This window comes from Lactuca sativa, chromosome 2 (assembly GCF_002870075.4).
Source record: "Lactuca sativa cultivar Salinas chromosome 2, Lsat_Salinas_v11, whole genome shotgun sequence".
Classification (NCBI taxonomy): domain Eukaryota; kingdom Viridiplantae; phylum Streptophyta; class Magnoliopsida; order Asterales; family Asteraceae; genus Lactuca; species Lactuca sativa.
In genome coordinates this window covers 150,272,465-150,416,643 of record NC_056624.2, presented here as the reverse complement: position 1 = coordinate 150,416,643, position 144,179 = coordinate 150,272,465, and the positions used below count along the sequence as shown (strand labels likewise).

General features: G+C 36.6%; 5 protein-coding genes, 1 long non-coding RNA gene and 1 pseudogene across 7 annotated transcripts; 2 read left to right on the top strand and 5 right to left on the bottom strand.

Annotated features, from left to right (window-relative positions):
- Positions 1-15,727: 15,727 nt before the first annotated feature.
- LOC111918936 (12-oxophytodienoate reductase 2-like) lies at positions 15,728-16,324 on the top strand (annotated as a pseudogene).
- Positions 16,325-28,465: 12,141 nt separating this feature from the next.
- Positions 28,466-29,515, bottom strand: LOC128132401 (uncharacterized). The gene is made up of 4 exons (XM_052768954.1): positions 29,468-29,515; positions 29,277-29,379; positions 29,065-29,120; positions 28,466-28,858 (listed from the first exon to the last, which is right to left on the bottom strand). Exons 1-4 carry the CDS (start codon positions 29,513-29,515, stop codon positions 28,490-28,492), a joined length of 576 nt encoding a protein of 191 aa, XP_052624914.1. The 3' UTR covers positions 28,466-28,489.
- Positions 29,516-34,684: 5,169 nt separating this feature from the next.
- Positions 34,685-35,773, bottom strand: LOC111918937 (uncharacterized). Its single transcript, XM_023914558.1, has 2 exons — positions 35,227-35,773; positions 34,685-35,169 (listed from the first exon to the last, which is right to left on the bottom strand). Exons 1-2 carry the CDS (start codon positions 35,771-35,773, stop codon positions 34,685-34,687), a joined length of 1,032 nt encoding a protein of 343 aa, XP_023770326.1.
- A 4,460-nt stretch (positions 35,774-40,233) lies between these two features.
- On the bottom strand, positions 40,234-42,397 carry LOC111918924 (uncharacterized). The gene is made up of 6 exons (XM_023914546.3): positions 41,513-42,397; positions 41,312-41,414; positions 41,146-41,201; positions 40,857-41,021; positions 40,588-40,701; positions 40,234-40,492 (listed from the first exon to the last, which is right to left on the bottom strand). The coding sequence occupies exons 1-6, from the start codon at positions 42,224-42,226 to the stop codon at positions 40,400-40,402; spliced, it is 1,245 nt and encodes a 414-aa protein (XP_023770314.1). The 5' UTR covers positions 42,227-42,397; the 3' UTR covers positions 40,234-40,399.
- On the top strand, positions 42,233-113,457 carry LOC111918938 (uncharacterized). Its single transcript, XM_023914559.2, has 6 exons — positions 42,233-42,380; positions 110,858-110,939; positions 111,021-111,714; positions 111,802-112,123; positions 112,165-112,868; positions 112,966-113,457. Exons 1-6 carry the CDS (start codon positions 42,233-42,235, stop codon positions 113,455-113,457), a joined length of 2,442 nt encoding a protein of 813 aa, XP_023770327.2.
- Positions 113,458-114,052: 595 nt separating this feature from the next.
- LOC111918925 (uncharacterized) lies at positions 114,053-115,876 on the bottom strand. The gene is made up of 2 exons (XR_002859368.2): positions 115,527-115,876; positions 114,053-114,982 (listed from the first exon to the last, which is right to left on the bottom strand). It is a non-coding gene; the product is annotated as an uncharacterized LOC111918925 (long non-coding RNA).
- Positions 115,877-118,703: 2,827 nt separating this feature from the next.
- LOC111918926 (gibberellin receptor GID1C) lies at positions 118,704-120,914 on the bottom strand. 2 transcript variants are annotated; one of them, XM_023914549.3, is made up of 3 exons: positions 120,532-120,914; positions 119,189-120,197; positions 118,704-119,103 (listed from the first exon to the last, which is right to left on the bottom strand). In XM_023914549.3, exons 1-3 carry the CDS (start codon positions 120,568-120,570, stop codon positions 119,072-119,074), a joined length of 1,080 nt encoding a protein of 359 aa, XP_023770317.1. In that variant the 5' UTR covers positions 120,571-120,914; the 3' UTR covers positions 118,704-119,071. The 2 variants fall into 2 exon arrangements, with proteins under 2 accessions (XP_023770317.1, XP_023770316.1); XM_023914548.3 differs by having other exon boundaries at positions 118,704-119,049.
- Between the last annotated feature and the right edge of the window lie 23,265 nt (positions 120,915-144,179).

The window sequence follows — 144,179 nt, the reverse complement described above, 5'->3', positions numbered from 1 at the left end:
ATATGAACATTTAGGCCCGTTTGATAGTTGCTGACTGAGAAAGTGCTGAAATGTCTGTCTAAGTAACAAATCCTGACTGAGTAAAAAATCATGTTGTTTGATTGTACATCTGACTGACTGGATGTGCTGACTGATGAAAAATGACCATTTTACCCTCGTTCTAAACCAACATGCTAAAACATTAATATTTAAAGTAATTTATCATAACTTTTATCATGATCAAGAACAATTTTAAACATAAAACAATTTTCTACTAATGAAATCAACATCATCCTAAATAATAATAACACAATTAAGGTCAACAGTGGCAACATATATCCGAATAATATTCAAAGATTACACTAACCAAATCGTTTAAATATTCAAAGATTACACTCTTATAATGCTCAACAATCATCACCATTAATGACAACATTACAATCTCTAAATGCATTATCACCTTCTTGTGTTTCAACTACTACCCAATTCCTTTTGAGAGCTTAGATTGGCCATAATCAAAGTTTTTGATCGATTATCTTGGTGCCGCGGATGGACATCAAGGAAATCAAAGATTAAAAACAAATCAACTATGGATATAAAAAGAGAACATATGTTCCTTTGCAGCAGGCTACCGGCTAAATTAATAAGATAAGTAAACAAGACTAAAATTCCAAAAAATAGAAATCTACATACGTTCACAGCTTGTGGCTCATCATCACAACTTTCCTCAGCCACATCACTCTCGTCTACCTTTTGTTTATTGCTATTTACTGCTTTCTTATTAATATTCTCCTCTGGGTCCCTCTTGCCTATATCTCATAAAAACCATCAAACCACACAAGAAGCTACAACCTTTTTACAATCACTAAAACCATTATTATCAATTGGAAGACCTAAACTAAACTATTTCATACATCAATACTTAATTAAAAAATAAAAATATCACCAAACTACAGGCTCTCAATCAAGACTATACTTTACAAGGGTAGGCTTTTTGTCCTTCATATAAAAAATAATTTCTAATCCCAAAACACAAGAATAATATACATCTCAATATCTCATACACATACCAACAGTATAGTATAATTTATAAGATAGCCCTCAAAAAGGAATAATAAATTTAAACATTAATTACCTGTTTTCATTTCTTTGGTCGGTTGAACTACAAGATTTCAGATTTTAAAGCTTATAGGTCATCGAAAAGAAGTAGAAATTAGAGGGTAGGATTCAAATTTCATAATAATAGCACAAAAACAATTTTGATTTTAGAGCTTATAAACAAAGAACTTTTGATTTTAAAGGTTATGTACAAACGATTTTGATTGTCGAACTTACCTGCTGGAGAAGACAAAGATCCGACAGGGTGGTAGTTGTTCGATGTTGATGGAGGCAGCGATTGGGAATGAGTTGTTCGATGGAGGCGATGGAGGAGGCGTCTGATTTTGGACGCAGTCTCTTTTAGGTCACGAGAAAAATTTTAGAGGGCAGGATGGTCTTTTGGGCGAGTCAGCAACATCTTCACAGCTGAGCGAGTCATGCATTTGGGCCAGACAAGTTGAACGAGACAATTCGTATCAACCACGAAAGTCTGAACGAGAAAGCAGATTTATCTAACTCGGTTTAGGTCAGATGGGTATCAAACAACCCCTAACAAATGTTGTTAACCTTACTCTTGTAGGACTTTTATGGATACATCCTCTCTCTCATGACCGAGAAAACAAAATATTCAGGTAATTTAAAAAAGTTTATCGCAATAACATTCAAATTCCCTATTTAATGGTGCTTGTGTAGAAAATGGAGAAAAAATAGCTTGAACAGTCGCTCGTAGACTCCATTATAGCCTTGGCCCTAGAACAGTCGAAGGCGTAGGTTTTTGGATGAATTCTCACAACCTCGACAAAGTATTAAATTCTATTGTTTTATTGTTTTAATTTTGAGGGTGTCACACCCCCAAACCAAGGATGACGCAAACGTCCGGGGGTGGCGGACTTCATGTATAGTATCACAACAACAAGTATAATAGTGCTCAAAGTAAATACAACCAATCATAAATATAATCATAAAAGAATTTCATGGTTTCAAGTTTTACATATTTTAATGATTGATTACAACATGATATAAAACTAGTTGTTCAACGTCGTAGCGTACCATCCTCAAAAGCTTGTGATTTCCTGATTTCGTTGATTCCCTAATAATACAAGTAGTTTTGAAAAAGTGTCAACACTTAAGTTGGTGAGTTCATAAGCTTTTTAGATGAAGAGTTTGGAAACCGATCTTTATAATGAGTTGTGTGTTTCCAAGAAAAATCCAATATTTTCCTTACAAGAGTGATGTGTAGTCCTAAATACCAAGACCGAAATGTACAAGTAATATCCATACTTATTGATATAAAAGGTGATTTTAAATCGACATAAAACCCTTTTTGATTTGAGAAAATCCCCGTAAACTTTATGTGTTGCTAACTCCCTATGTGAGTCGCTATAACCATACTATGACTAATGAACCTGCCACGACGTTTTTCAGGCATCGAAAAAGATAATGACACTTGTCATCTCAGACCTGTCGGTCTAGCTGTTGCATGCAACTCAAGTGTGGGTTTGTCAGACCCAATATAGATCTATACACAACTATCACGTTCTCCCTACAAGAGACTCTGGTTATAACTACCTTGAATTTTAACCTATACTTTAGGAGTACTGAGAAGAATGTCTCACAATTTACGTTAACAAGTTTATGTGTAGTGTGCGTGAGTGTAAAACATTTTTCCATGGGAATAGAACCTTCCGAAATGTGTTTGTTGTGTTAATGGAAACATGTTTATAATGTATATGAAACATAAACTATACTTACCATAGTTTATCATAAATGTTTGTAATGTATACGAAACATAAACTATACCTATTATAGCTTATCAAAAACGTTTTGTAATGGTAGAAATCCTTTTTACATATGACGTAAACCTCTATAATAAGGTAAAAGACATGCAATATAACCAACATGTATTTATATATATATATATATATATATATATATATATATATATATATATATATATATATATATATATATATGATAATACACACCTTGCTCAGCAAGTTACAAGGTGTAAAGGAGTTATCAATAATTTACTAGTGTTATCTTTCCTGTTCCTGTTCTTGGAATAATTATAGAAAAAGCATACGGAATCGTAAACTAAATCTGTAAACTCTGAAAGTTTAGAAAATGTGTCTAGTTTGTCCATAAATTTTATTGTGATTTTTAAAAGTCTCTAACTGGTGTGAAAACATTCATATTCACTGACTGGTCCGAATTCGTAGCTACAGTGATAAGCAGTTTTGTAAAAATCACCATAAACAGTAGAAAATCGTATGGACATGTGCAACTAGTCATTTTAAAGGTATAAACCTGAACTATTTGTATCTAATACAGTTTTGAAAATTAAATGTTTAAGTTGCCCAATACAATCCGTGAATGAACATTAACTTTTCTGTTGAAAGCTGATGTTTAAGTTTAGTTGTGCTCTTGGTGTTTTAACTTGTATTCCCCCTTTAAAACTTAAGAAAAACATGAAAAGATAGGGGTATGAACTCACCTTGTGTAATTTCAGTGGGTGGATGTTGAAGAAAGGCAGTGTTCAACACAAGAAAACTTATAAGATTGCTTGAAGATTCGAAGAACTAACACAAATATGATGAAGTTTGTGTAAGCAACCTATGATTTGAGTAGAAAGAGGTGGAATAATCATATGAAGGATAATATTACTTACCAAAAGTGGATGAAGAAATTGAAAATCATCCTTGAAATCTCAAAATTTAGAGAGAGAAGAGTGTTTGCTCTTTGGTGAAAAGTGAGTGAAATGGGAGGAGAGAGGAGATCTTTAGCCTTTGTTCAAGAGTATGGTTGGAAAAATGAGTGTAAAAAGGACAATGATTGACTGAATAATGATGAATAGTGGTTGGGTATGGCCATGGAGTGGGTGTGGGAGGTTGCTTGTGTCTTACACTAAGGCAAAGTCAACACTCCCCCCCTAAATCTTACCTACTATATTTTATTCTTAGGCAAGGATTTTCCCCAAAATATAATTAAAATATGAATATTTAGGGTTTATTATGTTAAAATACGAGTTTGGGTGAAAATCTCATGTTAAAATCACGAAAACGGGCTCAAAACGCTAAAAATATTGAAAACCAGGTAGAAATTGCTAAAATCTGAAATTCAGGACCGAAGGTGCGAAGGTTCGGCTCCTTAGGAGCATAGAACCAAAGGTAGGGTTCGGTTGTATATGGGAACCGAGAGGTCTTGCAGGCGAGAAGGGAGGCGAAGGAGAAGCTCGACTCTGACAGGCTCGGTCCTGACAAGTTCGGTCTGAAGGTTTCGGTTCCAAAGGAGGTTCGGTCCTCAAGCTTCTTTCGGTTCTTCCTGCTTCGGCTTCGATTCCTTAGGGTCTCGCCTCTTAGGGTTTTGGCTCTAAGAAGGTTTCGATTCCTAAGAGGGTCTCGGCTCTAGGAGACTGTCTTTCGTGATTTCTTCCTGTTTTAAGTTTTTTGACCAAGTTAAGGGTCGGGATGACCTGGATAACTATAAAAGGTTAAGAGAGATTTGGGAGAGATTTCTCATACAGAGAGAGATTTGGGAGAGATTTCACACACTTGGACAGATTTCTCATACCTAGAGAGATTTGGGAGAGATTTCACACACTTGGAGAGATTTCTCATACAGAGAGAGATTTGGGAGAGATTTCACATACTTGGAGAGATTTTTCATACAGAGAGAGATTTCTCATGCAGAGAGAGATTTGGGAGAGATTTCACATACTTGGAGAGATTTCTCATACAAAGAGAGATTTGGGGGATATTTCCCATACTTGGAGAGATTTGGGAGAGATTTCACATACTTGGAGAGATTTGGGAGAGATTTCACATACTTGGAGAGATTTAGGATAGAGAGAGATAGAGTGAGGGAGATCGAGAGAGACCTAGTTTGTGACCTTTGCGAGTGTTTAAACTTAAACGCAAGGTTTGTAAACCTCGTTTTGCCTTGTTATGAGCTTTATATGCCCTCGAAGGGTATGTATTAATGTTTTTATCGAGTAGTTCCATCTCTTACCCTAATTTGGGTGTGGATTTTCTGAACACGTGAAACTTCTAAGCGATGCTTTGTATTAAGATGGTGTGTTGTACAATAGTAAACATAAGGTAAACCCTAATATACATGGGTTAATTGAGTTGACCGGTTTGACTTGTTGACTTTATTTGACTTTGACTTGACCAGAAATTGACGATTGTCACATCATCCCCCCGTTAGAAGGAATTTCGTCCCAAAATTAGCGTTTCGACTGGGACTTCAAGGGTTGGGGAAAGATGTTGGTATTTTTGTTTCATCTGATCTTCGCATTCCTAGGTGAACTTGGGTCCTCGTTTTACGTTCCAATGGACCTTCACCGTCGGAATGCGACTTTGTTTCGTTCTCTTGATTTCCCGATCAATGATTTCAACCGGTTCTTCTATGAAGTGGAGACTCTCAGTGGTTTTGGTTTCGTCGAGTGGTATTACAAGAGTCTTTTCGGACAGACACTTCTTTAAGTTTGATACGTGGAAGGTCGGGTGTATGTTGTTAAGTTCTTGTTGCAGTCGAAGTTTGTACGCCACTGGCCAATCCTGGCAAGGATTTCGAATGGTTGGATGTATCTTGGATTTAATTTCCCACGTTTACCAAAACATACCGTTCTTTTCCACGGTGAGACCTTCAGTAGTACACGGTCACTAACCTCGAATTTGCGCGACCTTTTTCGTTGTGTCTCTTATGATTTCAGGGCCCGTGAGGGTGTTGTCAGGGACTTGCTCCTTCGCTATCTGTGTATCTCCCACTTCAGCCCGACGCATTGGTGATCTACCCTTGCGGCTATAGAGAGCTTCGAATGGAATGACCTTGATGTTAGGGTGATAGTTGTTGTTGTGCGAAAATTTAATGAGTGATAAGTGGGAATTACCACGTTTCACTGAAGTCAATCACTCAACCTATTAGTATTTCTTCCAAGGTTTGAACATTCCCTTTTGTTCTGCCCGCTGGTTTGCTGGTGGTAGGTCATACTCAAGTCTAGCCTAGTTCCCTGTAAGGGTTGCCAGAGTCGTGAAATGAATATACTATCTCTGTTAGAGATAACAGATATTGACAGACCCTGCGGTCGTATAATCTCTTTGATGTACGTTCTAGTCAATTTCTCCATCTTGCTGGTTCCTTTGATTGGTAGGAAGTGCGCGGATTTGGTCATCCTATCATCAATTACTCAAAGGGTATCGAGACTACCCTATGACTTGGGTAACTTGGTTATGAAGTTCTTGGCTATCCGCTTCCACTTCCTTTCGGTTATCATTGGTAGTTTGTAGGAAACTCGAAGACTTCTGTTGTTCTACCTTGACCTTGGCACAAGTCCGATACTTGGCCATATGTGTAGCGATGTCAGCTTTCCTATTCGGCCACCGATGTTACTTTTTGAGGTCCAGACACATCTTGTCCGAGCCTGGATGAAGGGAGTAGCGAGTTTTCATGTGCTTCGTTTGTGACATTATTTCTGAATCCATCAATCTCGGTGTCCAGATCCGGTTCATGAGATAACATGTCTTGCCGCTTTTGCCTTTTAGGTTCTTATGATCGGTGAAGATTGCACATTTCGTGTCGTAAAGATGGTGTCTCTAGATCTCTAGGGCGAATACTAACTCTCCTAGTTTGAGGTCATGCATGACCTAGCCGACCACGTACGTCTTTAGCTATCTTTATACATAAGTAATAATTTCTCCTCGGAGTGCTGCATAGGGTCTGCTGTAGTGTTTCTTGTTTGTCGGTTAGATCAGTGGGAAGCATGTGGGTTTGGTTTACACGACTAGACTTATTCGGATGGTAGGACGTTCACTCGCACTCATGGGTAGTCTTGTTTCGAAGTTCCTGATAGGACTCGTACTTGTTCCATCTATCATTAACTCGCGCATATAGGTCGTATGTAATTACGGTTGGTAAGGCGGTTGGATGGGTGATTCTGCCCCAGGTCCACAACCAGACAAGGAACAGGAAATAGGGCGGAAGCACACATCCAATGTCCGTAGAACTTTAATTATATATTATCCTCGTATATACACTTAGAAGTGATATACTAACCGTATTCGTCCCAAGCTTCCATGCTTGATCTTGACCTGATATACGAGTGATATCCTCGAAGGGTTTACTAGGAATAAATTGAAAAGGTTACAAAAGGTATAACACACGTCCAGAGAGTGCTTTGGGGTTTCGCAATGAAGGATGACCAGAGAGTCAAAATCAGATTTAGGGTCGTGAGAGACGAGGGTTTCGATATTCGGCTGGTTAGGTGGAGGGTCTTCTCGTAACATATGCAATTGACAAGGTGATGGTCCAAACCAATCCATATCAAATGAATACACTGCAATTTCTAGATGACACATGTACTAAGTCGTATTCGTAATAGGTATTCATTACAGTGGTAGTGCATCCTGTGTTTCTTTTTAGTGTTTTCCGTTTTGATCGATGTTATTGCTACTGCAATTGATTCATAACACAACATCTTGTGCTGACAATAAGCGTGATATGATAGCTAGTGATGATACTTTATATTGAGATCCCCGACCGATCATTCCATGATCGATCGGTATATGCAAGTCGTATGTCATTTGATATTGATGAAATCGAAGAGTGAATGGTTCTATCCTAATTCTACCACTAGTCACGGAACAGGAATTAGGACGAAATTATTTGTTCTAAGTCTGTAGTATTTTGATTATACTTAATCCTGATGTATACATCAACTCATCACGGCTCGCCGATAATGATCCTAAGGCCACATATGAGTGTCTTTGATTTGATTTAACGTGAGGGTATTTTAACTACTTTTTGAAAGACAGTAATTTTTAGCGAACACACCGAATTCATTAAAAACATATGGTACTTAAAAGTTTTCGTTGTTGGAAACATTACAAAAGTCCTAATAAGATTCATTGTTGCCCTTGATGGTTTGTTCGTCACACTCCTCCTGCTCCCCCGTCATTCCTCTCAGTTGGACAGTCTCTCTTGAAGTGTCCCATTTCACCGCATAGGTGGCACGCTGGACTTACGTTGGTATTGGTGGTTGAACTGATGTGTTGAGTTGGAGTCTTGCAGAAGCGGACGGTATGTCCTTTCTTGTTGCAGTTGATACAGCACGGAATCTGGCAAGCTCCTGTGGGATGGTAGTTACACTTTGGAAGTGTTCCCATATATTGCCTGTCTGGTGCTTGAGTGACAGATGTTGTGGCGGATGTCGAGATATGTGTTGCGACTACTGTCGTAATTGTAAGGGCAGCCACGGATTGCTATCTTTTAGCGAGTTTTTGGGATAGGTTGCGCTTCTTTTTGTCCTAAAACTTCCTTTTCTTGCTCTTATGTTTGTGGCCTGAGGTATTTTTGTTGGTAGATGCCCGCTAGTGTTCTTGATTGTTATTGCGATTAGTATTTCTGGCACCATCTCTGCGTCTGCTGACGGGGTTAGAGTTGAGCTGCGCCATGACGGTTGCCATGACTGCAGCTTGAAAGGTAGTAGAGTCTATCTGCAGGGTTGATGCCTTGCTAGTTGGTTGGTTACCTCTTGGTGAAGACATAATTATGTTTCCTGATGAAAAATGACTTCGTGAGTGGGGATGATTATCTCAAGTGCATTCTTACAATTTATATTCACATATATATAAATTTTGCACATTGATGTACTTTTCTTAGTGTTTATGCTAAACACTCCTGACATGGAGTTACGGAAATGGGTAGAAGCAGGTTTTGTACGAATGTTGAGTTTACCCATCCTAGCTACTATCTTTGCCCAAACACACTTAGCTGACGGGTTCTGATGGGATCCGGTGCATTAGTGCTGGTATGATCGCACCCTATAGGTCTACGAAGAAGGCACCTTTCAACCAAAATGGTTAAAAGTGAGACGATAATGAGTCGTTAGAAAGGGCTATGCATCGCGAGTTATCTAACTAAGTTTATCTTAGTTCTAAGTGTATTGTATTTCGATTCTTATGGTGTTCTGAAAGCAATTCCTAATAAGAGTCTATATATAATAAACCCATGGAATTTAGTAGTTCTGTTATCCAAGTGAAACCTTGAAATTTGATCCAAGCCAGGTCCTTCTTACGACCACTTGATGTATGCTTAGTTGCATGAGTAAGACTTAATAGACCTTCGAGCCTAATGGACCTGCCGTAAACCCATTTTGTTAATATGATTCTAGAAATTTTGGTTTCAGGGAAAATTTTGACCTTGATGCAGGTCTACACCAGATCATTGTAAGGAAAAGTTTTTGACAGCAAATAAATCCCCCGATTAGTATAACCATTTAAATCGCAGGGTTGAGCTTACACATAGAATATAGTAGCACCAACGAATACTCATGAACCTAACCTACAAGGTCTTGCGAGTAATATGAACTTTGCTCACAACAGTACGTCTCCGGTGGAGCTTGAAACGAAGTCGATGTGTCCTGTAGTTCTACTAATCTACGCTCGGTTGCGACCACTCTCTCTTCGAGTGTCGAGTGTCTATCCTGACGCTCTCTTGCCTTTGCCCGAGTGGCGAAAAGGTCCTTAATGATTTGGTCTCTGAAATGGTAGTTCTTTTCCAAGTCTCGAGTTTGTGAGATGGTAGCGTCTGTAGTAGCACGCAGTTCCCGGACTTGATTCGCAATCTCCCTGTTTTGATCCCTGATGTTTGCGATCCGCTGGATCTTCGCCGAGAGGGCTCTGTCAGTCGGTCCCCCATGGTTGAGGTCATAGCAACCTCGTTGGTCTCCAAATGGTGATCGTTGTCGTTGCTGTCGACTACAACCCTCGATCACGGTTGCCCAACGTGGCACAAGTCTGATGTAGTCAAAACAGTTCACGGGAACCATGTTTATGTACGGAGGTTTGATCACCTCCGGTTTCTCTTTGGGTTCTTCTCCTAACCATCCACCATTTCCCTGGCTGGGAAAGTAGGGGTCGCCTGGTAACTAGAATCTTGCCATGCTATATGTGCGAGAATAGGAGGGGTAGGAAGCAAATATTAGTCGTATTCCTATAAATTATTATAGGGGTTTGATCCTCATTAGTTACTTGTATAATGACATAGTGCATACTAATTACATATAACAAGATATGATAGACCTTCGAATAAGTGATTCTACCCTAGGTCCACATCCAAACAAGGAAAAGGAGGTAAGGCAATGACCACAAATTGTAAGTCTATGATCTCTAAGTTATGTATAACTTTGGAGTATCCACTTAGTGAGTATAGACCTATTATTAAGGATATGTTTAGTTTTCACATAAGTTATAATATTACAAAATACTCCTATAGTATTTTAAATGTTATGTTTGGTTCTTAGTAACTTTCTTGTATGGGAAGTTTTTAGGCTTGTTGCTCTCTACGAACATGCCCCAGCATACCATAGTCACACCTCGGATAAATATAGTTGATCAGGCTATATTCACCCCAAGTCGGATTACATATCCCAAGGTCTACTCGTAGTGTCCAACTCCTCATATTACTTTTGTGTTTTCCTTAGACGTGACACTATACCGGTATGCATGTATGTATTTATACTTTTAACAAGAAACTATTTATTTCTAAAAGTATAATTATTTGAAAACATTTAAATCAGAGACTTTAGTCCCAATGCATTTATAGTTTGTATATATTATGTGGTTCGATATACTTAGTTCACTATAAACAATGCTCTGATACCAATCTGTCACACCCCCAAACCAAGGATGGCGGAAACGTCCAGGGGTGGTGGACTTCATGTATAGTATCACAACAACGAGTATAATAGTGCTCAAAGTAAATACAACCAATCATAAATATAATCAGAAAAGAATTTCATGGTTTCAAGTGTTACATATTTCAATGAATGATTACAACATGATATAAAACTAGTTGTTCAATGCCATAGCGTACCATCCTCAAAAGCTTGTGATTTCCTGATTTCGTTGATTCCTTGATAATACAAGTAGTTTTGAAAAAGTGTCAACAATTAAGTTGGTGAGTTCATAAGCTTTTTAGATGAAGAGTTTGGAAACCGATCTTTATAATGAGTTGTGTGTTACCAAGAAAAATCCAATATTTTCCTTACAAGAGTGATGTGTAGTCCTAAATACCAAGACCGAAATGTACAAGTAATATCCATCCTTATTGATATAAAAGGTGATTTTAAATCGACATAAAACCCTTTTTGATTTGAGAAAATCCCCGTAAACTTTATGTGTTGTTAACTCCCTATGTGAGTCGCTATAACCATACTATGACTAATGAACATGCCACGACGTTTCTCAGGCGTCGAAAAAGATAATGACACTTGTCACCTCAGACCTACCGGTCTAGCTGTTGCATGCAGCTCAGGTGTGGGTTTGTCAGACCCAATATAGATCTATACACAACTATCACGTTCTCCCTACAAGAGACTCTGGTTATAACTACCAGGAATTTTAACATGTACTCTAGGAGTACTAAGAAGAATGTCTCACAATTTACGTTAACAAGTTTACGTGAAGTGTGCGTGAGTGTAAAACCTTTTTCTATGGGAATAGAACCTTCCGAAATGTGTTTGTTGTGTTAATGGAAACATGTTTATAATGTATATGAAACATAAATTGTACTTACCATAGTTTATCATAAATGTTTGTAATGTATACGAAACATAAACTATACATATTATAGCTTATCAAAAACGTTTTGTAATGGTAGAAATCTTTTTTACATATGATGTAAACCTCTGTAATGAGGTAAAAGACATTCAACATAACCAACATGTATTTATATATGATAATACACACCTTGCTCAGCAAGTTACAAGGTGTAAATGAGTAATCAATAATTTACTAGTCTTATCTTTCCTGTTCCTGTTCTTGGAATAATTATAGAAAAATCATACCACTACTAGAAAAACAGCCTTTTACGATGTGCAATGTGTGTCGTAAAACGCTCAGATGACGCGCAAATGCGTGTCAAGGAAGGCCCTGTCATAACGAGAGATGACACGCTTTTGCGCGTCATCTATTTACGACGCTCATTTACGACACGCAATGCGTATCAAGGAAGTCCCTGTCATAAAGGAAGACGACACGTATTTGCGTGTCATTAAACCGACTGTCAAGAAAGGTCATGTCATAACTGAAGATGACACACATTTTTGCGTATCGTAATTTTAAATGTTTAAAAAAATATTTTATTAATAAATTTACTAATTTTCAAATTAAATTTGCATTTAATATTTCATAATAGAAAACAAAATATCATATAAAAAAAATACAATCTGTTGTATAAAATTTAATGTCATACAAATAATCGTTCCATGGAAAGATAAAACAAATCAATAGAAGTTGTAACAGAAATTTACAAACTAATTAGATACAAGAAATATGAAAACTTGAAATCCTTAAGATTAATGGTTCTAATAGAAGCTTCATGTGAGATACATATAGTTGTTCCGGTAAGCAAGGATGTTCCCGAATCCACAATAGCAGCACAAGAACACGTACACGATATCTTCTGCTAAAAGGTGTCGATCCGAATTTACTGTTGAAGGTTGTCATGATAGTTGTTAAGATTTAAGCATAACAAAAAACCAATCAGTGACTATAATAAGCTAGAAAACAAGCAGCTAATAAACTAAATAAGCAACTAATTACGTCAAACTATGACTATGTATTCCAAGTTTCCAAAGACTATGTTATTCCATGTTTTGAACATTGCATATAAGATACTGTACAATCATGTTTACAGTAGACTTTAAAGAATTTACAAGTTTAAACTCAAAACAAACATATGAACAACAATGATATAAATTAGAAATTGATAGTGAACTAGTTTGAAAAATTGTCTAAACTAATAAGCTGTTAAAAGTTTCCTAAATCCATGTATTTTCTTCCCTATATGATCTTAAATCATCAGTAAAAATGTAAAACACAATGTACAGATACAAAATATACAACACTCAAATATAGAATCCAATGAGAAAAATATACCTGCAATGGTAATGACACGACGTTGAAGGTCAAGTTCTAGGGGTTGTACTTGAGACAATTGTGTATCTGTCACCAAGTTCTCATTACTACAATGTAACATTTAAACAAAAAACTTGATAGTAATCTAAACAAACCCGATCTACATTTTTTTAAAATGAGGTACCTGAAATAATAATTGATTTGGGTCACAATCTTAGCATGGAATTGGGGATCCGAAACAGCAAAGTACATTGAAGGTGCTAATGGGGTAACAAAAGGCATGCCTCTAAGGGACTACGAGTGTTCATTAGCTGAAATAATTAGTAAATGGTTGAGCTTCTAGAAGCTGTTCTAAACGCCTACGGGTGTTCATAAGCTGGAAATTAAATAAAATACGTGGAAAAAAATTAGTAATACTTAAAAAAAACAAACCCGGCCAATTGGAATTAACATTATAATAAGATGATCAATTAATTACCTTTTCTTTTACCTCCTTAAGAACAATTCTGTAAGCAGAAATCCCAGTCTTCTGAAGCATGCTTGGCTCTAGAAGCTTCTCGAAGCTTCCTCTTCCAACTTGTGATTCAGCAAAAAGCTTTCTTTGATTGGGGCTTAAAGTTCTCGATTTTGGTGCGGGAGTTTGATGACCATTACTGGCTGCTGCATTCGAATGGTTCCCATTTATATTCAGTTTCTCATCATTTTTGTTTGGCGAAGTAGTAGCCTCATAATCCTGTAAATATGCAGAAAGTTGAGAGGGTAAAAAGGTAAATCTTGATAACTTTGGCTGAAAATTTGGTTTACCTGGTTTTTCAGTGGTTTATACTCTGATCCAGGAACATCAAGTTAGGATAATGAGACTAATCTTCGTTGCATTCTAATAAAGCAATATGTAGAAAATTATATATGATTTTATTAGCTAATTATAGATAAAATTAAATTTCAATGATCATTTTGTTTTGTTTTGTTAATTAATTAACCTGTACAAGAGGGTACATCGGCTTGAGCAGGAAGTTGTGTAGGTAGGCCATGGACATTATGGGTTTGATTCTTTTGCGTTTGGTTCCTTCCAACTCATGTATCGATCCTCTTCAGAATTTTTTTAAGTATGAAAGAAAATCATTAATTCAATATTATTCTCAAACAGGACAGGACATGAGTATTATAATATAATACAATAAAAAATGGAATGTGAAAAACCTTTAATTACGATTTCATGTGCTCATCTTGCATGGACATCGCTACATTGATTCATGGAAAGTTCAAATCTGAGGTTATCAACTTCCCTTGTGTAAAGATCAATAGCCATCCACCTTGATAAAAGAGATACATCTCTTGTTACCTGAAACAAACAGTAATAAAAGTCATTTTACAATTATAATGAGGCTAAATCTATATCTATTTCTCTGCATGCTTCACCATAGTTCTTTTGTGAATAACTACTTGCAAGAATTGCCTAGAAAACAACATAATCAGATAACTACAGGACAAAATAGAACAACAACCTTAACCTTGTACTAGGTTAATTTTTAAGGTTACCTCTCCTGCAATTGCAAAAGCATTAGTAAGCAAAGAAAGAGCCAACCAAACTTCTAAACAGATCTGATAAGCAGCCATGGGAATAGAACCTTCTCTCGCAGCTATTGATGTAGATAAAGTCATAGTTACAAGAACAGCAAAACTCCTCCACATTAAAAGGAACCTTGGTTGAAAATATAGGTTGATGTCACTTGTACAACATCATATTCCATCCTATTCAAATATGATTATATTCCATTCACAAGATTTCGTTCCAGCCATTGCACCCTATTTCTTTCCAGCCATTCCACCCATGTTCACATGATTAAATTCAAACCATATTCAGCAGCCAATTACAAACCCTGTTATATAATTCCATTCCAACCAAACCTTATCATCCAGGAAGATATGTTAAATGGGACAACATTAAAAGGGAGATATATTATTAAGATAATGTATTTGAGGGAGTAATACTAATTAAGCAGTGAATGAACCTTGAGCTTGAAAGCCTAGAGGCAAGTGGAGATGGAGCAGTTCGGGTTATAGCACATAAAGTTTCGGCTGCATTAGCATGTACTTCAGGAGGAGCCTGTCAGTAACATATGAAATTAAAAGCATATCATGCATATGCACAAAATTATGTATATAAATTTAACAACAGCTGTCTCTGTCTCTCATGATCAGATATATGTTTATACATCAAAAATGAAACTATACTCTAATTTTAATAGTTTGAAGTACCCTTTGGTTTCTTTTAGATAAATGTTCGATTAATGTTTAAAACACCCTTTGTTTTTGTTTTTGTTTTTATTTTCTCATAATCTAAATTCTAAAACTTTTTGTAGACGAAAGGGTTACAGTCACAATTGATTAAGGGAGTACATTGTAGCTTTTAATGAGATTAAATTGTTATTAATTATAAAAAAGGGTTAAATGCTTATTTATGCAATGACTTTCACTTTTTTCCAGTTTACACAACAAAGTAGGTTTTTTAGACAAAATGTGCACTGTGCAACCACGTTTTCATTCTAGAAACAAAATATGCAACATCTAACCTATAACATGTTTAATCTGTTAAACTACAATGTTGCATAACTTTGTGAAAAAAGTATTGAAACATAGTAAAAATGGTGAAACATTGTTAAAAAAATGGTAAAACCCTATCAAAATCCAAACTCATAACTTCCTTTTTTATAAAACACATATGTTTTGATGAAATTGAGATCCACGGCGCTCATGCTTACCTGATCGAGCAATTCATGAAAGACCAAGCAAACAACCGGACCGACCAATACGACGGATCTTTACAAAACCGATGCCGATTCGCTCTAGAAATCATCGAGGCGATCGTCTACGAGATCGGACCTGACCGAGTCAGGATCCGACTCACCCCCGTTCACGGATTACATGGATGCCGGCGATTCAAATCCAGAAGCTTTAGGGCTTTACATGGCGGAATCTCTGAATAAATATCGGATTCTTTATTGCCATATGGTGGAACCAAGGTGGAAAGTGGAAGGCGAAAACGTAGAAACTCCGCATAGTCTTGCCCTGATGAGGAAAGCATTCAATGGGACTTTTATTTCGGCCGGCGGGTATGAGATGGAAGACGGGAATACGGCGGTGGCAGAGAATCGGACGGATCTTGTTGCTTATGGGCGGTTGTTTTGGCGAATCCGGATTTGCCGAAACGGTTTCAGCTTAAGGCTCCGCTTAATAAGTACAATCAGGAGACATTTTATACGTCTGATCCTATTATTGACATTTTATACCTAAGTTCTCCGAATAATTCTTTGAATTCGAGGTTTTAGATTTTGTCGACGCCATTGATGAGGAGAGCTCGCAGATCAGTTACGATTCACCTTCACTTTATTTTCTTGTTCTCCTCTTGATGATTTCAGACTCCGTCTCCACGCTTTACATGATATTTTTCAGAAAGGAGTCTTTGTGAAGCATTGGGATTTTTCTTTATTTAATAACCCTCGCACTTACTGGGTTGAGAGAAAACGAGAGAAGCGGAAGCTTGGAAGAAAATAAAACCCTAGCACGTGCTAGAGAGAAAGGAGGTGGCGATTGCATAGGGTTTATAGAGAGACGAGAGGTAGAGAATCAAGGGAGATCTAGAGGAGAGAGTATTAGAGAGGGGAGAGTCGATTGCAAATATGAAAGATAGATAGAAAGTAGAAAGAACGAGGAGGGTTTTCAAAATTTTGGGGATTTCGTTTCCCCGTGTCTACTAAAAGCGTGTTTCATTAAAATTATAAAGCGACAGGTACAGACAACGCATGTTTAAGAAAAAGCGCCCTCTATGTTTTTTTCTTTTTCTTGAGACACTAAATTAAGGGCACGCAATAATGCGTGAAGTAAATCCTTAAAATTTTTAGAGAGATGACACTATTTTAAGGACACTCTCTTTTGCGTAACATAAATCAACGCATGTCGTAAATTGCATGTCATTAAAGGCATATATTCTAGTAGTATACGGAATCGAAAACTAAATCCATAAACTCTAAGAGTTTAGAAAATGTGTCTAGTTTGTGCATAAATTTTATTGTGATTTTTAAAAGTCTCTAACTGGTTTGAAAACATTCATATTCATTGACTAGTTCGAATTCGTAGCTACAATGATAAGCAGTTTTGTAAAAATCACCATAAATAGTAGAAAAATCGTATAGGCATGTGGAAGTAGTTATTTTGAAGGTATAAACCTGAACTATCTGCATCTAATACAGTTTTGAAAACTAAAATGTTTAAGTTTCCCAAAACAGTCCGTGAATGAACATTAACTTTTCTATTGAAAGCTGATGTTTGAGTTTAGTTGTGTTCTTGGTGTTTTAACTTGTATTCCTCCCCTTAAAACTTAAGAAAAACATGAAAAGATAGGGGTATGAACTCACCTTGTGTGATTTCAGTGGGTGGATGTTTAAGAAAGCTAGTGTTCAACTCAAGAACACTTAGAAGATTGCTTGAAGATTCGAAGAACTAACACAAATATGATGGAGTTTGTGTAAGCAACCTATGATTTAAGTAGAAAGAGGTGGAATAATCATATGAAGGATAATATTACTTACCAAAAGTAGATGAAGAACTTGAAAATCATCCTTGAAATCTCGAAATTTAGAGAGATAAGTGAGAGAGAAGAGTGTTTGCTCTTTGGTGAAAATTGAGTGAAATGGGAGGAGAGAGGAGATCTTTAGCCTTTGTTCAAGAGTATGGCTGGAAATATGAGTGTAAAAAGGACAATGATTGACTGAATAGTGATGAATAGTGGCTGGGTATGGCCATGGAGTGGGTGTGGGAGGTTGCTTGTGTCTTACACTAACGTAAAGTCAACACTTCACCCATAAATCTTACCTACTAGATTTTATTCTTAGGCAAGAATTTTCCCCAAAATATAATTAAAATATGAATATTTAGGGTTTATTATGTTAAAATACGAGTTTAGGTGAAAATAACGTGTTAAAATCACGAAAAACGGGCTCAAAATGCTAAAAATATTGAAAACCGGGTAGAAATTGCTAAAATCTGAAATTCAGGACCGAAGGTGCGAAGGTTCGGCTCCTTAGGAGCATAGAACCGAAGGTAGGGTTCGGTTGTATATGGGAACCGAGAGGTCTTGCAAGCGAGAAGGGAGGCGAAGGCGAAGCTCGACTCTGACAGGCTCGGTCCTGACAAGTTCGGTTCTGAAGGTTTCGGTTCCAAAGGAGGTTCGGTCCTCAAGCTTCTTTCGGTTCTTCCTGCTTCGGCTTCGGTTCCTTGGGGTCTCGCCTCTTAGGGTTTTGTCCCTAAGAAGGTTTCGGCTCCTAAGAGGATCTCGGCTCTAGGAGGTTGTCTTTTATGATTTCTTCCCGTTTTGAATGATTTTTGACCAAGTTAAGGGTCGGGATGACCTAGATGACTATAAAAAGTTGAGAGAGATTTTGAGAGAGATTTGGTAGAGATTTCACACACTTGGAGAGATTTCACATACTTGGAGAGATTTGGGAGAGATTTCACACACTTGGAGATATTTCTCATACATAGAGAGATTTGGGAGAGATTTCACACACTTGGAGAGATTTCTCATACAGAGAGAGATTTGGGAGAGATTTCACACACTTGGAGAGATTTCTCATACAAAGAGAGATTTGGGAGAGATTTCTCATACAGAGAGAGATTTGGGAGAGATTTCACATTTGGAGAGATTTCTCATCCCGAGAGATATTTGGGAGAGATTTCACATACTTGGAGAGATTTCTCATACAGAGAGAGATTTGGGAGAGATTTCACACACTTGGAGAGATTTCTCATACAAAGAGAGATATGGGAGAGATTTCACATACTTGGAGAGATTTCTCATACAGAGGGAGATTTGGGAGAGATTTCACATACTTGGAGAGATTTAGGATAGAGCGAGATAGAGCGAGGAAGATCGAGAGAGACTTAGTTTGTGACCTTTGCGAGTGTTTAAACTTTGAAACGCAAGGTTTTTAAACCCCGTTTTGCCTTGTTATGAGCTTTATACGCCCTCGAAGGGTATGTATTAATGTTTTTATCGAGTAGTTCCATCTCTTACCCTAATTTGGGTGTGGATTTTCTGAACACGTGAAACTTCTAAGCGATGCTTTGTATTAAGATGGTGTGTTGTACAATAGTAAACATAAGGTAAACCCTAATATACAAGGGTTAATTGAGTTGACCGGTTTGACTTGTTGACTTTATTTGACTTTGACTTGACCAGAAATTGACGATTGTCATAGAGGGTGTTTTTTCTAATTGCATGATGATGATTTAGAAGAACATCTTGTCTAAACCCTCCCTAAACCCTAATTCTGAGTTTGAGTTGCTTGTGTGAATTTTGCAAGCTTATTGAATGTTTTTGGTGCATTTAGTTGAAAAAGGAGACTAGAGAAGAAGGAGTGAGTGCTAGCAAGCTTGTAGATCGAGAAACCTTTCCTCTTTGTGCATTATTTTCAGGTATAAAGTTTATACATTGATAAGTTTTCCATTATATTTATAGGGTTGAAGTTTTTTGAACTTTTGTCCCCAAGATTGGACCTTTATGAGTTTGGAGAACTCCAGGGGCTTGTAGTTGTCCTTTCATGCATTATAGGACTTGTAGAATCATAAAAATGATTGCTTGATTAATTCCTATGGCTCATGCATGAGCACAGTAGCTTAGAATGTGTTGGAAGTTTAAGTTTGTTGCATTGGGACTTTTTTTAAACATGAAAAGGCTTAAAGTCGATGCTTTGTGGAATAAGACATCTTAGCATGGTCAGATATATGGTTGGGTTGGTTGTCTTAAGGGGGTAAAACACAAAGTGGGTGAAAGTGGGAGCAGACGAAGTATGTTGTGCGTACTCCTGGCTACGCCTCGTATAGCCTGTTCCGACCCCGACCATACATTTTTCGAGTTGTATGCCCAACGTAAGAAGAGGCACGCCCAGCATACTCGCTAGGCAGTTAACTTTTGACCTTTGGTCAAGATTTAGGGTTTTGGACCATGGGAATGGCAAAATGGTCTTTTTGCCCTTAGAGGACTTAGTTGTAGGATAGGACTAGCGAGTTGAGTTTTGGACCTTAATTATTAATTAGGGTTAATTATTTTGTTGATTAGGTGGAGTCTAGTTCGGGTGTGAGGTTACTTGTCGTCAATATCAGGTGAGTCTCCTCACTTATTCTTACCTATGTGGTAGAATAGTTGTATCTGTGATGACCAGTTGGGACTAGTTGTTAGTATTATGTTATGTTGTTATTATGTGACTAAGACTGCTGATAGTCTCCAGGGTTGCTGATAACCCACAAGGCATGCTGTTAACCCACCGGGACTGCTGATAATCCTCAGGGTTGCTAATAACCCACAACTATTTGTTTATGTTGTGTTGTATGTGGTATTTTGGGGAACTCAATAAGCTTCGTTCTTACAGTTTTTGATTTCTATGTGGCAGCTACTTTTGAGGACCGCAGGAAGGCGATGGTCTGATTATAAACACTCACTATGAGATTTGCTACTGTGACAGTTTGAGAACTCTGATATTTTGTGATAATGGTGTTTGGATAATTATATGGTTGAAAACTTGGTTTGTGAAACTTATTTTTTGTAAATTATAAAAAAAAAATTGGTCTAAAATTTGAGGTGTTACAAAATAGCTTATTTCCAAAGCAAATTGAAAAACTCGATCGATCAGTTTATCCGGAGTGTAACAGACATGAATTTGACGCACAACGGACACCTGTCCAACCCGTTTTTCTCAACTTAAAGACTGATACTTCTCGATTGTTATGTTTATAGCTTTATAATATAGTTCATTATGATAAAGATTTATGTTTTTGGATGTCAAACTCTTGGTTTTATATACATATTTATGTAGGAAAATAAAATAAAATATATAAAAAATATGCAAAACCAGGTTGAACCGACATTCAAACCGGTTGAACTGAGAACCGATCACCAGACCATTTCTACTAAAAAACTAGTTTTAAAACATTAATTTTAACTCACAAAAAATGACAAATATTATTTACAGTTAAATAGTTCCATCTTATTAGGTATATGTAGCCATATGTTTTTCTAAAAAGATAAAATGTATGTAACCTATAAATTTACCTATTATATATGAAGTATAGTAATATAAGAAAAACATACAAAAACAAGATAATGTTCGAAATTGATTTGAATCTTTTAATGAAACTTTAAGTAATAAATAGATAGATTAATCTTTGTATTTTTTTTCTTTCAGTAGTAGTCATTTTAGGGAGAAAAAAAACTACAGTTAATGCAATTTTAATTTTGATTACATGTTCGTTAAATGAATTTAATATACAAAAATATCCTAATCCTAATAAATGAATCTTTTTCCGCCACTGTCACTACAATTTGCCATTTTATATGAAAGTTAAATTACCTTCTTACCCCCAATAATATCTAATTGCATTGACCAATAAAAATCCATTTAAATTAGGAACTAATAAAGAAGTAAATGATAAATAATATATTTGCCATATATAAATTGATATCCCTTAACATCAGTTGCTGGTTTAAATTCATATTTCAAATTTGAAATTTTTTATCAGTATTTCCGGAAATTATCTTTAATATGTAAAACTAAAATATACTTACCCATTTTATTTTGTCACTATATATTATATTCAATTCAATTAAATTCAATAATCATATACTATTCATCCGAGAAATCGTCTCTTGTGTATCAAAAATATTCTTCTCCAGTCTTTTGCTTTTGTTGTTTTGTATTTTTGTGTGTATGTGTTATTGTGTCACTGTGGTTGGTTGTTTGTTTCTATTGTTTTTTGTTACTACGGATGTTCTTTTTTCTTCCTTCACCACATAAACATTCTACATCACAAAAAACAGTTACCTTATTACTTTATGATTCCTAATTTCCAACTAATTCTTTATTTGTTATCTTTTCAAAAACGAGTTTTCATTGTAGAAACCCACAAAATAATATTTATAAATAATTTTGGGTACTTTTCGAAATAAAGTTTCCAACTTCAAATTTGATATTTTTTATGCCTATTATTTTTTGACCAATTATTCATTAACAATTAAACATATAATCATAATAAAACTTATAACAACTCTAGGAATGTTCATCAGCATTTTTTTATTGCATAAATTACTATTTTTTTACAATTCAAATAATATTTATTATATTGGTGGTGCTAAAGACAATAAAAAATTTAAAAAACTATATTTGAACAACATAAAATCTAATAAAATGTCTGCAACATCAAACTATCAAAGTCATTTACACACGTCTTTATATACATGTAGTTTTGTTACATTACCTCATTTTTCGGATTTAAAATTTCATTTTAGTACCATGTATGATTGTCGTTCTTATTTTGACTTTTTCAAAATTTATTTTTCTATGTACACTATCATCATTTTCTTATTAATCATCATTCAAATAACATTTATTACAATTTTGAACCATTTGATATAGAGATCGTAGATAAAGATATTGTATCAAAAGAAGCATTTATAAATCTATCATTTTTTATTATTATCTAAGTTATTCTAATTTGTTACCGTTAACATATCAAATTTTATAAAAAATATTAATATTTGCAAATATATGATTAATGATTACTTTTGTGTATAAATAAGTTTTTAAAAATTGGTAAACCATTTGTAGAATTTATTTTTTATATAATATTGTTTTTATTATTAGTAGAGCACATTTTATTCATCATTTGAATTTGTAATTTATTTTATTGTGTTCATATAAGTTTCTTATACTATCTTAATTTTTTATTTGCATATAACAATGTCGTTTTCATGATTCGATGTGTTTGCTTCTTCTTTATTTTCTTTCTTCAGTCTATTCAGTTTTATATTCATTATACACAATTATCATTTTTTTTTATTAATCTACACATAAAAAAAACATTGTTTCTACCTTCAAACCATTTTACATATTAATTTGAACTAACCATTGAAGTTGCCGAGAAAACATGATTTAATTCATTTTGAATTATCAAGATTCTTTTACTTTATCTCCCGTGGGTTCCACGGGTTGTAACCTAGTAATTTAATATTTAACTAAACAGTAATTTTAGGTTTAAGTTTTAATTTGCTTTTTACCATATTTCTTCTTTTCAGCATACAACTCGTTTCAAAAAGAAAAAATTATCTCAACACCCTCCAAAAAGTTAATGATAGTTTTTGGTTTTCTGTGGCCGTGGTCGTTATTAGAATAACACTACAAGAATAACACTGTCTGTCGCCGTTAATACCTTGTCGCCACTAAAAGTATCGCTGTTAATTGTAGTTTTCTCATTTTTTTAATTTTTTTTAAAACATTCTTCCATATACAAAATAAACGTTATAAAATTATAAAAATTGTTATAAAAATATAAAATTTTTATAAAAACATATAACCAAAAACACATCCATACATATACAAAAACACATATACATACATGATACACATACTAATACACAAATACATACATAATACACACACACACACACACACACATATATATATATATATATATATATATATATATATATATATATATATATACACAAATACATACATAATATACATATAAATTCACAAACATATACAAAATACATATTCTACATATAAAATTTAAAATAAACATATATAGAACATGTGGTGGTGTGTAATCCAGTAGAGAAGTATGGTGGTGACAAAGAGAAATGAGTTCATAGAAGAGGGAAGAAGGAGCTGAGAAATGAGTTCATAGAAGAAGGAAAAAGGAGCTGAGAAATGAGTTCATAAAAGAGGGAAGAAGGAGATGAATAGGGTTATATTTGCGAAGGGAATTAGCGGCGACGGCTTTTAGCGGCGACAGATAGAGTATTAGCGGTGATATATAGAGTATTAGCGGCGACACCTTTGGGGGGAAATTTTGATGGTCAAAATTTTTGAGTATTATCAGCGACAACTTTGGGGGGAAACTTTGCCGGTCAAAATTTTCGAGTATTAGCCGCTATTGGTGTGTACATTATCGATTTTTCGGTCCTTGGATTAGGGACAAAATCAACGGCTAAGGTTTCACCTCATATTTCGACGCGGATCGGTGTCGATAGGCATTAGCGGCGACGCTTTTAGCAGCGACAACCACCTTTAGCGGCGACACATATCGCGAAAGTTATTAACTGGATATAAAATATAGTTATTGACTTGATATAAAATAGCAGGCTTGATATTAAATATCAGGCTTTAATATAGTACAATGTACTTTAATATAGTTATTGACTTGATATAAAATATGAGGCTTTAGCTCCTCTAATTAAGAATAAACTATCGAATTGTGGTCAAATTACACATAAACAACTAAATAATAATACTCCACATATGTTTAATAAACATTAATACTCAAAATGTTTGAACACTAAACTAAAATGACTTCAAGCTTTGTTGTCAAACATTAATATTCTTAAAAATTGATGTCAAACACCTTTGAGCATTAATACTAAAACACTTCAAATTTTTCTTTCAAAGACGGTTAGCATATTGGTTGCCTTGACTTTAGAAAGTTGCTGGACAAACAATACACCGAATCCAAAATGTCAAATGTGAAATGAGTCAGATTGTTGAATAGATTGTTGAATGGCCATTATGTAATCATAAAACAATCATGGGCAACAAAAAAAAGATCAAGCTAAAATGGTACTTATAAAACAATTTTTCAGTCATGTGAAGTGCACATTATATGCCTAAGATAACATGCATAGAGAGATATAATATGAGATACTCGTAACTGAGAATTACCCCATGCATTAAAAATAGTAACTTACCCTTTTCCCTCTTTTGATGGAGCATTTGTGACTTTCTCCTACATTCAAACTAACACAATCATACTACTCAAAAGCATGATTATATTTATTGTTGCTTGGATCCTTCTAATTCCAAGTTTTGTGTGTATCTCAAGCACTAAAACACTTGTATTACTTCATGTATCTACCATTCAACAACCACCATCAAGAGAAGTATAAAACTGTCATACTAAATGTTCGTAAGCCTGACATGTCAACATATATGTTCCATAATGCCACAAATATTGTATGTATATAATACCGAAGAAAATTGTATATTAAAAAGAACGATACTATTACCTCCCATCGTATTTCTTCAAAATAGTATTTTTAGTGCTCAAATATTAAAGCCATTTCTTTGAGAGTGCCATTGTCATTGATGATTTAGCAAGCACATAGATAGACTACCAAAAACACAAAAAAAATCTCATAGTAATACTTGAATAATTGTATGATATAATCACAGATCAATTTTGCTAGGGTTTAAATCCAACTTTCAATATTCTCTTCTGAAGGTCATTAAAGAGGCATCAAGAGGATTAAAAGTATAAGGGTAAATTACACCCGCCGTCCCTCGTACACATGCCAAAAAGCGTGTTTAGTCCCTATTTTTAAAAATTAACTCGGACCGTCCCTATGTTTGTTTTTTCTTGCATGGTTAGTCCCTATTGACATGAAATGACTATCTTACCCTTACTAATTTTTTTTCATTTTTTATTTCTTTATCAATTTTAAATTAAAAAATAAATAAATAAACCAAATATTTCAACCCCTCTGTACGGCACTTCCCTTCTCCCCTGTTCTTACCTCCTTCATAACAAACCTAAATCATTGAACCAAAACACCATCATCACCTTGATCTGAAACTCCGTCGGCAACTTCCGATGGTGGTGAACAGGTGAAAAAGGAGACCGATGATTTCCGACAAAGCACCACCATCACAGATCCGCTAAGTCACATTCTCATCTCTTCTGCAACTACGCTGGCGACCACACACCTAGAAATCGGGCCTATAACTGAAAAATGGTGCAAAATCGGAGGGGTTTCTTGAAGCTCATCGGAGAAAACTAAGGGTTTACAGATCTAAGATGATGAGGTTAGGGTAAGAAATCGATTCAATCGAGGCTAATGTGATGTACCATCCGAAGATTTCCGAAAAAGGATGTTCAAGGGTTTTAATTAGGGAATAAGAAGGAGAATAATGCAACCTGTCTTTCTCTACAAATTGCAACCACCATCACAACCTCCGGTTCTGATTTTGCATGTTTATACCCACAACAAGTCTCAACACAGATACAACCTTATTCTTCTCCCTCCAATCGATCACTAGATGCGTCTCTTTCTTCTTGTAAAGTGAAGAAGACAACGAATTGGAGATTAAGGGGTAAGAAATTGATGAACAATGAATTAGATGAATTGCAGATTTGCCATATCCCTGGTATCAAATCATATTTGGAGGTTTATTGAATCAAACCTGCTTTCAACTTAAGAACTCTAAATCCTTTACTGATTTCAAATTAAACATTTCCATGCCATGATTCTTCCTTCCTGATTTTCCCTGATTATTCTTTCTAGATTTGTAGGTGAGTTTTTCAATAAAGGTTGTGGTGATGTTAATAGTAAATGGTTGTTTTGATGGTGGTTTGAGTATATGTAGTTGGTTCGGTGAATGAGGTGGTGGTTTGTGGTTATTTTCAGCGAAACATTTGAAATTTGAACGAAGGAGTGGGTGGGATGAAGTGAGGGGTGGCAGTGGTGCTTCTTTTTCCGGTGGTGGTGTAGATTACCGGTGGTGGTCAGGTGTTATTTAACAAAATAGAAAAATACTTTAAATAATTTTTAATAATTAAAAATATAAAAAAAAATGTTCAAAATAAATGAAAAAGAAAAAGAAAAGGGTATTATAGGCTTTTGATGTATCATAAGGGATGAAAAGTGCAAATTTAAACTAACGAGGGATGAATCGTGCACCTTTTAACGACATGAAGGACAGTCCGAGTTAATTTTCGAAAATAGGGACTAAACACCCTTTCTGGCATGTACACAAGGGACGATTGATGTAATTTACCCAAAATATAACTTCACATAGAGCATGTTGACCAACTAACTTTTCTGCATAATGTTCTATTCCCCCTCAAATCCCTTTTCCTCTATACCTTCATAGCTAGGTTCCAGACATCCAAACACCTCTTTCTGAGAATCGACAAAAACCTAAAAATCACAACATCAAACTTAAATGTTTCCTCAACACAAAAGTTTAAAGCACTAAAATCTTTAAAAATTAAGAGCTTATTAACATACCAAAAACATGATGGGGTGGGGTGTCATTGTTGGGAAAATCAAAGGGTTTATACAGGATAATGAAATTTTACCTGATGTAATCAAAGGGTTCATCTATTTGAGAGAGAGAGAGAGAGAGAGAGAGAGAGAGAGAGAGATGTTCTTCCAAATCATCATCATCCAATTAGAAAAAACACCCTCAAAATTAAAACAATAAAACAATAGAATTTAATACTTTGTCGAGGTTGTGAGAATTCATCCAAAAACCTGACGCCTTCAACTGTTCTAGGGCCAAGGCTATAATGGAGTCTACGAGCGACTGTTCAAGTTGTTTTTTCTCCATTTCCTACACAAGCACCATTAAATAGGGAGTTAGAATGTTATTGTGATAAACTTTTTTGAGTTACCTCAATATTTTGTTTTCTCGATCATGAGAGAGGTGGTATCAATAGAAGTCCTACAAGAGTAAGGTTAACAGCATTAGTTAGTTTTAAGATCTGTAAATCGATATCAAGTGGATTTTATAGAGGAAAAAGGATTTGAATGAGTCTCCCATATTTTAAGCAAAAATCGAGGAGATTGGCGATTTGAATTAGTATGATCCGTTCTATTTTTAAATTAATCTTGACTTATCTATTTTTGTTTACCAAATAAGATTCTAATGCATAAATTCATTGTACAAATCACATTATGACCTTGTACCTCTTAAAATTCATTGTACAAATCGAATTATCGAAACACCCATGATATATATCTATAGCCTTCATATGGCAAAAACTTGTTCAAAAATAAAATACAAGTCCCAAACAAGAATGCTATACAAGCATGTAGCCACAAAAGCTTATATCTTTTTCTTGTGCCTATATAATACCATACCACTGTAAAAAAAAATTGTCAAAAGAGCTATATTAACATTCTAAAATGGAGAGGTCCCATGGTCGAATCACACCTTCTTGAACCTTGGGGTGACCTGTTGTTAAAAAAACATATGGAATCACACATTTACGTATACAGTAACCATCGCCTACCTACATAGCATGTACAAATTGTTGAAAGCATCATCATATGGAGTTACCTACAGATGGCGCAACAGGCAATAATCTTCAAGCAATTCTCTCTCTGTAAGAGTATCATTTTCATTTTGTGGGGTCCATAACACCTCCACTGCCTGAAATTCATCAAATAGTTAGCACACCCAACAGGAAAAATTAATCATGATTTCTTGGTAATAAAAAAAAAAATGAGTGAGCACATGTCCCACCTTAACTCTCTTTGAAGAGATGATAGCCAGTTTTTGCAATGCTTTCTTTAATTGTGCCCTGTTATATATAAATGGCAGGTTTACCACGCCTTCAGCAGCGACAATGATTGTAATCTTTACATTTAATGAGAGCATGACTTAATTTGGTAAACTATATATCAATGCTTTTTTGTACTTTACACAGATAGAATGACTTATAACATGGAAATAAACGAACTCTATTGGTGGAATTAAGCAAACGGGGAAAATCATGAAAATACAAAAAGTGGGAAAGAAACGTTCACCTTGGAAATAAATGGTATATAATGGACAAAAAGAGGGATATATGTGAACAGTACTGACCACAATATATTCATTTCGGAAGTCATTAGATCTTTGAGTTGTTGCACTTTGCTTTCTGATGTTGTTGACATTGACTAGAGTCTCTTCATCAAATTTACCCCTTTCTTCAATAGAAAGTTGATTAAATCGTTTCTCACCTTCATCTATGCTCCTCTTCACATCCACCTGAACCAAATTAATAAACCAAAATCTAAACATTCAATGTTCCAAAAAAAATAATAGATATTAACAATGCGCTTTCCTGTTGCATAATTGGTCTACAAATAGAGTTTTGCTACATGCAAACCAAGATGTTGTTTCTTATTTACTTAATGGGTAAGCTATATAACTTAATAGGAAAAGCCATGTAAATGAGATAGTGTAGTGCATACAAAGGAATAACCATAGATGCAATAATCAGGATGTCGAAGTAGAGCTAGTGTTGTCTCTGCAACCAAAACCAAATTAGTTTAAACATCAATCATAAGATCATATGCCGAGTAAAGGCTCAAATTAATAAACGTTTTGCCTTATTAGATAATAGATAATGACATATATCCAAACTAGTTGTATATATATCATGTACTTAAACATCATTCTTTACCTTGTAATACATATCTCAAGCCCTCAGGTTTGGATGTATCAGCTGTCTCAGCAATCTGATTGAGATCCTTTTGCAGTGATTTACCCGTACCCAACAATCCAACCTTAAAAAGAACAAAGGATAATTAATAGTTACTCATTAGAAATTGAGGTTATGGTGTAGATAATTGATAGAAAGAACATAATATATACCTGAAGCTTGAGAACACTTGTTTTCTCGATATATTGGGTAATACGCATGAAGATATAAAACAGCACAAGAAGAAAAACGATCTTCACGAATAATTCTAGCAATCCTTCCTCCCGCTCAACTTCAACCGCTGACCCTACAAAGACCCAACCGCCCCCAACTGACGTCGGTGGGCTATCACTTTCAGACGACGACGAAGAAGAAGAAGAAAAGAAGTTCCATGAAGGAAGACATTATTGACATCTAATTGGTGGATGTTGTAGAACACGGCTCTTTGTATGGGAAACAACAAGACTTTTATTAAGACACTTAAGAAGACCTTACACTCTGTGAGACTACTACACACTTTTCTCTCTTTGAGGCTTTCTTGGATACTTAGATGTTGGATTGATTTGGAGCAAATGAGCTCCACACCTATTTATAGGTGTTTCCACCTCCTTATAGGAAGTTTCTAGATCTACATACATGCATGACTATTATAGAACTATCTACCATATTCTATATCAATTACAAGCTTTTATATGTTTCTAGAATGTTCTATAATGTCCTAGATAAGTATAGACATTCTTGTGCCTTCCATAGTGTTCTATAATGTTCCATACCCTTCCAGGGTCTTCCATCTCCTTCTAGAGTATTCTAGAATCTTCTGGCATCTTCTAGACTTCTCCATAGTATTCCATAATGTTCTAGAATCTTCCAGATCATTCTAGAACATGCTAACTTCTTCTAGACAATAACATGATTCTATCGGGCTAGTGATGACCTTCAACACTCCCCCTCAACACTAGCCCCCATTCTTCGTATCATGTTGAGCTGACATCTAAAACCTTCACTTTTTCCTTTACTCAGCCCTTTGGTGAATAATTCCGCTATTTGTTTATCAGTCTTGATCTGTCGCATATTGAATTCTTCTTTGAGAACTTTTTCTCTTCCACATGCTTGGTTTTTTCTTAGTTGTTGCAGTCGTTGCTTCGTATATTGTTTTCGTAGTTGACAACGACATTCGTGGTTGCATTTTCTTGCAGCATAATATTGTTCCTGACTTCATTGAACTGTCTTGTGTAGTTTCTTATGCCTCCCTTTGAGAAACTTGTAAGCATGTGAGTTGTCCCTTTTACAAGCCTTGGAAAATTCCCACAATATTAACATGTTATGACGTGATCCCTTATTGATCTACTCATCTCGTTTAGATGTTGCTCTGTTGAGAAATTCTACTTTGCTCTTACGAATTAATGTGTTTTTCTTCTTTTTCGCCTTATACAGTTTCTCCATCACATGTTCCATTTTTCGTCTAAGATGAGACTTTTTATGCAACTCTAGTGATGTCATGTTATTATTCTCCTTCGGAGCATCCATCTTCTAATGACCATCTTCCTCCTCCAAGGTTGTCATAAACTTTGTCTCGTTCTTTTTGAGACCTTTGTTGAGTTTCATAGTTGATAGCATTTGGGATCCAATCATATTTCTCTTCAAGGGTACAATGTGAATTATTGAACCCTTGGTGATACGCATGGTATCATCTCTCTCAAATGACCAGGGTCGTACATTGTCTAGAAAATCCATTCCCAATACCATACGATAGTCATCCATATGCACCACTGTCAAGTATATGGTGCCTTCCCATTCTGCTATCTTAAGAGGTACTCCATATGCAACACCAATGATAGGCTTGGATAAAGAGTTGACGACTTTCAACCGGCCTGGATTTTTGGTGTATTTGATGCCCAACTTCTTAGCTTCATCTTTAGCAAGGAAATTATGGGATGCACCTGTATCTACCAAAGCCTTGGTGTATCCTCTGTTTACCCTGACATCCACGAACATTATCCTTCCTCTTTTAGCCTTATTCTCTTCTATATCACATAGTGCCTCAGCATCCCATTCATCCTCTACTTCCTTTTTGGAAGTTACTACATTGCTTTCCACAGACTTTTTCTTTGACCAACAATCCTTGGACATGTGGCCCCACTTTCCACAATTGTTGCAGTTGCCTTTGAACCTCCTCCCTCGAGAACTCTTATTGTCGGTCTTTTGAGATCTCCATGGTTGTGAGGTTCCTTGCTGAATCTTCCCTTTGTCAGCATTTTTGTATCCTTCTTTAGAAGGTGACTTGAAATTCCTTCCACTTTTACTTGTGTAGAGTGCTTCTTCTTCACTCTTCAGCGTGATGCCTCCCATTTGCTTAGCCATAGCTTCTTGGCTGGCCAACAAATTCTCAAACTCTACAAGTGATGGTTGAGCAGGCCATCCTTGTACAGCAGTAACAAAGCTTCTATATTCCGGCCTCAGTCCATGGATAATGATCCTCTTCATTCGAGTTTCTGTAATGACGGATTGTGGATCTAGTTCAGTAATCTCCCGACATATCGACTTGACCTTGTGGAAATATTGAGCAATCGTCATGTCACGTTGTGAGATTGATAATAGCTCGTTCTCCAAAAGTTGTAGTCTCGTATCATTCTTCTTTGAGAAAAGCGTCACAAACGTGTCCCAAGCTTCTTTCGGGGTGTTCTCATCCCGAATATGCTCCAACATCTCTTCTTCGATTGTGGTCTTCAAGGCAAACATTGCTTTGCCTGCTTTGATTTTCCATTTGCGCAAAGCACCATTAACGTCTTCCTCTGGTGGCGCAGTTTCGCTTCCACCAACAACCTCCCATAGATCTTGTCCTTGTAAGTAGGACTTCATACATGTTTCCCACGTTTTGTAGTTGTTGTTGTTGAGTTTCTTGATTCCTCCGACGACTTGGAGATCACCCATCGTGTTGGCAGTACCTCGGTAATACCAAACAAGCTAGTTTCGACACTAAACTTGTAGAGTCACAAACTACTCACGATACAACGAGAATCACTCGTTCTCACTATCAAGAAACCTTGCTCTGATACCAGATTGTAGAACGCGACTCTTTGTATGGGAAACAACAAGACTTTTATTAAGACACTTAAGAAGACCTTACACTTTGTGAGACTACTACACACTTTTCTCTCTTTGAGGCTTTCTTGGATACTTAGATGTTGGATTGATTTGGAGCAAATGAGCTCCACACCTATTTATAGGTGTTTCCACCTCCTTATAGGAAGTTTCTAGATCTACATACATTCATGACTATTATAGAACTATCTACCATATTCTATATCAATTACAAGCTTTTATATGTTTCTAGAATGTTCTATAATGTCCTAGATAAGTATAGACATTCTTGTGCCTTCCATAGTGTTCTATAATGTTCCATACCCTTCCAGGGTCTTCCATCTCGTTCTAGAGTATTCTAGAATCTTCTGGCATCTTCTAGACTTCTCCATAGTATTCCATAATGTTCTAGAATCTTCCAGATCATTCTAGAACATGCTAACTTCTTCTAGACAATAACATGATTCTATCGGGCTAGTGATGACCTTCAACAGATGCTCCATTTCTTTTGAATAGCGACCGCCAAAATTGTTCTGACAGTCACTAATTTTGCAACCGGTGCAAAGGTCTCGTGGAAATCAATGCCTTCTTCTTGAGTAAAACCTCTTGCAACTAGTCATGCTTTGTATCTTTCTACTTCTCCTGAAGGTTTTTATTTTATTTTGTAAACCCATTTGGAATCTATAGCTTTCTTACCTGGTGGCAAATGAGTTAGCGTCCAAGTGTTATTATTCTCAAGAGCTTCAATTTCATTCTTCATGACCTCTTGCCATTGTGGGCATTTGGTGGCTTGAGAAAAGGATTTTGGTTCACTTTGTGTGGCAATTGCCATCAAAAAAGCTTTATGAGAAGCAGTAAAATGATTATAAGACACATAATTAGATAAAGGATGTACTGTTGAGGTTGCTGAATTGCTAGGAGTGAGAGAATGATCTATGGAAGGTGGCAATTCGACTTGATATTCCCCATATTTCTAAGGTTTTGTTCGAACTCTATCAGGCCGCTGACTACCTCTAGAGTTCAATGTTTGACCATTGTTGCTTTCTGCTTCAGCTGGGACAGATTCGGACCCAACAAAAGTAGACATAGGTTGCTGATTTGGGTCATCGGGTGTGGACCAAGACTCTTCTTCAGCAATATTGACCGTCCAAGTTTGTGCATTAGTCTTTGCTTGATCAAAAACATCTTCTTGTATAGGTTGAATAGTCTTAGTCTCTTTAACGTTTTTGTTACTAGTTTGTTCCTGATATGGAAACTTGCATTCAACAAATTTGACATCTCGGGACACTATGATCTTATTTTCTTGTATGTCAAAAACCTTATACCCCTTTTGCCTTTGTGGGTATCCGATGAACACATATGGTCTCCCCCTTTCTTCAAATTTATCTCTTCCTTGTTTGTTCTCTTTCACATATACTAAACAACCAAAAACTCGCATGTGATCATAACAAGGTTTTTATCCAAGCAAAACTTCATATGGTGTTCTATTATTGATAGAACGAGATGGGATTCGATTTATGATATACATAGCAGTTAGCACACATTCTCTTAAGAACTCAACTGGTTAGTTAGCTTCGAATCTTAGGGATCTCGCAACTTCAAGCAAATGTCTATGTTTTCGTTCAACCACCCCATTTTGTTGCGGGGTGTGAACACAATACGTTTCTAGTATCATGCCTTTTTCTTCATAAAACTTCATCATGAAATTAGAGGCGAATTCCCCCCATTATCACTTCTTATTCTCTTGATACCTTTTCCAAATTGTGTTTGAATCATATTGTAGAATGCAATCAGATTTTCACCAACATCTGACTTGTTTTTAATTAAATAAACCCAAGTGGATCTACTAAAATCATCTACAATTGTAAGAAAATAATGTGCACCTGAAAGTGAGGGAACCTTATAACCACCCCATATGTCATAATGTATTAGCTCAAAACAAGAAGAAGTTTTAATATTACTATTTGGAAAAGGAAGTCGAGTTTGTTTAGCCCGTAGACAAGAATCACAATTTTCTATGTTAACTACACTACCAATAGATTCAATCTGATGTAATTTAGAAGAATGACCGAGTCGTTTATGCCATGTTTCATAATCGATCTTGACCGCCATGATTGCAACCTTCTTGTCCATGTCTTCCATATTGTATAGACCATTCTCACATCTACCCATGCCAATCAGCTTCCTCGTAGGTAAGTCCTGGATGAAACAAAAATTGGGAAAGAATGTCATGAAGCAATTAAGACTCTTAGTAATTTTACTAACTGACAAGAGGTTGCATCTAAATTTAGGTATATAGAGAACATCATTTATTTGATGTTATTTGGAAGGTTAGCATTCCCAACTCCTTGAACAGGAACTCTATCACTGTTTGGTATTCTAACTGGCACATCATCTTTTGAATGTCTTAAATTGAAAAGAACATCATTATTACAAGCAACATGCTTTGTGGCTTCTGAATCGATCACCCAAGGAATGTTGAAAATGCGCTTACCAGCCATGTTAATCTCAGGTTTTTGTGTCTCACTTAGCTGCTTTATCAACTTGGTGTATTGTTCCAAGGCTAACCCTGGTATTGGACTGGAATCAACTTCAACATTTGCTGCCTTTGGCTTTGGCTTCGCCTGCTTTCGTTGGTCTCCATTTGCCTTTCGTTGACGTGTTTCCCACCACTCCGGATAACCGATTTTCTCAAAACACCCATCAATGGTGTGACCGGTTTTTCCATAATGTTTGCACTTCAAGCTTTCTCGGTTTTTCTTTTTGTTTTGGCTTTTCTCGGTATTCAACTGAGCTTTAATTTAATAGGCAGCAGCATCAACATTCACTTTTCTTGCTGTGGTGATGTTACGTTGTTGTTCATCTTCAGCAACGAGATGATAGGTAGTGCTGAGGGATGGCATGGGCTTCGTGCTCAGTATTTGTGTTTTAATAGTCCCAAAAATTTCATCAAGTCCCATGAGAAACTCATAGACCCGTTCCTTCTCCTTGGCCTCAAAAAGTCTTTTTCCTAGATCACAGGTACACTTGCCACAAGTACATTTAGGAACGGGCGAAACCGATTGAATTTCATCCCATATCCCTTTCATCTTGGTGTAGTAGGTTGAAACAGAGGCCTTTTCTTGTCTTAGACCAGTCAAGGTCCGCTTCAATTCATATGCTCGAGGAGCACTTTTTTTTCCAAATCGCTCTTCAAGTTCGTCCCAAATTTCTTTCGCAGTATTAGCATACTTTACGCTGTTCTGGATGTCTTTCTCCATGGTTGTTGTGAGCCACCCCTTTATAATAGCATCACTTTGTTGCCATGGCTTCAAATTTGGTGATTCTGGGGTTGGTTGAGTAATAGATCCATCAATGAATCCTACCCGGTTTTTAGTTTCTGTCGGTGAGGCTCTCATTAACGTGCATCTGTCTTGGATAGTCATTCAAGATTTTTGACCATGGTATGATACAAACTTCCATATCATATGAACTTTGAAATGACCAATTTTCATAAACTTTGATTGATTCCCCTCTTGTAATCATGATTACACAGGTAGTGGGATTAGCTAGATCCACGTTTAAACACTATAAAAAAGTAGAAGGGGTATTTTCGATACAAAAATATTATATGGATGTTTTGTTCTAAATGTTGAATCAAATTTGTGCTTAAAAATGCATGTTTTTATAACTCTTCAGCAACTTCTTCCATCACTGTGTAGAGTAGCAGGGTAAAATGGTTATTTTTCATCAATCAGCACATTTAATCAAATATATAATCAAACATCATGATTTCTTACTCAGTTAGGATTTCTTACTCAGACAGATCTTTCTCAGTCAGCACTTTCTCAATCAGCAACTATCAAACGGGACCTTATTTTAAGAAAGTGATTAATATATATTATTGAATTAAATATAATTGAAAATATCATCTTAATTAATTACAAGGGTAATTTAGTCAATTAATATAGATTTAATAAAGGAAAATTGCATTTTTAAGGGATAATAGGTTCTATTAATTTTAAAAATCCGATTTTACGAATTATAATTCTTTTAATTCGGACATTCTGACAGAATATGTTTATGAGTATATTCAAAAATAAAAATATTCTTGAACCATAAATAATAAAAATATTCTTGAACCTATTTTTTGATCATGAATTTAAAAACTTCTTGTAGATTAACAAATTCTTGAAGAATAAAAACAAAAAATACATTATTTCTTATAAAATACGGGTAACAATTGTTAAGAAATACATTTATTGTTAAAGAATAAAACTAAAAAAAACTTTCAAAACGGGAAAGAAAACATCAAAATCTAACAACGACTAATACACTCTAAAAGAATAATGTGGACCGTTTCAATTTTGTGGTCCGTTCTTCAAGCATCAACTTCTGTGATTCTAATAGAATTGGAATTCGTGATTCCATTCCAACAGAATTGGGATTCGTGATTCCATTCCAATAGAATTGGAATATCACCAATACCATTATGTGATTCCATTTCATTATGGTTTTCAGTACATTACTACACTCAAACCCAAAGGAAAAAGTGTTTCCTCTTCACAATAGATGTTGTCACACGGATTACAGTCAAGAAATACAAGAACAATCTTGTTCTTGCCCTTATGTACCCAGCAAACCAACAAAAAAAAGAGGGCAGTTTCCCATTCGTGTTCTTCCTTCTCCCATTCCTGTGAAAACAACAAACCCAATCAACTCTACAAACACCCATCGATTTTCTGTCAAAAGCAACCCCAAAATATCTAATTTTGTACAACTGAAATGGTGTTCCCTTTACCCTTTCTGAATTGAACTAAAGTGCACTCTTTTCTTCACTACTAGCCTCGGACCACCCAAACACCAGATGTTCCCTCTTGTTCTTCCTTCTTCCTTCTTTCCTGTCAAACAATCAAACCCATAACCTGATAGAAATTAATAACTTATCACAAATTATGATTTCAATCTTTGATCGATCTTGGTGTTTCTTGTACGAGTCTGTGGTTAAATAACCAACTTGTTTCAATCGGTTTTGTTTGGGACAAAACTGTAATGTTTTATCTCACTGGGTTTGGAAGAGTGATGTTGGGAACGATTTAAATTGGAATTTGATCTTAATCGACATGATTTGAGCAGATATTCTTGGCAGTCAAGGAAAAAAGTCAAAATTGAATTTGTGAATCCTTTGGTACGAATTGTGTCACATGCGAATGGTTGGGGCTTGTGATGGGTTTTAACCATTAGAACATCCTATGTGCTCATGCAAACCCTAATGCTTGGATCTAGGTTTCTCTATTGTACATGCAATTCATCCAAGACTTTAAACCCTAGTTCTAGCATACAATTAATTATATTAACATGTGAAAGGGTTTTTAGATCTTACATTGATTGTTATGTAGTAATAACAATCTCAAATCCTCCTTGTAATGGGTCACAAACACCAAGAGCAAGAGAATGAAGAATAAGGAGAGAGGAGGTTGCCCAAGAACATCCAAAACCCTAGAGGAACTCTTATCCACGTTTTTGGGGCTTAAGGGTACTATATATATACATGTAGGCTATTAGGGTTTTCAACTAGGAAACCCTAATCTGACTGCTTAAGCCCTAAGCAGCCCATGGACCCTTTTAGAATATCCCTTGGACGATTTCTAATGGGTTTCCCCATAGAATTCATCCAACCTATTATTCCAAGGTAATCCATAGCCCAAATGCAATTATCTTATAATTACAGTTCCAGTCTCTTAAGTTTAATTAATCTCTTTTAGCCACAAAACTAATTATCAATTAATTCTTGACTAATATTAATTAAACAATATGATTTCTCCTTTAATATATTATTCTCATAATATATTAATAAATCATAATTAATCCTTTCTCTCCATAATTCATCCTATCAAGTTGTTTTGGTGAAGGCAACCCAAAAGGACCATGCACCATCGGGTCAAGTACATACCAAAATAGTTATGGACTTAGACACAAATCCAACAGCTTGACCACCTGCGAATGGAATCGATTTCATCTGGGATGAGCGACGGTCAAAATCGAAAAGTCAAATTTGTGAATGGATTCACTTGGATTCAGTATTGGATCTTGGGCTCACACTCGTTCTTCACCCACGAACGTTCGCTGACTGTGGTTCGTAGCGAATATGAGCTTGGCTACCTGTTCTTCGGACCATTCGAACACCGGAGGTGCTCACCTCCTTACAACTCCTCCCTCCTCGCAAATCGAAAGACGAAGCGCACCTGCAAGCTTTTGGCTACCTTCATTATTTGCTTCTGTTCACCTCTTCCTTGCCTGATGAATCAGCCAGCCATAGATCTGTTTTTATTCAACTTTCTACGTTGTTCTTATTTTCCCAGCTGATTGTTGATGAAGATTGATCAGATCAATAGGCCGTTTATAAAAGAAGGGAATTAGGTTAAAATCAACGTAACTAGCAAAATTATTGGGAGTATTTGTGGAAGTTATTTTTCAAATTACCTAGTTACCCTTATTGATTTATTTAATTATTGTTTTTTCTATTATTTTTTTATTGGTCCACAATCATGCATACAATAACACAATACTTACTTAAAACACCTAAACATTTCTCTTTCTCTCTCTCTCTCTCTCTCTCTCTCTATATATATATATATATATATATATATATATATATATATATATATATATATATATATATATATAAAGTATTATTCTATTAAATAGGATTCATTGTCTTCCTTAATGTTTTAATTTGAACTTGTTTTCATGAATATTTTTAATTTTCATTTGTGTGTAAGACTTAAGTTTTCTAAACTTCAGATATGTTTGCATCTTTTTAAATTTCTGGAATTTATTCATGTTTAATTTAACTTTATTTTTGGAACTTGACCAACAAACAGAAACACAAACCTTGACCCACCAACCTGAATCTAACTCACCACCTGTGAACCCATATAAATAAACAGGTTGACGGGTCGTATATGGGTTTATGTTCTAAACCCACCAACCCGTGACTTGTATAGTTAAATAGATCGTGTTCGAGTTGATGTATTTTGACCCGTCAACCCAATCAACCGAAACACGATAAAAATTGTCATGCCTACTTAGAGAAACCCTACTTAGAAGAGTGTGTAATATTATAAAAATGGTCCTTGTTTAAAATGTAAGTTTACAAAAATGTTCTATGCTTAATATGAAATTTCTAAAAGTGCCCTATGTTTCAAAAATGTACATAAATAGTAGTTGCCTAATAAAAGATTTACAAAAGGGTCCAGTCTTTCACAAATTTACAAATTTACAGAAATGGTCCAGTATAATAGTGAATCTACATAATTGTCTCTATTCTATAAAAATACAGAAATGGTCCCTATGTTTAACAAGATTACAAAAAATAGGCCCTACCAAATAGTAAAGCTACATACATATCTCATGTGTTCCTTAAAATTACAGAAATAGTCACTGCCTAATTGCAAAATAAAAGAAATGGTCCATACATTTCACAAAATTACAGAAATAGTTCTTACCTAAAGCGAATTTATATAGCCATTGTCCTCATGTTTTAAAGAAATTACCAAAATTGGCTTGATATAAGAGGTCATTATAGAAATGGTGTCAAAGACACCACAATTTAGAGGGGCTGTGGGCCATCCCACCAGCTAGAAATATAAGCAAGTAATGTACGAGTTGAATACGGAAAGCAACAATCGTCTATTTATCTAAAATTACAGTTGATTTTGAGAAAAAAAAAATTACCTAACCATCTTAACTTCAATCAAATGGTTATTTGTTTACTGATTTTGATACTAAAAAAACACAAATCCAAACACTCATTGATACCCAGCCTTCTTATGACAAATACTTTATCACGGAATAAAAACTCAAGTCCCAAACAAGATTGATACAAAATGTTATACATTTTTCTTTTTGCTATATAAAATATACCATACCACTGCAAAAATTGTTAAAATCATTTCAAACTAATACATTTGGAATCACACATTTGCGTATACAGTTATCATCATCACCTATAGAAAATGTACAAATTGTTGACAGCTTATAACCTACAGAGGACGCAACAACGAATAATCTTCAAGCAATTCTCGTTCTGTAAGTGTATCATTTTCATTTTGTGGGGTCCACAGCACCTCGACTGCCTGTAAATCGACCAAAATAGTTAGCAAATCCAACCAAAGAAAATCATAAGTATGATTTATGGAATAGAATATTCATATAGAATTATAGATCTCACCATAACTCTGCTTGAAGGGATAGATGCTAGCTTTTGCAATGCTTCTTTTAACTGTGCACTACTGTTTATAGGCGGCAGTTTATGTACGCCACTAGCCGCCACTATGACTGTAATCTTCAACCACCAAATACATGTTTTTAGTCAACAAATGATATACAGTTGATGTGAACATGACTTAATCTGGTAAGCTATATATCATTGTTTTTTTTTTTTTGCTAAATGCAGAAGGAATGACTTAACAGAGAAAGTCAGAAGCCAAAAGTACTTACCACAATATACTCATTTCGGAAGCCATTAGATCTTTGAGTTGTTGCACTTTGCTTTCTGATGTTGTTGACATTGACTAGAGTCTCTTCATCAAATTTACCCCTTTCTTCAATAGAAAGTTGATTAAATCGTTTCTCACCTTCATCTATGCTCCTCTTCACATCCACCTGAACCAAATTAATCAACCAAAACCCAAAAAACTCAATAAATGATGTCTCTTTCTTTGTTACTTGATCTAGAAAGAACAACTTAAAAGAAAAAGATTGGGAAATGAGATAGTGAAGTGCATACAGAGGAATAACCAGAGATGCAATAATCAGGATGTCGAAGTAGAGCTAGTGTTGTCTCTGTAACCAAAACCAAATCAGTTTAAACATCTCAATCCCAAGATCATATGACTAGTAAAGACTCAAGATTCATTGTATGTATCATGCAAACATCATTCATTAGTCATTACCTTGTAATACATAGCTCAAGCCTTCAGGTTTGGATGTATCAGCTGTCTCAGCAATCCGATTGAGATCCCTTTGTAGTGATCTTCCCAAACCCAACAATCCAACCTTCAAAAATACAAGGTTAGCAGTTACCAATTACAGAATTTGCTATAAAGATGGATCAAATTCAATAATCAATACTCATTACAGTAAGAACATAATACCTGAAGTTTGAGAACACTTGTTTTCTCGGTAGCAGTAAGCAGACTTCCATCATCGGTATCAGAGCGATCTGATAAGAAGCCAGACACCAAAATAAAAGCCGCAAAACCCATCATGACGAAGAAAAAGCTCGACCCAAATCCAACCGCTGGCCCTACAAAGAACCCACCGCCCCCAAATGGCGTCGGAGCATAATAGGGAGCCGAAAATGACAACTCCGGGCCTCTGGTCCGAGTGCTAAAACTTCTAGACGAAGACGAAGAAGAAGAAGAGGAGGAGAACGATCTTCCACCCATTCTCCCACCGGAAGCAGCCAACGCATGGTGATGATCGTACAACAATAACAAACCCAATAAAACCCCAGTTATAACGGGTTTTTGTAAGGCTTTCAGGACATTCTTAATTGATCTCCAAAACACTTCATTTATATTTATACCACTGCCAACAGAAGCTGCTTCCAAATCGTTATCCTTTCCGCTTCCAGTTCCACTAATACCTTTTTCCCCTTTGGGCTTATGGCTCATGAAGAAGCATTTAATTCTAAAATTTTGGGAAGCTCTGATCACCTTGTAAGAAGAATTGTTCAATTTGGAAGCGTTCTTATAGCCAGACGAGAATTTGATTGGGGGGAAACGAAGTGGGGGCAAATGGAAGGTCTGTTGGAGCAAAGGGTTGAAACTGAAGTTGGATTCTAGCAGGAAAGGTGTGTTCGCCATGAGAGGATGTCGGGTGTTGGCAGATATCTTAAGGAGAAGGATCTTGATATTGGGGAGTTTGGTGGTGGTGGTGGTGGTGGTAAAGGGATGAACGCAACAGGACCAGATAATGGAAATCGGGGTTTGGACAAGGTCCGGTTGTTGTTTGACAAATGTAGTGTGGACATGATTTTTTTTCGATTATAGTAAATAGAGCTTATTTTGTTTTTTTGTATTAATATAGATAATTTATACTATTTCTATGGAAATTTACAAAATGTAGAAAAAAAAATAACTATTATATCCAAATTTTGGATTAATTTATACTTCATTAAAGTATATTTACCTAACAAAAATATATTTTCGAATTTCAAATAAAGTTTTTTCACAAAGAAAAACCATTTGAAACAACTTATTCATAAGAATAATGGTTATGCACGCTCATTCATGTGGGTCAAAGCTCCCGAGCTTATGCATCTAGACAAAGAAATCAACCATTTTGTAGATGTGATAGTGGTATACAAGCTGCTTTTCATTTTTTTGAGTGATAAAAACTCATGTAAATGTTACTTTGGTTGCCCATATTTTCTAGTTAAAGATCCGCATGTATTATTTGCTGTATGGTGTAGAACTACAAAGCAGTTTGTACAAAGAGAAATTTAATAAATACATAAAAAGTTTAGTAAGATGATTGAGTATTATCCCAGTGAACTGGTATGCAAAAACCAATTGAAGCAAAGTCTAGGCCATCGTTCTAATATTTTTTATATGGTTTTTCATGGGTTTTATTGTTTTGGTTAATTGATGCTTTTTTTATCCTAATCATATGAGTGCATTATCCTAACTAGTTGAACGCCATTGTATTAGCTTTGTAATTTCCTTTTTATTGTTTTGGCATGAGTAATGAAAATGAAAGAAAATTACATATAATTAATATTCATTATACATTACATAATTTCGTATTATAAATACATCAAACATGTTATATAATTCAATGAAGGACTTGATAAGTTTTTAGCAAATCGGTTTAATAGTGTACATCAAACTTCTTAATGTACCATTCGCTTACAAATATCATAAAAATTTAAAACTTTTAAAAACAACTATAAACCATCATTATTTACAAAAAGAACCACTGTTTCAAAAGTATTATTTAAATTCAGAGTTTTCCCAAGACCCAATAACACAAAACAGGAAGATATGCACGATCACGTGTTCGTTTTCCTGTGATCATCAGAAGTACCTGAAACAATAAATTAAAACTGTAAGTCAAAGCTTTATGAGTTCCCACAAATTACCATCACACAACATATAAAATACATAGATTAGCATGTTGGGTCCACAACCTCCCGGTTGGATTACCCTTGGCCTACAACCTCCCGGATGGAATGCCCTGGCCCACAACCTCCTGGTTGGATTGCCCTGGTCTGTTGACTGACAACACAAAGCAGTAGTCTCAACCCTAACATAACATGTCGATGTATAACAGATAATATACATATTCAGCAGACAGATAATTATACAATCAGTAATCACAGGTAGTCCTACAAACCTATCAATCTAATGAATATCAACAACTATCAGATATTCATACATGCCTATCGCATACTCAACATATCATCAACCGGTATCTACATGATATTAATCCATTGGGCCGGCCTTGGTGCCTTCGACCTATAATAACGGTGAGGAAAACTCGCCTGAATCAAAGAACCTTGAAAGGCTGCGATATGCTCCTTTCTGCACTGCTTTCTCCTATGAATCCAATAACACCGGAACCATATAAAATCTTAATCAATAGCCCAAAATCCTTAAGTTTGACCCATGTCAAACTTGGTCAAAAGTCAACGGTCAACGGAAGTCAACAAAAGTAAAAGTCCTAGGCAGTTGAGTACGCCCAACATACTCAACGTACGCAGCATGATCCCACTCCTTCATTAAGAACTTAATCCCTTAAGGACATTTCACCCAAACTCAGATCTAGCCCCAAAACATTGTCTTAAGTCATAAACTTTCCACCTTTATGACTTTCCATGGCTAGGGAAGGTCCAAAAGCTAAAATCCTAACTTATTAATCCATTAAGACATCACAACTCTTACATGGAAGGGATAGAAGGACCAATATCACTAGCTAGATCTAACAATTTCATCATCAAGATTCAAACTTTATACCTCCAGAAGAAAGATCAAGGTGCACAAGGTCTGGATCTACAAGCTCTAATGCAACCAATGCTTCTTCAATGAGTTCCTTCTTCTCCAAGGTGCACCAAGAACACTCTCAAAGCACTTAAAACACCTTTTTTTGCTCATAATGCTCAAACTAGGGTTAGGGTTTCAAGAGAGGGTGTTGGAGATGTGGAGGCTGGGAATAGAATAGGTTTGGGCAAGTTAAGGAGCTTAAATAGGGCTCAAACCATGAAAATAGGGGTTGGGCACTGATCACGTACGCCCAACGTACTAGGGATGCCTTAGTATGACCAACATACTCCCCGTACACCCAACATACGCGGCTAACCCAAAAATCGTCCTAACTTCGAACGGTCAATAAGAAAACATTGTCTGACCTCTATACATACAATTTTTGCTTCTAACACGTCGACTGTTTGGGAGGTGATAAATTGGCGTACTAGTTGATCAAGAAGCGTATTCAAGAGCATACGTTGGGCATCCCATTTGGTACGATGGGCATACGCGATTAGATATCAAACCCAAATTTGAGGGTTTTGTGCCCTATTTAAGATCCTTAACTCCCCCAAACCTTTAATTTCCATTCTCAGCCTACACCCCTTCAACATCCGCACTTGAAACCCTAACCCTACTTTGAGCCTTATGAGAAAAAATAAAGTGTTTTTAAGTGCTTTGTAGTGTTCTTGGTGCATCTTGGAGAAGAATGAACTCATTGGAGAAGTGTTGGTTGCATTGGATCTCGTAGATCCATACCTTGTTAATCTTGATCTTTCTTCTAGAGGTATAACGTTTGAATCTTAATAAGACATTTGTCAGAATTAGCTAGTTTTGAGTGTTATGAGTTTTTGGTCACTTTAAGTGCATAAAGTTTAGAACTTGAAAGTTTGTGACCTTGTCATGGATAAATTTGGAAACTTTATCCATCTAAACACATATTGATTCAGATTTGACTAGATAATGGTTGTTTGGACCATTCTAATGGATAAAGTTGGAAACTTTATCCATTATGGAGTTATTAGGAACCATAAAAATGTGATCAAAGTCCTTCTATCCCTTAAATGCAAAAGTTATGATGTCTTAATGGACTAATACGTTAGGGTTTTAGCTTTTGGACCTTTTCTAGCCATGGAAAGTGATTAAGGTGGAAACTTTATGACTTAAGTCAATGTTTTTAGTCTAGATTTGAGCTTTGGAAAAAAGTTCTTAGGGTATAAAGTGATTAATGGAATGTTGAGATCAACCATAGTATGTTGGGTGTACCTGGGAGTACGCTTGGCGTACTGGACTTGAATCGCATACGTGGAGTACGTTGGGCGTATGCAGCCCATCTTGGACTTTGAATTTCGTTGACTTCCATTGATTGTTGAATTTTTGACCAAGTTTGTGTTGGATTAGTGTCTAAGTCCATAACTATTTTGGTATGTACTTGACCCGATGGTGCATGGTCCTTTTGGGTTGCCTTCACCAAAGCAACTTGATAGGATGAATTATGGAGAGAAAGGATTAAATATGATTTATTAATATATTATGGGAATAATATATTAAAGGAGAAATCATATTGTTTAATTAATATTAATCAATAATTAATTGGTAATTAGTTTTGTGACTAAAAGAGATTAATTAAACTTAAGGGACTGGAATTGTAATTATAGGATAATTGCAATTTGGGCCATGGATTGCCTTTTATTATAAGGTGGACGAATTCTATGGGGGAAGCCCATATGAAATCGTCCAAGGCCTTAAGGAAAGGGCTCCATGGGTTGCTTAGGGCTTAAGCATCCAAATTAGGGTTTCCTTGTTAGATAACCCTAATTGCCTCCTATATAAAGAGATCCCTTATGACCAAAAACGTGGCTAAGACTTCTCTAGGGTTCGTAGACGGTTTTGGGCAACCTCCATCCTCTCTCCTCCTCATCCTCTTGCTTATGGTGTTTGTAAACCATTAGAGGAGTGACAATTGTGACTCTATGCTTTCCAAAGTCAATAACAAGGAGATTTGGGATTATTATTGCTACATAACAATCAAGGTAACATCTTAAACCTATTCTCATGTTAATATGATTACTTGTATGTTAGAATTAGGGTTTATAGTCTTGGATAACTTGCATGTACAATAGAGAAACCTAGATCCAAGCATTAGGGTTTGTATGAGCACATAGGATGTTCTTAGGACCAAAACCCATCAGTGGTATCAGAGCCTAGACTGGTTTCTATTGTATTGATGCTTGATATGTTTCAAAAATTCAATTTTTTGGTTTCTGGAGGCTGGAATCGCCGAGTCCATAGCTGAACTCGCCGAGTCCATGCAGACTCGACGAGTCCAAGCTTGACTCGACGACTCAACTCATCAGATGGGGATATCTTCGCGATTTCTTGTTGTTTTTGCTTATGGAAAGTTGCCTTATCACATTAGATCAATATAAATCCGTTTATATATATATATATATATATATATATATATATATATATATATATATATATATATATGAGTATATTCTTGATCTAATTGAAGATATTTATCAATTAATAAAATATTTGTTTCCTTATATGATAATTGATTAATTATTTTGATTAAATTGGTAAATTGTTTTGTAAGAAATCATTAAATAAATCAAATATGGATAATTATGTGATTAATTGTTAATTTAGATTATTTGTTATTTGATCCTTATGTTATGAAATGTTTCATATTTTCCCCTTTAGGTTTTATAGTTTAAATTTGACCTCAAAGTTTTGTTGTTTTGAAATTTAAATAGTTGAAACCCTAATGTTTTGAAAAAGGTTTCAAAACTTGCCCTCAAGTTTTGGATTTTAAATTTTGATTAATAGTTTAATTTTGATGCATATTTAAATTCTAAACCTTAATATTTTGAAATGTTTCAAAACTTGCCCTCAAGTTTTGGAATTTAAAAGTTGATTACAAGTTTAATTAGGAATGTTAAATTCTCAAACCCTAGTATTGTTTTGAAAAAGTTCAAATCACACCCTTATGGTTTTATTAATTAATTAAGGTGAACAATTAAAAGAGATTTAGTAAATCCATAAAGTCTTGATGTACAATTTAATTGAATTAAAAGTATAATTATTAAATTTGACCACCTAGTATTTTAAAAGTTGTAAAATACACCCTATACTATATATATATAACATTAAAAGTCTAACATTATATATATGTATGAGTAAAAGTCAGTCTTACCGTTAGTAGGCCTCATTCACGAAGCTGGTCTATAAGGGGTGTTTAAGGAAATTGCCTATAAAATGGCGATTGAATGGGTATCCACTCTTACCCACCGCACTCTTGACTAGTGGAGGGTCGTTAGCCGAACAGGTAGGATAGGACGAAACCCTCCATTATAAGTATAATGAATTATTAAAGTAACTAAATGTTTTCATAAAATTCCCAATCTTAGTTACTTAGGAAAAAGTGAATTGATGCAATTCCATGAAATTACACTTTGTACCCTTGCGAAGACGTTAGTGGAGCGTGTGTGGTTTACTGGCACACTAAATGGTTCTAAGAAAAGGTAGCAAAGGGTGACTCAATGTTTTTCATAGTTCGGTGGAGCGTGTGTGGTTTACCGGCACATCGAATAGGTGATTGTAACATGTGAGGGCACCATGTAGTTTGCATGGTTATTCACACCCGCTTTGTGATCCTCGGCATCCCAGTCACAAACAAGAGGGGCATATCAAGATTTAAACATGCCATTGAAATGTTCAATGAATCTCATAGGATCTAGGAGTTTTCATAGATTTAAAACTTGAATTTCTTTTTCTTTTTTCATGGTGGAAATTAGTGAATCGTCATTCACTTACCTTCAAATATTTTGCAATTAGGGTTACGGCATCCCTCTCCCGAGTTGTGGAATATTATGTTGGGTCCTAGCCTTAGTATCTCATTTGGGTGATTTACTAAGGACTCAATCAATCAACTAACTTGAATTCATTTTCTCCCATTTTGTAGATGTCAAAGTTCGACAACTATGGTCTTCCCAAATCCCGTGGAACAAGCTTTCCACATGAAGATGATATTCCAAGATTCGATCGAGGAACAAGAAATCATGCTTCACTCCCTCCACCTCCTCCGATTGTTCTCCCAAACCCACAATTTCAACGGCTTGAAAAGTTCAAGATCACTCAAGCCCTCTTGGCAAGTAAACATAAAGAAGGAAAGTCGGTGTGTTCACACGTCCTAGGGATGAAGTCACACATTGATAGGTTAAGAATGTTGGGATCCGTTGTCTGTGAGGAAATAGTCGTTGATTGGGTTCTTCAGTCACTTCCTAACTTATATAGTGAGTTCGTAAGAGAGTACTATATGATGAACCACGGCGTGACCCTTATAGATCTCACCTATATGCTTATTGCTGTTGAATCAGCAATGGTTTGGCGCAATAGAAAAGCAAAGTTGATTGGTGAATCTGCCTTCAAGACCTCTATGGATATAGACAATGGCAACGAAAGACATGCTATGATCGAAAAGTTTGATCATAAGAGAAAGGCAATGTCTGAAGTAGTTCCATGTGTTGTTCCAAAAGAGTCGATTTGCTTTTATTACCAAGAGAAAGGGCATTGGAGACGAAGCTGCCCCATTTACCTAAGAGATCTAAGAGATGGGAGAGTCGAAACGTATGGCTCTAATATAGGTAAAATCCATTAACTAGCTCTTTTAAGCTTCTATTCTAGATTCTTAATACATAATGTGATAAGATTACAATTGATGTTTTGTAGGATCGAATGTGACAACTGTCAATTTTCGGTCAAGTCAAAGTCAACTAAAGTCAACAAGTCAAACCGGTCAACCCAATTTGCCCGTAGGTACTAGAGTTTACGTTATGTAATTTCTAAACAACTCTCTATTCTAATGAGAGATCATAAATCGAAAAGTGCGTACATCTAGATCTCCTTAACCTAAAACGGTGGTACGTGGAGAGCCAAACCGATAAAACAATGTTACATACTCATCGGGAGTATGCAAGATCCTTAAACAAGGCTTAACGGGGTTTACAGACCTTGCATTGCGAAGCCGGACACTCAAAAAGGTCACCAATGAAACCTCTCTCAATCGTTTTCACTCCATCTCTTCTTATCAGAAATCTCTCTACGAATGTGAAATCTCTCCCAAATCTCTCTAAGTATGTGAAATCTCTCCCAAATCTCTCTTTGTATGAGAAACCTCTCCAAGAATGTCAAATCTCTCCCAAAACTCTCTAAGTATGTGAAATCTCTCCCAAATCTCTCTTTGTATGAGAAATCTCTCCAAGAATGTCAAATCTCTCCCAAATCTCTCTAAGTATGTGAAATCTCTCCCAAATCTCTCTTTGTATGAGAAACCTCTCCAAGAATGTCAAATCTCTCCCAAATCTCTCTTTGTATGAGAAATCTCTCCAAGAATGTCAAATCTCTCCCAAATCTCTCTAAGTATGTGAAATCTCTCCCAAATCTCTCTTTGTATGAGAAACCTCTCCAAGAATGTCAAATCTCTCCCAAATCTCTCTACGAATGTGAAATCTCTCCCAAATATCTCTTTGTATGTGAAATCTCTCCAAGTATGTCAAATATCTCCCAAATCTCTCTAAGTGTGTGGAATCTCTCTCAAAATCTCTCTCAACTTTCTATAATCACTCGGGGCATCCCGACCCTCGAATTTGGCGAAAACAGCCCAAAAACGGAAGTCTACGCGAAAAACGGACTTAAGGAGCCGAAACCCCTCTTAGGACCCGAAACCCCTCTTAGGACCCGAAAGTCCTCTTAGGAACCGAAAGCCCTCTTAGGAACCGAACCCTTCTGAGCCGAAGGCTGCTGAAACCGAACCCGAAAGGTCCTCTCGGGCCCGAACCTCGCATGCCTCACCCGAACCCGAACGTTCGGCACATTTCGGGTCTGACCACTTTCGCTTCTGATGACCTACCGAACCTTCGCTTCTGACCATTCGGACCGAGCCTTCGGACTGAGCCCCTCGCCTTCGCCTTCTTCTTCTGGTTCGCACTTCGCTTCCGGCTCAGCACCAGCAAGGACCGAACCTCGGCCTAGGACCGAGAGGTCTCGCTGGCAATGCTTTTTCTCCCGGTTTTCGACTAAATTCGCATTTTAGGCCCGTTTTTAATTGTTTTAACACGGGATTTTCACCCAAAACCTTATTTTAACATATAAGGACCCTTAACTATTAATTAATCACATTTTTAAGGATAAAACCTTATCCAAAAGAGAGTGGGTGAAATACAAAGGTAGAGTGTTGACTTTACTTATTTCTATGACACAAGCAACCACTCCCATACCCACTCCATGTCACTATTCACCACCAGCCCATCCCTAGTCACTTCATAGGTCCTTTCTCATTATTTTCAACTATTCCCACGTTCTTAGGGCTGGAACATCCATCCTCTCTCCTCACACTTCATTCATTCTCTCATTTTTTACCAAGAACCACACTCCAAACTCTCTCATCTTTTTCTCTCTAATTCAAGAATTTCAAGGCATACTCCAAGACTTTTCTCCTACAATTAGTAAGTATCATCATCTTTCTTATGATTATTACACATCCTCCTACTCAAAATCATAGATTGCTTACACAAACATCATCACATTCTTGTTAGATCTTCGAATCTTCAAGTGATTCTTCAAGTGTTCTTGGGTTGAACACTTCTCTTCTTCAACACTTACCTACTGAAATCACTCAAGGTGAGTTCATACCCCTACATTTTCATGTTTTCTCAAGTTTTTAGGGGGGGAATACAAGTTAAAACACCAAGAACATAACTAAACTTTTCTAACAGCCTTCATCAGAAACGTTCAACTCCATTCACGGACTGTTTTGGACGACTTAAACATTTTTGTTTTCAAAACTGTTTTAGGTGCAAGTAGTTCAAGTTCTTAGCTTTAAAATGACTACTTTCACATCTCCATACGATTTTTCTACAATTTATGGTGAATTTTACAAAACTGCCTATCATTTCAAACACCAATCCGGACCAGTCTGTGATTATGGACCTTTTCACCCAAGTTAGAGATCATTAAAAATCATGATAAAAATTATGAGTAAACTAGACACATTTTGGGAACTCCCAGAAGTTACGGATTTAGTTTTCGATTTTGTATGATTTTTCTATGGCTTTTCTAAAACAGTGCAGGAAGGTTTAATTTAGTTAACATCATATAATTTTCATAACACTTTGTATTATGTTGAGCAAAGTGTATAATAATAAATTCTAAGTATTGAATGTGTTTCTTTGTAAATTTTATCATCATAAACTGAAAATAAGTCATTCATGATAAGATTATTCATTCATTTAGAACACGTATATAAGCTATAATAAGCATAGTTTAATGGATTTCATAACACTAACGCTTTTCATAAAAGAGTTTTTATATATTACAAACACTTTGGATAAAAACTATAATAGGTATAGTTTATGATACATCACATAACACACTCGTACAAAAAGGGTACATTCATACAGAAAGGTTTTACACTCACGCACACTACTCGTAAACTTGTTAACCTAAATTGTGAGACAATCTCTTTCCGTACGTCCGAGTGCGGGATATAATTCCTGTTAGTTATAATCAGAGTCTCCTGGAGGGAGAACATGATAGTTGTGTATAGATCTATATTGGGTTTGACACCCCACACCTTGCTGCTAGCTACAGTGGGACCTGCAGGTCTACGGGTGACAAATGTCATTTCAGTTTTACGACGCCTGAGAAACGTCATGGCAGGTTCATTTAGTCATAGTATGATTATAGCGACTCACATAGGGATATAACAATACATAAAGTTTACGGGATTTTTATAAAACTTAAATGGGTTTTATGTCGATTTTAAAATCACTTTTTATCTCAATAAGTACAGATATTACTGTACACTTTCGGTTTTGGTATTTATGACTACACATCATTTGAAACCACATTTATATCTTTAAGTATGGACAATATTTGTTATTTTCTCGGTCCTAGGATTTAGGACTACATATACATAAAGTATTAACAAACATAAGAATTTACGGGAATTTCATTTAATTCAAGCGCGTTTATGTCAATTTAAACACATATCATTTTCTATTAGTAAGAGAGGTTACTTATAAATTTTGGTCTTCGGTTATAAGACTACATTACATAACTTTTATAAAGAAAATATCGGATTTTCTGGATACATATTCTATCGCTTTTACAAGGAAAACGGTTTACTTCTCCAACAAAATCTCTTATGAACTCACCAACCTTTGTGTTGACATTTTTTCAAAACTACTTGTATTCTTAGGAAATCAATAAACAAGTAACCAAGTGCTTTTGAGGATGGGACGTTAAGGCATCAAACATTTCATACTTATTGTCTACATATTGTAATTGATTTAGAACATGTAATTCATACAATGATGTAAATCTTTCGAATAGATATATATATGATTGGTTGCATTTACTTTGAGCACTATTATAGTCGTTGTTGTGATACTATACATGAAGTCCTCCACCCCCGGACGTTTCCGCCATCCTTGGTTTGGGGGTGTGACATCGAAGAAAAGAAAGGAAGCTTAAGGGAAGAAGTGAGCAGAATCTAACCGTGAAGGAATGGATTTCGATCGCATTTCTCGAAGATTAGATTCTTGAGCTACTACTTAGAGTTAGAATTAGATTGCTAAGAAAGATATATTAGCATAGTTTTTCAATGAATTGCATTGTAAGGACAAAATTTTTCCGCAATAAAATAAATTTTGATTTTATATTATTTATTTATCCTTACAATGGCGTGTATGAAAAAATTGATGTTTGAATGTTTCTATTATTAGCAATAATGGATTTGGTTCTTATTATGTTATTTATGGAAAGTCGAGAATTTACCAAGTAGGAAGAGTTTCTCATCGCCCAAGTTTCAATTGGACAGAAACTTGGAATCATGCAACTTGGTTGCACGATAAATGAGAAATTTCATATTTGGAAATTAGACTAATTCATTGACAAAGTGTCAAGTGAAGGACTAGGAGATCAAGCACACAAAGTTGCGTGTTGATCAAGTCCATCATAAGAGTAACAAAGATATTCGTCATGTTTTACTAAAAGTTTAGTAAATGTGATTATACTTACAAGATTAAGTGTAATTATGAATTGATTGAAAAGGTTTAAATCAATAGCGAAACGAATAAGAAGAATCAAGTAGGCAGAAAGATAAAAGTTTCCCCATTCTAAGAAGAAGGGAGAGTAGCTTTTATGCTTTATGATAGGACTTAATGATTAAGAACCATATCGCAATTGATCCTCTAAGTGAGTCTTAGTACAATTGTATGTATAACAAGAGGAATCAAGGATTGAAGAAATGGTTAAATCAAGAAGTCAATCATACTTCGTTCCTATAACAAGTTTTAAAGTTAAGATTGTGACATTGAGTGAAAAGTATTAAGAAGGTTTGTAACATTCATCAAATGTGGAAAGTTGTGATGTCTTGGATAAGACAAAGACCAACGAGGACCAATTTATGAAGAGTTTTGATAAAAGCTACACTAACTCTTGAATATTTGTTTGTCAAGAAATGGTTATTGACAAGAGAATCTTATATATCAAGGAGTCAATGGGAGTCTTAATGGTCGTAAACTTTGGTTTTGACAAATTCACATGGATAGGAACAAATACACCATTTAAATCTAAGTGTCATAAGATTTCCTCCTTCATGAAAATGATTGTGAGGAAATGCTTTCACTAAGAAAGATTTTAAGAAGATAGTGATTGTAAAATTGCATTCTCGAGTTCGATTATGGTTACGATATCCCTTTCCATAATTTGAATTGTGAGGTTTGGCAATTGTTTAGACACACATATGAACTATCTAAGGCAAAGGTGTATAAGTTCAAGAAGCCTTGATAAAAGATTATCAAAGCACTAAGCATTAGAAACATGAACTTAAGAAATTCAATAAGCATTGTTTTTCTGAAAGTTAAACTGTTTCTGAATACATGTCGAAGCTAGTGGGAGCATAAGTGTTATGTTTATAATAATCATCATGATAGTGGGAGCATAAATGTTATGATTGAATGATTATTAAGGAAAGTATTGCAAGGTTAGCAATATTAATTATAGAAAACAAGAGTCATACTTTGCAAAGTTGTAAGAGTTGAAAGGTTGTTTTGATATAATTAAGGGAGAGAATATTATGCTTCATTTCAAATCTAAGGGATTAGGTTGAGAAATGTTAATAAATTTAGTCAAGGGTACATGGTGTGTTCTTAAAATTTCGATTATGATTACGACATTCCTCTTCACAATTCGAATTTTGAGAACATAGCAAATAAAACATTATGCGTCGTGTCCCATACGCTTCGGGTATAGGATCGATTGCAAATGCTTTAATGTTTGACCATTCTAAAATTTTCCAAATATCGAGCACATTTAGAGGGAAAAGAGACTAGAATTGGTTTTGACTAAAATAATTAAACAACTATCAAAGGACAATCCAAAGTTTGACGATGATTGGTCGCTTGTGAGTAGTTGGAAGCATGGTATTGAATGGACCATATGGACATTATTATGAATAGAAAAGATTCTATTAAGAATGAGTTGTCATATGGAAAATGTGGAAATGTTTCCATATTGGATAGACCATATCGACATTATTATGAATAGACAAGATTCTATTAAGAATAAGCTGTCATATGGAAAATATGGAAATGTATCCATATTTGGAATTGAATATTGAAAATCTATATCTAGATTAGAAACTTTTATGCAAAAGGATGTTCAAAGGAATGTACTTTGAGTGAGAGACATCATATCTAAGGAATTGTCTTGTAACAATCTCCGATAGAGGACTTTATAATATCATTGGCAATAGTTTTAGTGACTTTGGTGCAGTGACATTACGAAAGGATCGTTGCATAGAATGTTAGAATCTAGCATATTCTATAAGTAACAAGAATTTGATATTCTCACACTTATGAAAAAGGATTTGGAGTTGTGAAATGAGAATGATTGGAAATGTGTTCAATTTGATCTATTTCACAAAAGTAAGAACCATAGGTAAACATTGTGTGCATGCTAAGAGCAATGGACAAGTGTAATAATTCAAGTAAGAAGTTGATTACCCGAAACGACAGATAATGAGTAATCGATATGGTGATAAATAAAAGGAGTTTTATTTATACTCAAAGGTTTGAGGCCATATGGGATTAGTATTATTCTTGTGTTTCACTTTGCATGTTTTGACTTCCAGAATAATTGAGTTTATTAAGAATAATCGAATTATTCAAACGGGCCACAGTCGTTCATATGTTGGAAGTAGATATGAAAGAAGACTGTCGTGAATTGGTGTGTGGATTGTCTAAAAGAGTATTAGACATAAGCAAATGTTTGTTGCAACGTTCATGAGTGCTTATGAATATGATTTGAGCATTGGATTAAACCCACGCTCACTTGGATCACTCCATGAATTGTATCACGAGTGATTGGTGAGACGATAACATCTTATATTCTTGAAACCGAGATGTGTGAGTTGTATCTTGCGAGTCGTTGCACATTGATAATATGTAAACGCACTAGTAACTTGGTGTTAAAAAACATATTGTTGTGTGTGATTCGGTGAGTAAGTGCAAGCGAGCATTGTTTCAAAGTTTATCCGTTCCTTTTATCCAAAGTAGGATAAAAGCGATATCTTTGGGCCCCTCGATGATTTAGTGATGACAAACGTAATTGCTCGGCCGGGCTAGGACTAATTTGATTTGTTCAATTAGTCAGTCGTCATAAATCGGAAATCGAGATATAGTACAAAGAGAATGATTTGAAATCATATCTCATATGATATCTAGAATGGAGGAATATATGATCATTTATCTTAAGGACACACGTATCCAATAAGATTAGAGTTGACAGCGGCTTTGGAAAGCTACGATTGCAGATCAGGATCTGAAGTCATACGCAGAATAGTTATTAGACTTATCCAAGTGGGAGACTGTTGGATTAGTGTCTAAGTCCATAACTATTTTGGTATGTACTTGACCCGATGGTGCATGGTCCTTTTGGGTTGCCTTCACCAAAGCAACTTGATAGGATGAATTATGGAGAGAAAGGATTAAATATGATTTATTAATATATTATGGGAATAATATATTAAAGGAGAAATCATATTGTTTAATTAATATTAGTCAATAATTAATTGGTAATTAGTTTTGTGACTAAAAGAGATTAATTAAACTTAAGGGACTGGAATTGTAATTATAGGATAATTGCAATTTGGGCCATGGATTGCCTTTTATTATAAGGTGGACGAATTCTATGGGGGAAGCCCATATGAAATCGTCCAAGGCCTTAAGGAAAGGGCTCCATGGGTTGCTTAGGGCTTAAGCATCCAAATTAGGGTTTCCTTGTTAGATAACCCTAATTGCCTCCTATATAAAGAGATCCCTTATGACCAAAAACGTGGCTAAGACTTCTTTAGGGTTCGTAGACGGTTTTGGGCAACCTCCATCCTCTCTCCTCCTCATCCTCTTGCTTATGGTGTTTGTAAACCATTAGAGGAGTGACAATTGTGACTCTATGCTTTCCAAAGTCAATAACAAGGAGATTTGGGATTATTATTGCTACATAACAATCAAGGTAACATCTTAAACCTATTCTCATGTTAATATGATTACTTGTATGTTAGAATTAGGGTTTATAGTCTTGGATAACTTGCATGTACAATAGAGAAACCTAGATCCAAGCATTAGGGTTTGTATGAGCACATAGGATGTTCTTAGGACCAAAACCCATCAGTGGTATCAGAGCCTAGACTGGTTTCTATTGTATTGATGCTTGATATGTTTCAAAAATTCAATTTTTTGGTTTCTGGAGGCTGGAATCGCCGAGTCCATAGCTGAACTCGCCGAGTCCATGCAGACTCGACGAGTCCAAGCTTGACTCGACGACTCAACTCATCAGATGGGGATATCTTCGCGATTTCTTGTTGTTTTTGCTTATGGAAAGTTGCCTTATCACATTAGATCAATATAAATCCGTTTTATATATATATATATATATATATATATATATATATATATATATATGAGTATATTCTTGATCTAATTGAAGATATTTATCAATTAATAAAATATTTGTTTCCTTATATGATAATTGATTAATTATTTTGATTAAATTGGTAAATTGTTTTGTAAGAAATCATTAAATAAATCAAATATGGATAATTATGTGATTAATTGTTAATTTAGATTATTTGTTATTTGATCCTTATGTTATGAAATGTTTCATATTTTCCCCTTTAGGTTTTATAGTTTAAATTTGACCTCAAAGTTTTGTTGTTTTGAAATTTAAATAGTTGAAACCCTAATGTTTTGAAAAAGGTTTCAAAACTTGCCCTCAAGTTTTGGATTTTAAATTTTGATTAATAGTTTAATTTTGATGCATATTTAAATTCTAAACCTTAATATTTTGAAATGTTTCAAAACTTGCCCTCAAGTTTTGGAATTTAAAAGTTGATTACAAGTTTAATTAGGAATGTTAAATTCTCAAACCCTAGTATTGTTTTGAAAAAGTTCAAATCACACCCTTATGGTTTTATTAATTAATTAAGGTGAACAATTAAAAGAGATTTAGTAAATCCATAAAGTCTTGATGTACAATTTAATTGAATTAAAAGTATAATTATTAAATTTGACCACCTAGTATTTTAAAAGTTGTAAAATACACCCTATACTATATATATATAACATTAAAAGTCTAACATTATATATATGTATGAGTAAAAGTCAGTCTTACCGTTAGTAGGCCTCATTCACGAAGCTGGTCTATAAGGGGTGTTTAAGGAAATTGCCTATAAAATGGCGATTGAATGGGTATCCACTCTTACCCACCGCACTCTTGACTAGTGGAGGGTCGTTAGCCGAACAGGTAGGATAGGACGAAACCCTCCATTATAAGTATAATGAATTATTAAAGTAACTAAATGTTTTCATAAAATTCCCAATCTTAGTTACTTAGGAAAAAGTGAATTGATGCAATTCCATGAAATTACACTTTGTACCCTTGCGAAGACGTTAGTGGAGCGTGTGTGGTTTACTGGCACACTAAATGGTTCTAAGAAAAGGTAGCAAAGGGTGACTCAATGTTTTTCATAGTTCGGTGGAGCGTGTGTGGTTTACCGGCACATCGAATAGGTGATTGTAACATGTGAGGGCACCATGTAGTTTGCATGGTTATTCACACCCGCTTTGTGATCCTCGGCATCCCAGTCACAAACAAGAGGGGCATATCAAGATTTAAACATGCCATTGAAATGTTCAATGAATCTCATAGGATCTAGGAGTTTTCATAGATTTAAAACTTGAATTTCTTTTTCTTTTTTCATGGTGGAAATTAGTGAATCGTCATTCACTTACCTTCAAATATTTTGCAATTAGGGTTACGGCATCCCTCTCCCGAGTTGTGGAATATTATGTTGGGTCCTAGCCTTAGTATCTCATTTGGGTGATTTACTAAGGACTCAATCAATCAACTAACTTGAATTCATTTTCTCCCATTTTGTAGATGTCAAAGTTCGACAACTATGGTCTTCCCAAATCCCGTGGAACAAGCTTTCCACATGAAGATGATATTCCAAGATTCGATCGAGGAACAAGAAATCATGCTTCACTCCCTCCACCTCCTCCGATTGTTCTCCCAAACCCACAATTTCAACGGCTTGAAAAGTTCAAGATCACTCAAGCCCTCTTGGCAAGTAAACATAAAGAAGGAAAGTCGGTGTGTTCACACGTCCTAGGGATGAAGTCACACATTGATAGGTTAAGAATGTTGGGATCCGTTGTCTGTGAGGAAATAGTCGTTGATTGGGTTCTTCAGTCACTTCCTAACTTATATAGTGAGTTCGTAAGAGAGTACTATATGATGAACCACGGCGTGACCCTTATAGATCTCACCTATATGCTTATTGCTGTTGAATCAGCAATGGTTTGGCGCAATAGAAAAGCAAAGTTGATTGGTGAATCTGCCTTCAAGACCTCTATGGATATAGACAATGGCAACGAAAGACATGCTATGATCGAAAAGTTTGATCATAAGAGAAAGGCAATGTCTGAAGTAGTTCCATGTGTTGTTCCAAAAGAGTCGATTTGCTTTTATTACCAAGAGAAAGGGCATTGGAGACGAAGCTGCCCCATTTACCTAAGAGATCTAAGAGATGGGAGAGTCGAAACGTATGGCTCTAATATAGGTAAAATCCATTAACTAGCTCTTTTAAGCTTCTATTCTAGATTCTTAATACATAATGTGATAAGATTACAATTGATGTTTTGTAGGATCGAATGTGACAACTGTCAATTTTCGGTCAAGTCAAAGTCAACTAAAGTCAACAAGTCAAACCGGTCAACCCAATTTGCCCGTAGGTACTAGAGTTTACGTTATGTAATTTCTAAACAACTCTCTATTCTAATGAGAGATCATAAATCGAAAAGTGCGTACATCTAGATCTCCTTAACCTAAAACGGTGGTACGTGGAGAGCCAAACCGATAAAACAATGTTACATACTCATCGGGAGTATGCAAGATCCTTAAACAAGGCTTAACGGGGTTTACAGACCTTGCATTGCGAAGCCGGACACTCAAAAAGGTCACCAATGAAACCTCTCTCAATCGTTTTCACTCCATCTCTTCTTATCAGAAATCTCTCTACGAATGTGAAATCTCTCCCAAATCTCTCTAAGTATGTGAAATCTCTCCCAAATCTCTCTTTGTATGAGAAACCTCTCCAAGAATGTCAAATCTCTCCCAAAACTCTCTAAGTATGTGAAATCTCTCCCAAATCTCTCTTTGTATGAGAAATCTCTCCAAGAATGTCAAATCTCTCCCAAATCTCTCTAAGTATGTGAAATCTCTCCCAAATCTCTCTTTGTATGAGAAACCTCTCCAAGAATGTCAAATCTCTCCCAAATCTCTCTTTGTATGAGAAATCTCTCCAAGAATGTCAAATCTCTCCCAAATCTCTCTAAGTATGTGAAATCTCTCCCAAATCTCTCTTTGTATGAGAAACCTCTCCAAGAATGTCAAATCTCTCCCAAATCTCTCTACGAATGTGAAATCTCTCCCAAATATCTCTTTGTATGTGAAATCTCTCCAAGTATGTCAAATATCTCCCAAATCTCTCTAAGTGTGTGGAATCTCTCTCAAAATCTCTCTCAACTTTCTATAATCACTCGGGGCATCCCGACCCTCGAATTTGGCGAAAACAGCCCAAAAACGGAAGTCTACGCGAAAAACGGACTTAAGGAGCCGAAACCCCTCTTAGGACCCGAAACCCCTCTTAGGACCCGAAAGTCCTCTTAGGAACCGAAAGCCCTCTTAGGAACCGAACCCTTCTGAGCCGAAGGCTGCTGAAACCGAACCCGAAAGGTCCTCTCGGGCCCGAACCTCGCATGCCTCACCCGAACCCGAACGTTCGGCACATTTCGGGTCTGACCACTTTCGCTTCTGATGACCTACCGAACCTTCGCTTCTGACCATTCGGACCGAGCCTTCGGACTGAGCCCCTCGCCTTCGCCTTCTTCTTCTGGTTCGCACTTCGCTTCCGGCTCAGCACCAGCAAGGACCGAACCTCGGCCTAGGACCGAGAGGTCTCGCTGGCAATGCTTTTTCTCCCGGTTTTCGACTAAATTCGCATTTTAGGCCCGTTTTTAATTGTTTTAACACGGGATTTTCACCCAAAACCTTATTTTAACATATAAGGACCCTTAACTATTAATTAATCACATTTTTAAGGATAAAACCTTATCCAAAAGAGAGTGGGTGAAATACAAAGGTAGAGTGTTGACTTTACTTATTTCTATGACACAAGCAACCACTCCCATACCCACTCCATGTCACTATTCACCACCAGCCCATCCCTAGTCACTTCATAGGTCCTTTCTCATTATTTTCAACTATTCCCACGTTCTTAGGGCTGGAACATCCATCCTCTCTCCTCACACTTCATTCATTCTCTCATTTTTTACCAAGAACCACACTCCAAACTCTCTCATCTTTTTCTCTCTAATTCAAGAATTTCAAGGCATACTCCAAGACTTTTCTCCTACAATTAGTAAGTATCATCATCTTTCTTATGATTATTACACATCCTCCTACTCAAAATCATAGATTGCTTACACAAACATCATCACATTCTTGTTAGATCTTCGAATCTTCAAGTGATTCTTCAAGTGTTCTTGGGTTGAACACTTCTCTTCTTCAACACTTACCTACTGAAATCACTCAAGGTGAGTTCATACCCCTACATTTTCATGTTTTCTCAAGTTTTTAGGGGGGGAATACAAGTTAAAACACCAAGAACATAACTAAACTTTTCTAACAGCCTTCATCAGAAACGTTCAACTCCATTCACGGACTGTTTTGGACGACTTAAACATTTTTGTTTTCAAAACTGTTTTAGGTGCAAGTAGTTCAAGTTCTTAGCTTTAAAATGACTACTTTCACATCTCCATACGATTTTTCTACAATTTATGGTGAATTTTACAAAACTGCCTATCATTTCAAACACCAATCCGGACCAGTCTGTGATTATGGACCTTTTCACCCAAGTTAGAGATCATTAAAAATCATGATAAAAATTATGAGTAAACTAGACACATTTTGGGAACTCCCAGAAGTTACGGATTTAGTTTTCGATTTTGTATGATTTTTCTATGGCTTTTCTAAAACAGTGCAGGAAGGTTTAATTTAGTTAACATCATATAATTTTCATAACACTTTGTATTATGTTGAGCAAAGTGTATAATAATAAATTCTAAGTATTGAATGTGTTTCTTTGTAAATTTTATCATCATAAACTGAAAATAAGTCATTCATGATAAGATTATTCATTCATTTAGAACACGTATATAAGCTATAATAAGCATAGTTTAATGGATTTCATAACACTAACGCTTTTCATAAAAGAGTTTTTATATATTACAAACACTTTGGATAAAAACTATAATAGGTATAGTTTATGATACATCACATAACACACTCGTACAAAAAGGGTACATTCATACAGAAAGGTTTTACACTCACGCACACTACTCGTAAACTTGTTAACCTAAATTGTGAGACAATCTCTTTCCGTACGTCCGAGTGCGGGATATAATTCCTGTTAGTTATAATCAGAGTCTCCTGGAGGGAGAACATGATAGTTGTGTATAGATCTATATTGGGTTTGACACCCCACACCTTGCTGCTAGCTACAGTGGGACCTGCAGGTCTACGGGTGACAAATGTCATTTCAGTTTTACGACGCCTGAGAAACGTCATGGCAGGTTCATTTAGTCATAGTATGATTATAGCGACTCACATAGGGATATAACAATACATAAAGTTTACGGGATTTTTATAAAACTTAAATGGGTTTTATGTCGATTTTAAAATCACTTTTTATCTCAATAAGTACAGATATTACTGTACACTTTCGGTTTTGGTATTTATGACTACACATCATTTGAAACCACATTTATATCTTTAAGTATGGACAATATTTGTTATTTTCTCGGTCCTAGGATTTAGGACTACATATACATAAAGTATTAACAAACATAAGAATTTACGGGAATTTCATTTAATTCAAGCGCGTTTATGTCAATTTAAACACATATCATTTTCTATTAGTAAGAGAGGTTACTTATAAATTTTGGTCTTCGGTTATAAGACTACATTACATAACTTTTATAAAGAAAATATCGGATTTTCTGGATACATATTCTATCGCTTTTACAAGGAAAACGGTTTACTTCTCCAACAAAATCTCTTATGAACTCACCAACCTTTGTGTTGACATTTTTTCAAAACTACTTGTATTCTTAGGAAATCAATAAACAAGTAACCAAGTGCTTTTGAGGATGGGACGTTAAGGCATCAAACATTTCATACTTATTGTCTACATATTGTAATTGATTTAGAACATGTAATTCATACAATGATGTAAATCTTTCGAATAGATATATATATGATTGGTTGCATTTACTTTGAGCACTATTATAGTCGTTGTTGTGATACTATACATGAAGTCCTCCACCCCCGGACGTTTCCGCCATCCTTGGTTTGGGGGTGTGACATCGAAGAAAAGAAAGGAAGCTTAAGGGAAGAAGTGAGCAGAATCTAACCGTGAAGGAATGGATTTCGATCGCATTTCTCGAAGATTAGATTCTTGAGCTACTACTTAGAGTTAGAATTAGATTGCTAAGAAAGATATATTAGCATAGTTTTTCAATGAATTGCATTGTAAGGACAAAATTTTTCCGCAATAAAATAAATTTTGATTTTATATTATTTATTTATCCTTACAATGGCGTGTATGAAAAAATTGATGTTTGAATGTTTCTATTATTAGCAATAATGGATTTGGTTCTTATTATGTTATTTATGGAAAGTCGAGAATTTACCAAGTAGGAAGAGTTTCTCATCGCCCAAGTTTCAATTGGACAGAAACTTGGAATCATGCAACTTGGTTGCACGATAAATGAGAAATTTCATATTTGGAAATTAGACTAATTCATTGACAAAGTGTCAAGTGAAGGACTAGGAGATCAAGCACACAAAGTTGCGTGTTGATCAAGTCCATCATAAGAGTAACAAAGATATTCGTCATGTTTTACTAAAAGTTTAGTAAATGTGATTATACTTACAAGATTAAGTGTAATTATGAATTGATTGAAAAGGTTTAAATCAATAGCGAAACGAATAAGAAGAATCAAGTAGGCAGAAAGATAAAAGTTTCCCCATTCTAAGAAGAAGGGAGAGTAGCTTTTATGCTTTATGATAGGACTTAATGATTAAGAACCATATCGCAATTGATCCTCTAAGTGAGTCTTAGTACAATTGTATGTATAACAAGAGGAATCAAGGATTGAAGAAATGGTTAAATCAAGAAGTCAATCATACTTCGTTCCTATAACAAGTTTTAAAGTTAAGATTGTGACATTGAGTGAAAAGTATTAAGAAGGTTTGTAACATTCATCAAATGTGGAAAGTTGTGATGTCTTGGATAAGACAAAGACCAACGAGGACCAATTTATGAAGAGTTTTGATAAAAGCTACACTAACTCTTGAATATTTGTTTGTCAAGAAATGGTTATTGACAAGAGAATCTTATATATCAAGGAGTCAATGGGAGTCTTAATGGTCGTAAACTTTGGTTTTGACAAATTCACATGGATAGGAACAAATACACCATTTAAATCTAAGTGTCATAAGATTTCCTCCTTCATGAAAATGATTGTGAGGAAATGCTTTCACTAAGAAAGATTTTAAGAAGATAGTGATTGTAAAATTGCATTCTCGAGTTCGATTATGGTTACGATATCCCTTTCCATAATTTGAATTGTGAGGTTTGGCAATTGTTTAGACACACATATGAACTATCTAAGGCAAAGGTGTATAAGTTCAAGAAGCCTTGATAAAAGATTATCAAAGCACTAAGCATTAGAAACATGAACTTAAGAAATTCAATAAGCATTGTTTTTCTGAAAGTTAAACTGTTTCTGAATACATGTCGAAGCTAGTGGGAGCATAAGTGTTATGTTTATAATAATCATCATGATAGTGGGAGCATAAATGTTATGATTGAATGATTATTAAGGAAAGTATTGCAAGGTTAGCAATATTAATTATAGAAAACAAGAGTCATACTTTGCAAAGTTGTAAGAGTTGAAAGGTTGTTTTGATATAATTAAGGGAGAGAATATTATGCTTCATTTCAAATCTAAGGGATTAGGTTGAGAAATGTTAATAAATTTAGTCAAGGGTACATGGTGTGTTCTTAAAATTTCGATTATGATTACGACATTCCTCTTCACAATTCGAATTTTGAGAACATAGCAAATAAAACATTATGCGTCGTGTCCCATACGCTTCGGGTATAGGATCGATTGCAAATGCTTTAATGTTTGACCATTCTAAAATTTTCCAAATATCGAGCACATTTAGAGGGAAAAGAGACTAGAATTGGTTTTGACTAAAATAATTAAACAACTATCAAAGGACAATCCAAAGTTTGACGATGATTGGTCGCTTGTGAGTAGTTGGAAGCATGGTATTGAATGGACCATATGGACATTATTATGAATAGAAAAGATTCTATTAAGAATGAGTTGTCATATGGAAAATGTGGAAATGTTTCCATATTGGATAGACCATATCGACATTATTATGAATAGACAAGATTCTATTAAGAATAAGCTGTCATATGGAAAATATGGAAATGTATCCATATTTGGAATTGAATATTGAAAATCTATATCTAGATTAGAAACTTTTATGCAAAAGGATGTTCAAAGGAATGTACTTTGAGTGAGAGACATCATATCTAAGGAATTGTCTTGTAACAATCTCCGATAGAGGACTTTATAATATCATTGGCAATAGTTTTAGTGACTTTGGTGCAGTGACATTACGAAAGGATCGTTGCATAGAATGTTAGAATCTAGCATATTCTATAAGTAACAAGAATTTGATATTCTCACACTTATGAAAAAGGATTTGGAGTTGTGAAATGAGAATGATTGGAAATGTGTTCAATTTGATCTATTTCACAAAAGTAAGAACCATAGGTAAACATTGTGTGCATGCTAAGAGCAATGGACAAGTGTAATAATTCAAGTAAGAAGTTGATTACCCGAAACGACAGATAATGAGTAATCGATATGGTGATAAATAAAAGGAGTTTTATTTATACTCAAAGGTTTGAGGCCATATGGGATTAGTATTATTCTTGTGTTTCACTTTGCATGTTTTGACTTCCAGAATAATTGAGTTTATTAAGAATAATCGAATTATTCAAACGGGCCACAGTCGTTCATATGTTGGAAGTAGATATGAAAGAAGACTGTCGTGAATTGGTGTGTGGATTGTCTAAAAGAGTATTAGACATAAGCAAATGTTTGTTGCAACGTTCATGAGTGCTTATGAATATGATTTGAGCATTGGATTAAACCCACGCTCACTTGGATCACTCCATGAATTGTATCACGAGTGATTGGTGAGACGATAACATCTTATATTCTTGAAACCGAGATGTGTGAGTTGTATCTTGCGAGTCGTTGCACATTGATAATATGTAAACGCACTAGTAACTTGGTGTTAAAAAACATATTGTTGTGTGTGATTCGGTGAGTAAGTGCAAGCGAGCATTGTTTCAAAGTTTATCCGTTCCTTTTATCCAAAGTAGGATAAAAGCGATATCTTTGGGCCCCTCGATGATTTAGTGATGACAAACGTAATTGCTCGGCCGGGCTAGGACTAATTTGATTTGTTCAATTAGTCAGTCGTCATAAATCGGAAATCGAGATATAGTACAAAGAGAATGATTTGAAATCATATCTCATATGATATCTAGAATGGAGGAATATATGATCATTTATCTTAAGGACACACGTATCCAATAAGATTAGAGTTGACAGCGGCTTTGGAAAGCTACGATTGCAGATCAGGATCTGAAGTCATACGCAGAATAGTTATTAGACTTATCCAAGTGGGAGACTGTTGGATTAGTGTCTAAGTCCATAACTATTTTGGTATGTACTTGACCCGATGGTGCATGGTCCTTTTGGGTTGCCTTCACCAAAGCAACTTGATAGGATGAATTATGGAGAGAAAGGATTAAATATGATTTATTAATATATTATGGGAATAATATATTAAAGGAGAAATCATATTGTTTAATTAATATTAGTCAATAATTAATTGGTAATTAGTTTTGTGACTAAAAGAGATTAATTAAACTTAAGGGACTGGAATTGTAATTATAGGATAATTGCAATTTGGGCCATGGATTGCCTTTTATTATAAGGTGGACGAATTCTATGGGGGAAGCCCATATGAAATCGTCCAAGGCCTTAAGGAAAGGGCTCCATGGGTTGCTTAGGGCTTAAGCATCCAAATTAGGGTTTCCTTGTTAGATAACCCTAATTGCCTCCTATATAAAGAGATCCCTTATGACCAAAAACGTGGCTAAGACTTCTTTAGGGTTCGTAGACGGTTTTGGGCAACCTCCATCCTCTCTCCTCCTCATCCTCTTGCTTATGGTGTTTGTAAACCATTAGAGGAGTGACAATTGTGACTCTATGCTTTCCAAAGTCAATAACAAGGAGATTTGGGATTATTATTGCTACATAACAATCAAGGTAACATCTTAAACCTATTCTCATGTTAATATGATTACTTGTATGTTAGAATTAGGGTTTATAGTCTTGGATAACTTGCATGTACAATAGAGAAACCTAGATCCAAGCATTAGGGTTTGTATGAGCACATAGGATGTTCTTAGGACCAAAACCCATCAGTGGTATCAGAGCCTAGACTGGTTTCTATTGTATTGATGCTTGATATGTTTCAAAAATTCAATTTTTTGGTTTCTGGAGGCTGGAATCGCCGAGTCCATAGCTGAACTCGCCGAGTCCATGCAGACTCGACGAGTCCAAGCTTGACTCGACGACTCAACTCATCAGATGGGGATATCTTCGCGATTTCTTGTTGTTTTTGCTTATGGAAAGTTGCCTTATCACATTAGATCAATATAAATCCGTTTTATATATATATATATATATATATATATATATATATATATATATATATATATATGAGTATATTCTTGATCTAATTGAAGATATTTATCAATTAATAAAATATTTGTTTCCTTATATGATAATTGATTAATTATTTTGATTAAATTGGTAAATTGTTTTGTAAGAAATCATTAAATAAATCAAATATGGATAATTATGTGATTAATTGTTAATTTAGATTATTTGTTATTTGATCCTTATGTTATGAAATGTTTCATATTTTCCCCTTTAGGTTTTATAGTTTAAATTTGACCTCAAAGTTTTGTTGTTTTGAAATTTAAATAGTTGAAACCCTAATGTTTTGAAAAAGGTTTCAAAACTTGCCCTCAAGTTTTGGATTTTAAATTTTGATTAATAGTTTAATTTTGATGCATATTTAAATTCTAAACCTTAATATTTTGAAATGTTTCAAAACTTGCCCTCAAGTTTTGGAATTTAAAAGTTGATTACAAGTTTAATTAGGAATGTTAAATTCTCAAACCCTAGTATTGTTTTGAAAAAGTTCAAATCACACCCTTATGGTTTTATTAATTAATTAAGGTGAACAATTAAAAGAGATTTAGTAAATCCATAAAGTCTTGATGTACAATTTAATTGAATTAAAAGTATAATTATTAAATTTGACCACCTAGTATTTTAAAAGTTGTAAAATACACCCTATACTATATATATATAACATTAAAAGTCTAACATTATATATATGTATGAGTAAAAGTCAGTCTTACCGTTAGTAGGCCTCATTCACGAAGCTGGTCTATAAGGGGTGTTTAAGGAAATTGCCTATAAAATGGCGATTGAATGGGTATCCACTCTTACCCACCGCACTCTTGACTAGTGGAGGGTCGTTAGCCGAACAGGTAGGATAGGACGAAACCCTCCATTATAAGTATAATGAATTATTAAAGTAACTAAATGTTTTCATAAAATTCCCAATCTTAGTTACTTAGGAAAAAGTGAATTGATGCAATTCCATGAAATTACACTTTGTACCCTTGCGAAGACGTTAGTGGAGCGTGTGTGGTTTACTGGCACACTAAATGGTTCTAAGAAAAGGTAGCAAAGGGTGACTCAATGTTTTTCATAGTTCGGTGGAGCGTGTGTGGTTTACCGGCACATCGAATAGGTGATTGTAACATGTGAGGGCACCATGTAGTTTGCATGGTTATTCACACCCGCTTTGTGATCCTCGGCATCCCAGTCACAAACAAGAGGGGCATATCAAGATTTAAACATGCCATTGAAATGTTCAATGAATCTCATAGGATCTAGGAGTTTTCATAGATTTAAAACTTGAATTTCTTTTTCTTTTTTCATGGTGGAAATTAGTGAATCGTCATTCACTTACCTTCAAATATTTTGCAATTAGGGTTACGGCATCCCTCTCCCGAGTTGTGGAATATTATGTTGGGTCCTAGCCTTAGTATCTCATTTGGGTGATTTACTAAGGACTCAATCAATCAACTAACTTGAATTCATTTTCTCCCATTTTGTAGATGTCAAAGTTCGACAACTATGGTCTTCCCAAATCCCGTGGAACAAGCTTTCCACATGAAGATGATATTCCAAGATTCGATCGAGGAACAAGAAATCATGCTTCACTCCCTCCACCTCCTCCGATTGTTCTCCCAAACCCACAATTTCAACGGCTTGAAAAGTTCAAGATCACTCAAGCCCTCTTGGCAAGTAAACATAAAGAAGGAAAGTCGGTGTGTTCACACGTCCTAGGGATGAAGTCACACATTGATAGGTTAAGAATGTTGGGATCCGTTGTCTGTGAGGAAATAGTCGTTGATTGGGTTCTTCAGTCACTTCCTAACTTATATAGTGAGTTCGTAAGAGAGTACTATATGATGAACCACGGCGTGACCCTTATAGATCTCACCTATATGCTTATTGCTGTTGAATCAGCAATGGTTTGGCGCAATAGAAAAGCAAAGTTGATTGGTGAATCTGCCTTCAAGACCTCTATGGATATAGACAATGGCAACGAAAGACATGCTATGATCGAAAAGTTTGATCATAAGAGAAAGGCAATGTCTGAAGTAGTTCCATGTGTTGTTCCAAAAGAGTCGATTTGCTTTTATTACCAAGAGAAAGGGCATTGGAGACGAAGCTGCCCCATTTACCTAAGAGATCTAAGAGATGGGAGAGTCGAAACGTATGGCTCTAATATAGGTAAAATCCATTAACTAGCTCTTTTAAGCTTCTATTCTAGATTCTTAATACATAATGTGATAAGATTACAATTGATGTTTTGTAGGATCGAATGTGACAACTGTCAATTTTCGGTCAAGTCAAAGTCAACTAAAGTCAACAAGTCAAACCGGTCAACCCAATTTGCCCGTAGGTACTAGAGTTTACGTTATGTAATTTCTAAACAACTCTCTATTCTAATGAGAGATCATAAATCGAAAAGTGCGTACATCTAGATCTCCTTAACCTAAAACGGTGGTACGTGGAGAGCCAAACCGATAAAACAATGTTACATACTCATCGGGAGTATGCAAGATCCTTAAACAAGGCTTAACGGGGTTTACAGACCTTGCATTGCGAAGCCGGACACTCAAAAAGGTCACCAATGAAACCTCTCTCAATCGTTTTCACTCCATCTCTTCTTATCAGAAATCTCTCTACGAATGTGAAATCTCTCCCAAATCTCTCTAAGTATGTGAAATCTCTCCCAAATCTCTCTTTGTATGAGAAACCTCTCCAAGAATGTCAAATCTCTCCCAAAACTCTCTAAGTATGTGAAATCTCTCCCAAATCTCTCTTTGTATGAGAAATCTCTCCAAGAATGTCAAATCTCTCCCAAATCTCTCTAAGTATGTGAAATCTCTCCCAAATCTCTCTTTGTATGAGAAACCTCTCCAAGAATGTCAAATCTCTCCCAAATCTCTCTTTGTATGAGAAATCTCTCCAAGAATGTCAAATCTCTCCCAAATCTCTCTAAGTATGTGAAATCTCTCCCAAATCTCTCTTTGTATGAGAAACCTCTCCAAGAATGTCAAATCTCTCCCAAATCTCTCTACGAATGTGAAATCTCTCCCAAATATCTCTTTGTATGTGAAATCTCTCCAAGTATGTCAAATATCTCCCAAATCTCTCTAAGTGTGTGGAATCTCTCTCAAAATCTCTCTCAACTTTCTATAATCACTCGGGGCATCCCGACCCTCGAATTTGGCGAAAACAGCCCAAAAACGGAAGTCTACGCGAAAAACGGACTTAAGGAGCCGAAACCCCTCTTAGGACCCGAAACCCCTCTTAGGACCCGAAAGTCCTCTTAGGAACCGAAAGCCCTCTTAGGAACCGAACCCTTCTGAGCCGAAGGCTGCTGAAACCGAACCCGAAAGGTCCTCTCGGGCCCGAACCTCGCATGCCTCACCCGAACCCGAACGTTCGGCACATTTCGGGTCTGACCACTTTCGCTTCTGATGACCTACCGAACCTTCGCTTCTGACCATTCGGACCGAGCCTTCGGACTGAGCCCCTCGCCTTCGCCTTCTTCTTCTGGTTCGCACTTCGCTTCCGGCTCAGCACCAGCAAGGACCGAACCTCGGCCTAGGACCGAGAGGTCTCGCTGGCAATGCTTTTTCTCCCGGTTTTCGACTAAATTCGCATTTTAGGCCCGTTTTTAATTGTTTTAACACGGGATTTTCACCCAAAACCTTATTTTAACATATAAGGACCCTTAACTATTAATTAATCACATTTTTAAGGATAAAACCTTATCCAAAAGAGAGTGGGTGAAATACAAAGGTAGAGTGTTGACTTTACTTATTTCTATGACACAAGCAACCACTCCCATACCCACTCCATGTCACTATTCACCACCAGCCCATCCCTAGTCACTTCATAGGTCCTTTCTCATTATTTTCAACTATTCCCACGTTCTTAGGGCTGGAACATCCATCCTCTCTCCTCACACTTCATTCATTCTCTCATTTTTTACCAAGAACCACACTCCAAACTCTCTCATCTTTTTCTCTCTAATTCAAGAATTTCAAGGCATACTCCAAGACTTTTCTCCTACAATTAGTAAGTATCATCATCTTTCTTATGATTATTACACATCCTCCTACTCAAAATCATAGATTGCTTACACAAACATCATCACATTCTTGTTAGATCTTCGAATCTTCAAGTGATTCTTCAAGTGTTCTTGGGTTGAACACTTCTCTTCTTCAACACTTACCTACTGAAATCACTCAAGGTGAGTTCATACCCCTACATTTTCATGTTTTCTCAAGTTTTTAGGGGGGGAATACAAGTTAAAACACCAAGAACATAACTAAACTTTTCTAACAGCCTTCATCAGAAACGTTCAACTCCATTCACGGACTGTTTTGGACGACTTAAACATTTTTGTTTTCAAAACTGTTTTAGGTGCAAGTAGTTCAAGTTCTTAGCTTTAAAATGACTACTTTCACATCTCCATACGATTTTTCTACAATTTATGGTGAATTTTACAAAACTGCCTATCATTTCAAACACCAATCCGGACCGGTCTGTGATTATGGACCTTTTCACCCAAGTTAGAGATCATTAAAAATCATGATAAAAATTATGAGTAAACTAGACACATTTTGGGAACTCCCAGAAGTTACGGATTTAGTTTTCGATTTTGTATGATTTTTCTATGGCTTTTCTAAAACAGTGCAGGAAGGTTTAATTTAGTTAACATCATATAATTTTCATAACACTTTGTATTATGTTGAGCAAAGTGTATAATAATAAATTCTAAGTATTGAATGTGTTTCTTTGTAAATTTTATCATCATAAACTGAAAATAAGTCATTCATGATAAGATTATTCATTCATTTAGAACACGTATATAAGCTATAATAAGCATAGTTTAATGGATTTCATAACACTAACGCTTTTCATAAAAGAGTTTTTATATATTACAAACACTTTGGATAAAAACTATAATAGGTATAGTTTATGATACATCACATAACACACTCGTACAAAAAGGGTACATTCATACAGAAAGGTTTTACACTCACGCACACTACTCGTAAACTTGTTAACCTAAATTGTGAGACAATCTCTTTCCGTACGTCCGAGTGCGGGATATAATTCCTGTTAGTTATAATCAGAGTCTCCTGGAGGGAGAACATGATAGTTGTGTATAGATCTATATTGGGTTTGACACCCCACACCTTGCTGCTAGCTACAGTGGGACCTGCAGGTCTACGGGTGACAAATGTCATTTCAGTTTTACGACGCCTGAGAAACGTCATGGCAGGTTCATTTAGTCATAGTATGATTATAGCGACTCACATAGGGATATAACAATACATAAAGTTTACGGGATTTTTATAAAACTTAAATGGGTTTTATGTCGATTTTAAAATCACTTTTTATCTCAATAAGTACAGATATTACTGTACACTTTCGGTTTTGGTATTTATGACTACACATCATTTGAAACCACATTTATATCTTTAAGTATGGACAATATTTGTTATTTTCTCGGTCCTAGGATTTAGGACTACATATACATAAAGTATTAACAAACATAAGAATTTACGGGAATTTCATTTAATTCAAGCGCGTTTATGTCAATTTAAACACATATCATTTTCTATTAGTAAGAGAGGTTACTTATAAATTTTGGTCTTCGGTTATAAGACTACATTACATAACTTTTATAAAGAAAATATCGGATTTTCTGGATACATATTCTATCGCTTTTACAAGGAAAACGGTTTACTTCTCCAACAAAATCTCTTATGAACTCACCAACCTTTGTGTTGACATTTTTTCAAAACTACTTGTATTCTTAGGAAATCAATAAACAAGTAACCAAGTGCTTTTGAGGATGGGACGTTAAGGCATCAAACATTTCATACTTATTGTCTACATATTGTAATTGATTTAGAACATGTAATTCATACAATGATGTAAATCTTTCGAATAGATATATATATGATTGGTTGCATTTACTTTGAGCACTATTATAGTCGTTGTTGTGATACTATACATGAAGTCCTCCACCCCCGGACGTTTCCGCCATCCTTGGTTTGGGGGTGTGACATCGAAGAAAAGAAAGGAAGCTTAAGGGAAGAAGTGAGCAGAATCTAACCGTGAAGGAATGGATTTCGATCGCATTTCTCGAAGATTAGATTCTTGAGCTACTACTTAGAGTTAGAATTAGATTGCTAAGAAAGATATATTAGCATAGTTTTTCAATGAATTGCATTGTAAGGACAAAATTTTTCCGCAATAAAATAAATTTTGATTTTATATTATTTATTTATCCTTACAATGGCGTGTATGAAAAAATTGATGTTTGAATGTTTCTATTATTAGCAATAATGGATTTGGTTCTTATTATGTTATTTATGGAAAGTCGAGAATTTACCAAGTAGGAAGAGTTTCTCATCGCCCAAGTTTCAATTGGACAGAAACTTGGAATCATGCAACTTGGTTGCACGATAAATGAGAAATTTCATATTTGGAAATTAGACTAATTCATTGACAAAGTGTCAAGTGAAGGACTAGGAGATCAAGCACACAAAGTTGCGTGTTGATCAAGTCCATCATAAGAGTAACAAAGATATTCGTCATGTTTTACTAAAAGTTTAGTAAATGTGATTATACTTACAAGATTAAGTGTAATTATGAATTGATTGAAAAGGTTTAAATCAATAGCGAAACGAATAAGAAGAATCAAGTAGGCAGAAAGATAAAAGTTTCCCCATTCTAAGAAGAAGGGAGAGTAGCTTTTATGCTTTATGATAGGACTTAATGATTAAGAACCATATCGCAATTGATCCTCTAAGTGAGTCTTAGTACAATTGTATGTATAACAAGAGGAATCAAGGATTGAAGAAATGGTTAAATCAAGAAGTCAATCATACTTCGTTCCTATAACAAGTTTTAAAGTTAAGATTGTGACATTGAGTGAAAAGTATTAAGAAGGTTTGTAACATTCATCAAATGTGGAAAGTTGTGATGTCTTGGATAAGACAAAGACCAACGAGGACCAATTTATGAAGAGTTTTGATAAAAGCTACACTAACTCTTGAATATTTGTTTGTCAAGAAATGGTTATTGACAAGAGAATCTTATATATCAAGGAGTCAATGGGAGTCTTAATGGTCGTAAACTTTGGTTTTGACAAATTCACATGGATAGGAACAAATACACCATTTAAATCTAAGTGTCATAAGATTTCCTCCTTCATGAAAATGATTGTGAGGAAATGCTTTCACTAAGAAAGATTTTAAGAAGATAGTGATTGTAAAATTGCATTCTCGAGTTCGATTATGGTTACGATATCCCTTTCCATAATTTGAATTGTGAGGTTTGGCAATTGTTTAGACACACATATGAACTATCTAAGGCAAAGGTGTATAAGTTCAAGAAGCCTTGATAAAAGATTATCAAAGCACTAAGCATTAGAAACATGAACTTAAGAAATTCAATAAGCATTGTTTTTCTGAAAGTTAAACTGTTTCTGAATACATGTCGAAGCTAGTGGGAGCATAAGTGTTATGTTTATAATAATCATCATGATAGTGGGAGCATAAATGTTATGATTGAATGATTATTAAGGAAAGTATTGCAAGGTTAGCAATATTAATTATAGAAAACAAGAGTCATACTTTGCAAAGTTGTAAGAGTTGAAAGGTTGTTTTGATATAATTAAGGGAGAGAATATTATGCTTCATTTCAAATCTAAGGGATTAGGTTGAGAAATGTTAATAAATTTAGTCAAGGGTACATGGTGTGTTCTTAAAATTTCGATTATGATTACGACATTCCTCTTCACAATTCGAATTTTGAGAACATAGCAAATAAAACATTATGCGTCGTGTCCCATACGCTTCGGGTATAGGATCGATTGCAAATGCTTTAATGTTTGACCATTCTAAAATTTTCCAAATATCGAGCACATTTAGAGGGAAAAGAGACTAGAATTGGTTTTGACTAAAATAATTAAACAACTATCAAAGGACAATCCAAAGTTTGACGATGATTGGTCGCTTGTGAGTAGTTGGAAGCATGGTATTGAATGGACCATATGGACATTATTATGAATAGAAAAGATTCTATTAAGAATGAGTTGTCATATGGAAAATGTGGAAATGTTTCCATATTGGATAGACCATATCGACATTATTATGAATAGACAAGATTCTATTAAGAATAAGCTGTCATATGGAAAATATGGAAATGTATCCATATTTGGAATTGAATATTGAAAATCTATATCTAGATTAGAAACTTTTATGCAAAAGGATGTTCAAAGGAATGTACTTTGAGTGAGAGACATCATATCTAAGGAATTGTCTTGTAACAATCTCCGATAGAGGACTTTATAATATCATTGGCAATAGTTTTAGTGACTTTGGTGCAGTGACATTACGAAAGGATCGTTGCATAGAATGTTAGAATCTAGCATATTCTATAAGTAACAAGAATTTGATATTCTCACACTTATGAAAAAGGATTTGGAGTTGTGAAATGAGAATGATTGGAAATGTGTTCAATTTGATCTATTTCACAAAAGTAAGAACCATAGGTAAACATTGTGTGCATGCTAAGAGCAATGGACAAGTGTAATAATTCAAGTAAGAAGTTGATTACCCGAAACGACAGATAATGAGTAATCGATATGGTGATAAATAAAAGGAGTTTTATTTATACTCAAAGGTTTGAGGCCATATGGGATTAGTATTATTCTTGTGTTTCACTTTGCATGTTTTGACTTCCAGAATAATTGAGTTTATTAAGAATAATCGAATTATTCAAACGGGCCACAGTCGTTCATATGTTGGAAGTAGATATGAAAGAAGACTGTCGTGAATTGGTGTGTGGATTGTCTAAAAGAGTATTAGACATAAGCAAATGTTTGTTGCAACGTTCATGAGTGCTTATGAATATGATTTGAGCATTGGATTAAACCCACGCTCACTTGGATCACTCCATGAATTGTATCACGAGTGATTGGTGAGACGATAACATCTTATATTCTTGAAACCGAGATGTGTGAGTTGTATCTTGCGAGTCGTTGCACATTGATAATATGTAAACGCACTAGTAACTTGGTGTTAAAAAACATATTGTTGTGTGTGATTCGGTGAGTAAGTGCAAGCGAGCATTGTTTCAAAGTTTATCCGTTCCTTTTATCCAAAGTAGGATAAAAGCGATATCTTTGGGCCCCTCGATGATTTAGTGATGACAAACGTAATTGCTCGGCCGGGCTAGGACTAATTTGATTTGTTCAATTAGTCAGTCGTCATAAATCGGAAATCGAGATATAGTACAAAGAGAATGATTTGAAATCATATCTCATATGATATCTAGAATGGAAGAATATATGATCATTTATCTTAAGGACACACGTATCCAATAAGATCAGAGTTGACAGCGGCTTTGGAAAGCTACGATTGCAGATCAGGATCTGAAGTCATACGCAGAATAGTTATTAGACTTATCCAAGTGGGAGACTGTTGGATTAGTGTCTAAGTCCATAACTATTTTGGTATGTACTTGACCCGATGGTGCATGGTCCTTTTGGGTTGCCTTCACCAAAGCAACTTGATAGGATGAATTATGGAGAGAAAGGATTAAATATGATTTATTAATATATTATGGGAATAATATATTAAAGGAGAAATCATATTGTTTAATTAATATTAGTCAATAATTAATTGGTAATTAGTTTTGTGACTAAAAGAGATTAATTAAACTTAAGGGACTGGAATTGTAATTATAGGATAATTACAATTTGGGCCATGGATTGCCTTTTATTATAAGGTGGACGAATTCTATGGGGGAAGCCCATATGAAATCGTCCAAGGCCTTAAGGAAAGGGCTCCATGGGTTGCTTAGGGCTTAAGCATCCAAATTAGGGTTTCCTTGTTAGATAATCCTAATTGCCTCCTATATAAAGAGATCCCTTATGACCAAAAACGTGGCTAAGACTTCTCTAGGGTTTGTAGACGGTTTTGGGCAGCCTCCATCCTCTCTCCTCCTCATCCTCTTGCTTATGGTGTTTGTAAACCATTAGAGGGGTGACAATTGTGACTCTATGCTTTCCAAAGTCAATAACAAGGAGATTTGGGATTGTTATTGCTACATAACAATCAAGGTAACATCTTAAACCTATTCTCATGTTAATATGATTACTTGTATGTTAGAATTAGGGTTTATAGTCTTGGATAACTTGCATGTACAATAGAGAAACCTAGATCCAAGCATTAGGGTTTGTATGAGCACATAGGATGTTCTTAGGACCAAAACCCATCAGTTTGACTTTGGGTCAAACTTGAGGATTTTGGACTATTGATTAAGATTTTATATGGTTCAGGTGTTAGTGGATTCGCGGGAGCAAGCAGTGCAGAAGGGAGCGTAACTCGGTATTTCAAGGTATTCGATTCAGGTGAGTTTCCTCACTGCACTTGTGGGTCGAAGGGTTTAATGGAGCCACTCTTGGGTTTGAGCTTGTCACAAGGACATGGTCTCAGATCTGGACTCCTCTAGGCCTAAAATTCATAAAGTTATCAACTTTATTTTGTATTGGCCTTTCTCCATGCCCTAAACCTCATCCTAGACTTGGTTTTGGTTTTTTAAGCCTTTTAAGACCTTGCATGCACATAAAGTTAGTAACTTTACGTGATAACTTCACCTTAGGAAGCTAGATCTACAATTTGGAGCTTTGGGGTAGCTTAAAAACGTCTAAATGAGAAATTGACTGAAGGGACTCGATGAGTTGCATGGTCAACTCGACGAGTCAAATGAATATTGGTCGTTTTTGGTTTCTACATGGACTTGGCGAGTCGGTGGGATGACTCGACGAGTTAGTTAGGGTTTTCCCGACATTATGGACACCACATGTATTCAACGAGTTGTCTGGAAAATCAGCGAGTCAACTAGGGTTTTCATGGCTTCCCGAGTTCTGAAGGAACTCGACGAGTCAGTGGACTACACTCAACAAGTTGGGTTAAAATGGACTGTTGACCTTGACCGTTGACTTTGACTTTGCCCAAGGTTTGACCAGTTTGACTTCTGGGGTATTTTAGTAATTTGGAAATTTATGGTAGTGGATCATTGGTGGATGTATGTGTTTGAGTTAGAGATGTATTTGGGGGATTTTAACATTATCATCCCAAGCTACTTGTGAGGTGAGTTGTCATCATTATACTAACAGAGTCGAAGGCACCAATGTCGGCCCTTTTTGGATTTGTGTCCGGGTTTATTTCATGATAATATGTTTAGTAACCTGGTAGGTCGGTATCCTGGTATATAGGATAATGTCATATTAGTGACCGGTTAGGTCAGTATCCTGGTTATAGGATGTTACTATGTTAGTGATCTTTTAGATCTGTATGACTACCTATACATGCTAGCAAGCGTATGCTATTTATGTGCACATGATTGTTTGATTTGGGGGTTGGGTTGAGGCAGACCTGCTTTGTGCTGAAGGCCTGTTGGATTAGGTGTCTAAGCCCATAACTATAATTGGTATGTACTTGACCCGATAGTATCATGGTCCTTTTGGGTTGCCTTCACTCGAGCAATTTGATAGGATGGATATTTGAGAAAGATGTTATTTGTGATTTATTAATATATTATAAGAATAATATATTAATTGAGAAATCATATTATTTAATTGGTATTGATCAAGAATTAATTTGGAATTAATTTAGTGATCAAAATAGACTGATTAAATTTACAGGGATTGATTAGGTAAATCGGTAATACTTATAGTTTGGGCTAATGATCCATGTTGATTAGGGATGGGCTAAATCTATGTGAGATTCCATGAAGAGTTAGTCCAAAGGGTCCTATCATATGGATTATTGGAATACTTAAATGTTTAAGTAAATTAGGGTTTTATGTAGGAAACCCTAAGGATTCCACACAATAAATTAAACCCTTAGCCTTCCCAAAATCGGCCAAGGATTCCAAGGTGAAACCCTAGCTGATTTTGGTGCTTCCTAACCTCTCTCTCATAAGCCTCCTCTTGCTTTCGGTGTTTATGACTTATTTGAGGTATCACATTTGAAGTACTAAGCTCTTGGAAGGCGAAGTTCTACAAGCTACAACCAAGAGGCATTCATCTAACTTGTTTTATGTTGTAAATCTCTAAATTGTATGCTAGTTAGGGTTCATGCTTTCGATAAATGAAAATTACATGTATAACTTAAGAAAACTTAGATCCAAAGCATTAGGGTTGTATGTGCACCATAGGATTGTTATAGTGCTCAAAACCCATTAGTGGTATCAAATCCTAGGGTGTTTTCTGTTATATTGACGCAATTGTATTGTTTTCAAAGTTGAAAATTTTTCATTTTTGGCCTCTGACTGCTGGACTCGGCGATTCCTATGAAGGAACTCGACGAGTTTGATCATCTGTTGGCAGATTTTTCGAGTTTTTGGCCAGATTTGGATTAGGATCATTACCACAAACTGTTTTGATTGATAAAATTTGATTTTTTATAAGGTAATGATTATCCTCATCCAATTGAATGGTGATTGTCAAATTTTAAGTTAATTACTTGATTTTGTGAAAAAATAACTATTTGTGGAATTTGATTTGAATCATCTTGCTATATGAAATTAGATTAGGACAATTTTGTGATATAGTTAATTATATGATTAGTTTAATTGTTTTCAAATTGATCCAAGAGAGTTTTGAAAAGTTTCAAAATTTACCCTCAAGTTTTGGAATTTAAAAAATTGATTAAAAAGTTTTAATTTTGAAATATTTAAATTCTAAACCCTAGAGTTTTAAAAGTTTAAATATCAACCCTTATACTGTTATAATATTAATAACTTAATACTTATATATATGTATAAGACAGTCAGTCTTACCGTTAGTAGGCCTCATTCACAAAGCTGGTATAAGGGGTATAAGGAAATTGCCTATAAAATGACGATTGAATGGGTGTCCACTCTCACCCACCGCTCCCTTAACTAGTGGAGGGTCGTTAGCCAAACGGATAGGATACGACAATAATTCTCATTAAAAAGTATAATGATAATTATAAATGTAACTAAATGTTTTTCTAAATTCTCAATCTTAGTTACTTTAGGAAAATGTGAAAATGGTGTTGTTCCATGAAATTGCACTTTGCACCTTGCCAAGTCGTTAGTAGAGCGTGTGTGGTTAACCGACACACTAATTTGGACTAACAAGGGTGGCAAAGGGTAGCTCGATATTTGTCATAGATCAATGGAGCGTGTGTGGTTCACCGGAACATTGATTTGGTGATAAATGACATCAAGAGTACCATGCATATTTGCATGGTTATTCACACCTTGTTTGTGATTCTCGGTATCCCGGTCACAAACTTGAAGGGCATAATCGAGATTTAAACATGTCATTGAAAAGTTCAATGAATCTCAAGGAACTAGGAATTTCATAAAACTTAATTCTTTAAAATTTTAGTTTGTGGGTGGTGAAATTGGTAAATCGTCATTTACCTACCTTCAAATATTTTGCAATTGGATTACGACATCCCTCTACCGAATTGTGAAATATTGTGTTTGCGTCCTAGCCTTAATATTTCATTTGGGTTTTATATTAAGGAATTTCTATCTAATGAAACTTGTCTTTATTTTTCAGATGTCTACTTCAAACTCAAATGCTTCTGGCTCTTTCTCCCACATGAACTTATGTGGGAGGGTCATTTTCATTAGGTAGAATTTCAATGACTAGATTCGAAACATTCGCATGGCTATTCGATACGAGGAAAAGTAATATTTCATTGACAAAGAGCTAAAGGAGATTGATGAAGAAACTACTACTCCTGAGCAACTGGCTGAGTATAGGGCTCATGAGAAGGATGCGACAAAGGTGTCATGCATCATACTAGCCACTATGACTTCTGAGCTTTAGAAGTCCTACGAGGACTTTTAGCCTTTCAAGATTCACCAAGACTTGAAGGAAAGGTATCATCAGAGTGATCGACAAGAAATGTATGAAATAATTGCCTCCATGATAACAAAAAAATGAAGGATGGAGAGGCCATCACGACCCACTTGCAAAAAATGCAAAGATATGTGGACCGCTTGCTAAAGTTGAATGTCAATTTCGACGAAGAGTTGCCTGTTGACATTATCCTACACTCATTGCCTCCTTGTTATGATTAGTTCAGAATGACTTTATCATATGAACAAGGAGAAAGTCACTCTAAGCAAGCTTCAAGGCCTACTGAGAACTGCTGAAAGTAGTTTAAAAATTAAAAGGCAAGTCTGTTGTATCCACTCCTACTGCTGCCCCAGTCTTGGCAATTGGACATCAGAAGGGAAAGAAGAGGAAAGTTTCCTCAAATAATCACAAGGGAAAGTCTCATGATGGATCCTCTTCTAGTGGGTCCAAAGGTGGTTCTACTACTTCCTCATCCAATCCAAAGGAAGCAGAGTGCTTAAATTGTCATGAAAAAGGGCACTAGAAATGAAGTTGCCCTAAATACTTGTAGGACATTAAGGATGGGAAGATAAAGCCCACCATTGCATGTATTTACACTATTCAATCTAATAACTCATCACATGCTATTCTTGGGTCCTTGATACAGGATGTGGTTTTCACATTTGTTCTGAATTGCAGGGTCTAAGAAGAAGTAGGGATGTGGAGCACGAGAAGATGAACATGATCATGGGGAATAGGAAAGTGTCGCCTGTTACCAATATTGGAGTTTATTCTTTATTGCTTAGTAATGGGTTAGGGTTAGATTTGAATGATTATTTCTACTCGGCAGATATGGCGAGAAACATTATTTCTTTTCATGGTTTGTATAAACAAGGTTTTAGATTTTCATTTAACAATGAAATTGGTTCTATTAATGCTTTTTGTAATGGTAAATTCTATTTTGAAGCATTGCCTTGTAATGGTATATATGAAACTATGATGGTTGTAGATAACTTAGAAAATAATGTATTGCATATTGATTCGTCCAATGGTTTGGACAAGGCATGCTTGTGGCATTGTCGTCTTAGACATGTCAACAAGAAACACATATCCCAACTCCAAAAGGATGGAGTGTTGGGAGTCATTTGACTTAAAGTCGGATGACAAATGCAAATCTTGTTTTCTTGGAAAGATGACCAAGTCACCTTTCACTGGTACTTGTGAAAGAGGTGAGGGTTTGTTGGATCTCATACACACCGATGTGTGTGGACCCTTCAGATCAGCCACAAGGGATGCTAACTGCTTCTACGTAACCTTTACCAACGATTATAGCAGATATGGATATATCTACTTAATCAAGCACAAGTCGGAAACCTTTGAAAAGTTCAAAGAGTTTAAGAAAAAAGCGGAGAATCAATTGAGCAGGAAGATAAAGATGCTCCGATCTGATCGAGGTGGTGAGTATCCTAGTATTGAGATCCACGACTATCTTAAAGAATGTACAACTGTTTCACAATTGATGCCACCTAGGACACCGCAGATTAATGGTGTGGCTGAGTGGCATAATCGAACCTTGTTGGACATGGTTCATTCCATGATGAGTCAAGCTTCATTACCTATCTCATTCTAGGGGTATGCCTTAAAGACTGCCGCCCATATCCTTAATCTATTCCCAACTAAGAAGGTTGCCAAAACACCTCACGAAATATGGACAGGGAAGGTTCCCTCGTTAGCACATATCAAGGTTTGGGGTTGCGTGGATTTCGTAATACGAGACGCTCACGACAAGCTTGAGCCTCGTAGTGAGCATTGTATTTTCATCAGCTATCCATATAAGTCCTTTAGACATCTCTTCTACAGACCGAGTGACAATGTTGTCTTAGTTGCGAATAGAGGAGTCTTTCGCGAGAGAGAGCTTATATGCCAAGAGGAGAGTGGGAGGCAAATTGACCTTGAAGAGCTTCAAGAGTTAAGCGATGAAGGAACCTCTAACACTAACGCTCAACCTGAGGACGAGACTTCTGTTGAACCAATTGACGAGCCCGTACCTCTGAGACGTTCCAATAGAGTTAGTGTTCTACCTGTGTTATATGGTTTTCACATAACAACTGAAGGTGATAAGTTTATCAGTGATAGTAAATTGATAAATTTGGATGAACCTAACAACTACAAGGAAGCCATGGTGGGCCAAGATCCCACAAAGTGGAAAGAGGCAATGGACAGCGAGATTCATTCCATGTATGACAATCAAGTTTGGAAATTGGTTGAAAATGTACCAGGTCGTAAGACGGTCGGGTGCAAATTGATCTTCAAGAAGAAGACCAACATGGATGGGAAAGTACACACATATAAGGTGAGATTGGTTGCAAAAAGCTTTACTCAAACTCCTGGAGTTGACTATGACGAGACCTTCTCACCAGTAGCGAATATCAAATCTATAACGGTTATGCTAGCCATAGTTGCGTTTCATGATTATGAAATATGACAGATGGATGTCAAAACCGCTTTCCTTAATGGGAAGTTGGTTGAAGATGTTACATGAGTCATCCATAAGGTTTTGTAGATGTGAAGTACCCAAATAGAGTGTGTAAGCTTGAGAAATCCTTTTATGGATTAAAGCAAGCTCGCAGATGAAATCTTTGTTTCGATGAGAAAGTCAAAGAGTGTGGTTTTTCGAGAAGTGAGGATGAGTCATGCGTATATGTCAAAGCTAGTGGGAGTATAGTTAGCTTTCTGGTGTTGTATTTGGATAACATACTGCTCATAGGAAACGACGTTCAAACCTTGTAGGAAGTTAATTCATGGCTTGGGAAGTGTTTCGCAATGAAAGACCTCGGGGAAGCTGCTTACATTCTAGGGATAAGGATATTGAGAAATATGAGTAAAAGACTAATAGGACTTAGTCAAAGTACCTACTTAGACAAGGTGTTGAAACGTTTCAAAATGAAGAATTCCAATAGAGGAGAATTGCCTATCCAGAACAATACCAAACTGAGTAAGACTCAGAGTCCGAGTACCAATGACGAAATAGCAGAAATGAGTCGAGTACCATATGCTTTTGCTGTTGGCTCGATCATGTATGCTATGACATGTACTCGCCCTGATGTGGCTTTTGCTTTGAGCATGGTTAGTCGATATCAAGGGAATCCTGTTCGAACTCACTGGATACCAGTAAAGTCATTTTCTTAAGTACATGTGGAGGACTAAGGATTGGGTCCTTACCCTCGGTGGGAGTGATGACATAAGAGTAACAGGGTATAGTGATGCCAGCTTTCAGACCGACATAGATAATTTTCGCTCTCAGTCAGACTGGGTATTTACCCTAAATGGAGGAGCAGTAACATAGAAAAGTTCCAAACAGGAGACTGTAGTTGATTCAACGTGCGAATCAGAGTACATAGCAGCAAGCGAAGCGTCGAAGGAGGCAATATGGTTAAAGAACTTCATCGGAGACCTTGGAGTTGTACCAGTTGTAAATGAGCCTATGGATATTTTTTCTGTGACAACGTGGGTGTGGTTGCATTAACCAAGGAACCAATGGATCGGAGACCTTCGAGTAGAAGATGGACTCCTCGTAGTGAAGAGGGTATCGTCAGATGATAACCCAGCAGATCCCCTTACAAAGGGATTGAGTAGGGTTAAGCATTTGTAGCATGCTAAGAGCATTGGCCTAAGAGACGATATTAGTTTTAGTGATTATATAGGCAGTTAGAAACTTGTAATAAATAAATGTAAATGACATTTGATGATTAAATAATAAGGATTTTATTTATAAGTAAAGTTTACTATATTTTTTCAATTGTTTTTTTTATGTTTCACTTTTGCATGTTTTGACTTCCAGAATAATATGATTATTCGAACTATCCACAGTCAATCATACTTTGGAATTAAGCTATGAGGTTAGACTGTCATGAATTGGCTTGTAGATTTTCTAAGGTGTTTAGAGATAGCAAACGTTTGCTACAATGTTCATGAGTGCTCCTGAAATAAGATTTGAGTATTGGATTAAACCCACGCTCACATGAATCATTTCATGGAATTTATCACGAGTGATTGTGAGACGATAATATCGTATTGTCTTCAAACCAAGATATATGAGTTGTTGATTACGAGTTGGTTGTGCATTGATAGTACAAAAACGCATCAGTAACTTGATGTTATAAAATGTGTTGTTGTGTATAATTTAACAAGTAATTAGTACAAGCATATGAGTCGAAGTTTATATGTTCCTTTTATCCTAAGAGAACTAAAAGAGATATCTTGGGCCCCTCTATGATTTTGTTTTGACTTATGTGACAGGCCCGGTCAGGACTCAATTGATGTGTTCAATTAAGTTTTATGTCAAACAAATCAAAAATCGGGAAACAAATTGTTGGACAATGAGTATGACTTTATTCCATGTCTTTGTACACATGATATCTTGAAGAAAAAAGGATTATATGATCCCTTATCTAAAGGACATGTTATTGACTAGGTCATAGTTCGATAGCGGCTTTTGAGAGCTACGATTGCTAATAAGATTTGAAATTACATTGGCAATTATAGTTATTAGACTTATCCAAGTAGGAGACTGTTGGATTAGGTGTCTAAGCACATAACTATAATTGGTATGTACTTTACCCGATAGTAGCATGGTCCTTTTGAGTTACCTTCACCGAAGCAATTTGATAGGATGAATATTTGAGAAAGAGGTTATTTGTGATTTATTAATATATTATAAGAATAATATATTAATTGAGAAGTCATATTATTTAATTGGTATTGATCAAGAATTATTTGGAATTAATTTAGTGATCAAACGAGACTGGTTAAATTTACAGGGACTGATTAGGTAAATCAGTAATACTTATAGTTTGGGCTAATGATCCATGTTGATTAGGGATGGGCTAAATCTATGTTAGAGTCCATGAAGAGTTAGTCCAAAAGGGCCTATCATATGGATTATTGGAATACTTAAAGGTTTAAGTAAATTGGGGTTTTATGTAGGAAACCCTAAGGATTCCACATTATAAATGGAACCCCTAGCCTTCCCAAAACCGACCAAGACTTCCAAAGTGAATCCTATCCGATTTTGATGCTTCCTAACCTCTCTCTCATAAGCCTCCTCTTGCTTTTGGTGTTTGTGACTTATTTGAGGTATCACATTTGAGGTACTAAGCTCTTGGAAGGCCAAGTTCTACAAGCTACAACCAAGAGACATTCATCTAACTTGTTTTATGTTGTAAATCTCTAAATTGTATGCTAGTTAGGGTTCATGCTTTGGATAAATGAAAATTTCATGTATAACTTGAGAAAACGTAGATCCAAAGCCTTAGGGTTGTATGTGCACCATAGGATTTTTATAGTGCTCAAAACCCATCAAGGCCAACATACTCAGGGCAGACTGGATAGACAGCAGGCCCGGTAGGGCATACTAGTCAGGCCGAAGGCCCGACGAGCGGTATGTCACACCCTCAAACCGGAACGACGAAAATGTTCGGGGGCGGAGGACGTCATGTACTGAAAGACCCTCATTTTCATAATACTAAAACAATTTGTTACTCCAAAACATGCTACATGCATATTCACAAATAATATTTTATATTGATAATTTATTTACAAACGATTGGATACAAACTGACTAAGTTTAAGATTATTACAAAACTACCCAGGATATTGTATATTTTATACATACTAAAACTTAAATACAAAAGTAATAGTATAAGCTATTTTAATTCTTCCAATAGTATAAAGCTATATTGGATGCTTATTGCCTGCAATATATTAAAACATTGAGAGGGTAAGCGGTGACGCTTAGTGAGTTCAATAATAGATACAATATAACGTTATGCCATATATATATATATATATATATATATATATATATATATATATATATATATATATATATATATACTTCAATATGGCAGAAGCAAAGAGTAACAAGGAACAACAAGGGCATATGTGAATCATGTGACAAACATTCTATATCAATGAATGACCTGATTCAAAGATATACAATCAATGAGACATAAAATTTTCCAAACCTGATATACATCAATAAAGCTTCGGCCCAAATGGCACAGAATACATACAAATTCTGATGAACATTTTAGTAGATTTCAGGCTTATAGCCCTGTCTAACCATTTGCCAACACCATAGAATAGAAATCATTCTCTTACAGATATATGTTCTACATGGCCAGAGGCTACATACCAGTACCAACGTGAATCTAAGTCCTTTCACTGATCACATGGTCAATAGTATTTCTTTGCTATTAAAAATAGCAAATAAAAATAACACGGGAAAATAACCCGGAATAATAACACTGAAAAGCACATAGCACATAGCACATATAACACATAACATACAATTGTTCCTATATATTAAACTCACTTTGAAGTAACTGTTGGAATAGTGTCTAAGGCTGCAACTATATTAGGCAAGTATTTGACCCGATTGTGCATGGTCCTTTTGGGTTGCCTTCACCATAGCAACTTGATAGGATGATTTTTTATGAGAGAATAAATATTATTAATATATTATGAGAATAATATAAGGAATAATAATATTTTTATTTGATTAATATAAGTCATAAATTAATTAGTATTAATTTGGTGACTTAAATAGATTAATTAAATAAGAGGGTATAAACTATCAATTGTTTGATAGTTACACTTTAGACTATAAATCCTTAAGGGATAAGGAATGGACGGATTCTAGGGATTAGGATAGCTCAAAATCATCCAAGGCTTATCTAAGGTAAGGATTTGGATTGCTTTGAGGAAAGATTATCCAACTAGGGTTTAAAGGTGAAACCCTAAGGAGTCTACAAGTATAAATAGATCCCTTGAGCAAGGGAAATCGGCATCACTTCAAAAGAAGAGAACCCCTGGCCGATTTCTTCCTAACCTCTCTCTAAAATCATCCTCTTTGCTAGTTGGTGTTTGTAAGCCATTAGAGGAGTGACAATTGTGACTCTAGAGCTCCAAGACAACAAGATCAAACAAGAGATTCAAAGGTAAACTTCTAGATCTGATTTTGTATTGTTCTTATACCTAATTAGTTATTATAAGTCTTGGATTCAAAGCATGTTTAATTAGAAAGCCTAGATCCAAGCATTAGGGTTTTGCATGCGCACATAGGAAAGTTCTTATGGCTAAAACCCATCAGTGGTATCAGAGACTAGATTGGTTTCTATTAAATTGTTGCTTGTTTGTTTGAATCTTGTTTGCAAAATTCGAATTTTGTGTCTCTGTGTCATGAACTCGACGAGTCCCATGGTGGACTCGACGAGTTGGCCTGACTCGATGAGTCCAGTTAGGAACTCGACGAGTTCGAGCGTCAGGAAGGGCCAGATTCAGGATTTTTTCATATTTATCTTATGGAAACTTGCCTTCATCATATTAGATCAACCTTAATCCGATTTTCTGATATATATGACTATAATCTTGATCTAATTAAAGATATTTATCAACTAATAAAATATTTAATTTCCTTATGTGATAATTAATTAATTATTTTGATCAAATTGGTAATTATCTTGCAAGAAATCCTTAAATAAATCAAATATGGATAATTATGGAATTAATTGTTAATAAAGATTATTTGTTATTTGATCCTCCATGTTTTAAATGTTTAAAACTTGTCCTCAAGTTTTGAAATTTATGTTTTGAGATTAAAAGTTTTAATTTAGACAATTTAAATTTCAAACCCTAGATTTTTTAAAAGTTTAAAATACAACCCTATACTAATATAATATTACAAGATTAATATATATATATATATATATATATATATATATATATGTATGTATGTATAACTAAAATGCTAGTCTTACCGTTAGTAGGCCTCATTCACGAAGCCGATCTATAAGGTGGGTATAAGGTTGCGGCCTATAAAATGGCGCTTAATGGGTGTACACTCACACCCACCGCTTGCTTGATCGGTGAGGGTCGTTAGCCGAACGGGTAGGATAGGGCAACCTCATCCTCTCATTAAAATATAATATGAAATACAAAGTAACTACATGTTTTTTTAAAAAATTTCCCAATCTTAGTTACTTTAGGAAAAGTGAATTGATGCAATCCCATGAAATTACACTTTGCACCCTTGCTAAGAAGTTAGCGGAGCGTGTGTGGTTTACCGGCATACTAATTGGTTCTAAGCAAAGGTGGCAAAGGGTAATTCATTGTTTATCATAGTTCGATGGAGCGTGTGTGGTTTACCGGCACATCGAATAAGTGATCGTTACAATGAAGGAACCATGTGAATTTGCATGGTAATTCACACCCGCTTTGTGATCCTCGGTATCCCAGTCACAAACTAGAGGGGCATATCGAGATTTAAACATGCCATTGAATAGTTTCAATGAATCTCATCCGATCCTAGGAATTCTCAATACATTTAGGACTAATATTTAGGTTTTATGGTGGAGAATTAGTGAATCGTCATTCACTTACCTTCAATTTATTGGCATGTTAGATTACGACATCCCCTTTCTAATATGTAAATGTTGTTGTTGGATCCTAGCCCTAATTTTTCTTATTGGGTGATAATTAGGGATTCATATTCTAATATATCTTTGTCCTTTCTATTTGTAGATGTCGAACGCAAACAACGCTGCTGCTAGTTCTTTCACATTGATGAGACTTTGTCAAAAGGTCACTTTCGATGGGACGAACTTTAGCGAATGGATAAGATACATTCGCACCATTGCTCGTTATGAGGATAAGGCATATGTCCTCGATGAGAAGCTCGAGAAAATCAACCCTGAAATCGCTACTCCGGCTGAAATGACCGCTTTTGAAACTCACGAGCGAGATGCAACGAAGGTACATTGCATGATGATAGCCACTATGAACTCCGAATTCCAAAAGTCCTATGAGGACATGTACCCGTATGAGATGCATCAAGACTTATTGGAGAGATACCACCAAAACGCGAGACAAGAGCGTTATGAGATTTTCACTAACATGATTTCCGCTAAGATGGGTCATGGAGAGTCTCTTACCGTGCACTTGCAAAAGATGCAAAGGTATGTCGACCATCTTCGCAAGTTAAATGTTGACTTTGGGGAAGACTTGGCGATCGACATGGTGCTTCACTCTTTGCCTCCTAGCTACAATCAATTTAGGATGACCTACCACATGAACAAAGAGGAGGTCACCCTAAGCAAACTCCAAGGTCTCTTGAGGGTCGCTGAGAGCAACTTCAAGGACAAGTCTATTGCACCAACTCCCAATCCAACCGCTGCTCCTGTCTTGGCTATTGGACAAGGAAAGGGAAAGAAGAGGAAGGATTCGTCTAAGAACTATCGCAAGGTTAAAGCCCGAGATGGTGCCTCTTCTAGCGGGACCAAAGTTGATCCTGCTAAACCCTACCCTAACCCGAAGGAGGCAGAGTGCCACCACTGCCACAAGATAGGACATTGGAAGAGAAGCTGCCCAGAGTACCTGCAAGCCATCAAGGAAGGAAAGATCAAGCCGTCTTTCGCAGGTATATACGCAATCAAATCTAACGATTCATCTCATGCTATTTCTTGGGTTCTTGATACTGGTTGTGGTTACCACATTTGTTCTAATGTGCAGGGACTAAGAAGAAATAGGGATGTGGAGGCTGGAAGAATAAATCTAATCATGGGGAACAGAAGATCGTCACCTGTGACCAAGATTGGAGTGTATTCTTTAGTACTTAGGAATGGTTTAATTTTAGATTTGAACAACTGTTGCTATTCGCCAGAAATGGCTAGAAACATCATTTCATTTCATGGTTTGTTTAGACAAGGTTTTAGATTTTCTTTTAATAATAAGAATGGTTCTATTTTGGCTTATCTAAATGGTGTTTTTTATTTTGAAGTTATACCATGTAATGGAATATATGAAACTGTTATGATTGTTGATAACTTAGGAAATGATGTTTTGAACATAGATTCTTCCAATAGTATGGATAGAGCATCCTTGTGGCATTGTCGTCTTGGACATGTCAACAAGAAACGCATAGCCCAACTCCAAAAGGATGGAGTGTTGGAGTCATTCGACCTTAGGGAAGACGACACATGTGAATCTTGTTTACTTGGAAAGATGACTAAGTCACCCTTCACGAGTACGTGTGAAAGGGGTGAGAGTCTATTGGACCTAATACATACCGATGTATGTGGACCGTTTAGATCAACCACGAAGGATGGGAACCGCTTCTACGTGACTTTTACCGATGACTATAGTAGATATGGGTATATCTATTTGATCAAGCAAAAGTCAGAAACTTTTGAAAAGTTCAAAGAGTTCAAGAATGAAGTGGAGAATCAATTGGGCAGGAAAATCAAGATGCTTTGATCCGATCGAGGAGGAGAGTACCTAAGTCTTGAATTCCACGATTATCTCAAGGAGTGTGGAATAGTTTTACAATTGACGCCAACTAGGACACCACAATTGAATGGTGTGGCAGAAAGGCGTAATCGAACCTTGTTGGACATGGTTCGCTCTATGATGAGTCGTGCTTCAGTATCAATCTCTTTCTGGGGGTATGCCTTAGAGACTGTCGCCCATATCCTTAACCGAGTCCCTACTAAGAAGGTTGCCAAAACACCTCATGACATGTGGACAGGGAAAGCTCCCTCGTTAGCACATATCAAGGTTTGGGGTTGCGAGGCTTTCATAAGACGAGATACTCACGACAAGCTCGAACCTCGAAGTGAGCGATATATTTTCATCGGCTACCCGCAGAAATCCTTTGGATATCTCTTCTATAGACCGAAGGACAATGTTGTCTTTGTTGCAAGGAGAGGGGTTTTCCAAGAGCGAGAACTCATAGGTCAAGGAGATAGTGGGAGGCAAATCGAACTTGAAGAGATTCAAGAGTCGATAGATGAAGGAACCTCTACCGCTGGCACTCAACCCGAGGAGGAAACTCCGGTTGAACCAATTGACGAGTCCTTACCTCTTAGATGTTCCGATAGAGTTAGAGTTCAACCCTAGTTTTATGGTTTTCATATTACTACCGAAGGGGATACGTATATTAGTGAGGGTACACTAATAAATCTTGATGAACCTAATAGCTATAAGGAAGCCATGGCAGGCCCGGAGTCTGTGAAATGGAAAGAGGCAATGGATAGCGAGATCCAATCCATGTATGATAAACAAGTTTGGAATTTGGTTGATTATGTGCCCGGACGTAAGACCGTTGGGTGCAAATGGATCTTCAAGAAGAAGACCGACGTGGATGGAAACGTACACACATATAAAGCGCGATTGGTCGCGAAGGGCTTTACTCAAACTCCCGGAGTTGACTATGATGAGACCTTCTCACCAGTTGCGAAGATAAAATCTATTAGAGTGATGCTAGCAATTGCCGCATTTCATGATTATGAGATTTGGCAAATGGATGTCAAGACCGCTTTCCTTAACGGAAAGTTGGCTGAGGATGTTTACATGGCTCAGCCAGAGGGGTTTGTGGATCCGAAGCATCCGAATAGAGTGTGTAAGCTTGAGAAGTCCATTTATGGACTTAAGCAAGCATCTCGCAGATGGAATCTTTGCTTCGATGAGAAAGTCAAAGAGTTTGGATTTGTACGAAGCGAAGATGAATCATGTGTATATGTCAAAGCCAGTGGGAGTATAGTAAGTTTCCTCGTTTTGTATGTCGATGACATACTACTCATAGGAAACGACGTCCCGACTCTGCAGGAGGTTAAGTCCTGGCTCGGGAAGTGCTTCGCTATGAAGGACCTCGGAGAGGCTTCTTACATTTTGGGAATAAGGATAGTGAGAGAAAGAAGTAAGAGACTAATAGGACTTAGTCAGAACACTTACTTAGAGAAGGTACTGAAACGTTTTAGTATGGAAAACTCAAAGAAGGGAGAATTACCGATACAAAGTAATGCCAAGTTGAGTAAGACTCAAAGTCCGAGTACCGAAGCAGAAATAGCAGAAATGAGCCGAGTACCATACGCTTCCGCAGTTGGCTCAATCATGTACGCTATGACCTCGCCCTGATGTAGCCTTTGCTTTGAGCATGGTTAGCAGATATCAAGGAAATCCTGGCAGAGCCCATTGGATTGAGGTGAAGAATATCCTTAAGTACCTTCGGAGGACGAAGGAATGGTTCTAAGTCCTCGAAGGGAGTGATGACTTGAAGGTGAGAGGGTATAGTGACGCCAGTTTTCAGACCGACAGGGACAACTACCGTTCGCAGTCGGGCTGGGTCTTTACCCTGAATGGAGGAGCAGTGACTTGGAAAAGTTCCAAGCAGGAAACCGTAGCTGATTCAACCGAATCAGAGTACATTGCAGCGAGCAAAGCGTCGAAGGAGGCAATATGGTTGTAGAACTTCATCAGTGATCTTAGAGTTGTACCCGCCATAAAGGAGTCCATGGAGATTTTCTGTGATAATGAAGGAGCGGTTGCATTGACCAAGGAACCAAGAGATCATGGTAGATCACGACACATCGACAGAAAATACCACTTTATTAGACATTGTGTAGAAGAAGGACAACTCGTAGTGAAGAGGATATCATCAGAAGATAACCCAGCAGATCCGCTTACGAAGGGACTGAGTAGGGTTAAGCACTTGCAGCATGCTAGGAGTATTGGGCTGAAGGATGATATTAGCATATATTAGATAGTATTAGAAACATGTAATCGATAAATGTAATTAACATTTGATGATTAAATAAAGGAGTTTTATTTATGAGTAATGTTACTGTCTTATGTTAATTGTTTAACTATTGTTTCACTTTGCATGTTTTGACTTCCAGAATAATTGAGTTTATTAAGAATAATCGAATTACTCAAATTGTCCACAATCGTTCATATGTTGGAAGTAGATATGAATGAAGATTGTCATGAATTGGTGCGTAGATTGTCTAAATGGTATTAGACATAACAAAGGGTTGCTGCGACGTTCATGAGTGTTTATGAACTGGTTTTGAGCATTGGAACAAACCCGCGCTTGCTGGAATCACCTTATGGAATATGATATATAAAAGGGTGATCGCAAGACGATAATATCATATAGTCTTAAAACCTAGATATATGGATTGTTATTTGTTAATTGATTGTACATTGATAATGCGAAAACGCATCAGTAACTCGGTGTTATAAAACTCATTGTTGTGTATAGTTGATTAATGAATAAGTAAATGCATATAAGTCGAAGTTTATCTGTAACTTTTATCCTAAGTAGGTAAAAGCGATATCTCGGCCGCTCGATGATTTGATTTGACTTATGTGCCGGGCCCGGTTAGAACTGAATTGATGTGTTCGATTAAGTTCTATGTCAAATAAATCGGAGATCGAGAAACCTAAATGATTGACTAATCATTCCATAGAATTTTCAGCATGATATCTAACAGAGGACTGTACGATCCCTTATCTAAAGGACAAGATTGATTAGATCAGAGTTTGACAGCGTCTTTGAGATCTACGATTGCGAATCGGATTGTACTTGTGCATATAGTTACTAGACTTATCCAAGTGGGAGACTGTTGGAATAGTGTCTAAGGCTGCAACTATATTAGGCAAGTATTTGACCCGATTGTGCATGGTCCTTTTGGGTTGCCTTCACCATAGCAACTTGATAGGATGATTTATTATGAGAGAATAAATATTATTAATATATTATGAGAATAATATAAGGAATAATAATATTGTTATTTGATTAATATAAGTCATAAATTAATTAGTATTAATTTGGTGACTTAAAGAGATTAATTAAATAAGAGGGTATAAACTGTCAATTGTTTGATAGTTACACTTTAGACTATAAATCCTTAAGGGATAAGGAATGGACGGATTCTAGGGCTTAGGATAGCTCAAAATCGTCCAAGGCTTATCTAAGGTAAGAATTTGGATTGCTTTGAGGAAAGATTATCCAACTAGGGTTTAAAGGTGAAACCCTAAGGAGTCTACAAGTATAAATAGATCCCTTGAGCAAGGGAAATCGGCATCACTTCAAAAGAAGAGAACCCCTGGCCGATTTCTTCCTAACCTCTCTCTCAAATCATCCTCTTTGCTAGCTGGTGTTTGTAAGCCATTAGAGGAGTGACAATTGTGACTCTAGAGCTCCAAGACAACAAGATCAAACAAGAGATTCAAAGGTAAACTTCTAGATCTGATTTTGTATTGTTCTTATACCTAATTAGTTATTAGAAGTCTTGGATTCAAAGCATGTTTAATTAGAAAGCCTAGATCCAAGCATTAGGGTTTTTCATGCGCACATAGGAAAGTTCTTATGGCTAAAACTCATCAGTAACCGGGGGTTAAAATAGTAATTTGGGCAACACTTCGTTACTATAAATAACTTTCTTCTATAAAATCGGGGAGCTTTCTTGTAAATCGGGCTCTGCGAAGGTAGGGATTCAAACCGAAAAGACAAATTCCTCGAGCTTCTCGGGCACTTCGGAACGTATTTCAGGTGTTTGGTATGATCTCAAGGCTTCGTGGGAAGTCGGAATGAAAGAAATATAGGTTAAAGGGTGAAATTTGGCAATTTTCTCAAAAATACCAGGGAGGTCTCGCAGCCACTATATATAGTTGCGAGCCTCGGATCCGGAGCAAGGAGATGAAGACATGCGTCGCAGATCTTCGGCCGAAAAGAGAACACGCGATAGCAGCAGCGAGGCTAGGAAGGCTCGGATGCGAGGGTCAGATGGCTCCACCGGATGCAAGGCACGCCGGAAGCTGGTTGGGTCACGACCTCGGTCCAATAAAAAGGCAACATGCGTCGGATTCTCATTGGACCAACTTCGGACTCGTCATTAGATCAGGACACGGGGAAAGCTCGCACGAAAGGTGACGTGGCCGAACCTTATCCATGCGAAATTTCTCGGATTTCACATTTTTCTCGATTTTTGTGCCCCGAACTTCTAAAATCCATAACTTTCACATACGAGCTCCGTTTTTTATGTTCTTTATAAGGACACTTAGGTAAATTTATGCTCTACAACTTTTGTTTAAACTTCGTCGGCTAATTTTGTCTTTAATTTTAATATTATTATTTTTAACAGACCGGGACAAGAAAATCCGTTAAAAATTCAGAACTTCTTCATCCGACGTCCGTTTTCGTCAGAATTTTTACCGTTGTACTACTATTGATGATACCTTCGATTCTCGTGTAGGTTTTGTCGGCTAAATATCGCTCGATCTTTATTTCGAGTTTTTAGCTGTCTACTGCTATTCCGAAAAAAATCATAACTTCCTTATACGAAGTCAGATTTAAAAGTTCTTTATATGAAAGTTTATTATTTTAACAAGTTCTACAACTTTCATTTAAATCATTAATGTTTAAATAATAAAATTTTACTTATTTCAAATTTTATATTTTCGCTATATTTCACTATTTGGCATTTGATTGGAATCTCATAAGACTTCCAATATTTTCTGAATGATTCTAAGCATAGTTTTACTTTATTTCTAGTAAAAACCATCTGTTAGAACTCAACATTCAAATTTACATAATATTTCGTAATATTATTCACTTTTATAATTTACAATACACGATAACTGAACGTGTATGTTACATGTACAGTATCACAACAATTGAATAATAGTAATCAAAGCAACAACAACCATTCTATTAATAGTATAATGTTTACGTTACATTTGATTCATATAATACGGACTTCAAAAGTAAATACAAGTAAAGACTCGAAGCTACTATGCTCCATCTTCTTGAATCCAGCGCATGTACCTGTCTACTAATATCCTGAGAATACAAGTAGGTTTTGAAAGAGTATTAGCATTAAGCTGGTGAGTTCAAAGTGTTTTGTTTTATAAAAACTGCCCTGTGTTCTTTCGAAAAGTGCGTTGTGTTTCTCCAGAAAACCTTATATTTTCCTATGTAATGAATGTTAACTAAAAACAAATGATTCTTACTAGTTCCTCCTGCGGGTACTTAATGTATACAAATCATATACAATCCAGATCGGACAAACAATCGATTGTGTGGTTCTGCCTCAAGCCCACAACCAAACAAGGAACAGGAAATGAGGCGGAGTCACACATCCCACTGCAATTCGGATCTTCAAGTATATAATCCTAAAGTATTCACTAAATACTTACAGATTTAACTATGTTGGTCCTTTAATATCTATTGATATTGTTCCTCAAAAAAATCCAATATTTTCTTATGAAAAGTTTGATTAAACTCATTCCTTCTATGACTACTTAGTTCATACTAGTTATGTATAAACCAACATCGAACAATGTAACGTCCCAAAATTCAAGACTAAAAATTTCTTTTAATAAAACATTACTTTAAGCAAATTCATCATTTCAAAACATAAACAGAGTATTAGTTTCCAAAATACATGTTCGTTATCAGAGTAAACATTCCCAGGCTGTCTAAACTATGGTGTGTGCCATGCGATCACCCCGAGCTCTTCCCTCCGCTACCGGAAGTACCTGCAACCAAAACTGAAAACCGTAAGCACGAAGCTTAGTGAGTTCCCCACCCTACCACATACCATGCATAACCACATACTGCACATACTGGGCCACACCCGCTATCCTGGGCCTCGCTCCCTACCTCGGGCCTCGCCTGCTACAACGGCCCCGCCGCTCCAGGCCCCTCCTGGCTTCGAGCCCCGCTCGGATACAGATCTGTTTCACTTAGGCCTCACCTGTCACAGGGCCCCGCCCACTAATCATATAATAGCACATAAACATATCACATCACATCACATAAGCTAAACACATACTAACAGATCTTGTCCTAAGGCCTCGCCTATCTCTGGGCCCCGCCCTTGTCCTGCTACTGATGAGTCATGGAACCCCGTCCATACTCCTACTAATAGTGAGGTACGGGCCCAGCCCACCCTCACTCCTTCCCTAACTTGGGCCTCGCCCCTGGTCTACTGCTACTGAGATGTGGAACACCATCCACACTCTGCTATTGGTGAGATACGGGACCTCGCCCACACTCACCTCCCTACCAGGAACATACAAGTATCACACAGACAACAAGTATAAACTATCACATAAACCATTCCTTGGGCACCTACCCTCTGTCATTGGACCTCGTCCCAAATATCATACTAGCATATTGTGCATAGGGCTAACCCCCGGGTCTTCTACTCATAACTACATGGGCCGGCATTGTGGCCTTAGACCCATTCACACAAAGGGAAACTCACCTGCACTGGCTGAACTGGCTGATGAACCCACTAGCTGCTGCCTGGCAACTTTCTGAACTCCTGCTCCACTCGCTCCCCGAGTTACCAATATCAATGCAACACTGAGTCTATTTGACCCCCGAAAGGCAACCAAGTCAACTCTGGTCAAAGTCAAAGTCCTGGTCAAAGTCAACCTTCCAGGTCAACCCTACTCGTCGAGTCACCCTATTGACTCGCCGAGTTCATATGTCCAGAGTCCTTCTTTTTGCGACTCGACTCGCCGAGTCAGTCCATGACTCGCCGGGTCTACCGATTACCGAGTCCTGACCTGTCCAACTCTCCGAGTCTCCATTCGACTCACTGATTCGAGTCTCAACTCGAAGGATTTGGGGTTTCGCGACCTGACTCGCCGAGTCCAAGAACAGACTCGCCGAGTCCAGGACAACCTTCAACAGACTCGCCGAGTTGTTCATCCAACTCGCCGAGTTCCTGCCCAACATCATTTGACTCGACGAGCTGTTCATCCCACTCGTCGAGTTTCTCCAAATCTTCATGCTACTCGCCGAGTCCACTCAAAGGACTCGTCGAGTCCATTCAGATCTCCAAACATGCAGAGGACTTTTGAGTCATGCAGGGACTCCAAACCATAGATCCATACTTCCAAAGCTCAATCCCCATGTAAAGTTGCAAACTTTACGTATAACTAAAGAGATCTAGGCTCAAAACATACTAGGGTTTGGTTTAAGGACAAAAGGGCTTTACCAACTACTCATCTCCTGATGCTTTATGACATATTGGACCATCCCAACACTAGATCTGAAGTGGCAAAAACATATCTAAGCCCCTAACTCGAATTGGGTCTCAATCAACCATAAAACCCCCCAAATCTCATAACAAAATAGATATAGATGCAAAGAAGGGAAAATGGCAGCTTAATACCTCCAAGATGAACACCAACTGAAGTAGATCTCGGATATACACCTCTCCTTTGAAGCAACCTTCTTGATCTTCAAGTTCCTTTCCAAAATTTCCTTCCTCCAAAGCTATTTCTCTCAAATCATGGAAGCTCACACGAAATATAGGGTTTACAAGTTCTCTAGGATGATATGGAGGCTGGGGAAGGGACATAACACCCTTTATATAGGATACAATTCCCGGAATTAGGGTTTTCCTTGCACAGACCAGACTCGCCGAGTCTCCTTGACCGACTCGCCGAGTCGGTCACTTACTCCTCGACCCGGATCCTGCTCGGACTCGCCGATTTCCTCCTTGAACTAGCTGAGTCGCCCCTAAAAATTAGGGTTTTCTTTCCTTTCTTAGCCTTAAAAACTTGGGTGTTACAACTCTCCCCCACTTAAACTAAACTTCGTCCTCGAAGTTTGCCATGGTCCACCGCCTGCGATCTGCTTCCAAAACCCACCAATTATCCCAACACCAGTTGCCTACCTTCGTTGGTCTTCCACCTGGTCATTCTGACTAACATAAACCTCGCGGATAAACCTCGGGTCAAACCTGACCCTGAACAACTTAGAAACACAACTTACTCAACCGACAATCCTTCTGGTACTCACCGAGTACTGCACTGAACCTATAGGGGTTCACCCCTTCTTTCCTTGCGCAAATTCCTTTCCTTCCCAAGGTAAAGCTCCATATCCAACTATTTCCTATGACACTGTGAAGGTCCTATCCTTCACCAACTCCATCACCCCTGCTATTCCCAGAACGGGTCATCACCGTCAGTAATCACTGACACTCCTCTCTGCCAAAACTTGGTGTCGAGCACCCCTCGATTCAACTAACTGAATTCCACCATACACTGCTTACCCGCAGTACTACTGGCCGAAAATTCTGCTATTCCTTGTCTGCCTTCCGGATGAACTGAGACCACCCTGGTCCCTACCAACCTATCAATGTCTAGATTACCGGCTCCCACCGGTAGCTAGTCCCAACACCACCACTAGTTGCTCCCAGCGACTTCCAAAGAAACTTCGACCACCTATAACTGCTCAATCTATTCTACCATTCAGGAACTACAAACCTGGGATTCCTGATCCCCTAACTTGACACTAAGGTCCCTACCAGGTCCCACCTGCGCTGCTAAAACTCACGGGCCTCGCCCACGGGTCCCACCCACCTCTATCCTTCTAGTCCCACTAGTCTAATCACTCTCGCTCGGGCCTCGCCCATGGGTCTCACCCAACCATACTACTGAGCAACCCTGCTTTCAGGTCTCATCTACACTGCTAATCTCACACGGGCCTCGCCCACAGGTCTCACCCAACTATATCCTGGAGCGGCCTCTCCCAAGGTCTCACCTCTCTAGGGCTATACAAGCAAACTCCCTAACATTCTCATCCACTACCCATTCCTGATCCCTATCTGATCACTAGGAGATAAGGGCCTCGCCCCAACTCTGCTAACGAAGCTACTAAGGAATGCTACGGCTTACCCATAGTCTTACATCACCATCCATTGCTGACTGCTAGTGATTGCTACGGCTGCTCCGTAGTCTTACATCACTTTCTACCGCTGACTGCTAGTGAATGTTACGGCTGCTCCGTAGTCTTACATCACTTTCTACCGCTGACTGCTAGTGAATGCTACGACTGCCCCGTAGTCTTACATCACTTCCTACCACTGACTGCTAATACGAAGGCACCCATGTGCCATTAGCTCTCAAGATCCTCATTCCGACTCCCTCGAGTCCTACGGGCGATCCACAACCTGAATTCCCAACCACGCACTAACCATTACCATCACACGCACTAGCTGATGGGGAGTTTCTCAAACTCCCAACCCTGAAATCCTCAATCCATCAAACGCTAAACCACTTATTTTTCCTTTTCGGAGATCGGACACTCTCCCTGGATCTGCGTGCTCCTACCTTTGCACACTTCGATCCTGCTTACCCCTTGTTACTCAATACTTAAAATAACTCCCAATCTGTGCTACCATTCCATAATCAATCTGCTGAGGAACCCAAGCTTACCATAGCTAAGGATCTAACCAATCCATCTCTAACACTATACAACTCCGATCTAGAGAGACATACCAAGTCCCTCCCAAGAATGCTACAGTTACTGCATCCTATGTAACCTTCTCCAATAGGGCACATCCCCTCACTACCATAACCACTATCAGAATACTCATCACTGATGTGAGACCAAACACATCCTACCAGGTTCCTGGTCTTGTCTCGGCCTTTCCCGAATCGAGTACGGATCCTCTGCTTTTAGTAGTACGGGCCCATACTACCTTCGACATCTATCCGTACTTTCCTCCGGAATTGCTTTGACTCCACCAGGTCCCTTATCCGCTACCACTGCTCCCAACACTATCTCATCCTAGGCTGACCCTAGGGAAACCTCTGACTCAACTCAAGCCAGTCCTCAGCTGCTGAAGGCCTCCTCGCGATGCCAATTAGTCATCACCTGGATACCATCACATGTGACGAGGCTCAGATAATCCTTCGAGTAAAAGACTTGTCCCTACAACGGTTGGACTCAGACAAGAGCTGCGCAATAGGACCAAATCCAGCACTCTGAGATTATTCAACCCTGATCACATGTGACGTGTCGCATCCACCTAATGGCTAACTCCCATCACTCAAAATCCCATAATGCACAAAGAAAGCAGCATTCAGACAAGGGGAAAATCTAACCACAACATACTCAAACAATCATACACACATAGCAAAATCTGAACTAGCATGCAACACAAACTCATAACTCAGGCATAACCTAAACAGGCTATCCTATTACTGTCTAATCAGCACTATCATGCAGCTCAAAGCACATATAATAGGCACATAAGGCATCATTCCTAGATCCTTAGTCCTAATCTAGCATGTTGTTCTATCAACTGATAATCATAACATAAACTTGTATGGGTATTTTGGGGTACTTACTTGAGCTCGGTTGATTGCATGCACTACACCCTTTTTCTCTTTTCAAAGTTCTTTCCTTTCTGAATTATTTTTGCTTTTCTAAAACTGTTTTCTTTCCCAAAACTCTCTTTTACAAAACTGTCTTTTCATTTTGAAAACTTATATACCAATCCCTCAGTTTGAGTTCAGACACGCTCGAGAGCATGTCCGAATCCCTCAAACCAAGGCTCTGATACCAACTTGTAACGTCCCAAAATTCAAGACTAAAAATTTCTTTTAATAAAACATTACTTTAAGCAAATTCATCATTTCAAAACATAAACAGAGTATTAGTTTCCAAAATACATGTCCGTTATTAGAGTAAACATTCTCAGGCTGTCTAAACTATGGTGTGTGCCATGCGATCACCCCGAGCTCTTCCCTCCGCTACCGGAAGTACCTGCAACCAAAACTAAAAACCGTAAGCACGAAGCTTAGTGAGTTCCCCGCCCTACCACATACCATGCATAACCACATACTGCACATACTGGGCCACGCCCGCTATCCTGGGCCTCGCCCCCAACCTCGGGCCTCGCCCGCTACAACGACCCTGCCTGGCTTCGAGCCCTGCTCGGATACAGATCTGTTTCACTTAGGCCTCGCCTGTCACAGGGCCCCGCCCACTAATCATATAATAGCACATAAACATATCACATCACATCACATAAGCTAAACACATACTAACGGATCTTGTCCTAAGGCCTCGCCTATCTCTGGGCCCCGCCCTTGTCCTGCTACTGATGAGTCATGGAACCCCGTCCATACTCCTACTAATAGTGAGGTACGGGCCCAGCCCACCCTCACTCCTTCCCTAACTTGGGCCTCGCCCCTGATCTGCTGCTACTAAGATGTGGAACACCATCCACACTCTGCTATTGGTGAGATATGGGACCTCGCCCACACTCACCTCCCTACCAGGCACATACAAGTATCACACAGACAACAAGTATAAACTATCACATAAACCATTCCTTGGGCACCCGCCCTCTGTCATTGGACCTCGTCCCAAATATCATACTAGCATACTGTGCCTAGGGCTAACCCCTGGGTCTTCTACTCATAATTACATGGGTCGGCATTGTGGCCTTAGACCCATTCACACAAAGGGAAACTCACCTGCACTGACTGAACTGGCTGATGAACCCACTAGCTGCTGCCCGGCAACTCTTTGAACTCCTGCTCCACTCGCTCCCTGAGCTACCAATATCAATGCAACACTGAGTCTATCTGACCCCCGAAAGACAACCAAGTCAACTCTGGTCAAAGTCAAAGTCCTGGTCAAAGTCAACCTTCCAGGTCAACCCTACTCGCCGAGTCACCCTATTGACTCGCCGAGTTCATATGTCCAGAGTCTTTCTCTTTGCGACTCGACTCGCCGAGTCAGTCCATGACTCGCCGGGTCTACCGATTACCGAGTCCTGACCTGTCCAACTCTCCGAGTCTCCATTCGACTCACTGATTCGAGTCTCAACTCGAAGGGTTTGGGGTTTCCCGACCTGACTCGCCGAGTCCAAGAACAGACTCGCCGAGTCCAGGACAACCTTCAACAGACTCGCCGAGTTGTTCATCCAACTCGCCGAGTTCCTGCCCAACATCATTTGACTCGACGAGCTGTTCATCCCACTCGTCGAGTTTCTCCAAATCTTCATGCTACTCGCCAAGTCCACTCAAAGGACTCGTCGAGTCCATTCAGATCTCCAAACATGCAGAGGACTTTTGAGTCATGCAGGGACTCCAAACCATAGATCCATACTTCCAAAGCTCAATCCCCACGTATAGTTGCAAACTTTATGTATAACTAAAGAGATCTAGGCTCAAAACATACTAGGGTTTGGTTTAAGGACAAAAGGGCTTTACCAACTACTCATCTCCTGATGCTTTATGACATATTGGACCATCCCAACACTAGATCTGAAGTGGCAAAAACATATCTAAGCCCCTAACTCGAATTGGGTCTCAATCAACCATAAAACCCCCAAATCTCATAACAAAATAAATCTAGATGCAAAGAAGGGAAAATGGCAGCTTAATACCTCCAAGATGAACACAAACTGAAGTAGATCTCGGATATACACCTCTCCTTTGAAGCAACCTTCTTGATCTTCAAGTTCCTTTCCAAAATTTCCTTCCTCCAAAGCTATTTCTCTCAAATGATGGAAGCTCACACGAAATCTAGGGTTTACAGGTTCTCTAGGATGATATGGAGGTTGAGGAAGGGACATAACACCCTTTATATAGGATACAATTACCGGAATTAGGGTTTTCCTTGCATAGATCAGACTCGCCGAGTCTCCTTGGCCGACTCGCCGAGTTGGTCACTTACTCCTCGACCCGGATCCCACTCGGACTCGCCGAGTTCCTCCTTGGACTCGCCGAGTCGCCCCTAAAAATTAGGGTTTTCTTTCCTTTCTTGGCCTTAAAAACTTGGGTGTTACAAACTAGCAGCTAACTGTTTGAATCTGCCATAAGCCCATAACCAAACAAGGAGCATGGAATGAGCCAGAAACCACACAGCCCACAGTCTGTCGGATATTCTTCATACGTAACCCGGCTGCATAAACTAAAGAATTATAGAATTAATATTGAATATTTGTTACGTGAATAATAATCCCATTATTTTTGAGGTATTGATGTTTATCCTGGAAAATCCTATATTTTCCCTAAGTGTAAGTTATTGAATTATATGTTCCAAATCGAAGAGTACAAGTATCTACCATACTTATGTTGTTAAGCATTGTTCTGTTTGAAAACCCTGGCTATCACCAGTAATGTATAGTAGTTTTATTACAGAAATAAAACTAGTTAAAAATGTATTGTTCTCTATACTTAAAGTGTTGTTAATACCCTCTTGTGATCACTTAGTACATACGAGTCATAGAAATCTAGATCGAACAGACAGTCGATTGGGTGATTCTGCCCTAAGCCCACAACCAAACAAGGAACAGGAAATGAGGCGGAGATCACACATCCCACTGCATGTCGGATGTTAATTTCATATTACACTAATGTAGATACTAATTCATCACATAGTTACTAACCCTTTTGATTGTTTGTTAGGTATATTATTACGTGAATGAGTTGTTGTTTCCCAGTGAGTTCTTATAACCATACTATGGACGATAAACATTACAACGTACTTCGAACGTCATGAATTGAATGACGTTTGTCACCCTAGGTTGACTGAAGCTAATAGTCAGGGTGCGGGATTGTCACTCTCGTATAGATCTATACACAAACTCACGCTCTCCCTCCAGGAGACTCTGGTTACAAGGGGTAGACTTCTCAGAAGATGTGTCTCACATTGTATTTCTCTCAACAAATTCACGAATAATACTATGAAACCCTTTTTGTTATTAACATGAATCCTTATAAAATAGTACCTTTTATTTCATAATTCATAGGTTTGTTTCCTAGTTTGAAAACTGTACTTATAACGTTTGTATCTTAACATGTTTTGTAAAACTAATTTCATGTCTAGTAGTAACATTATTTATCATGTTTATTAAGTTCTACGTTCAATGCGTGCTAATCATAGGAAAATATAATAAACCAAATTATATTTTTGAACACAACATTACTTGTGCTTTTACTTGTATCTCCCCCCCCCCCCCCCCCCCCCCCCGAAACCATTTAAAAACCTCGAAAAAAATATAGGGGTATGAACTCACCTGACGGTGAATGACTCGGATGAATGACAAAGATAGGATGCTTGGTATGCTAAGTGAAGTCCAGAGCACAATACGGTCCTATTAAGCACATATTAATATGTATAGGCCTAAAATTAGTGTCTAAAACCACTAACAATCATAGGAAACACCCTTAGGATGCAGGAAACACTTGTAATGAAGTGTTAGAACCAAGAATGAGGGATGAAATGGAGTTCACGGCCAAACCACCATGGGTTTACGGCCCAAGATGTGTTCACGGCCCATGAACACATGAAGGATTCACGACCCAAGATGTATTCACGGCCCATGAACACATGAAGGGTTCACGGCCCAAGAACACATGAACATTTGATGGGTTTACGGCCCATCTATGAAGGGCACACGGCCCTATGAAGGGTTCACAGCCGTGAACCCTTCAAGTTCATAAGATGGGTGATGAAAATGATGAATTTATGGATGAATACGAAGCTCTTTACATGAACAAGATGATTAAAAAGTGAAGAGGGATGAATTACTTACGTTTGAGGGGTGAAAAGGGAGCTTTTGTTTGATGAGTCTTGAGAGAGTCTTGAGGAGTTTTCGGCCAAGGAAAGAAGAAATGAGGGGGTAAATGAAGGAAGAACATATATATAGAGAGGGGGGGTCACGGCCGTGAACCTAGTTTGTGGCTGTGAACATCCCTAGATGTCGTTTCCAACTCGAATGCATTCCTCTAATCCCGAATTGACACTTCTCAACCTTCAATCCATAAGTATATTAGGCTTAGAGACTCTCAAACTGATCCTAAACACAAGAAGACCAAAGCAAAAGCAAGTCTGACTTCCTATGGATTGCGTTGACTTACAGAGATTTTGGGTTGTCACACGGTACAAATAGGATGAAGGACCTGAGAGGCGGTCCAGACGTACTGATGGCTCGGAGAGCGGTCCAGATAGACTAATGGCCCTGCGAGGCAGTCCAATCAGACTGATGGCTCATTATGCATGTTGTTTGTTTATATGATACAATTATGGTTTGTATGGCGTTGGTATTTTGGGGGAACTCACTAAGCTTCGGGCTTATAGTTGTTGATTTTGTTTCAGGTACTTCTGATGCTCGCGAGAAGGCGAAGGCGTGATCGTGCACCTCCTTATATTTTTATGATTTGATTTTGGGATACTCTGACATGAAACCATTTTGAAAACAAATTTGTAATAATTATTGGTTTTTGAATGATTTAAATTTTTTTTAAATTGGCATGATTTTTATAGGTGTTACAAAATTGGAACAACAATGCAACCTCTTATCTCATTCTCTGGATGTGTCCGACCATGTTTTCACCTAAATTTTTTCTTTGGTAGCCGCCTATACCGTGTTAACCTTGATCTTTCTTCTAGAGGTATAAAGTTTAAGGGTTTTGTGCTCTATTTAAGCTCCTTAACTCCCCCAAACCCTTTCGGTTCTCAACCTCCACCCCTTCAACGTCCTCCCTTGAAACCCTAAACCTATTTTGAGCCTTGTGAGTACAAATAAGGTGTTTTTAAGTGATTTGGAGTGTTCTTAGTCCATCTTGGAGAAGAAGAAGCTCATTGGAGAAGTGTTGGTTGCATTGGGGCTTGTAGATCCAGACCTTGTTAACCTTGATCTTTCTTCTAGAGGTATAAAGTTTAAATCTTGATGAGGCATTTGTTAGAGTTAGCTAGTTTTGGGTGTTATGAGCTTTTGGTCACTTTAAGTGCATAAAGTTTAGATCTTGAAAGTTTGAGACCATGTCATGGATAAAGTTGGAAACTTTATCCATCTAAACATCATATTGATTCAGATTTGACTAGATAATGGTTGTTCGGACCATTCTAATGGATAAAGTTGAAAACTTTATCCATTATGGAGTTATTAGGAACCATAAAAATGCTATCTTGGTCCTTCTGTCCCTTCCATGCAAGAGTTATGATGTCTTAATAGATTAATAATTAGGGATTTAGCTTTTGGACCTTTTCTAGCTTTGGAAAGTCATAAAGGTGGAAACTTTATGACTTAAGTCAATGTTTTGAGTCGAGATCTGAGCTCTGGACAAAAGGTCTTAAGGTATAAAGTGCTTAATGGAATGTTGAGATAAGCCATAGTATATTGGGCGTACTAGGGGGTATGCTTGGCATACTGGACTTGAATCACATATGTTGAGAGTACGCTGGGCGTACACAGCCTGTCTTGGACTTTAACTTTAGTTGATTTCCGGTGACTGACTTTTTGACCAAGTTTGACTTTACGTCAAACTTGAGGATTTTGGACTAGTGATTAAGATTTTATCTGGTTCTGGTGTTAGTGGATTCGCGAGAGCAAGCAGTGTAGAAGGGAGCCTATCGCAGTGTTTCAAGGTTCTTCGATTCAGGTGAGTTTCCTTACTGTACTTGCAGGTTGAAGACATCAATGTCGACCCACTTGGTTATGTATTGTGGTATATAGGATGATGATATGCTATAGTGATATGTTAGATATGTATCCTAGTATATAGGATGTTGATATGCTATAGTGACATGTTAGATATGTATCCTGGTATATAGGATGTTGATATGTTATAGTGATCTTTTAGATCTGTATCCTGGTATATAGGATGATGTTATGAGGTAGTGATCTGTAGATTTGCTTGTTTGTCTTTTGACTAGTTATATGTTTATCTGATGCATATGTTAACATGGTGTGGTTGTTGAGACTGTACTGCTTTGTGCTGCCAATCAACAAACCTGAGGCAATCCAATCGGGAGGTTATGGGCCAGGGCAATCCAACCAGGAGGTTGTGGTGTAGGGGTAATATAACCGGGAGGTTGTGAACCCATTATGTAGTATGTATGGCAATCCAACCGGGAGGTTACGAGCCAACACAATCCAACGGAGAGGTTGTGGGCCAGCGAAAATCCAACTGGGAGGTTGTGGACCCAAAGGTATTTCAGTCTGATAACTGATTGGACTCAGCATACATGATTGTATATGTTATCTGTTTGTGTGAGGGTACTTTGGGGGAACTCATTAAACTTTGTGCTTACAATTTCAGTTTTATGTTTCAGGTAATTCGGATGATTGAGACAAGGCGAAGACTTAATCGTGCACATCATCTTGGATTTTGTGAGATTATGATTTTGGGATACTCTGATTCATATTTATGACTTTTGGAAACTATGATTTGTAAACGCTTAGGATTTTGGATTGGTTTAAAAAAATGATTTTTTTTTTTGAGTTTGAAATTTTTTAGTTAAAGACCGTGAATATTTCTTATGATTCTCATCATTTTTGTAATTCTTAGATCTCTCTCTCTCTCTCTCTCTATATATATATATATATATATATATATATATATATATATATATATATATATATATATATATATATATATATATATATATATATATCCATTGAGAACTCAAATATTCTTCAAAACCCAATAACTAAAGATGCAACATTAGATCAATATAACTTCATTAATGCACAATTGTCATTTTTCTTTCTAAGGCTTTTACCAATCTATGGATTTGTCGGTTATGTGCCGTAGGAGCGATAGCGATGACCTCAAATTTCTTGCTTGGGTTTTTAGTTTCTCGCATAGCTAGACTTCATCAGGCTCGATTCCTTCATCTCAAATCTTGATACCAAAATATGGTAAAGAAATAAAGTTCAGGCTCGATTCCTTCCTCTCAAATCTTGATACCAAAATATGGTAAAGAAATAAAGTTTCAAACTCAGTTCATAAGGAATTATAATTCTTAAGATAAATATTTCATTCTATTTTATTATACCTATATTTTTTTATATACGTAAGTAGATTTGTTTCAATTAAACTATAATTTTGTGCAACCACTTTGTTGGTTTTAAGTTTCATGGCCAATATATTTTGGGAAAATTTCACATATATCCTTGCAAACATTAAAAATTACGTCTATATCCTTCCAAAGTTCATAATTACGTATATATCATTCTTAACCTATTAAAATCACATTTATGTCCAATCTTATAATTTAATGAATTTAATACAAAAAAAAACATATTTAAAAATCAAAATAAAAGATGCTTGTACTAAATTACCCTTTACAAAACTAAATAGATTTAATTAGCATTAAACCTAATTAATATGGCAAAACCTAAACACGTGAATTGTAAACCCCAAAACGTGAAATCTCCTAACTTTTTCATCACGTTTTTTCTTCTACAAGCCGTGAGAATTTCTCCTTCGTTTCTTGGAATATCACTGCTAGAATAATAGTAGTAAATCACATTATTTCTTCATATCAGGTTAATGTTATTCTTCCTTTGATTAATTTTGGTTTTAATTAACTTTTTGCATTCGATTAATTTTTCGTTCTGTATTCAATTATTTGGTTTGCAATAGACAGATTATTGTCCTCCTCTTTGATGGATAATGAGGTTAATGCACCAAGATGGGACATAAGTGCTCACTCACCCGTAATTGAGTAAGTTTTTATCAACAATGGATGATATTTTATGTTTCCCTTCAATTTTATTAATTGTTTTTTTTTCATTGTGGTTATCAGACAAGTAATATCGGAATTCAAGTTTAAATTGAAATATGGAGGCTTCTTTCGGTTAGCTAGGAACTCATGTAGGCAAGTGTATTGCTTTGGATCTACAAAGTGTCTCTATATAGACACATTTTCATACGACTTAAATCATCTAGTTGAAGAGGTGAAAAGCCACTATCCGTCACAAAGCGATATTGTTTTGTCAATAGTATTTGTTGACAAATATGCAAAAGAGCAATGCTTTATTGAACTTGATAATGATAAGACCTTCATGGTGATGCTAAACATGTATAATGAGAATAAAGAAGTAACAATTTATGCGACAACCGAAAAATTAAGGTATAACCCTAAACCATTAAGTTGTCAAGATAAAGTTATTAATGAGTCTGATGATGAAAATGAGACAGACTCGGTTTGTCCAAGTCAAGAAAGCTATCATAGTCTTCATAGTTCCGATAATGAATATGAGCTTTTAAATTATGGTGAAACTTATGCATATAGTAAGATGAATCCATTTATGAAAGTGAATTCTAAATTCCCAAGTGTAATTGCTTTTAGAAGAGCATTAAATCATTATGCACTAATAAATGAATTTGAGTATGTCAGTGAGAAAAGTGATTTGACAAGACTTACAGCATGTTGTGGAGATAAAGAGTGCAAGTGGAGAATTCATGCTTCTCTTACACAAGATGGGGTTACTTTTGAAGTAAGTATTAAATTTGAGAAATACTAAATTCTTCGACATTGTTATTATGTTAACATAATTATATGTTTTTTTTTTGCAATTTTGTAGGTAAAGAAATTTGTAGAAATTCATTCTTGTACTCGAAGCAACAAGAGTGGTAACAAACATGCCACTCAAGGATGGATTGTTGATGTTGTCACCGACAAGTTGAAATCTGAAGGCGATGTCTCTCCTGCCGACCTAAAAAAGTGGCTTATGCATACCTACAATGTTGAAGTACCATATATGAGAGTCTTTAGAGGAAGAGAGCAAGCTTATACTGATATGTATGGCAAGTGGGATGATTCTTATGTAAATATATATGATTTCAAACAAGAACTTGAAAAGAGAAACCCAGGAAGTGTGGTGGAGATTGATTTGCAAATAGTGGGTGAAAAGAAACATTTCTTATGCTTTTTATATCATTAACAGCATGCTCTAGGGGGTTTCTTGCTGGTTGTCGTCCTTACATTGCGCTTGATGCTTGTCATTTGAAAGGGAAATTTAATGGTGTGTTAGCCGCTGCCACAAGTATTGACGGTAACAATGGTATGTTTCCAGTAGCCTATGGTGTGCTTGAGGCAGAGAATACAAAATCATGGACTTGGTTTCTCACGTCACTACAAAAAGCGATTGGTACACCAAATGGTCTTGTTATCTCCTCTGACATGCAAAAGGGGTTGGAATTAGCTATTACACAGGTTTATCCTAATATTGAGCATCGAGAATGCATAAGACATTTATGTAGCAACTTCAAGAAACATTTTCGAGGTGACTTTTTCATGATCAAGTTATGGGAGGCTGCAAATACCTACTCTGTTAGTAAGCATGATAGATTGTTAAATGAAATTGCTACTAAATGTGCAGATGCAATTTCATATTTGAATGAGAACCATAAAAAGATATGGAGTAGAAGTAAGTTTGGCACACTTGTTAAGTGTGATTACATTACCAACAATATTTCAGAAAGTTTTAACTCTTGGGTAGGTGACATACGTTATAAACCGGTGCTTGATCTCCTTGATGCAATTAGAGAAAAGCTTATGGAACGATTTGACAAGAAAAGGAATAAGGTGAAAAAATGGAAAGGACCATTAGTTCCAAAAGCAAAGAAGTATCTCAAAACAATCACTAAGGCAAGTTAAGGAACTATATACATACATAATTGTTTTTGCATTAAACATATATATTTTTCCTAATATTAGTTTGTTCATGTTTTATTTTCTCATGTAGAACTTGGGTGAATATCAAGTTTGTAGAAGCAGTGATAATAAAGCAGAAGTGAAGTTCAAAGGATATCGTTGGGATGTTGTATTGGATGAGAAAAAATGTAGTTGTCGAAAATGGCAAGTTACAGGCCTTCCATGTGTGCATGCAGCTGCTTTTATTGCTTTCACAAGGGAGCCAAGTTGGGACAAATATGTTGATACATATTTCACAGTCGACAAGTTTAAAGAAGCATATGCTTTAGAAATTGGTCCGATGCCCGGAAAAGATCAATGGGTGAATATAGAGACAGTCGATAAGATATACCCTCCTATTATAAAACGACCGCCTGGACGACCTAAAAAGAATAGAATTATACCACATGATGAGCCCAAGAAAAGACACAGATGTCCCCGTTGTGGTTTATATGGACACCATCAAAGGACTTACAAAAATCCTGCGTCTCAACGTTTTGATGAAGCATCCTCTAGCAAGAGGAAAGAATACAAAAGATCATGAGTTTTTGTTATGAGTTTCATTACATTCTAGTACTTTAATTTTTCTGCAAGGATTGTTTAATTTGTTAATTTTGTTGTTCGGTAGAATTTTCATTAGACAAAACATTTAAAATTTGATTAGATAAATATATTTTTATTTTGGGACCATTTGTTTAATGAATTTATGCCACATGGATTGTTTCTGTAATATTTTTGTGCACCGGGACCATATGTGTAATGTTTTTTTTTCTAAAACATGGACCAAATCTGTAATATTTTTGTGCACAAGGACCATTTTTAAATGTTTTTATGAAACATGGACCAAGTATGTAATTGTTATTGGGCATAAGGACCATTTTGTGAAGATATTATGCCATAGGGACTGATAATGTAATGTATTTCTGCAACAGGGACTGTTTCTGTAATGTAATTCTACCACAAGGACCATTTTGCACGGATATTATGTCATAGGGACTATTTCTGCAATAGTGACTGTTTCTATAATGTATTTTCAGCCATAGGGATTGTTTCTGTAATGTATTTCTTCCATAAGGAGCATTTTGTAACGATATTATGCCATACGAACAGTTATGTAATGTATTTTTGCAAAAGCAACATATCCAACATGTTACCAAATGCATTAAATAGAAAAACCAGCATGATGCTGGGAAAGTTACAATATAAACAAAATTAAATTCTAAAATAACACTTTACTTTGACAAGACAGCAACACCACCACCAAAATAACACTCCACTTATGAGACAACTTCCTAATTCCTAAAGAAATAACACCCTACTAATTTTTTTACTTTAATTTTGGGGTCGGCTTCATTAGCTCTCTTTCTACCAGAATTTCATGTAGATGAGATCTTAGTGATAAGTCAGCCTCATTTTCCACCTTGTTACCAGAGCTCTTTGATTTCCAATTTGCATTTGGATATTTGATGTTCTCACGACCCAAAACAATACAAGGTGTCCACCGTTCCTTCGTCGACAAATATATTTATCCAAAACTCTTAACACCGTATAATGATTAATTTAGTCTCACTAAACATAAGAAAAAAAAATATTAGTATCTGCACTATCGATAAGCCATATCATTGTAACAATAAAACAGTATTACAAGTGTATTTTTAATTTCTTACTTTTTGTTACAATATGGACCAACCATACAAGTATAAGGATAAAAAGACCATCTTTGGCTCCATGCTTTGATGCATAATCATATTTGCATTCATGGGAGGTGTAGATACTCGTTAACTTACTAGCAGAAAACATATATTCCCTTCCAAAAATAGTTTTATGGAAACTGATAGTATTGATTTGGGTCCACACGACCTTTTTATAAGATATTTGACAAAAAATCAATATAATTTTCTGAAGATTTTGCATAATTATTCAAGTAATCTAATAATAAACATCTATATTGTAACTACATCAAATTGAAGATGGAAAAGAATATATGAACCATGTGTACTTTGAATGAAAATGGGGACTAAATTGGCCATCCAATCTCTCACTTGCATCCATCGCTTGTTTTTTTGCTTCTGTAAGTCAACATCAAGACGAAAAACATAGAAAAAGTCAAAGATTTGGCCAACAAGATTTCTTCTAAATTTTAATCATGTGAAATAAAAATAGAACAGAAACTGAAGAAGAATAAGAAGAATGACAAAGGAGAAGAATAGGAATGTAGAACAGATTTGGATGATGGAATTTAGTATGTATTTGTAGGTATATGTACATGTTAGTGCTAGAGTCGTACGTATAGACTTTGTAGAAATCACAAATTGAAATAGTGGTACGGACTACACAAACAAACGTTGTAGAAGATGATTTCAAATGGAGTATTATATACCCAATTATAATACTCCGAATAAAAAATTGAACACCGGTGTGTAATATGGTTCAGTGAATTAGAAGAATTCAAAGTCGCTTTCGACATTCCAAATATCGGCTTATCAAAATCATAAATCGATGTGTCGGCGTATTCAATAATAAGCAATCTAATCTATGCACATTAGCTTATTCACAGCGAATCCCTAATTTATAAGAGAATAACACATACAAAATTAGACATGAATTCAATACCTACTTATACTTGAAATTGAGGCTTGATGCTCCCACATACTTGAAATTAAGGATTGACACTTCAATTGATGGCCATCGGTGATAAGAGGAGGGGGGATGTGTGGATGAAGATTTTTCTGTCGTGAAGAACATGGTTAGGAATTTTCAGGGCGTGAAGGACGGCAATGTAGCTTACCGGTGGTGGTAGCCGGTAGAGGGCTAAGAGGGAAGAAGGTTAAGAGGGAAGAGGGTGACGCCGTGAGGGAGACCGGAAGATGGGAGGAGGGGGAGATGAGCTCGATTTTTTGGGGAGGAGAAAGGTCAATCTGGGATGGATTGATCGAGGTTCAGGGAATCATTTTTTTTATTGATTTACGATTTCTAGAAAAAAAAAAAGAATGGCATTTAATTGGAATATAATATGTAAAGGGTATTTTGGTAAATTTATTTGTATTTATCATTTTTAAATATATTTTTTGATAGTAATTTCATTAATATTTCATTAAATTATAGGATTGGATATATATGAGAATTTAATATGTTAAGAAGGATATATAGGTAATTTCGAACTTTGAAAGGATATATACGGAATTCTTAATGTTTGCAAGGATATATGTGAAATTTTCCCATATATTTTCAACAAAATTCTATGTTTGTTAATAAATTCTAAAAGCAATTTATTTATTTATTTATTTATTTTGTAGTAATTTGAAGACGAAGTTTATTTGTCGATATAATTTATATTTAACTATACAATATAATTATTTTATCATTAATCTAGACATAAAAAAACGTTAATCATATTTTCAAAACACATTGCAAAATGTCAAGAATCCGATATTTTTTAAGAAAGAGCAATCCATGCACAAAAAATGAAGTCGTTCAATATATAAACGATTGTTTGTTATCACTATTTTCAGAAGCTAAAAATGAATACTTAAGTTCTGATGGTCTTTGTCATTCAAAGTATGTTCAAGATGACTTTGATGAAATTTTATATTCACCTGATATTCTAAATGGTCTTAAATTGTAAGGTTTGCGCATTTATAAGTTGGCATTAAAAGTTGGTGTTCCAAATATATTGGTAAGGAATATTGATCAGAAATGTGGTTTGTATAATGGAACGAGGTTACGGGTTATAGCATTGGGTAATCATGTTATAAAAGCAGAGATAATATTCGTGAGTAATATACGAAACCATACGTTTATTCCAAGAATCTCTTTGACGCCTTTAGAAAAAAAGGATTTCGTTAACATTTCAAGAAACAATTTCTATTGATTGTATGTTTTGCAATGACAATAAACAAAAGTCAAGAACAATCGTTATCAAAAGTAAGTTTGCTTTTTAGACAACCAATGTTCACTCATATGCAGTTGTATATTGCATTGTCCAGAGTTAAAAACAAAGATCGATTAAAAATATTAATTTTAGACGATGACGACAAAATTGCCGATAGAACACCTAATGTCGTATTAAAAAAAAGTCTTTGCAAATTTATGATTACCCATTTATTTAAAATATGTTATTAGTTTTTTTATTTGTATACATTAAACTACTTATTCATTATTTCGTTTATGATTACACATATAATACACACATGTCTCCACATTTTATGTAACACGTTTATTTAAAATATATTATTAGTTTTTTTATTTATATACATTGAACTACTTATTTATTTTATCTCTAAATTTTATGATTACACATATAATACACACAGGTCTCCACATAGTTTCTAAAAATATATGTATGAAATATGTGTTAAAACATGGTGAAATATCTTCACTCTTATAGTTGGATTCTAGGTTTTGCTACAACTATTATAGTAAGGTCAAAGGTGCTTAACTAAGTATTAATGGTACTTATATGACTTTAAGATACCATGACATGTAAATTAGTATATTATGGTAAAAATTAGCAGCTCAATGGTTATTCATGTTTGTCGACCTATTAGTATATTATGGTAAAAATTAGCAGCTCAATGGTTATTCATGTTTGGCTACCTATATAGGTGTTTGACGTTTACAATTGTAATTTGACCTCTAAGAGGCGTTGTGTAGGGATGTACCCGTTTCGGAACCAGACCAAAATCAGGATAATCGAAGCTCAATTAAGAAGTGAACAGACAACTTAATACGACTAATTAGTTCCAATTGATTCCGTACCGATATCGAATCCGATTCAATTCTATTAAAAAATATGTTATCTAAAAATATATTTAATACCAATACTAATACCAGAACCAACCCAACCGGAACCAAAATAACCTAAAATTTAATATCTCTAACCGGTTTAATTTTTCAATTTTTTGGTTAACAGGCTCATCTCTACTTTAACGGGGTAAATTTCATGTAAACTTGAAATGGTTGCTTATAGATCAATATTTAATAGTTTATAAAAAAATTGTGTGTTTAGCAACCAACTTTTGAAATCTTGAGCTTTCACTCTTTAAGAAAAATATCAAATTACAAAAAAGAAAAAATAAATCTTTTGTTACGAGCTTAAATATTTTACTTTAGAACAAAAAATAATTAATAATCCAAAAGCTATTATTTGCCCTTTTAAATTTTATACAATTTACTCAAACATTTCTACATAAATAAAAACTACACCTTTTGGCTACAACTGCTGGCTCTCAACGATTTTTTTCCAAACATACGCATTTGTAAAACATAATATCAGTACACAACAATTCGTGACATTTTTATTAATCTTGTGTGCATGTTTTGTGCAAATATATATTATGAGATATACAACAGTTCAAATATGTAAATAGATATCCCCTACAATGGCCTACTTTCGTGGTCCTAATATGTGGGATACAAACGCGTAACAATAGCCGTGAGACAGAGATGTGAGATATAATCCATTCATGGTTTATATGTGTTACACGTTGCATAAAATCTTATTCATAAAAAGATTTACTTTAAGAATATAATAAAATTGTCATTGAACTTAATGATATTGATGCCTTTAAGACTAGTTTGGTGGTCCATTTTTCTCTTAGTACTTTTCATAATTATTGTATCTGCCACAATACCAAATCCATTTAAAATAGGTAGCCCACAAATACCAAATCCATCTTATAAACTATATACGAAACGAAACACACTTTTTTACTATGATCACAAATTTCTAAAAAAAAAAGGGCCATGATCAGAATAAAACAGAGAAAACGTAACAGGAAGAAGCCATACTGAAACAAAAACAAACATATTTATATTTTATATATATATATAATATGCGTCTCTTAAAACATGTATACACATAATACATATATAAGGGTTCATGTTCATCCCCAAACTCAAATCAACAACACATATGCTAAAAAAAAAAAAAAAAAAACTAAGTAAAAATAACCTTCAGGAATTAGGATGCTCTCCTTTCTTCCTCTCCTTTGGATCCAGAAGTTGGAAAGTAGGATCTGATGAAACAGAGTCAACAAACAACAATGGCGTTCTTTCAACCACACACCAAGTTATACGCTTTTCTTCAAGCAGAAGCAACAAAACACATACTTCCAGATCCAGCCAAAACCCTTAGCTGAAAACTGGATAATTAGTACTTAGTAGAAATAGTGGCACACAATCTTACAATCTGCAAACCGAAACCTCAAAAGGGTATGTCAATCTAATCAAAGTATCAAACTAGTGAAGTAGTGGAAAGTAGATAGTCTACTCACAATCAGAGATTGGTGTCACAAAGCTACGAATCTCATCCATAACTGTATGAAAGTGATCATTATTAGGCAACAAGTAGAACCCAATTGTAGCTTTTTCAAGGTATAGAAGTTTCACATCTTGTCCAGCTTTTTTAAGCCCATCTGCATACGCTAATTGCCAATCTTGAATCAAGTCCAAACCAGCAACAACCACAAGACTTTTCGGGAATTTAACTCCTTCAAGAGTTACACCTCTTGGCCCAAATGGATTACAAGCTGGATGATCTCTATCTTCGCCTTCAGGAAGAAAAGCTTTCCAATACCAATCTCGATCTTGAATTGTCACAAAGTATTTTGTATCCAAACGTTTCTCAGATTCAGTTCTTGTGTTCCCACCAAACATTGGGTTTAAAAGTATGTTTCCGAGGACTTGGATTCCGGATTTGACTGCACGTGAAGCGACTTGATGGACGATGTTGCCGCCGGAGCTGTCTCCGGCGAGGTAGATGTGAGCTTTTGAGTCTTTGGATTGTAGCCATGGACGTGAGTTGACCCATTCAAGAGCAGTCCAGCCATCGTCGTATGCGCTAGGGTAAGGGTTTTCAGGAGCACGGCGGTAGTTTACAGAAACCACCACCGCGTTGCAGAGAGTGACGAGGCGGCGGCAAAGAATGTCGTAGATTGCGCTATTTGCAGATGAATGGGCGAAGCTACCACCGTGGAAGAATATTATGATGGGGACAACGTCGGAGGTTGATACGGGTTTTTTAAGCTGAGAGAATGTTGTGGAGAGTGTTGCATCGGGTTCAGTGTCGTTTGCAGGTCGGTAGATTCTAGAGAGAAGGTTAATTGTTTGGTCGATTACGATATCGAAGGAGAAAACTCCGTCGACGGGATTCACGTTCGCTGGGACTTTCCGGTCGAGGAATTCTGCTAAATGGCGGTTGAAAGTACCGTCCGGTCGCCGGAGAAGGTTGTAAGCCAGCTTGAAATTAGACATGAGGATCCATTGATTCAGTGGAACGACCCTCTATGAACATAAACAAAAGCAAACTTTGAGAAATAGTAAACAAAATTCCCAATCGATGGAAATAAACCATTAAACCCTAGCGCCAATTCAGAATCTAAACCAGTGAAATAACTGCAAATTACACGTACTACGTAGCATGTATTTAGCTTTTCCTAATCGCTTTCTATCTCAGTGTAACTTATTCACGATATATATCAATGAAATTTGAAATTTCAAAGCCCGATCGATAGATAGAGGAAAACCTCGAAAAATCGGAGCAACACAAACCAGAGAAGAAAATATGTACGCAAACGGAATGATAATTGCTAAGAGAAGAGATTAAGAGCGTAGATACCTTTGATTCGCAGACGTTAATTTGGTCACTTCCCGCCATAAACGGATACTTTGAAGAAGATTTAAACAAAACGTAAAATAAGAAAAAAGCCCTAAACAGACGTTGAATGGCGATGTATGATGTATCTTCTTGGAGCTTCAGAGCTTGAGAAATGAAATCAATGGAACATCACATTTCTAGTGAATATTGTTTGATTGGATGATGGATACGTGGATGTGCCAGGGGGATCCATGGAAGTAGAGGAGTGGCGAGTGAAGGATAAGGTGAAAGAGAGGGGGCTGATGCGCAGGTTAGCAAGAAAGTATGGGATAAGGCTAAAATGTTAGGTGAGAATGGGGTGTGGCTAAGCACTAGGGACAATAGAAACGATAAAAGAGAGACCCAAATGGTACCGTACTCGTGTGTAGTTGTATTTAAGTGAAGTGAGCCCCGATTATTATTATTTTACACCACATCACTCAAATATCTTTATATTATTATTATTATTATTTTGGATTTTAATTGCATTATTCAATTTAAATGTAACAATATATTTAACTTAAATTAATTAAAGTTTGGTCGATAATTGTTGATTGACTCAATACTGAGTCGGACACAACAATGAATCTGACTAAAAAAACATATCATATGAGTTAGAACCAAATCAGAATGTTTTAAATGTCATATTAAAAAAATCTAAATCTGATGGATCGAGTTGGATTTAACTTTTTACCAAACTCAATAAAAAATATATCAAACGGAATCTAAAACTTTTTTGTCAATTTATGATGATTGTTTGGAATTCCGTCATTAAAAAAAAAATAGTAATTGTAACAACTTTTTGTTACGACACTTTGTTTAATTTGAAAAATATGAAAGTGAAAAAACGTAAATTTCATAAAACAAAACTAGTTGTCTTGGAAATGGTCGAAGAACCAAAAAACAAAAAACAAAAAAGTAATACATAATGACAGCTTGCACAGATATCTTTCGAGAGGATACTTGATGATTCACAGCTCGACATGTGTTCATCCATGGCTCCATAAAATTCAGTCTAGAATTTAATATTTAATAATAATAATAAAAAAAAAGATAAATAGTTAAATACATATGATTTTAAAGGAAAGCTGGAAACAATAAAAATGGTTTTTGCTTGGTTAGTAATAGGTATAAGACATATATGTTATATATGTTAATTAAAAAAAAAAAATTTAAATATAAAGGGCTAAATATTTAAGAACTTTGGATAAGAAGACAAGAAAAATAATGAATTATTAAAATTAATTTTTTTATCTTTCAAATTTAAATAAATAAAAATAAGAAGGTAAATTCATTAATGAAATTAATATTCATTTATTACTACATTTATTGTAATTATTATATTAAAATATTATGTGAAATTTATTAAAATAGAAAAACTCATAAAATGAGATATATGGAAAATAAATTAATTCAAAATAACCATAAAATGACATTTGACAAATTAAATGAGAATGTGACGTGAAAAAAAGAACTTTATTTATTATAATAGATTTTCACATTTGGTCCAACTTTTATTACTTGTAGTTTTTATTTAGAGGTTGTATTTTTGGTTTTGGTTCTTCTTTTATATATTTATAATTTTTTATTATAATAATTTCAAATTTGGTTGAGCCATCATAAGAGCCTTTAAGGGCCAAAAATTAGACGACGAAAACCAATCTATTTTTCGGGTTTGACTGGATCTACCTGAGTCGGGTCAGGTCTTTCCAATTTTATTATAACAAAACTACATGTTCTTTGTCATCATTTAGAAAACCACTATAAGTTTTTAGACATGTTGTATTTAGTTTATTTTTACACCTCATCTCACATGTCTCTCTACTAATTCTTTCTATAAACTATCATTGATTGTATTTGCAATCTCAAATAGATTACGATAAAAATGGCTTCATCGTGCGATGCTCAAACGAGCTTGAAGATATTAGCAAAACAAGTCGCTAGGCCAAGGTTTGGGATGAGCATGTCGAGGATAGTGATTGCTGATGGGTTCTGGTCATAAGAACATCATATGTGTGCTCATACAAACCCTAATGTTTGGATCTAGGTTTCTCTATTGTACATGCAAGTTATCCAAGACTATAAACACTAGATCTAACATATGATAATCAATATAACATATAATTAGGGTTTAGATCATACCTTGATTGTTATGTAGCAATAACAATCTCAAATCCTTCTTGTGTTGACTTTAGAAAGCTTAGAGTCACAAATGTCACTCCTCTAATGGTTCACAAACACCAAGAGCAAGAAGATGAAGAAGAGAAGAGAAGGAGGCTGCCCAAAACGTGTGGAAACCCTAAGGATCTTGTTCACCACGTTTTTGGGGCATAAGGGTTCTATATATAGTGAGGCTATTAGGGTTATCTAACAAGGAAACCCTAATTTGGATGCTTAAGCCCTAAGCAACCCATGGAGCCCTTTTCATAAGGCCTTGGACGATTTCATATGGGCTTCCCCATAGAATTCTTCCACCTTATGATATAAGGCAATCCATGGCCCAAATTGCAATTATCTTATAATTACAATTCCAGTCCCTTAAGTTTAATTAATCTCTTTTAGTCACAAAACTAATTACTAATTAATTATTGACTAATATTAATTAAACAATATGATTTCTCCTTTAATATATTATTCTCATAATATATTAATAAATCATATTTAATCATTTCTCTCCATAATTCATCCTATCAAGTTGATTTGGTAAAGGCAACCCAAAAGGACCATGCACCATCGGATCATATATTCATCCATTCTAGATATCGTATGAGACATGATTTCTAATCATTTTCTTTGTACTATTTCTCGATTTCTGATTTATGACGACTGACTAATTGAACAAATCAAATTAGCTCTAGCCCGGCCGAGCATTTATGTTTGTCATCACTAAATCATCGAGGGGCCCAAAGATATCGCTTTTATCCTACTTTGGATAAAAGGAACGGATAAACTTTGATTCAATGCTCGCTTGTACTCACTCACCGAATCACACACAACAATATGTTTTATTACATCAAGTTACTGTTGCGTTTACATATTATCAATGTGCAACCGATTTGCAAGATACAACTCACACATCTCAGTTTCAAGAATATAAGATATTATCGTCTCACCAATCACTCGTGATACAATTCATGGAGTGATCCAAGTGAGCGTGGGTTTAATCCAATGCTCAAATCGTATTCATAAGCACTCATGAACGTTGCAGCAAACATTTGCTTATGTCTAATACTCTTTAGACAATCCACACACCAATTCACGACAGTCTTTATTCATACCTACTTCCAACATATGAACGACTGTGGCCCGTTCGAATAATTTGACTATTCTCAACCAATTAAATTATTCAGGAAGTCAAAACATGCAAAGTGAAACACAAGAATAATACTAATCCCATATGGCCTCAAACATTTGAGCATAAATAAAACACCTTTTATTTATCACCATATCGATTACTCATTATTTGTTGTTTCGGGTAATCAACTTTTTACTTGAATTATTACAACACTTGTCCCATGCTCTTAGCATGCACACAATGTTTACCTATGGTTATTACTTTGTGAAATAGATCAAATGAACACATTTCCAATTATACTCATTTCACAACTCCCAATCCTTTTCACAAGTGAAAGAATATCAAATTCTTGCCACTTATGGAATATGCTAGATTCTAATATTTTATGCAATGATCCTTTCGTAATGTCATAGCACAAAAGTCACAAAGACTATTTCCAACGATATTACAAAGTCCTTTATCGGAGATTGTTACAATACAATTCCTTAGAAATGATGTCTCTCACTCAAAGTACATTCCTTTGAACATCCTTTTGCATAAAATTTCTAATCTAGACATGGATTCTTAATATCTAACTCCCAATATGGAAACCTTTCCATATTTGCCATATGACAACTCATTCTCAATAGAATCTTATCTATTCATAATAATGTCAATATGGTCCATCCAATATCATGCTTCCAACTACTCACAAGCGACCAATCCTCGGCGAACTTTGGATTGTCCTTTGATAGTTGTTTAATTACCTTAGTCAAAACCGATTCTTGTCCTTTTCCCTCAAAATGCGCTAGACATTTGGAAAATTTTAGAATGTTCAAATATTAAAGCATTTGCAATCGATCCTAAACCTGAAGCGTATGGGACACGATGCATAATGTCTTACATAAAGATTTGATACTTTATCAATCTTTTGCCATAATATTTTATGTGCTATGTTCTCAAAATTCGAACTATGAAGAGGAATGCCGTAATCATAATCGAAATTTGTGAACACACTATGTTTCCTTGACTAAATTATTAACATTACACAACCTAAGCCTTTAGATTTGAAATGAAGCATAATATTCTCTCCCTTAATTATAGCAAAACAACTTTTCAATTCTTGCAGCTTTGCAGAGTATAACTATTGTTTTCTATAATTAATATTGCTAACATGTAATACTTTCCATAATAATCATACAATCATAACATTTATGCTCCCACTCTCATGATTATTATCATAAAACATAACACTTATGCTCCCACTAGCTTTGACATGTATTCAGAAACAGCTTAACTTTCAGAAGAACAATACCTATTGAATTTCTTAAGTTCATGTTTCTAACACCTAATGATTTGATAATCCTTTATTTAAGCTTATACACCTTTCCTTTAGATAGCTCATATGTGTGTCTAAACAATTTAGACTAATTTCCAAATCTCACAATTCAAATCATGGAAAGGGATACCGTAACCATAATCGAATTCGAGAATTCAATTTCACAATCACTATCTTCTTAAAATCTCTCTCAGTGAAAGTATTTCCTCACAATCATTCTCATGAAGGAGGGAATTTTATGACACTTAGATTTTAATGGTGTATGTGTTCCTATCCATGTGAATTTGTCAAAACCAAGGTTTACGACAAATTCAAACTCATATGGACCGAACTTTCTTAATCTTGATTTCTTGCCTTATGGTAGCACAGCTGCCCACCATGTCTTCCAAGTAGTTAAGCAGCTCACCCTTTCCTATCAATGTACTTTCCATTGATCAAGGTGCCTGCCTTTTATGCGTTCAAATGAGAACTCGTAGAACTCACATGCATAATTAACTTAATTGGAACGACACAGAAGCAATATAGTGTCAACACGATAGGTTGTAAACCTCAACTCGTGTGCTAGTGATGATCGATAAGGTTTATTTTGATTTGTTCTTGAAACCTTTCAAGACCATTAAGACTCCCACTGACTCCTTGACATATAAGATTCTCTTGTCAATAAACATTTCTTGACAAACAAATATTCAAGAGTAAGTGTAGTTTAAAACACTTCATAAATTAGTCCTAGTTGGTCTTTGTCTTATCCCAGACATCACAACTTTCCATATTTGATGAATGCTATAAACCTTCTTAATACTTAATCACTCAATTTCACAATCTTAACTCTAAGACTTGTTTTGGCACGAAGTATGATTGACTTCTTGATTTAACCATTTCTTCAATTCTTGATTCCTCTTCTTTGACATACAATTGTACTAAGACTCACTTAGAAGATCAATTGAGATATGTTTCTTAATCATTAAGACCTATCATAAAACATAAAAGTTATTCTCCCATCTTCTAAGAATGGAGAAACTTTTATCTTTCTGCCTACTTGATTCTTCTTATTCGTTCTGCTATTGATTTAAACTTTTTCAATCAATTCAAAATTACACTTAATCTTATAAGTATAATCATATTTACTAAACCTTTAATAAATCATGACGAATGTCTTTATTACTCTTGTGGTGGACTTGATCAACACACAACTTTGTGTACTCGATCTCTTAGTCCTTCACTTGACACTTTGTCAATGAATTAGTCTAATTTCCAAATATGAAATTTCTCATTCATCGTGCAACCAAGTTGCATGATTCCAAGTTTCTGTCCAATTGAAACTTGGGCGATGAGAAACTCTCCCTATTTGGTAAATTCTCGACATTTCCACAAATAATATAACTAAGAATCAAATCCATTATTGCTAATAATAGAAACATTCAAACATTAATTTTTCATATACGCCATTGCAAGGATAAATAAATAATATAAAATCAAATTTTATTTTATTGCGGAAATAATTTGTCCTTACAATGCAATTCATTGAAAAACTATGTTAATACATCTTTCTTAGCAATCTAATTCTAAATCTAAGCAGCAGCTCGAGAATCTAATCTTCAAGTGTGACATCCCCAAAATCTCGGCCAGAAAAGACCGATTTTCATTTATGCTTTTAAATATTTTCAGAGTAAATCCTTTTGATTTGAAAGAGTTGCGGAATTTGTTCCCAAAACAAAACATGATAAAATAATATTTATCAAAGCATTTCATCAAGAGATGCATTTCATTATATAATCAAAACTCGGGATGTCATGTTCCGATACAGACCATAAAGCATAAACGATAAACATTACAAGTCATTCAACAAATATATACATATACAGACTTGTAAACAAAACAACAAGATGATCCATCCATCTTACGCCCTTGTGCCACTTCCTGTAATACGAATAAAACTGAGTGGGTCAGGCTTGGGAGCCTGGTGAGCATATAGGGTTTTCAACCCACAATAAATAAGTTATATTTAATTTCACCAACCAAACACTATCCCGATTACCCATTCCCGTTATCCTCACTTTACGTCCCTAAAACAACTATCTCAAGGGACCTAATCTAGGATTTTCATCGGGACGGACATCACTGCGAAGGGGTTTCCTCAACAATAGATATCCTAAAGGCAACCATGAGGGGGATAGAGTACACCGGTGAACACATCGTTCACAACACCTACAGGTTATGAACCTGCTAGCGTTCCACTGGACTGTCTAGAAAGAGTCCGTGGTCGTTATCCATACTCCGCTGAATAACTAGATCAACAACAACAACGAGGCCTCTCATCTGTTTATTACACACCAACTATCTACCCATGTTCTACCCAACATATTAGTAGATAAAAATATACATTTGTATACATAGTTCAAAGAAAAACCTGTATAGCATGCTTGAATCAACACATATATCACATAACAGATGAGGCACACACACACATAACACATATCTCATAAAGAAATAAGCAGATCTATAAGATAGAAGAGAGTGAATACTCATTCACACGTAACACAACCAAATATTTACACATAGCACGTATTTTTATATAAAATACTTCGTGTTATTGTATTAGAAGAAATAACTACACACTCACTTGATCAGAACACGATCCGACAGCACTACGGCTTATAGAAGTAGTAATCCACAGCAGATCTGGAAGATCTCCTCGAAAATCGAACTTCTCGCGGGCAGAGCTTCGACTCGGGAACCGCGCTTCTCGGGATCTTCGGGGTCTCGGGTGTAACAGCCCGGAATTTCAGGTATTTCTTTAAATTATTTTTGGGGCACATTTAGGAGGGGACTCGGCGAGTTGGTGCATGACTCGCCGAGTAGGGCCATGGTCTTGGTCGCAGACGCGCGACTGGACTCGACGAGTCCAATAAGGGACTCGGCGAGTCGACGCTGTTTCAGCTGAACCCTAGCCGTTTTGATTCTGGATCGTATATAATGGCTTAGGGCCGTCATGTCTCGTCTTTTTGGCTGATTGAAGGTAACCTAAACGGCTGTGGGCATCTGGAGCAAGGGTGAAGGCTAGTGGAAGCTTAAAGTGGTTGTTAGGCAAGGTGGTGATCAAAGGAGGATCAAGGGGTTGAGCTCTGGAAGTTTGGAGACACAAGGAACACGTTTCCAGGTAATTTTCGGATTGAAATCTGTAGCTTTTATGTTGTATGCGAATTTAGGGTTTAGGAAACCCATTTAAGGGATTGTTGGATTGTAGTGATGTTATAAGTGTTTAAAAACCCCGGTATTAGTATATGTGAAAGTCCAGGAAGCCCCATATCTATATATTTCGAAATCATGCGAAATACAGGAGGCAGCGGATTGGCTGCATGGTGAGGACTCGCCGAGTCCAATGATCAGACTCGGCGAGTAGCTTGAAGATTCACTAGGACTCGCCGAGTTGTTCTTCAGACTCGGCGAGTAGCTTGAAGACCTATTGAAACTCGTCGAGTTGTTCTTCAGACTCGGCGAGTAGCTTCAGGGTGTCTATACTCGTCGAGTTACCCTTTAGACTCGACGAGTCCGGTCAAGGTTGACCGTTGACCTGTATATAACTTAGTAGGGTCAGTTGTCTTGTTTGATAAGATCATTAATAAAGGTATGTGGTATTATAGGGAATCTGCGGATTAGCGGATCGAGTGCGAGTAGCTCGAAGGGTTTATAGCTTGCATACTACGAGGTGAGTCTTCTCACTATACTTCACCCGGAAGGGTTTGACTGTTAGACCGGAAGGTCGCGTATGTTATATTCATGCTATGTCTAGAGAGATAGATGCTTTATATGCGATGTGTGCTTACATGTGATGTATGATTATACGGGCCGGAAGGCAATGTTATGTGGATCGAAAGATCCGGGCCGGAAGGCAATGTTATGTGGATCGAAAGATCCGGGCCGGAAGGCAATATTATGTGGACCGAAAGGTCCGGGCCGGAAGGCGTATGTGGGTAAGTCGTATACTGGGGAACTCACTAAGCATTTATGCTTACTAGTTGTGTTTATGTTTTTCAGGTACTAGTGATGACCGTGGGAAGGCGCCGGCGTGACGCGTACACACTGCCACTGTTGAAGATCCTGGAGATTTATTATTTATAATTTTTGAAATAAACTTGGAATAAACCCTTTTGTTGAATAACGATATTTTGTTTTAAATGAAAAATTTATTTGAAAATTTGAGATGTTACATCGGGACTTGCCTCGGGGCTAGAGTATGATACCGGGGCTTCGGGGTAGCTTCGGGGGTAAAAATGCAGAGCTTCGACACGAAAATGAGAGGGAATTGGCAAAAATACCCGGAACCCTCGCATCCTATTTATAGGAGGCTGGAGCCTCGGAGTACGCGGGGCGTACTGCGTTACGCGGGGCGTACTGCCCAAAACGTCATTGCTTACGTATCCGAAGTGCTCGAGTGCGAGTGTCGACATCCCTCGGAGTACGCGGGGCGTACTCGAGTACGCGGGGCGTACCTCGGATCAGATCGGTGACTCCTTCGGATAATGCTTCCGAATTTTGATTTAAATTTAAATACAAAATGATTAATAAACTTCGGAAATTCATAACTTCTTCATACGAACTCCGTTTTCGACGTTCTTTATATCCACGGAAAGGTGAGACCATGCTCTACGACTTTCGTTTAGACTCCGTCGGCTAATTTTGAATTTATTTTTATTAATTATTTTTAATAGGCCGCGACAGAAACTTTCGTTATAAATTCATAACTTCTTCGTTTGACGTCCGTTCTCGCCTAACTTTTTATCGCTTTGATACCAACAATGAGATCTTTGATTCTCATTTAGATTGCTTCGGCTAACAACCGCTCGATCTCAATTCGAGTATTTCAGGCTGTATACCGCTAAGCCGGAACTTCGATAAATCATAACTTCCTCATACGAAGTCAGATTTGGGCGTTCTATATATATATATTCGGAAACCTCGTTTCAACTACTACAACATAGATCAAAGATATTAAGTTTATTTTACACTTAAATTTTCACGCTTATTTTTATTCTTAATTAATCAAACCACATAATTAAGCAATTAAGCACAAAACACATAATACTCAAATAATACAATCTTATTATTTCAAAACGGGTTACAAAGGTTAACCTAGACTATTATATTGCTAAATATGGCAAGCCCGGAAACACAGGCGTTACAATTCTCTCCACCTTAGAATGATTCCGTCCCCGGAATCACACATCAACAAACAAATGCGGATAGCGACCCATCATGTCACTCTCCGTCTCCCAGGTGAGATTCGGCCCATTCGTGTGTTTCCATCGGACAAGCACTAACCCAACCATCTTGCGTCGCAATTTCTTAGTCTTTCGGTCAACAATTGCCTCTGGTTCTTCAATCAACCTTTTGTTCTCATCAATTCTTAATTCAGAAATTGGAATTATGTCGGGAACTTCTCCCGTGAACTTCCTCAAATAACACACATGAAAAGTGTTGTGAATTCCATTCAGTTCTTCGGGTAATTCGAGCTTGTAAGCTTGGTTCCCAATCCTCTGAAGAACTTTAAACGGTCCAATAAACCTTGGACTCAACTTTCCCCTTTTACCAAATCTTATAAGTCCCTTCCACGGCGAGACTTTAAGCAAAACCGAATCCCCAACCTCAAAAGTTATCGGTCTCCGCTTCTTGTCAGCATAGCTCTTTTGACGATCCTGAGCTGCTAACATTCTTTCCCTAATTATTTTCAACTTTTCAGCAGTTTGATGAACCAACTCCGGTCCCATAAACTGCTTTTCCCCAGCCTCAAGCCAACAAGACGGCGTACGACACTTCTGTCCATACAAAGCTTGGTAAGGTGCCATCTTAATGCTCGAGTGGAAACTATTATTATAGGAGAATTCTACCAACGGTAAATGTTCATCCCAATTACCTAGGAATTCCAGAGTACATGCTCTCAGCATATCTTCAAGTGTTTGTATCGTTCGTTCGCTCTGACCATCAGTCTGCGGATGGTAAGCTGTACTTAAACACAACTTGGTACCCAATTCCTCTTGTAGACTTTTCCAAAACCTCGATGTGAAACGGCTATCACGATCCGAAACAATCGTTAATGGAACACCGTGAAGCCTCACAATTTCCTTCACGTAAGAATTCGCAAGCTTCTCCATAGACCATTTCTCCTTGGCCGCTATGAAATGCGCACTCTTAGTGAATCGATCAACGACCACCCAAATCATGTCGTGACCATTCTTTGTTCTGGGCAGTTTAGTGACAAAATCCATAGCAATGTCTTCCCACTTACCCATAGGCACAGGCAAAGGTTCTAAACTCCCGTACGGTTTCTGATGTTGTGTCTTGACTCTCGCACAAGTCACACACTTGGCCACATACTTTGCAACATCAAGCTTCATCGTCGGCCACCAGTAGTAGGGTTTCAGGTCCCTATACATTTTAGTGCTACCCGGATGAATCGAGTACATGGTCTTGTGAGCTTCTTCCATCAGAAGATCTCTGACTCCTCCTGTCTTAGGTATCCAAATCCGATCTTGGAACACCTTCAGTCCATGACTGTTTACACCGAACACCAACGTTTTGCCCAAACGTTCCTCCTTTCTGTCATTCTTCTCAGAAGCTTCGCTCTGAGCTTTCTTTATACTTTCCAAAATAGTTGAGACAACTTCAATTCTCAACGCTCTTGGCCTTTTCCTTTCGGGATTGACTTTCCGACTGAGAGCATCAGCAACAACATTAGCTTTACCGGGGTGGTAAAGTATCTCGCAGTCATAGTCTTTAAGTAATTCTAGCCAGCGTCGTTGCCTCATATTCAATTCTTTCTGATTAAAGAGATATTGGAGACTCTTATGATCAGTGAAAAGTTTGCACTTCGTGCCATAGAGGTAATGTCTCCATATTTTCAGAGCGAAAACTACCGCTGCCAACTCCAAATCATGAGTCGGGTAGTTCTTTTCATGCTCTTTCAGCTGTCGAGACGCATATGCTATCACCTTTTCTCTTTGGGTCAAAACACAACCCAAACCAACACCAGACGCATCGCTATAGACAGCGAAGTCTTCAACTCCATCGGGTAGAGAAAGTATCGGTGCCTCGCATAGCTTCTTCTTTAGCTTCTCAAATGCTTCCTGATGCTTCTCACCCCAAGCATAAGTAGCTCCTTTGTGGGTCAAAGTTGACAATGGACTAGCGATCGAAGAAAAGCCTTGGATAAACCTTCGGTAATATCCGGCTAATCCTAAAAAGCTTCGAATCTCCGTGGGACTTTTCGGTTGTTCCCACTTCGTCACAGCTTCGATCTTCGCTGGATCAACCATTATCCCTTCTTGGTTGACCACGTGACCCAAGAATTGGACTTCACGAATCCAAAAATCACATTTGGAGAACTTAGCATACAGCTTCTCCTTCTTCAAGACTTCTAACACTTCTCGCAAGTGTCTGCCATGCTCCTCCTGGCTTTTCGAGTAAATCAGAATGTCGTCTATGAACACTATCACGGATTTATCAAGGAACGGGTTACAAACCCTATTCATCAAATCCATGAATGCTGCTGGAGCATTGGTTAGTCCAAACGACATAACCAAGAACTCATAGTGTCCATATCTAGTTCTGAATGCAGTCTTCTCGATATCTTGCTCTCTTACTTTTAGCTGATGATATCCTGACCTAAGATCGATCTTCGAGAAATAGCTCGAACCTTGCAATTGATCAAACAGGTCATCAATCCTCGGCAACGGATATCTATTCTTTATTGTTGCCTTGTTCAGCTCTCTGTAATCGATGCACATTCTCATACTTCCATCTTTCTTCTTTACAAATAACACCGGAGCTCCCCAGGGCGATGAACTAGGTCTAATGAAACCGTTGTCCAATAACTCCTGAAGTTGCATCATTAGCTCCTTCATCTCCGTCGGTGCTAATCGATAAGGTGCTTTTGCAATTGGCGTTGTTCCTGGCAACAAGTCAATACGGAATTCCACTTGTCGATCAGGCGGTAATCCAGGAAGATCTTCAGGAAATACTTCCGGATAATCACACACAACTGGAATATTCTGCATCACCTTCTTTTCCTTCTTAGCATCAATCACGAATGCTAAATACGATGTACACCCCTTGGTCAAACATTTTCTGGCTTTCATCAATGAAATGATTCCAGAATTCACTCTGCGTTTATCTCCATACACCATAAACGAATCTTTCCCAGGCGGGTTTACTTTGACTATTTTCTTCTTGCATAAAATTTCGGCATCATTGACGCTAAGCCAATCCATTCCCAATACGATGTCGAAACCATTAAGTTCGATAGGCAATAATTCCTCGTGGAACTTATTCCCATTTAGATCAATTAAGATGTTTTTCATGCGATAGCTAACAGGTACATACTTGCCACTAGCAACTTCGACTAATAAAGCATTATCTAGTCTAACAACAGGCAAAGCTAGCTTTCTACCAAATTCATGTGATATAAAGGAGTAGTTGGCTCCAGAATCAAATAAAATTTGGGCAGGCAATTCGTTAACGAGAAAGGTACCTGAAGCGACATCAGCTTCATCTTTAGCAGCTTCCAGTGTCATCTGGAATGCTCTCGCCTTAGGCTTTGGCGGAATGTTGGGTCTAGCTGCCTCCTTCTTCTTCGGGCAGTCCCTCGACATATGACCCTCCTCACCACAACCATAGCAAACTTTCTTTGTGAGGGTACACTCATTGGCATAGTGCCCTGGCTTTCCACACTTGTAGCATGTGTTCGCCACCTCACATCTTCCATGATGCTTCTTCTTACATTTGTCGCACCATTTCGCCTCACCTCCACCTCCCCTCGAACCAGACTTCGAGAACTTGTTTTTCTTGTTGGACCCTGAAGTTCCATCGAACTTCCTCTTTTCTCCAACATCTATTCTTTCCAGACCCTCTTCCTTCTGCTGGGCCTCCACATTCTTAGCTGCACGAACAGCCGTTTTCAGAGTGGTTGCCATTTTGACTGTCGGACCAAAGTCAGCAGGCAGTCCGTTAGCAAACCTCTCAATCTTGGAGAGTTCCGTTGGCACTAGGTACGGAAACAACTTCATCTTCTCAGTAAATGCAGTAGCATAGTCATCTATGCTCATCTTCCCCTTCTTTAAGTTTTGAAACTCATTGTTCAGATCAATCAGATCTATCTCTGAACAATACTGCACCCTCAGCTGTTCCAAGAACTCCTCCCATGACATTTTCAGGGCCTCTCCTCGTGGCATAGTATCTGCCAACAACTTCCACCAACTCAAGACTCCAGTCTTCAGTTGTCTAACCGCAAATACGGTCTTCTGTTTGTTGCTACAGTCGCAACTTTCAAATACCATCTCCATTTCGGAGATCCAATCCATTATCTCAACAGGCTTTGGGCTCCCAGAAAGACTTGGCGGTTTGGCGCACAAGAAATTCTTGTACATACGCCCATCCTTGTTGTTTCTCCTTTCCGGATCGTTCCTTCGTTCCTCTTGAGTCCCAACTTGACTCACCATGCGACTATTGTTCCCTTCCTCCGATTGCTCGGGAATCAATTCAGGTTCCTCAATAGGTATGATAGGTTCATCCCTATTATTATTCAACATTTGTCGCATCTCCTCCCTTTGTTCGGCAAGCATAGCCCGAATCATGGCTTGCACCGCAGCCATTGTTATTGGTTCTGGTGCTGCTGCTACAACAGGTATTTGCTCAATCACTGGCGGTTGATTCCTGTCTTCATCCGCGTTTCCAACGCCACTCCTTGTTCTCACCATTTTGATCTACACACCGAATAAGGTGAAATTAGATCCTCATTCACGATAGATATGCAAATCATCCTTATCACTCCGAAACGTTTACATGCTAGTTCTAATAACGTAGACATACGCTTAGAATCCTACACACATAAGGTTTCCAGATCCGGTCGGCAACAGACCGTAGATCCGAACAAATAATATCATATATGGCAACATATAACATTTAGCACATAAAGCATTTTAGGCAACTTTCCTAAAATAAACTAGTGCTCGTGTCTAAAATCCAACAGACACACATCTCATCATTCCATTTAGCACTCTAAGTTTAAGTCTAGAAATCCTACAAATTCCTAGTTCGCTTAAACTAATGCTCTGATACCAACTGTGACATCCCCAAAATCTCGGCCAGAAAAGACCGATTTTCATTTATGCTTTTAAATATTTTCAGAGTAAATCCTTTTGATTTGAAAGAGTTGCGGAATTTGTTCCCAAAACAAAACATGATAAAATAATATTTATCAAAGCATTTCATCAAGAGATGCATTTCATTATATAATCAAAACTCGGGATGTCATGTTCCGATACAGACCATAAAGCATAAACGATAAACATTACAAGTCATTCAACAAATATATACATATACAGACTTGTAAACAAAACAACAAGATGATCCATCCATCTTACGCCCTTGTGCCACTTCCTGTAATACGAATAAAACTGAGTGGGTCAGGCTTGGGAGCCTGGTGAGCATATAGGGTTTTCAACCCACAATAAATAAGTTATATTTAATTTCACCAACCAAACACTATCCCGATTACCCATTCCCGTTATCCTCACTTTACGTCCCTAAAACAACTATCGCAAGGGACCTAATCTAGGATTTTCATCGGGACGGACATCACTGCGAAGGGGTTTCCTCAACAATAGATATCCTAAAGGCAACCATGAGGGGGATAGAGTACACCGGTGAACACATCGTTCACAACACCTACAGGTTATGAACCTGCTAGCGTTCCACTGGACTGTCTAGAAAGAGTCCGTGGTCGTTATCCATACTCCGCTGAATAACTAGATCAACAACAACAACGAGGCCTCTCATCTGTTTATTACACACCAACTATCTACCCATGTTCTACCCAACATATTAGTAGATAAAAATATACATTTGTATACATAGTTCAAAGAAAAACCTGTATAGCATGCTTGAATCAACACATATATCACATAACAGATGAGGCACACACACACATAACACATATCTCATAAAGAAATAAGCAGATCTATAAGATAGAAGAGAGTGAATACTCATTCACACGTAACACAACCAAATATTTACACATAGCACGTATTTTTATATAAAATACTTCGTGTTATTGTATTAGAAGAAATAACTACACACTCACTTGATCAGAACACGATCCGACAGCACTACGGCTTATAGAAGTAGTAATCCACAGCAGATCTGGAAGATCTCCTCGAAAATCGAACTTCTCGCGGGCAGAGCTTCGACTCGGGAACCGCGCTTCTCGGGATCTTCGGGGTCTCGGGACTTGCCTCGGGGCTAGAGTATGATACCGGGGCTTCGGGGTAGCTTCGGGGGTAAAAATGCAGAGCTTCGACACGAAAATGAGAGGGAATTGGCAAAAATACCCGGAACCCTCGCATCCTATTTATAGGAGGCTGGAGCCTCGGAGTACGCGGGGCGTACTGCGTTACGCGGGGCGTACTGCCCAAAACGTCATTGCTTACGTATCCGAAGTGCTCGAGTGCGAGTGTCGACATCCCTCGGAGTACGCGGGGCGTACTCGAGTACGCGGGGCGTACCTCGGATCAGATCGGTGACTCCTTCGGATAATGCTTCCGAATTTTGATTTAAATTTAAATACAAAATGATTAATAAACTTCGGAAATTCATAACTTCTTCATACGAACTCCGTTTTCGACGTTCTTTATATCCACGGAAAGGTGAGACCATGCTCTACGACTTTCGTTTAGACTCCGTCGGCTAATTTTGAATTTATTTTTATTAATTATTTTTAATAGGCCGCGACAGAAACTTTCGTTATAAATTCATAACTTCTTCGTTTGACGTCCGTTCTCGCCTAACTTTTTATCGCTTTGATACCAACAATGAGATCTTTGATTCTCATTTAGATTGCTTCGGCTAACAACCGCTCGATCTCAATTCGAGTATTTCAGGCTGTATACCGCTAAGCCGGAACTTCGATAAATCATAACTTCCTCATACGAAGTCAGATTTGGGCGTTCTATATATATATATTCGGAAACCTCGTTTCAACTACTACAACATAGATCAAAGATATTAAGTTTATTTTACACTTAAATTTTCACGCTTATTTTTATTCTTAATTAATCAAACCACATAATTAAGCAATTAAGCACAAAACACATAATACTCAAATAATACAATCTTATTATTTCAAAACGGGTTACAAAGGTTAACCTAGACTATTATATTGCTAAATATGGCAAGCCCGGAAACACAGGCGTTACATCAAGTAATGCGATCGAAATCCATTTCTTCACGGTTAGATTCTGCTCACTTCTTCCCTTAAGCTTCCTCTCTTTTCTTCGATCCTACAAAACATCAATTGTAATCTTATCACATTATGTATTAAGAATCTAGAATAGGAGCTTAAAAGAGTTAGTCAATGGATTTTACCTAAATCAGAGCCATACGCTTTGACTCTCCCATCTCTTAGATCTCTTAAGTAAATAGGGCAACTTCGTCTCCAATGCCCTTTTTCTTGGCAATAAAAGCAAATTGACTCTTTTGGAACAAGACATGGAACTACTTCAGACATTGCCTTTCTCTTATGATCAAACTTTTTGATCATAGCATGTCTTTCGTTGCCATTGTCTATATCCATAGAGGTCTTGAAGGCAGATTCACCAATCAACTTTGCTTTTCTATTGCGCCAAACCATTGCTGATTCAGCAACAATAAGCATATAGGTATTGATCTATAAGGGTCACGTCGCAGTTCATCATATAGTACTCTCTTACGAACTCACTATATGAGTTAGGAAGTGACTGAAGAAACCAATCAACAGCCATCTCCTCACATACAACGGATCCCAAAATTCTTAACCTATCAATGTGTGACTTCATCCCTAGGACGTGTGCACACACCGACTTTCCTTCTTTGTGTTTACTTGCCAAATGGGCTTGAGTGAGCTTGAACCTTTCAAGCCTTCGAACTTGTGGGTTAGGGAGAATAATTGGAGGAGGTGGAGGAAGTGAAGCATGATCTCTTGTTCCTCGATCAAATCGTGGAATATCATCTTCATGTGGAATGTTTGTTCCACGGGATTTGGGAAGACCATAGTTGTCATACTTTGACATCTACAAAACGGGAGAAAACAAAATCAAGTTAGTTGATTGATTGAGTCCTTAGTAAATCACCCAAATGAGATACTAAGGCTAGGACCCAACACAATATGCTACAACCTAGAAAAGGGATGTCGTAATCTAGTTGCAGAATATTTGAAGGTAAGTGAATGACGATTCACTAATTTCCACCATGAAAAACGAAAAAGAAATTTAAGTTTTAAATCTATGAAAACTCCTAGATCCTTTGAGATTCATTGAACATTTCAATGGCATGTTTAAATCTCGATATGCCCCTCTAGTTTGTGACTTGGATGCCGAGGATCACAAAGCGGGTGTAAATAACCATGCAAACTTACATGGTGCCCCCACATGTTACAGTCACCTATTCGATGTGCCGGTAAACCACACACGCTCCACCGAACTATGACAAACATTGAGTCACCCTTTGGTACCTTTGCTTAGAACCATTTAGTGTGCCGATTAACCACACACGCTCCACTAACGTCTTCGCAAGGGCACAAAGTGTAATTTCATGGAATTGCATCAATTCACTTTTGCCTAAGTAACTAAGATTTGGAATTTGTAAATAATTTAGTTACTTTGGTACTTCATTATACTTATAATGGAAGGTTTTGTCCTATCCTACCCGTTCAGCTAACGACCCTCCACTAGTCAAGAGTGTGGTGGGTAAGAGTGGATACCCATTCAATCGCCATTTTATAGACAGTTTCCTTAAACACCCCTTATAGACTAGCTTCGTGAATGAGGCCTACTAACGGTAAGACTGACTTTTACTCATACATATATATAATGTTAGACTTTTAATGTTATATATAGTATAGGGTGTATTTTACACTTTTAAAATACTAGGTGGTTAAATTTAACGATTATACTTTTAATTTAATTAAATGTAAACCAAAACTTTTATGGATTTATTAAACCTCTTTTAATTATACACCTTAATTAATTAATAAAATCATAAGGGTGTGATTTGAACTTTTCAAAATAATACTAGGGTTTTAGAATTTAACATTCCTAATTAAACCTTTTAATCAAAATTTAAATTCCAAAACTTGAGGACAAGTTTTGAAACATTTCAAAAACTTAGGGTTTAGAATTTAAATATACATCAAAATTAAGCTTTTAATCAAAATTTAAATTCCAAAACTTGATGGCAAGTTTTGAAACCTTTTCAAAACATTAGTGTTTCAACTATTTAAATTTCAAAACCAAACCTTTGAGTTTAAATTTAAACTATAAAACCTAAAGGAGAAAATTGAAACTTTTCATAACACAAGGATCAAATAACAAATAATATAAATTAAACAATTAATTTTGTCATTATCTATATTTGACCTAATTTTCAGTTACTTGAAAAATAAGTTACCCAATTAATACAAATAATCCAATCTTTATCCTATAAAGAAGTTATTATCTAATCAATTGGTAATTATCTTGTGTTTTGGCAAGGATATTCATTAAAAAAACAATAAAATTCGTATTTTATAGGTTTAAAACGAATATGGTAATGATCCTTAAGCAAAACAGCAACAAAATCCGAGATTTCCTCTGTCAGACGCTCCGACTCGCCGAGTCACACTTTGGAACTCGCCGAGTAGGGCTGACTCGCCGAGTCCAAGTAGTGACTCGCCGAGTTAGGTCGAACAGAAGGCCAGAAAACGATTTTCAGCAAGACAATGCATCAATACAATAGAAACCAATCTTGTCTCTGATACCACTGATGGGTTCTGGTCATAAGAACATCCTATGTGTGCTCATACAAACCCTAATGCTTGGATCTAGGTTTCTCTATTGTACATGCAAGTTATCCAAGACTATAAACACTAGATCTAACATATGATAATCAATATAACATATAATTAGGGTTTAGATCATACCTTGATTGTTATGTAGCAATAACAATCTCAAATCCTTCTTGTGTTGACTTTAGAAAGCTTAGAGTCACAAATGTCACTCCTCTAATGGTTCACAAACACCAAGAGCAAGAGGATGAAGAAGAGAAGAGAAGGAGGCTGCCCAAAACGTGTGGAAACCCTAAGGATCTTGTTCACCACGTTTTTGGGGCATAAGGGTTCTATATATAATGAGGCTATTAGGGTTATCTAACAAGGAAACCCTAATTTGGATGCTTAAGCCCTAAGAAACCCATGGAGCCCTTTTCATAAGGCCTTGGACGATTTCATATGGGCTTCCCCATAGAATTCTTCCACCTTATGATATAAGGCAATCCATGGCCCAAATTGCAATTATCTTATAATTACAATTCCAGTCCCTTAAGTTTAATTAATCTCTTTTAGTCATAAAACTAATTACCAATTAATTATTGACTAATATTAATTAAACAATATGATTTCTCCTTTAATATATTATTCTCATAATATACTAATAAATCATATTTAATCCTTTCTCTCCATAATTCATCCTATCAAGTTGCTTTGGTGAAGGCAACCCAAAAGGACCATGCACCATCGGGTCAAGTAAATACCAAAATAGTTATGGACTTAGACACTAATCCAACAATTGCAAGCAATATGCACAATGTCGTAAATGTGTGAGATTGTTTATAATACACTATAATAAGGTGCTTTTGCGATATTAGGAATGTAAGCACTTTTCATTTTTCGTTTTAGTTCATTTTAATGAACTATATAGATATAAATCCTTCTTTCGTAATTAGGGTTTATGTAAACAAGAATTTTGTCTGTGATGAAAATTCATCAGGAAAAGCTAAAATGCATTAAAATATTCAAACTTTTCAATTACAATAATGCACATCACGAGAATGTCGATAAAATTTGTGTCATCGAAGGTTTAGACCCAATATATGTGGAACTCTTTCAAGATTAAATTAAAAGTCAACGAGATATTTAAACAAATCCCGACACTTAGATGAGATGTAAAATATTCCGAAAACTCAAGAACATTCGCAACCTTGGCAACTTAAACGCCACTATCATGTGTATATTAGGTTATCCACAATACCCACCATTAAGGTTGCTCGGTGTGGTCTTGGGAATGACCTTGGCGAGATCGGCGATCACCGGGCCAAGCCCTCGGCATGCCGAGCTCGGCTCGGCAACTCGGCTGAACTTATCGAGGAGAGAGGAGGTTGGGTTTGAATGCACTAGCTATTGGATACCCATTTCTTACAGTTTTTTTATTACTATTAGTTACCCCCCCCCCCCCCCTTACCACATATAAACATAACTATTTCACCTATTTTATCCCACTTCACCATCTTCATTTTTTCTTCCCCTTCCAACCCAAAAACTCAAAAAAAAATACCAAAAGAAACACCCAAAACCCAAACATCTCGCCTTCTTCACCAAATTTCGGTCAAAATCAAGGCAATCGACCTATTTATTCTCCAACAAATTTACATTTTGGTGGTGTTTACTACTCATTTCAAGCTCAAAACCAACCTCAATACCAAAATCAAGCACAATACAAAAACCAACCTCAATTCGAAAACCAACCATAATTTCGAAGACAACTCCAATTTCAAAACTAACCACAAATGAACTTCTCATCCCAAATGGAAAATGAGTTCAATCCATTTGATGATCTTGCCGACTCCCCCACTCAATTTCCAAACTCAAGCGGAACCTAAAGTCATCCCCGAACCAGAAGAGAATCAACCACAACCCAAAAAAGTGGAAGGGCGGTTCCTAAACAATGGACACTAGACGAAGAAAAGACGTTAGTTCGTGCGTGGGTGGATGTTACCAAAGATCTGGTGGTTGGAAACAATCAAGACGGTCCAACTTTTTTCCGAAAAATTACACAGTGTTTTCTCGCGGAAATGAATCTTGGAGATTATCGGAAAAAATACCAAATTTAATCGAAGTGGAGAAATGTCAACATAGAGGCGACGAAGTTTAACGCGCTGTTCTTGAATGTGAAACGACGATAAAGTGGTGCAAACGACGAAATCATTTTGCAAAAAACTCTTGACATGTATCAGAATAAAAATGGGACGACTTTCAAATTTCTACATGTTTGGAATATTGTAAAATTATCAAAAAAAATGGCAAGATGTCGACGATTTTGAAAATTTTACGGGTGGTTCTTCTAAAAGAACCAAAATTTTCGAAAACGACGCTTAGTCAATCGTACGATGTGCATGTCAAGATTGACCTCAATGAAGAGGAGTCGTTTGAGGTTCCAAGAGTCACTCGTCTCATGATAAGAGACCGGGTCAAGCGAAAGCGGCAACAACTAGTTCTGGTGACATCAACTAACTAACAACAAAAATGGACAATTTGAAGTCGAGCTCGGATAAATACTTGGAACTCGCACACGAAAAAGAAAAAACTCGTGTCATGTCCATCTTAACAAGAAACACAAGCGAACTATCCAGACGTGAAAGGAAAATGGCGATAAAAGTCAAAGAGAATATCACAAAAAAATATAACATCTAGCTGTTGTTTTTTTAATTTTCATGGTTTCATTTTTTAAATTTGTAGGTTTGTAATTTTAATTTCTGTGTTTTTTGGTGTGTTTTACTTCTATTTTATGTTTAATGAAATTTAAAATTAAAAAAAAATAAAATGTTTGAAATATTTATTTTCTATGTTAATTAAAAAAAATTAGCATGCCAAGTGTGACAAACGACGCCATACAAATGACAAATTTTGGATAAAGTATGGCAAAGATGACGGGGCGCCTACGTGGACAGTGACAAGTATGACATCATTCCCACCAACCTAACCACTATAGTGATACATTCGACCACTAAACTTATGAGATACTCACCACTAACACACCACCCCACCTCATTTTTTAATTAAATTTAATTCAAAAATACATTAAAAACATATAATTGATAGGTGCATTTTATGCACCTATTTTGCATGTTTATTTCCGTCCTTTTATAGCATTTTACTTCATAATTCTTGCATTTAGTTGATTATTAGGGCAATTTTATATTTCATCAAGAGTGTCTGGTACTTCACCATTTTTGATTTATTTTGCAGGCATTATGGAGCATGGATACTTGGAGCTTTAGAGCATGAGGAGAAGATGAACCGGTCATTCCATGGCAGAAAACATGAAGATGGAACTCGAGTCATTATGCATTATTATCATAGAAAAATGACTATGTTTGAAACGCGATTATTGTCAAACCGATATGGGTCGTGTTTGTCCTTTGTCATCTTATATTTGAGCAACATGACTCGTGGTGAAGCTAGATTGAAGATGGAGCCAACAGTGAAGACTTTTTGGAATTTTAGCAAAAAGCATGGGCCATGCCAAAAACACATGGTCAAGAGAAATGGCCATGCAAAAAATGTTGGATTAGTGTCTAAGTCCATAACTATTTTGGTATGTACTTGACCCGATGGTGCATGGTCCTTTTGGGTTGCCTTCACCAAAGCAACTTGATAGGATGAATTATGGAGAGAAAGGATTAAATATGATTTATTAATATATTATGAGAATAATATATTAAAGTAGAAATCATATTGTTTAATTAATATTAGTCAATAATTAATTGGTAATTAGTTTGTGACTAAAAGAGATTAATTAAACTTAAGGGACTGGAATTGTAATTATAAGATAATTGCAATTTGGGCCATGGATTGCCTTATATCATAAGGTGGACGAATTCTATGGGGAAGCCCATATGAAATCGTCCAAGGCCTTATGAAAAGGGCTCAATGGGTTGCTTAGGGCTTAAGCATCCAAATTAGGGTTTCCATGTTAGATAACCCTAATTGCCTCATTATATATAGATCCCTTAAGGACCAAAAACGTGGACACGCTTCTTGCTAGGGTTTTCACACGATTTTGGCAGCCTCCATCCTCTCTCCTCTTCATCCTCTTGCTTATGGTGTTTGTGAGCCATTAGAGGAGTGACACTTGTGACTCTAAGCCTTCCAAAGTCAATTCAAGGAGGAATTGGGATTGT

Excerpts from the sequence above, each read along its gene's own strand:
- LOC111918924 (XM_023914546.3), bottom strand. The coding sequence starts at position 42,226 with ATGGCGAACACACCTTTCCTGCTAGAATCCAACTTCAGTTTCAACCCT. Across the intron at positions 41,415-41,512 it reads CAAGTGTTCTCAAACTTCAG|GTTGGATTGTTGGGTTTGGG; the intron begins GTATTATGTTCT and ends GTATTTTTGAAG. Across the intron at positions 41,202-41,311 it reads CTTGAGCTATGTATTACAAG|AGACAACACTAGCTCTACTT; the intron begins GTAATGACTAAT and ends TTTTGGTTACAG.
- LOC128132401 (XM_052768954.1), bottom strand. The coding sequence starts at position 29,515 with ATGCGTATTACCCAATATATCGAGAAAACAAGTGTTCTCAAGCTTCAG. Across the intron at positions 29,380-29,467 it reads CAAGTGTTCTCAAGCTTCAG|GTTGGATTGTTGGGTACGGG; the intron begins GTATATATTATG and ends GTTCTTTTTAAG. Across the intron at positions 28,859-29,064 it reads GCATCTATGGTTATTCCTTT|GTGGATGTGAAGAGGAGCAT; the intron begins GTATGCACTACA and ends AATTTGGTTCAG.
- LOC111918937 (XM_023914558.1), bottom strand. The coding sequence starts at position 35,773 with ATGAGAGCCTCACCGACAGAAACTAAAAACCGGGTAGGATTCATTGAT. Across the intron at positions 35,170-35,226 it reads TGCTGAAGATGAACAACAAC|CTCAGTTGAATACCGAGAAA; the intron begins GTAACATCACCA and ends ATTAAATTAAAG.
- LOC111918938 (XM_023914559.2), top strand. The coding sequence starts at position 42,233 with ATGTCGGGTGTTGGCAGATATCTTAAGGAGAAGGATCTTGATATTGGG. Across the intron at positions 112,124-112,164 it reads GATTGATTTGCAAATAGTGG|CATGCTCTAGGGGGTTTCTT; the intron begins GTGAAAAGAAAC and ends TATCATTAACAG. Across the intron at positions 112,869-112,965 it reads ATCTCAAAACAATCACTAAG|AACTTGGGTGAATATCAAGT; the intron begins GCAAGTTAAGGA and ends TTTCTCATGTAG.
- LOC111918926 (XM_023914548.3), bottom strand. The coding sequence starts at position 120,570 with ATGGCGGGAAGTGACCAAATTAACGTCTGCGAATCAAAG. Across the intron at positions 120,198-120,531 it reads TTAACGTCTGCGAATCAAAG|AGGGTCGTTCCACTGAATCA; the intron begins GTATCTACGCTC and ends TTATGTTCATAG. Across the intron at positions 119,050-119,188 it reads TGTGACACCAATCTCTGATT|CTAAGGGTTTTGGCTGGATC; the intron begins GTGAGTAGACTA and ends TCCAGTTTTCAG.